The 108,473-nt window shown below is 41.4% G+C and overlaps 7 protein-coding genes across 8 annotated transcripts; 4 read left to right on the top strand and 3 right to left on the bottom strand.

The window, feature by feature from the left end:
* Nucleotides 1-13,498: 13,498 nt before the first annotated feature.
* Nucleotides 13,499-31,480, bottom strand: LOC311485950 (mothers against decapentaplegic homolog 6-like). Its single transcript, XM_084541688.1, has 4 exons — nt 30,079-31,480; nt 28,395-28,448; nt 27,873-27,950; nt 13,499-14,523 (listed from the first exon to the last, which is right to left on the bottom strand). Exons 1-4 carry the CDS (start codon nt 30,818-30,820, stop codon nt 13,871-13,873), a joined length of 1,527 nt encoding a protein of 508 aa, XP_084397814.1. The 5' UTR covers nt 30,821-31,480; the 3' UTR covers nt 13,499-13,870.
* Nucleotides 31,481-44,069: 12,589 nt separating this feature from the next.
* Nucleotides 44,070-48,302, bottom strand: tmem208 (transmembrane protein 208). The gene is made up of 6 exons (XM_084541805.1): nt 47,984-48,302; nt 46,638-46,733; nt 46,023-46,082; nt 45,759-45,895; nt 44,908-44,992; nt 44,070-44,742 (listed from the first exon to the last, which is right to left on the bottom strand). The coding sequence occupies exons 1-6, from the start codon at nt 47,987-47,989 to the stop codon at nt 44,605-44,607; spliced, it is 522 nt and encodes a 173-aa protein (XP_084397931.1). The 5' UTR covers nt 47,990-48,302; the 3' UTR covers nt 44,070-44,604.
* Nucleotides 48,303-50,375: 2,073 nt separating this feature from the next.
* LOC311485717 (retinaldehyde-binding protein 1-like) lies at nt 50,376-64,872 on the top strand. Its single transcript, XM_084541300.1, has 9 exons — nt 50,376-50,790; nt 51,902-52,032; nt 52,289-52,606; nt 62,053-62,181; nt 62,314-62,518; nt 63,433-63,611; nt 63,691-63,849; nt 63,936-64,046; nt 64,135-64,872. The coding sequence occupies exons 1-9, from the start codon at nt 50,676-50,678 to the stop codon at nt 64,279-64,281; spliced, it is 1,494 nt and encodes a 497-aa protein (XP_084397426.1). The 5' UTR covers nt 50,376-50,675; the 3' UTR covers nt 64,282-64,872.
* LOC311485719 (zinc transporter ZIP1-like) lies at nt 52,625-55,479 on the top strand. Its single transcript, XM_084541302.1, has one exon. The coding sequence runs from the start codon at nt 53,384-53,386 to the stop codon at nt 53,750-53,752; it is 369 nt and encodes a 122-aa protein (XP_084397428.1). The 5' UTR covers nt 52,625-53,383; the 3' UTR covers nt 53,753-55,479.
* A 592-nt stretch (nt 64,873-65,464) lies between the features above and the next one.
* On the bottom strand, nt 65,465-82,242 carry LOC311510023 (monoacylglycerol lipase ABHD2). Its single transcript, XM_084574943.1, has 12 exons — nt 82,100-82,242; nt 79,921-80,003; nt 79,445-79,479; nt 79,046-79,261; nt 76,013-76,188; nt 74,806-74,973; nt 74,187-74,370; nt 73,307-73,399; nt 72,425-72,526; nt 72,138-72,207; nt 71,946-72,030; nt 65,465-69,517 (listed from the first exon to the last, which is right to left on the bottom strand). The coding sequence occupies exons 4-12, from the start codon at nt 79,252-79,254 to the stop codon at nt 69,309-69,311; spliced, it is 1,296 nt and encodes a 431-aa protein (XP_084431069.1). The 5' UTR covers nt 79,255-79,261; nt 79,445-79,479; nt 79,921-80,003; nt 82,100-82,242; the 3' UTR covers nt 65,465-69,308.
* A 2,958-nt stretch (nt 82,243-85,200) lies between these two features.
* LOC311510057 (lactadherin-like) lies at nt 85,201-97,929 on the top strand. Of its 2 annotated transcripts, none has more exons than XM_084574988.1 (10): nt 85,201-85,752; nt 90,236-90,361; nt 90,448-90,579; nt 93,077-93,190; nt 93,330-93,511; nt 93,594-93,749; nt 93,853-93,997; nt 95,635-95,819; nt 95,934-96,089; nt 97,270-97,929. In XM_084574988.1, the coding sequence occupies exons 1-10, from the start codon at nt 85,677-85,679 to the stop codon at nt 97,411-97,413; spliced, it is 1,416 nt and encodes a 471-aa protein (XP_084431114.1). In that variant the 5' UTR covers nt 85,201-85,676; the 3' UTR covers nt 97,414-97,929. The 2 variants fall into 2 exon arrangements, with proteins under 2 accessions (XP_084431114.1, XP_084431113.1); XM_084574987.1 differs by having other exon boundaries at nt 95,617-95,819.
* Nucleotides 97,930-99,744: 1,815 nt separating this feature from the next.
* On the top strand, nt 99,745-103,057 carry LOC311486229 (hyaluronan and proteoglycan link protein 3-like). The gene is made up of 6 exons (XM_084542019.1): nt 99,745-100,003; nt 100,526-100,678; nt 100,760-100,982; nt 101,070-101,215; nt 101,447-101,749; nt 102,270-103,057. The coding sequence occupies exons 2-6, from the start codon at nt 100,561-100,563 to the stop codon at nt 102,557-102,559; spliced, it is 1,080 nt and encodes a 359-aa protein (XP_084398145.1). The 5' UTR covers nt 99,745-100,003; nt 100,526-100,560; the 3' UTR covers nt 102,560-103,057.
* The last annotated feature ends 5,416 nt before the right edge of the window (nt 103,058-108,473 follow it).

Raw genomic sequence — 108,473 nt, 5'->3', positions numbered from 1 at the left:
ATCTGACACAGACATTCATGTCATGATCAACGTTTATTGTTACTTGATATAATACTCTGTCCAGTACTTTGGCATGATTAAACCAGACTGTGAGGGTGGAAAAGATAAACATTAGCTTAACATTAGCAGGTTAGCATGCTGAAATTGGCGTTTACTTCAAACTAAGGACATAAAAAATAACAAATACTAAGGTAAAGTGTCACAGAGACTCTGCACTTGTTGAAAAGTGAATTGTCTTGTTACATTAAATCTGTTAACCCGTTTATATTAAATAAAACTTAAATGGGTGGTCACATTTTATGGTTAATTCTAAAAACCCTTTTTTCCCACACAGGTTTTCTGTCTCTGATCAACTGTTGTCCTTGGTGTCTTTAAGATGATTCACGTCAGCTTAAAATTATGCATATTCAGTTTCTACACCGGGGACATCTGACAGGACCCAGCCCAGTACTGAAGAGGCTGCCAAAATGCAGAAAAACAGTGCCAAGCTGGCTGAAACATATTGTATCTGCATGATTTATGTCTCATCCTTTGTCTTCTCTCCTCATGTTCAGGCCTCCTCGAGTGTTGAGTTGAGTCGAGATGTCTGGTTGTCAGTGCGTTAAATAGCGGATGGTCAACAGCAGTTGGAAGGGTCAGTTTAGTAGAACATCAAATTCAAGTCAAGCTAAAGCCTTTCCGTAAGATCTCGACTGAGTTGAATGGAGAGCAGGAGGGAAAAAGCAGTGTTCATTTGAGGCTGGAGAATAGAGAGAGGGCGGAGACTCCTGAAGTCTCCCCCAGCGAGAGGAAACCTGAGCAGGGTCGGTACTGTGCTGGAATCTACCGCACTGGCATCCACCAGAGCCAAAACCTCACTCTGGAAGTTTGGAAAGCAGAGTGGAGTGACAGCATTTCCTGCATCCATTTAGAGTCCCACAATATGGAAAACATTTAGATCTCTTAAAGAAGAAAAGTCAAGTGGTACATCGGTTGCGTTATGAATGTTTTAGGTGGTATTTTGTGTAAAGGAAACCTTTTATCTGTGAACAAAAACAAATTGAAAACAGGAGGCGGTTTGGTTTGAATCTTGATTGTGTGGTCTCGGGGTAGAATTGTTCTTTGTTACGCAACTGTAAAATGAATTGCATTGAAACTTCTATGAAAATAGTCAAATATCCTCTGTGTCTCTGGAAATGCACTGCAGCTATTGTCTGGGTGGTGTGGCTCCACGCCAGGATAACCAGGCTTGATATTTACACTAACCACCACTCGACCACTATTTAACCACCATATGTTGTATACATTTTCCTTGTTTGTCAAAGCTGAAACTTCATCCAATTCAGAAATAACATGTCAGCCCTGAGCTTTCTTCTGAATCGTTTCTACTTGAAGTGGACAGTGCTTTTCCTTATTTTCTGTCGTATAATGTTACGATGTCGGATGCTCAGACGATGCCAAGTTTCAAATAATGAGGTAAACGTATATAAAAGTAATTCCTACGAGACCAAAGGACGGACTGCAGACTGCTATGACCACTAGGTTTCCAATATTTTTTCTGCTTCCGTGCAAAGTTGACATTAGCACTTTGCACTTATACGGTCATCTCCTCCAGACATGCTGTGCCTGGAGACCACAGACTCAAACTATAGTCTTCTTGTATGTACATATTTTCACAAAACACTTGACTGAAGAGACATATAGTCCAGCATACAAATCACCAAATCAGGTAATGAACATATTTTCCATGACTTCAAACACATGTTTCTATCTTTGTTGCTGCAGATGTTTGTTTTGTCCACTCTAATTTTTCCAGACGGGACTGGCCTTGAACACATATGGATGGATTTGAGAAAATGGCATTTCCAATCAAGGATGAGAAACCATGTTACTAGGGTTTTACTTTCAGAAACTGCACTGCAGAAAAAAAGATGAGGTGGCCCTCTCAAGCCAAACGCTTCCACAAAGTCTGCCAGTATGAAGAAAGTGGGCTTTTAAAGGCTCATTTATGGTACTGTGGGACGAGATGCCGTAACCTACGTACATAGCCAACGCCGGTGCGAGCCATTTATTTCACCGAAATTTCGCCGAAGACGAGTCATACAAATGTTCGAACTGCCTCGGTTAACCTTTCCTCAATGTGTTCCATCTTTATTGATCCAAAACAATCAGTTCAGCACCCAGAAATACTAAAGTGGAAACACGTTACTACTGAGTGGACCAATCACAGCTCTTGCGCTCTGCGTTGTCGCGGCACGTAGTTACATTTCTGAGGAGGTGCACGTCAGCTATGGACTGCATAGAGTCTGGGCTGTCTGCTAAATTGATGCAGAAGCCTAAACCGCCTAAACCGACAGATTAAATTAGGTTATTAGGTTAACTGAACGTTAGTTTAACTGGCAGCAAAAGATGCATAAGAATTTTATTTTGGAACTGTGGATCATGCAAAGGTACTACAGTATTGGAGTGCCAGAATAAAAATATAGAGCAGGAAATGAGCATATTAGGTCGCACATTTCTGGGGCCGTCTGTTAACATCTGTGGTCCTAGTTTTTGTGGTGTGCGCCGCTCCGTTGGCACTACATTCGGACCCCTGCCACCAGCTTTTCAGCCAATTCAGCATGGTGGAAAAGGGCACACAGCAGGCTCTTGTCGTTTTACATCTTAATCGCATTCAAATACACAAATATTTTCACAACGACACTAACATCTAGAATGAATAAACTGTAAGCCAACTGAGCAGCATGATTCAGGAGAGACCACAAGTTTGTAGCTCTTATAGCTTCCTAGCCTCGCAGCTAATAGTAGTTCTTCTGGTTTCCAGGAAGAGTTATTTCCTTTCATGCAGGTGGAGAACGTCGGTACCAGCTGGACATTGGCTGCAGTTTTTGTGGTGCGTTCAAATGCAGTGTTTTGGTGCAGACACAGGACTTTACAGTCAGCCTTTGTTACCTGTAGTTCTTAGATGTTGGTTTGGTGGGCCTTAATTCGGTTAACATTACCATAATGAGGTTCTGCATAGATCAATAAATCTGAAAATCTCCTCTACCTGATGTAACATCATTTAAATTAAATTAAACAAGACTTATTTAGCTTCAAGCTCGACTTCGTCTTTCTGTTTTCTTTTACAAATGCTTTCTGGGGGGGACTGACAGGACGATGCACACCTCTTGTCATCGATGATAAAGCCGTTAAGCACGCAGAGCGAATGGTTGAATGGTTGTTTTTGAAACCTGTAATTAAATCCCAATTTCTTATTTGTCTGAGAAGAGCAAAAGAAAATTTGTTTTGTCAGGTGGTGTGTGAACGACGGTGCAGCAGTTAGGTTGTTTTTGCTGGCATGCTGTGTGTCAGCCATTAGTGTCAATGATAATATTTGAAAAGCCTCGTTTTCAGTGGTCACAAATTCTTTCTTTCAACGAGCAGCCATGTTTGGGTTAATGACTGTGTTTTTAGATGTATCCTCATCATCATCGATGTTTTTATTTTCAGTATATCTTCCTTGTTTAGCAGTTATTTCTAGCTGTATCGTCTTTGTCATTTCTTTATGCTTAAATGTTCAGTCATTTTATTAGATACTCATAGATAGTTTCCACCCTATGTGGTTCCATAATACCGTGTTATCAGTTCAGATTCTTCTGAAATATTTTTACAATAACATTTTTTTTTTAATGAAGCAATATTTAGATTGAATGGTTTAAAGTAGTCACAGTCAACATTGCAGTATTTCATTTTCTCACTCTTCAATTTCCACTCATATCCACTCATAGCAATAAAAACATTTTCCTGGTAAGTATCCTGGGTCAAGACTTGAAAAACAGTCACAAAAAGGCCAGGTGCTTAATGTTTGTGTTTGCCTGTGGACGGTCTCCAAAAAAAAACTGTTAGTTAATGTGAAAATGGTTACAGGGAACACACATTTGTCACCCTTTTCAACGGTCGTTTGTCCGACTCCTCGTTTGACAAATCTCTATAATGGAAGAGAAGAATGCAAAGTTAGCATGACCCTAATAGTCATATCAATCGGCATTCATGAAGTACATTTGCTGCCAAATGTAACTCAAGTAATGTTCGTTAAATTTTTGGTAACATCAGCCGTAAAGTGTTGGTGTCCAACCAAGGCAACAGTCAGTAAGTTAACGACCAGGTGACTTACTGTAGGAAGTTTAAAGACGTAACAAAAAGATGAACATTTTCCTCAGATATGTTATAAAATAATGTAAAGAACTCTATACAACTATACTATACTGCCCTCCGCTTCCGGCATCAATGAAAACGTCAGCAAACCACTAACTGTGTATAGTAGGTCACAACTCGTGAACCTTACTAAAAGACATGGCCATTCGTGCCAACCCCTCCCGAGAACACGGTAAACACAAAAATGGGGCTGAATAAAATCTCCAAACACTGCTGACTCATTTGCAACATGTGCCTTGTCTCTGTGAGGAGGTTGAGATCTGCACCCTGTTTACAAGGCAAAATAATCCTCTTCAAAACATTTATTGCAGCTCATTCGCTCTTGTAAAAATGAGGACAAATGATCTGGCATTGCATCTTTCTCAGCGCGTCCAGTTTACACTTCCTACCCCTTAAATCACAGGTGCCAAACATATGGCCCGGCGGGCCAAAAGCGGCCCACGAGAGGGTCCAATCTGGCATGAATGTGCGGAAATTACATAGAAGACTGCAATCTTCTAATGAAAATAACCGCTATTCCTAACAGACAGATATGTGACAAATTGCACTTATTTTTCTTTCTAAAGGATAGTTTATTAAATGTCAACATCCTCCTAAGTTACTTCTTTGCACTACAACAAATGGAAAAAATCTGGAGTTGTTGTTACTTATGGGTTATTATGCAATTTGAGATAAAACTGGGTTGTATGTGGCCCCCGATCTAAAATGAGTTTGACACCCCTGCCTTAAATACCGTTAGTCACCTGGTCTCCAAACCTGATCACATGACCAGGAACCACACCCAGGAACCGGTCAGAGAACACAGTTTTAGATTTTATGGGTAGACCTATAAATATCCTTTTCTCTGCAGACTTCACAGATACGGAGACAAAATCTGTCTTTTGCGAAGTAACAATGCTCACGGCCATTAGTGCAGCATTACAGCTCTGCCTTTGAAGGAGCAATGAATGCATAATGTCAGTATCACATGATCTCTGTCTCTGCCTAAACCAGCAGTATAGCAGGATGGGACTGGACCAACACAACAACAAACTGTGGATCAGGTGGAAAATATCTCAAAGAATTACACCACAACCCTTTTAAGATGTTGTAAGCAATGTCTGTAAATGTTTCATGACAAGTTAAAAAGCTGAAACACAGGCATTTTGAGACCTGTCAGTGAGTTTTGAGTGAGTGCTTTCATAAAAAAAAAAAAAATAAATGTCATAAACTGTATGTGAGTCACGTTCCATGACCTTTTCCAGTTTGCAGCCTCTCATATTAGATCTGTTTTGAGGAAACCATCAGGTGAATTGCAGGAGAAAAAAAAAAACTCTTTGGGTGATCTAAGGGGTTAAACGGGAGTTGAAGAGCCTCTTGGCTGCTGTTCAAGAGGCGAGCAGCTTCAGGCAGTACTGGTCGCGGCTCACAGCAGCTGAAAGAGAAGGCTGTCTCCAACGCGCCCCCCTCTCCTTCCCCCTCCTGTGTCTCTGTCTCCATATAATTACACTATGGCTGACAGACATGGTGCTTAAAGTAACAAAACAAAGACAGACTGGAAAATAAACAGCACCTCAGTCATTCATTGAAAGGGCGAGCCTGACATTTGTGCATTTCTGAGTTTTTTACTAATAGTTTAGCGGAGACAACTGAAAGCGAAGACATGTCCTTGGAAACCATGAGGGTGACAGCTATGTCATGTTATTACTCATCTCCATCTATTAATGAGGTAACACGGAGTTTCACCACAACTTTTTATTTTGGCTTTATTTCCAGTGACACGAGTGAGTCATGGTCCTTTCAGCTCGTAATGAGCGCAAATGGATTTCATGCATTAAATTTGTAGAAATTAAAATGACAGAGCTTGGGAAGGATGTGGCACTAAAGACAGTCATTTTACTATGTCAGACCATTTATATACAGCAATTCATTCATCTTCTGTAACTGCTTGTCCTGTGAAGGGTCACGGGGGGGCTGGAGCCTATCCGAGCTGTCGGGTGGGGTACAGCCTTGACAGGTCACCAGTCTATCACAGGGCTAACACAGAGAGACAGACAACCATTCACACTCACATGCACACCTACAGCCAGTTTAGAATCACCAGTTAACCTAACCAGCATGTCTTTGGACGGTGGGAGGAAGCCGGAGTACCCAGAGAGAACCCACGCAGACACAGGGAGAACATGCAAACTCCATACAGAACCCGGATTCGAACCTCCTAACCCTAACTCTGACCCGGATTCGAACCCAGAACCTTCTTGCTGTGAGGCATAAGTGCTAGCCACCATGTCACTGCCGCCCCCATTTAGCCATGTAAACATACAAAATAGAACACACCAATTAAGGCTTTGGCAAACTACTTAGATAAAATTAGAAGACAAGCAAACTCCAAGATGTATCGCAGTTGAACTAATCTGAAACAGTATAGTTTGTGTTTTTGTTTGTGTAGACAATGATGTGCTGAGGTTCTCAAGTTCATGGTTACGCCCTGGGAAGTTTGCTGCCTTCAAATGGCGTCGCATTCACAAGAAAACTTCATATGAAAGTCGTCCTCTTGAGGTATTAACAATGTGTAACTGCACATCTTGGATAGGTTGGGAAAGGTCAGCTTGACGGCTGATGCTTCCACTTGACCACCGAGCTTTTTGTGTGACCCCATCATGTTGTAACTGCAAGCTCAGAAGTTTCCTTTGAATACAGCAGTTACATCTCGGTGTGCACTGAGGCTGTAGCTCGGTTTATACCTCTGCGGGACATAGACACCATAACCTGCGCATGTATCGACACTGGTGCGAGTCATTTATACTTATGCACTCATCAGTCTGGGTCGCTCTGTAAAAACACCACCCAAACGCTAGTCACTGATGTGTCTTTTTTGCCAGTTGTGTTCATTTTTGTTTCTACTTGCTGCTTCACTTTCAACAGCGGCGACTGAAACTTTTGCCAAAATTTCACAGAAGACGATTCCTACAAATGTTTGTATCTCTGAACCTCCCCAGTTAACCTTTCATCGATGTGGTCCATGTTTATTGATCCAAAACAATCAATTTGAATTGGAGAAGCAGCGGGAACATACTAAAGAGAAATATACGCTACCACCAAGTGGACCAATAACAGCTCTTGCGGTCTGCGTCACCGTGCTTTGAAGACGTTTCACCTCTTATCCGAGTAGTTTATTCAGTTCTAAGTGACAGGTGGGGAGTTGAGGTTTAAATAGCAACATCTGTGGGTGTAACCCATCAAAAACTTGCTTGACTAGTGCCTATTAACGGCCAGATACTTACCTGTTGTTAAGGGAGGACTGTTTATCCCTGTCCTCTTTCTCCAATGCTTATACACATATTTATGAAGAAAACTCTTATATAACTAAATTATAAGTCACTGTCCACCACTGTCTGCAACTCACAAACTCTGATCTTTCTGAAAACTTCCAATTACAAGGTCATGCATATCAAAAGAGGAGACCGTTCATACCCAGGTTTTTACTTGCGAGCTCATGGTTACAATGTAGGAACTCGCATACTCGACTCGTGAACTCTTGTCAAAAATTTCACGACACCATTTGAACGCACATGAAATCACACATCACAGCTCATGAACTCGGAATTTAATGACATTTTTTTGTGAAAACCACAAGATTAGGTTTGTGAAAGCAGCATTAGAGACGCACACTATCCCTTAAGATTAAAAATTTGAAAAAGAAATTAAAAACTGTAACTTGACATTTATTGAGAAGGAAAAAAAAAAAAAAACTCAGAAAACTGTTACAAAAATCTGTTTCATTATTCTCACTATTGTTATGACCCGAAACCAGACTTAAATAAACGCTCTTGGCTAACCAGTGTGGCGTTACTGCAGCCCTGTATTTAGAGTTAATTAAATTCATTAAGCTATAGTCTGCATTTCCAGCCGCAAAATCAAGGAAAGTTTGCCACGCCTGAAAGCCTGACACAAATGAAACGACTACGTCCATCGTATGGGGAAAGGCGGTGGTTTCAGTTTGGCAGAGTTTAATGGAAAAAAAATAATATGATGTTGAAACTGAATGCCTATATTATATACTATAGGTATAGAGAGTGAAAACAAGAAGCTGAATGAGTAAGTGACCTCAGCTTGAGCTCAGTTTGTACAATCTAACTAAAGAATCTATTTATTTTGAGGTGTGTGTTGACATTCAAATTAATGGATTAGTTCTGTAGAAGCAGCTCTGACCTCGGTGTCACTGGATGTTTACGCCTCACTGCAAGGTATTTGTTTGTGGCAGAGCTCCATCTGAATCTGAACACTTTCCACGCCAGCGATCCTGGATCATGTGTGGGCTAACAAGCATGAAAGATACGCCTGTGTTTCTGGCAGACAACGGCTTATCTCCCGTGTGAAGTTCGCGTGAGCCAAGCTTTAGGACTTGCCCGTCATCGCTCCTTCGTTGTGAAGGGTGACAGTAATAAATGCCGACGTGAAATCAGCCAGAAAACACAGAGGAGATGTCTGGGCTGTCTGCGGTTTCACACACAGGGGGGCTCGCTAACAGCGGAGGTATCGATCCACATGCACTCTGGGCAGCAGAGTGACAAAACACTGTCAAGATGATGATGATGACGGTGTGATGAAGAGAGGGGAGTGTGGATGTTGAGTTTTTTTTTTTAAATCATTCACACTGCTTCAAATTTCTGCACTCTGGGATTATTTGGAGACGACTGTCATCTGACAGATTTATGCTTCACTAAATGTAAATGTATTGATTTAAAAATACTCCTTTACAAGAACAAATCCTAAAATTCAGCTTTAAAGTATAGGTATAGAAATGTACTTGAAGTATCAAAACTAAAACTATAAATTCATGAGGAATCTATGACTTAAAGTATAATAATAATCATGATTTATTTTGATGCTTTACAGAGAAATTAACATGTTACTGTTTTACCGGTAAAGGTAAAACTTTAGCCTATTGTTAGCGTCTGAACCGAGGGCTCGGGCTCCCTCCAACGGATCACTCGATAAATCATGAGACGACTGCTGTGACGGAAAACGCATTTATGCATTTGCATTCGGGGCCTTTAATCTTATTTATTGGAGACTTTGGGCCCTGAGCAGTTATCAACATGACACCTGAGAAGCTGAGAGGGGAAGTGTCTCTTGGGTGGAGCTGCTAACAACTCACTGACATCTGATATCTGCTTCTCTGTAAGGGGTCAAAAAGTGAAAGGGTCAAAAAGAACTGCTTTAATCTTTCAATTTTATCGCATGTTATGTCCCTTGGTGGAACTAGGGGGGATTTAGGAACGAACTCTGGACATCCACGGGATGGTAGGATGAATTTAACAAGATTTATTCAGTGCAAATGTAAATGCTTGAAGCATACATAGTGAGGAAGGATTGCCTGGAAGACCCGATTAACAAACTTCTTCAAGGTGAAAACAACAAACAAAAGGCTTACTATCTTCTCGACAAAAGAAGGTGTAATCAAAAATACATCTGTAGCACCAACGAAGTTAACAACGTGAGGAGGTAACTTTTACCCCAGTCTCACCCACAGTCCGCAACTTCCACCACAACTGACATAAACAGAGTGCATATGTCCACATGTCTTAATATGAAATAAGGCAGGTAGCAGAAACCACAGAAATCAAAGTGAGCAGCAGCAGCAAGAGTACTAGAGAACAGAGCAAGCAGAAACTGGAACCCGCTGCTGGGTCCCTTTTCATGTAGGCCCTGGGTCGTAATTGGACAACCTGGGGCCGAACCAACCAATCAGCAAGCACCGACAGACATCTCCAGGTGGAAACCATCTGTGGAATCAACACCTACCTACCTAAAACAATCAAATACTCAGTATATCTCTCTTTCCAGATTTTCAGCCTTTTTATTTCTTTACTTGATTGTGCCAGTGAAGACAAATGTTTCCACACAAAATGGAAAATCATTAGTAACTTTTTCAGATCAATCTGCTGGTAAATTTCTGACCATTCAACACCTGTGTAACATTGACACAACTGATGCAGACATACATCAATCAGCCATAACATTATGACCACCTTCCTGATACTTTGAGCCTCCAAAACAGTTGTGACTCATCAGAGGATCAACATGGGCCTTCAGAGGGTGACGTGTGGTGTCTGGCAACAGAATGTTGTTAGTGGGGGACTTTGGGGATCATTCCACAGATACTTGATCAGTTTAGGATCTACTGAATTTAGAGGCCAGGTCAACACCTTGTGCTGTTCTTCATGTTTTTTTTGACTTGTTCCTCTTGCTGTGTGTGTGTCTGTGTCAGGCTGCATCCTGCTGGGGATGGCTGCTGCCATCAAGGAGTGTCATTGCTATGGGGTGGGGGTGCCTGGTCTGGTCTAGGTGGGTGCTACATGTCTAAGTAACATCCACACAGATGCCAGGTCCAGAAAATTGTATTGTCACAAGATGGTCAATGCTATTTACTTATCCTGTCAGTGGTTTTAATGTTGTGGCTGATCTGTGTACAAGATTGTTGATGTTTTTGTACATTTATCAACAGAAATGATTGGAGATCGATGGTTATCTGAAGTCTAGATGAGTGACTGTTTGTAGTTTCCAGTTGAAGCCCTGAGTGTTTTCTGAAACCACTTTCTACTTTTCTATGTTGTCATTCTTTTGACCCATCAGATTTGACTTGCAGCCCTTTATAAGAACCTCAACCCACAGAGCACAGAGTTGGCTCTACGGCTCTAGACCATGCATTTGAAAATGATCAATTAAAAGTAAATGATTTGTAGTTAAGGACCTCAAACTTATAAACATACTGGTTTGGTTCTTTAAGCAATGAGCCATCTTGTTTGCAGCAAAAACACCAAAATGTCTTCCATTAATTACCCGTTCCTTGTGTATTCATTAACATAATTATAACATCATAATGTGTACAGGGATAATTATACAGTGAAGGGGTGGAGCTGGAGAGCCAGCGGCAGAATTAGCCCGTTTTCCTTCAGTTCACAGTGAGGTCAGCAGCCACCGCAGCCCTGAAGACGAGGGCCAAGATCCCTCCTCCACCGCTCGCTGCTTGGGATCCAGTTCATCGTCTTCATGACTCTTGAATCCTCACAAAGGAAAATAATTAAGACAGGAGAGTGAGCCCGGGTGTTTTCAGATGAGAAAACCAAAAAAAAAAAAGAGCTGGAAGAGAAACGTGGTAAGTTTTTTTGGACGAGTCCTGCCAGCAGCAACTCTCCCACCCCAGCCCCTCCTCTGAATCCTTCCATTGTATCCCAACCGCAAATCCCACACTTTGCCTGGAAAAGCAGAGAGGAGACTTGACTGAAATATACACTGGAATTTTGAGGGGGGTGTATGGGAATACCCAGAAGTTTTACAAAACGTTTTATGCAGTTGAACAAATAGAACTAGGATTCTTCCAGTGAACAAAAGTCACTACTTTTTGCGTCCCCGATGCTTTGACATTTATTTAAAGCTCAGAGTGCGAGCTTACTGTAACACTAGAGAGATTTCTGAATGTCGTCGTCCTCGTTTTGTAGCGCTGCGACTTTGTAATCAACCTCTCTTTACTTTTCAGGCTAAAGTTAATTACAGGCTTCAGCAAGCAGCCTGCAGAGGTTCAGGGTCAAAACAAAAATGCCTGAGTGCTTGAGCTGAGCGAGGCCTTGCTGTCGCCGCCACCGCCGCTGCTGCTGCTGCTTCTTTAGAACATCTTTAGAAAGCTTCTTTAGAAAGTTTCTGAACTGCCTTCTTCTTCTGCTTACATTACTTTTTCATATCTCTGTTCCTGCTTTTCAGCCACTTGCTCAAATGTGAGTTTCCATAAATAATTGTGTTGTCGACAGACTCAAACAGGATGCCATTACGCTATAAACACAGAACTTTCTCCTACCGGAGTCGGTTTGGGCCTGAGTGCCCTGCTGTGGTTTGTTGTGTAATCTCTCAGTTATGCACTTTATTTTCTTACCACTGGCACTGCGACGCCTTTCACTGTTTTCCATTGCCGCTGGTGCTTTAAACGCCAAGGAGATAGTTAAAACTTGATCATGATTTGTGCAGATTGAACACATTTTTAAAGGGTATTAAGCTCATTCATAATGAAACTTTTTTTTTTTCATGCGTACAGACAAAACAAAACATGCAAGCTCATACTTCAACTTCAGGACCAGACTAATGAAAATGAGCTTTTAACTGCATCTCATGGTTCTCTTCAGCTAATGGACCAGGCTCACGTGCGATTTTGTCATTTGTCAGCGCCGCTGCAAAACTAGATGTAGAGAACACACGCAAACTCTGCTGCACTTTGCATTCCTCACATGAACTGTGTTTACATCCTTTCATTAATTTTGCAAGGGATGCTGTGCACTGATAAAACTTTAGGTGCACAACTTTAGCTAAAAGTCTGTGAGCTAAGAGTGTGTCAGACAAGTGGCATTTAGTCAGTCATAATGCCATTTGTTTAAGTTTAATTTGTTGTCTGTGTAGCAGTGACGCTGGCATTTTTGGGAGTATTCAACTCTCTGAATGTCTTTACAATCAACAGTCTCCATGGGAACTAAACACAAGGAGAAAACACCAGCAGCCATAACCAACCAGTCCCAGTAGGTACTATATGTGCTGTGACCTCGTACAAGGGCTGCAACATAGAATGGAAAGCAAACAACAGAGACAAAAAGAATTGAAACTTTAGAAAAACCCATGCACACTTGTAATACCACTGCAAAGACAGTGGAGGTGCAGAGGGACATAACCAAAGATCTGCACGTCATAGCTACTATCACTAAATGCTTGAGCTCCAACATTAACTTAACATCTTAAAACCTTTTATCTCTAACTTTGTTTGTAAGAAAACAACAGGTTACAATGTGGAGAATGATCAAGATGAAGGTTACAGGGGTTATTATTGTCCCTAAATGTACCACGAACCCCAATCACATGACTCCAGATTAACATGAGATGCAGTGGAAAGCACCAAAATAGCTAAAATCTTGAAAAATATTGAACATTGAACTTTTTCTCACACATTCAAAACCAACTGATGTTCGAATTGTGTCATTTAGTGTAAAATCTTAGTAGCGTGAACGCTGCTTCGCCATCATTTCCCAGCGTGGTTCGTCCAAACAACTTCAAGACACGTCCATCAGAATTCATTTACAGTAGAGACTGTATGTGAGTCTATTTTAAAAAGGAATGATTTATTCTCATAACTTGTGAACCTACAGCCAGGAGATGGTTAGATTAGCGTCGTATAAAGTCTGAGAGGATGAGGAAACAGCTAGCCTGGTTTTGCCTAAAGGTAAAAATAAATTCCTGCTGATTGTACTCCATAAATAACCCGTCGCGCCACCGAAAACTCAACCCCCAGCTCACGTAACAGTCAAGAGCACCACAAAAAAGTCTTCATTTAATACAAATAGTTTATTGACAATGTGTGTGGCATACTTTCTGAAGGAATTGCTAAATCATGAGAACATAAACCAGCGTTGTCCTTTTTTTTTTTTACACTTTATGTTTGCAGAATGAGAATCTGTAATGCATATATAGAATCAAAAGTGCTTATTCTTGTTCCTTTTTATTTTGTCCATATACACATTACACTATACATAAATAATTGCATCGTAAAAATGACTCAAGTATTTACATGTATAATATATTTTATATAATATATAAATTTTATATTAAATCTAGGTAGATTACAATTCGGATACTGGGTCAGGACACCTCCTGTCAGTCTGTGAGTGTTTGTGTGCTATCTGTGGTTGTTGAGTAGCACCTCCAGCCAGCAGGGACAGGAGGTGATGAACTGTCTGGAGTAGCAGGGGCCCCATCCTTTAGCAAAACTGATGCGAACACTGTGGGGGTCCCAGGGCCCCTCCTGGCTCTCAGGCTTCAGTCCTTGCTCCGCCATCCAGCTGGAGCACTCGTAATCGAACACCTTGAAGGAGAAACCCGGCATCACCCTCTTCACCCTCAGCCCTCGAGCACTGGGCGGGTCCAGAGTGGGTGAGTGGACAAACACCGGGTGCTGGCTGCGATTGTACACCCACACTCCGTCCGGCTCACGACTCAGCACGATGCCGAAACCTATTTTACTGCGTATCTGTTGTATACTGCTGCTGCTGCTGCTGCTGCTGCTGTTCCCTCCACCTCCATGGCTGTGGTGTCCATGAAGACCCGATGTGCCGTGGCCGCCGGGGTCCTCGCGGCGGCTGTGGTAGGCGTTGGCGTGGAGCTGGCCGAGGCAAAGGCCGGTGCCCTGAGGTAGGTCATAGAAAATGCTGAGCGAGGGCTCGTGGGCTGGATAGAGGCGTCCCATGCGTGTGCGCTGCTCCCAGTAGGCAACGCTGCACCAGTGAGAGCGATGTCCGCCGGAGGCCGTGGAGCCGATGGAGGTACCAGTGTCTGAAAGAAAAGAAAAGAGGAAAAGGAGTTAATATGTGGTTGGTAGGGGAGGTTAACATTATTTACATCAGTAACTCCTTGTGATGCTGAGAAGGACGTTCTTATAAATGCATGACTCTCACTGTTTGCACTGTTTAGATCAGTGGTTCCAAGGTTTCATCATATCCTTACCAGCCGCCTTTTTAATACTAAAAACAAACACTGTGCTATCTTACCGTGGAGAACGGTGTGTTTCATATCTTACGATGTGAAAGCATTATTAATATGCTACTTCTGAATTCTTTTTCATTGCTACCAAATGCTAGCGTGCTTTATTTATGCTGTTGCTTAAAAAAAGAACACTCCTCTCAAATAGTAAATAACAAATATTTACTGCGCAGGGCGATTGCTGCACACATGTCCACAGCAGCAGCAGAAACATAAAACAGGTGCATGCGAAAGCAAAGAGTGTTCACACGGCCAGAATTGGATCAGGCGCTCGTAGTCCCCTGGTCAAACTCAGCAGGCAGTTTATGTAGTTTATGTAGTTTAAGAGGCAAATCTGGTTCATGTGCTCACTATGTCTCTCTCTTCTTATAGATATGCAGTACATGAAGTCTGCTAAGCTAACTTCTACCCCTTAGTTTCTATAATACACATGCATTCCTCAGGACAATAAAATAACTTAACAGCAGGTGATAGAATGATTTCATTTTCATTTCACAACAGGCCCACAGCAAATGAGCGACAAAATCAAGGACAAAACCTTCATAATAATCTGAGCGAGGTTCAGAGTCAGGCATTTTTTTTTATGTCCAAAGATTGGTTTGACCTACACATGCTGTAAAAAGTTACACCTGTGCGCTGGTGGCATAGTTCTGTAATTATTTAAAAACTGTGGCCGAGTGTGTCGAGCTTCTCTGTGCACTTGAAACAAAGCCGTTTCGAACCAAGCGGCTCGTCTCAGAGCTGGAGCTCATACATGTTGAACAACTGTTATATTTTTACTGAAACTGAGAAGATGTCAGAGTAGATAGTGAGTAGGAGACAGAAGGAGAAATTCCTGTGACTGTCCGGCCACTGAGGAGGTGCACACCAGGCTACAGCCGTACCTGCAGTGTAGCGACGACGTATATCCGACATAGAAGCATAAATTTAGGTTAAGAATCTCTCACAAATGTCCAGTTAGGTTGGCAGTGCACTTCTTATCCTTATGCAAAATTATCCTAATGAATAAATGACTCTATATCACTTTCTTGTTGATGTTTTTCTGTCCTATAGCTGAAAAAGACTTTCTAGATGTATGATTGTGTCTTATGACTGCTCCACGATATACAGTATGATTCAAATAATTTCCATTAAGCTCTCCAGTAATGTTATGCACGGAGGTATTTGCAGTCACGTTGCTTCCATTCATCCGTTTTTTTTTTGCCTTTAATTTGTCATCGGTCTGTCGTATTTTGAGAAGCGGGCTAAAACTGTCAACGCCAATCACCCCACTTCCTCCTCTGACATCCCTCACCGTCACCCTCCATAACTCTCCTTCAGGTCCAGAGTTAAAGACGAGGTTTAGAGCAGCGGAGAGGGGAGTCGGGGGGTGGAAAGCATTCAGCTCTCTGTCAACCTAGCGCAAGCCCGTGAACCCTTGACCCCCCAGCCCTCATGCTATCAGCTCACATTAACTCCCACACAGAGTGATGCCATTATTTTGCTCCAAAGACTCTATTGACACAGAGGATTTAAAGACCCATGTGCCTGTGGCCCCATTCCTTTCATATTCCAGCCAGCACCCCCTCTTCTTCCACCAGGGGCCAGAATGGTGGCGGCCCTTCTCCCGTTAACAGGCTGCTTTTGGGTGAAACCAGGACCGAGATTAGGCTAGGTGTGCTATGTTTGCACAGCGGCCATTTTCATTTCAGGGGGACGGAGTCTATCTCGGGGTTGGTACACGCAGGAAAGTCATAAGTCTCAACATATGACGAGACAGGGCCTCATGGTTGCACATGTACGTGCACAAATTGATTCCTCGGATCCAAACTGTATGATTACGACGCACACACACACACACACACACATACACTCACACACAAAATTGCACTTCTCATCTGAGGCCCACGTGTGTCATTAGTGAATTCCAGGCTGGCAACTCCTGCGGTCTGGAGTTTTTACAGCTCTCCAATAAGAGAGCAGCCTGCTCAGCTAGCAGGATCTCTCTCTTTCTCCCACTATGTCTCTCCCTGACTCTCTCTCTCTATCTCTCTCTCTCTCTCTCTCTCTCTCTCTCTCTCTCCGTCACACACACAAAAAAACAAACACACACTTTTACAAGCCACGCTCTTCCCTGTAATAAGGCAACACAAACATGTCTGGGGAAACACGGGGAGACTTTATGAGCTCACCATCAAATTAATTCTCAAAGAAGACATAAAAAAACGGGACTTTTCAAGTTTTTTTTTTTTTTTTTTTTTAGACGCAGCACACTTTAATTTCATCATTCATCGTGTAATGAATGACGCAAGAAATGATATAGAATTAAATCCTGCCTTTTAAGTGTAAAGCCTGACGCATTAAGAATTCATATCACATGGTTTATCGCAGAGAGAAAGAATCTTTGTTTGACGCAAACAGACTTCTTTTATAAGTTTAAATAATTTCTATTCATACAGTACAGTTTTAGCTTTTTTACCTTATTTTTTAATATCCTTTTTTATGTACAGTATAACCAAGAGTGCTTATTTGTTTATCTAAATAATGTTTTACATTATTGTATTGTATTTCTGATTTCAGTTTCACTTTGTTTTTCCTTTCTAAACACTTACACATACACCAAAAAAAAAAGTATGACTAGTAAATCTCACATTAACGTTCTTATATCTGTTTTTTTTCTCTCTCTCTCTGAAAACTGACTGATGCGCTGCAAAGTTCAAAACTCTCAATCATGATTTCCACCCGTGTTTGACAGTCCAAGTGGAACGGCAAGTCATGCTTAATGTTTCTGGCGCAGTCCTTAGTGTCATCACGCTCAGCCTGGCTATCATCCAGCAGAAGGTATAACAAGCTCGTGTGAGAACGACGGAGGAGAGCAGGGAGGGAGTTAGGGAGGGAGGGAGGGAGTTAGGGAGGGAGGAAGGAGGAGGCCGAGCGACTTCTTCAATGGAATTTCTAAAGAGGGGTTCAGACTAGAGGTTATCGGTGTGTTTATGTTCGAGCGGAGGAAGTTGAAAAAGCTGTGCGTGTGTATGTGAATGTGAATGTGCATGCCTGCATCTGTACGTGAGGACTGGCAGCAATTACAACAGTCCTGCAAGCGTTTAAGCCGACCACCATTTAACAGCTCTCTTTACCAATTAGATAAGTAGCCTTTGTTATTTCATTTCAAAATCACTGTCTCTTAGTGCCAATCTCACCGAAACTCCCCCTAAACTTCACAGCTGTTTTTTTGTTTGTTTGTTTTATTTTTTTTTTTTAATCCAGGGATTCAACAAAGGTGGGAAGATAAGATGAATATAAAATAAATCTTTTAGTATAATTAAGTCACAGTTATCTGCAACCTGAATGTATGGAGTAGTTAAAAAAAGAAAGCAGTAGCAATCAAAGTTCAGGGGTCAGACAGTCGGTTTCCTGCCGGCTCCCCGCTGACTGCTGAACCTGGACTTCAAACAACAACACCTCATCTTTTAACTTTCGTTTCCTCGTCTTCACCCTCTTCCGGTCATGACTGAATAGATATGAAAGAAAAGGTTTGGGCCTTGCTGGGAATATGATACAAGGCTTTTTAACGCCTGATAGACTGAGTGTAGCTTTGTACGTATTGAACAAAAACAGTGCAAAATGTTAATTATTGAGCTTTAAATGCGCCTGTAGGTAGATGATTACCTTTGGACGGAGCCGGGCTAGCTGTCTGCCCTTGTTACCAGCCTTGATGCGAAGCTTTATATAAAATGGACAAGGAGGAAAGTGATATCATCTAATTCTCACCTGAAAAAAAAAATCCCATTTCCCTTAAACTAGCTGCTCTTTCCTCTTCTCTCTGCAGTCCGAGCAGTGCTAACCTTAACCTGCATGGAAACCAATAATGTTGGGGAGGAAAAGAGGGGAAGTAGAGGGGTAGGAGCTGGGTGAAAGAGGGAGCGGGAGAATGAGAGGGAGAGAGAACCTGCCAAGCATAACCAGCATCCACGGAAAAAATGAAGAGAGAGAAAGGGACTGTGAGAAAGAGAGGGAGGGAGGGAGACCCTCGTCTTTCATCCAGTGCCAAGGATTAGATTCCCCTCCAGTTATTAGACTCTTCCACTGTGCTGAAAGAAGTGGGTGGGTTGGGGAGTGGGAGGCGGTGGGGAGGGAGGGTGAGGGGGACAGAGGGACGAGAGGGGAGGATAGAATTCGGCTACTGACCATTGTCGGTTTGCTCTAAGATGCTTTGTTTTGATTCAACTTCCTCACATTTCCTGCCATAAACCCCCCAAAAAGTAGGAATGAAATCAAATGAGGAAGAAGAAACAAAAAAGAAACACCCCTTCCTGCCTACGAATGGTAGATTCTATGTTGTTTGAGACAACTATCATTACAGGGCAACTTCAATCCAGCAAGCCACATTTAAGCTGGCGTCTCGACTATCTCTGCCATCAGTGGGCTGCCTTATCGCCAGACATGGCCTTTACAGTCGAACACAACGGGGCCCTCGCTCGCAAGCACACACACACATTGTTGCACACACACACATTGTTGCACACACACACACACACACACCTTCCGTCTCCCTCTTTTCCCATTGTAATGTGGATCTTGTGAGGGAGCAGTGTGCAACTAGAGATGTTTTGCGCTCAATAACACAAGAAATACAAATCTCCACCGGCCGGCCGGACATGTCCCTTGAACCTGCGGGGCAGCTAAGCCACGGGAAAGTTATTGTGTGTCCCGCGAAGATGTGTTTAGAGGCGGTTTAGAAAGGTCCTCCAAAAGGAAGAGAGAAAGTAACTAGTTTCCTGCGTTTCTGCTGCTACCCCAAGTGCAAGTGCCAAACAACCCGAGCCAAGGAATGCCTCGGTTTTTTTAATTTATCATTACATCCTGGACGTTTGCTGCTTGTCACGCCTCGTATCATCCACCGAGTTTGTGTTATCACTGTGGCCACAAAAAAAAAAAATGTTTTACACTTTTCTAGCAAACACATACAGAGGAACAGACAGAGGGCGTCAATGTAATCCTGTTTACATTCAGTCTTATCATTCGTTACAGTGAGCGGTGAAACTAATCACATCAAAGTCATAGTTTGCACTGGAAACAGCTTTTCTGTATGATCGGTTCGCGATGTCAACCGTAGGTTTCCTTGACTCGGCCAATTCAGACATGGGCAAAAAGAGCTGGAGAGCGAGTGGAGCTGAGGAAGGCAGGGGACACCAACGCAGACGGCTAACAACCTGTGACGGCGTCCACCTGCCACTCAAAGCAGCCACATGGCTTTACAGCTTGATATAATTTAAGCAGTTGAGATGTATAAAAATGAACCACCTCTACAGTTGACGTTAATGGTGGAGTAAACTTTCGAGACCAGGCTGTAAACATGTTTATTTCTGTTTACGTTAGCATGGAGGTTTACGGGGATTGACTCACGTTTGAAGCCAGCCTCAAGTGGTCGTTTGAGGAACTGCAGTTTTTCTACCTGGAGGCTGCACCGCCGCAGCAGCGTAACTACATTTCTTATGCTATCTGTGTAACTTCTATACCTGTAAGCCTACCTACAGAGACACAACATGACACTACAACAGATGAAAAGTTCTTTATAAAGATATTGTAACCGTAAGCTTTAGTTTTGCACCAGAAAGATGATTTAGGTCTGAACAGAGAGACAAAGGCAGACTCTGAGCAGCAGAGAGCTCGGTAGTTGACAAGTCTCCCCTCCCAACACATTCCTGGACAGGCCCTCTTCCTCAACACTTCCTCCCCCCGCTCAGCCAGTCACAGGGGTCAAGTTGACAAGTCTCTCATTGAGCCTCACGTGGGCCGCGACTATATGGCCTTCACTCCTCACAACATAATTACACACATTTATTGGTGGAGTAGATCCATTTGTTCCACTATGGAGAGGGAGTTATGAAATTCCTTCTTCAACTTAATTTGGGAGAATTATCCGAATGCGAGGCTCCAGAGCCGGCTGAAAACACAATGCACAATCATACATAACTCACACGGTCAGGAGGGGACACGAGGACCGTGAAACCTGTGATAATTCAGTAGAGCTGCCTTGAAAAACATGCACACGTAACCATGACAAGCACGCACACGTTTTTTTTTGCGCCATTTTCCTTATATTACATTTGCTTTAATTAGAAAATGAAGCAACACAAACTAACATAAACAAAGATACTGAGTGAGATAATAGAGATCAAACACGGTAGATGTGGTTTTCAGTGTCTGAATACATTTGTTCTCACTGACAACGAGCAGCAACATGTCCAGAAATTAATATAAACTAATGAAATGAACTGCCTCAACCGAGCGTTGCAGTCAGGGCTCGCAGCACAGGCGACAGTTTCTTACATTTCATAGAGTCAGAGCCTGTCGACATCTGCAAAGAATCTTTAGGTTCAGCAGCATGGCAGGATTCCATTAAAAGCCAAATTGCGAGTTGGCAAAAACTCTGAGGGAACAACGGAAAGCCACAGCCAGTCCTGTAATTTAAACCTTATTTTAAATTGTGATTGCCTGACAACATGGTCTAAAAGAGAAGGAGCAAGAATACGGGTTACAAAGACAGAACGAAGGAAGACAAGAGAAAGAAAGAAAGAGAGCAAGAGGTGGATATTTTTTTTATCCTCTGAATATAAGTGAATATAAGCAGGCACAGAAGATCCAACAATAACATTATCGTTATTTGAAACACTGAAAGTCAACCTTAACTTCATTTCCTAAATGCATAAAGTGGGACGCCTGCCAATTATTTATTTCAAGGTGTACATCACTGAGACATGCTTCTGCAAGTCTATAAACACATTTCCATATAGCTGCATTATAGTGCAGACACTGTTAACACAAATACATGAGGCAACATCACATCTATGAAGACAGAATATATAAAGAACCATGATCAAACATAGAAACAAATCTATTGATGAAAAAAAAGGGTTATAGATAAACGTCCTATTGCTTCTTGCTTTTGGGTCCATGCTGGACACAACATAATCCTTCTCAGACTATCTGTTCTGAACATGGGAACCTCAATTACCCACAAGTATTTTGGGCATGCTGACTGTGGGCATCTTCACCCAAGAAGCTTTCTGCACTGTAGCTGATGTTTTAGCATTAAAGCCTTGGGAGGCTCCATTAGCGCAGAATTTACAGCTTTATTTCTTTATTAAACGCAGAAGATAAATACAGAAGAACACATGGTTCAACGCTGTAGAATATAAACGGAATCAAAAGTCAGAGAGCTGCAGTTCAAAAGACCGAACACGTGACGTGGACTCGCATTTCTTCTGCTTTCTGTCGTCGCAAAGATCAATTAACCTGCTTCTTTATGTCAGGTTTAAGCTAAACTGTGACCTGTGACATGAGAAGTTATATAACAGCTTTTCAAAGCTAACATGAAGCTCTTTTGTTTGCACAGCCAACGATTTACCTATGTGTGCATGTTTTTTTTGAAAGGCGGTTGCGGTGTTGCTTTCATGTGCTCAGCCAATCAGCGTACACTTAACGTCACTCAAGGATACTCCTGTGCTCGGGAAAGTTACTTCCATGATGTACAAGCTAAAAAAAAGACCCTAAAAATAAGCTTTAAGAACTATGATTGTTCTAAGTTCCTGCTGCGTGGGCACCCCATAAAGGGAGAACGTATTCCAACAGTTGTAAGAACTATGGTCCAAAATGGTGCACTCATCTGCACTTTGGGTCGAGCTGATCCCGTGATTTGGGAACCAAAGGTCTCAGACACAATTTTCCCTAAATTTTAACCAAGTGCTGTCAGTGTATGAACATAAACACTTTCATAAGGCTGCTGTCACTATCATAACATGCATTCACAATGTTAAGTCTGCATGCATTTCGTGTTATTACTGTTGCAAATTGATTTTATATAAATGTTATTTCAAGAACGCAGCTTTGTAATAACTGTCAAAAATCTGGAACAGGGCCTAAAATGTGAAAACCAACGAAAAATGCTTTTGAAAACAAAAAAGTTCTCCATGAGTTGTGTGCGCTGCGTCTTCAACCCTCGAGTTCTGCTCGTAGCGAAGAAAAAAAAAAAAGAGCCACGATGGAAAATATTTGAGGAAATGGCAAATGGTTAATGGGCCAGCGCTTGATGTTGAATTCCATAGTCTAATGTGTCTCAGTCAGGCATAAGAGCAAGTGTTGTACGCGTGCCAGCAAACAGGCTGGAGGTTCAGGTCACCAGGAGGACCCGTCCAGACTTAGACAGACACATTCTCACTGCGCTCAGTAAAATGAAGGTGTTTACTTTGTGTCTTTGCAATCACTTTTACAGATCAACTTAAAGACAGATGCACTTGAGAAATCAATGTTTTACTTGATTTCTGCAGAATTATCTCGTGCAATATCTTATGAGTCAAATCTTTTACTTGAGAGCGGCAGAGCCTCGGTAGATGATTTACAAAACCTTGTTCAACATGCGCCGGGCTACGCTCGCTAACGCAGCACGGCGCACTCAAACTCTTAAAACTGTCTTCTTCCCAAACTTCCAAGAATGTCGGCGCGGCTCCGTGTTTCTAAAGTATTAACGGCAATATGTTCAAACACGTATCAGATGTCACTCTCCAGAGTCAGACCCCCTTATCCCCCCCCTTCACCCCCTCCCACTTCTTTCACTCCGAGACCCCGCTCCCCCTCACCTTCCCAATTTCCCAACATTCCTGGGCCGTGCCACATCAGTCAAAGGGCCAATTCATGGGGTTAATGCTGCAGAGAGTGCAGACGGAGCTTTGAGACAGGATGTTTGGCTGATACCTTGCTCTGCTTAAGCAAACAAGTCCCCAAAATATGATTACTGAGGGCAGAGAGGGAGCAGCCCTCTTGTCTTACTTCAGTGCATCCAGGCCACACTAATGTCCACTAAGTATCGTAGCTTTACTTGGTTCCACATGTGCAAAAGCCGGAGTCTGATGATGACAAGGTGAACAAATGTTTGACAATATTACGTCAATGTTTTATGGCAAAATGCATAAAATATTGTTTTATTCTACTGCATTCTAGACTCACAACCTCTTAAAATCTAAATGATGCCATATCTTAAGATAACAGTGAAGCTAAAAGCGTTTTGGGGCGGTGAAATGCTAGTGAAAACAAGGAGAGATGTCAGCATATCAATTCCCACCAGAAACACCTTAGATCTGTGTCAAAAGTATAAAATTTAGCCTGAAGGCGTGTTACATTATGCATTTACATTCTGTGACTTATACACGTGTGTCTGCATCAGCTTTATTGATTATATGCTGCACATGTCAGCATTTGAGCAGCAATAACCTTATCGGCAATGTGTAAAAGCTTCTATTAGGTTGTAAAAGAATTCAGAGTTGAATTCAGTGCAAAGAAACTCATATTGATGCATATAATTAAAGAAGTCTGTTTACATATAATTTAACCTGCCAATAAATGACTATTGAAACAGTAAGAACTGTAAAAATGCAATGTTTTAACATGTCATTTGTGTTCTCTTATTTTAAGTCCATCTGACACTTAACGTCTGCAAGACTGTGTCATGTTTGTGTTTTAATTATTTTGCTCTAAGACGTTAGAATGCACTTTTAATATACTAGCATAGCTGGCAACAGGTGACAAGCAGGTTTCAGGTGCAATGCGGCACTAATAGGATTTTGAGATGTCAGTTTATGACATGTCAAAAATTTGAAATTAGATCCACGAGGGAGGATACTGTATGTATCATGAGTTTGGCAGTGGACCGAGCTGAGATATGATTTTGGAGAGCCTGCTGCAACATTGAATATTTGTTCAAATAAACCCTCGTTCACGTTTAGTGCTAAACGGTGCAACTCTGTGGAAATAAGTGGAACAAGAGTCAATAGGAAAAACTAATCTGCAGACAAAGTGGCTTCATATGTTGAAGAGGAATACATAATATACAAATATGTAAATGAGAATTACTGATTTATATTACATGATCAGTATCATTTTAATGTAGCGTCAGACTCGGATGCTCACATTAGCATTGAGCGTTAGCGTGTGGGATGTTAGCACACACACAGACTTACAGAATTATAACTTGAACATTTAGCATATTTGTCTGATTGCCTGAGCATACTGTTGCTAGTTTTAGCTTGGCGGCTAACCTTTTATCTTTCGCTATAATCGTGACATTTTGTCACGTTCGCTGGTTCCCGATTGAACGGGAACTTATAGTGCTCCTTCCGTTGTCTAATTTCCTGATTTCACGGCAGCTTAATGCCAAAGTTGAGTCGAGTTCAAATGAAAAATTGTCTCCTGGGTCTTTGGTGTGTTCACGTGATTTTAAGCCCCAATCTGGATATGACAAGGACGCCATAAACAAGGTGTGTTGAAGCTTGAGGCATTTAAACAACACGCTGATAGCTGTTTCCAGTATTTGCATGATAAAGAAGAGCAAAGGACACCAAAGACTCGAACCATGATTCACCTAAACCACATGCATGTTAATCATAAAATTGCCTTTAATTACCCAAAAGTGATATAAGAAAAAGACAGGCAGTTTGACGTCAATAACTCGGCAAGTAACGACAAAAACTTTCGGAATTGTGCTTCTAACTTTGCTTGAATTTTCTAAGAATATTCTGACATTTCATGGGTGCACAAAAACTAACAGTAGGTGCAAAAGGAACTAAAATTTGGAGGAAATCTTGCATAAGTTTAATTCCTTTGTGCATATTTTGACCCACTTGCTGCACTATAACCGATGCCACCGTATTCATCAGGCTCATCATCAAATGTGATGTTCTGTTCCAAGTTAGACTCCGAATAAACAGAGAAAAGGCAACGCAAGCCGTGTCAAATCCAACACACGGCAGACACTTAACGTTCCCTTATACATTAACTGTGGAGTTCAAGACGCAGCACTTTTCATCCCCTTCCAATAAATCGCGTGATTGGTGAATGTGTGCGTGAGTGTTTTCGTCCTGATAGAACCCCTATGTGAGCACTCTGAGACGATCTTATCACCGAGTCAGACAGACATTCCTCCCTGTCTCCGTCTCTCCGTCTCACACACATAAACACACACACACACGCACGCACTGACAATAAGCAGCTGAATGACACTTTTTGTTGGAGTCACACAGGGACGATCCAAGTAGATATAAGCCTACTAAACTTCCACTAGGCATTTCCCTTTTCAAGGCAGGGCTGTTTGCTGCGGTTTAAAGGGAACGTTAACTGATCGAATGATAAAAGAGGCCAGGGCAAAGGTATGTATGGACCACACCCTGCTGTTCCTTTTTTTTTTTTTTTTTTTTTTTAAAGCTAGAGAGCATAACTGGGTTTTAAAAGAATAAAAAAAAAACGACGCTAAAGTGCCCGAGCACATGTTCAATGCTTGTATTTGTTCTAAAGAAAACATCACAGGCTTTAGATGATATGCCGGTGGATTACCTGCACAAAAAGAACCATCTACACTCTTGAAAGATCTAACCAACATTAAAGCTGCAGCCAATTCTTTGATACGTGCTGAAGTAGGCACCTCGTTCGGCTGACTTCCTGTTATTCGGGCCGGCTGTAGCTCAAAACGGGAGCCTCATAACCTGTCAAAGCTAACAACAAATGCTGCATGCAGATTTCTTGGCTGCCTCTGTTTACCCAAGTCTCACTCCTACTTACGCTCTTGGCCTGAGCTCTGGTTCTCGGCTCCAGCGTTCTGGTGTGGGGGGCAGGGGATCAGAGACCACACACACACACAGACGCAACGACGCACACACCACATCTCGGAAGAAAACTGATATATTTCCAGTCATTTCCATGAGCAGACAATAAAAAGCACCCTCTCTAATACTGTGGTTTGAAGATGTCACAAAGTTATGGCCTAAAACTTGACTTTTGATCGACCCGGGACCTCGACTTAACAGACTTTAAATGATTTTTGAACAAAGCTTCTAATTACGACACAGTTTTTTCTTATTAGATCTGTGAAAAGTAGCTAAATAAAGTACTATAGATGATTAGTTTGAACTCAAAAGTGTGGAGTGGAGAATGAATTCTCAAACCTCTGTAACACGAAACCCGCTTCCATATATTTTCAGCCATGCTTATATTATATTCTTTATATTATTAAATGGTTGATACTCATTTTTACACTCTGCTGGAGGTCTCAGCAGGAGTGCATGTCTAACTTTATTCAGACCTTTGTATTTAATTAATAGCCTGGATGATAAATAGAAAATCAGTGCAATTAAAGCATCTTCTGAGAGTGGTGACATGTTCATTTGGAGCCCTTATCCTTAAATATGGAAAATATATGCAATACCTCAGTAAATCTACAATAAAAAAGTCTGCATGCAACCAACTTGAAAAAAAAAAAACAGAAAACCTGCTCTTCCGTCTACTCTTCAGACGGATCCATGATGCCGTGACTACACTGCATAGACTTCATAGGTGCCCATTCACCTTTCAACGCCGTCCACAAGTGAGCCCAGGGAGGCTTGATTGAGTGGGTTTGTGGGTTTCTTCTAACGCTACAAGGACCTCTCCACCCGACCCCAGCACGTAAACAAATAAAGCTCCAGTTTCATCATCTAGAGGGGGCTGTTTCCTGTCCAAACGCAGCCCTTCGTTCCCCCCACCCCACCTCTTTCCACATATACACACGCACACAAAACTCTACACCTCCGCCTCATCAGAGCTGCTCGGCTCCCCCGCCCCCAAAGTGCCAGCCTCTTTCCACTGCTCAATTGCAGAGAGGAATGAAGGGATTTGAGGGAAGAAAGAGGGAAAGAGGGGGATGGGTGGCTAGAGAGGCAAAGGGGATTGGGAGTATGCACGGGGATCTTATTGCAGCTTCGTCCCAGTGAAATATTTCGCCGTGGAGAAAGCGTAGACGGGGAAAGAGAGACAGAAAGGCTACACTGCTGCGGCATCTAGATAGTGAGACCCCAGACCCCCACCGAGCCCTCCATGCCTCTCTGACAATAGAAGCTTTATGCACCGGAGTTTATGGTTGTCTTAGCCGCCTTTGAAAATAGGAGCAAAGCACAACATAACAACACCAGTGAGTTTAATTTACCCTTCATGTAAACAGTGAGAGGATGCATACGTGCGTTTCCATTAATGAACGTGTCCCCAAACCTTTTCCCCTACGCGCGTCCAAAGTTATTTGTGGGAAAAGTTCCCTCGGCAAGAATCACAGTGTCCAAGACGCAATTATGAAAGGTACTCACCTGTGTAGTCTCTTGGCATGATGTGAGGAGGACTGGAGAGGAGGGGAGGTGCAGTTTCAGTGTAAGACAGAGTAGAGTCTGGTAATAGTACAAAGAGAGCAAACATACAGATTCAGCAACAATTTATAGGAAAAAAAGCAAACTATTTAATAAGTTCAACTTCTTAATGACAGATACTTAGTTTTTTAACTGTTGATAATATGAAAACACAAAGTTTCGTATAATTCACATAGAGAGGCATCGATTGGTTTGTCTACAGATGTAACTGTAAGCCCCATGTAGTTTTTAGGGACTTTATAAGGATAGTTTGAGAGCGGACTGCCCGTTTGCATGAACATTTTAAATCTGTACACATCATCAAAACTGAAATCTGCACCAGCTATGTCACTTTCAACACAAGAAGCTTTTTTTTTTTTTTTTCATTTTTCCAGAGATCTGGGTTTCCAGTCTAAAGATGTGACGCCGACTCTGTGTCTCTGTGACTGGTTTCTAATGCGGTAGCCATTTTTTTTCCACACTCACCCAGTGGCTTGTGTACTTCTGAACGGGACAGAGAGTATGGGGGAGGAGGTGATTCTGGAAACACAACAACAAATAAGGGTCAGTTAAAGGCTGGATGGTATTAATCTTAAATTATGAAAAAAGGAAAATAAATACTGCAGGACTAATCGGCACTCACTGTAAGGTTTTAGTGACTACGTGGAACAATACTTACTGAAGTACATATCATATACATAAGCGTTTTGTGCAGAAAACAATTTCTATAATGTTAATTTGTACATATGCCTATTTACAAGACACCAAAAAGAACAATTTTAGCGCTGAGACATTGTCAAACGAGACAATAACAATAACATATTTCACACCTTTGTCTCCTGACATCCTTAAAACACACTCCGTTTTTTGACTTTACTGTTTTTATGTCAAATTGTAAGATAACAAGTTTTTTCTTTTGATTAAATGTGTTATTCTTGCAAGATGTCAACTTTGTAAGTCTCTCTTACTTATGCATAAGGCCCAATTTGCATCAAGCAACATGGTTACACAGCAATAAACATTTAATTTGTACAATTCAACATGAATAAGCTTAATCCAGTCTGAGCCTGCCAGCGTTTCAAACCAGAGACCGTGGCCTTCTCCTTCCCTTTCATACAAAAAGCTTTGACTGTTTATCTTCGGCTTGTGTTAAGACAGAGACATTTATATTTGCACAGACTCAAAAGATGACCTCTGGGTGAAAACATTACTGAAAACTAAGTAACGATTCTGCTGCTGCTGCTGCTGCTGGGATAGTCCCTTCAGTGCAAAGTGGACAAGGGTTTGTGGCTGCGGCCCCTTTAAGAGCAGAGCCAGTAATTGCCGGAGTCCTCAGTCAGTCAGATACCCAGCGAGTCAGTCTGGCGCCAGCACTATGCAAACTGTATATTATCGGCACTCCTTCACCTAAATAACAAGAGGAGGACCTCCTTGTCAGAGGAAAAAGAGCCTAAGTGCAACTTGAGAGCGACCTTCATTTGGAAGATGTGGGAAGCGGCAAAGTTTTTGGGCATTTAAAAAAAAAAGTGTGTAATGTGTTTGGAATGTCGTGAGGCACCAAAGTAATGATTGAAGAAAAAAATAAAAGGAAATCCGAGTTATGAAAAGATTATAAAACTTTAGGACAGGCGATAAAACATGAGAAGAGAGACAGTGCAATCAGTTCAAACGACTCTGAAGCATTAACAGCGAGGAAAAGAAATAACTCCATGAATGCATTTTTTTCATGAATGTGACGTTTGACACTTCAATCAGCAATAATAACACTCTTCTTCGGCTGCAGGCCTCAGGCAGCAGGCAGATTTATTGGAAATTCCCATTAATTTCATGCTATCTTTTGGTTTTATGGACCATCAATCTTTGATGCATAAAGTATAATTAAATTCCTGACGCACTTTATTTTTATCGGATTAACTTTCTGCAAGGCCTTCATGTTGGACCTTCACGTTTTTTTATTTTATTTTATGGACTCTCAGGCGCCCTGATGAGGACGTGTGATGGTTACACTTCACATTTTAGTGGAGATTAACAGAGCAGAATGAGATCACATGGGTGTATTTGTTGTTATGTCAGTGTGGTGTTAGATTATGGATGAGGTATATTCTGGATATACTCAGTGACACTAACCCCCCTCACCCGGTTCCCACCCCTTAAATGTTGATGTCCTTACCTGGCCCACACAGACGGCTGTAGTGATAGGGGTTGCAGCACACCTTTGCACTGTCCACTGCGCCAAAGCTCTGGCAGTGGCATAGGGCTTTGAGTCGAGCTGTGAGCGGCAGGTCGCTCCAGCGGAACAGTTTACACAGGAGATACTGTGGAGAGATGTGATGAGCGCAGAGCCGCAGCTCCGTGCTCGGCACCATGACGCACTCGCCGGGTATCCCTCCTTTGGTCTCCACAGCCTTCACCAAGGCATCCAGAGATCTCTCTTTGAGTCTTTTCAAAAAAGCATGAGCGGTGCTCGCGAGTTCCTCCTCCAGCCCCGCACGCCTCGGTGCACACTGACAAGGGCCACCTCCGTCTTTTCTCGGGGCCCAATACGGGCTCCGGGGTCTGAGATCCCATTCTCCAAACAAACAACACGTCACAGTCCTACTGTCGCTCTCCTGTCCTCGCCGAGAGCCTCTGTGCTCCGGGACGCACATGGCACCCCGATCATCTTCAGGCTGCTCGTCTTCCTCCCTCTCCGTGCTCTCCGTTAGGTCTCCAGCCTCCCCCGTGAGTCCCGGAGCCGGGTCAGCGTGTGTCACCGACCGCTGCTCGTGGCTGTGGAGCTTTCCTGAGTGTCTGCCACACTGACCGTTCCGTCCTCCCTCACCTCGTCTGCTTCCATCCCGCCCGTCGCTCTCGGTGACCAGACGGCTTCTCCAGAGTCGCCGTACAAGACCTGAGCGTTTCGACTTGAACATACGACAACCTAGACAGTTTTGGATGAGTCCTGTCGGTCCCGTCCGCTTCTCGGGAGATGCCACATCGATTTACACTCGCCGCACAAGACCTGGAGTGTGTGCACGGTGCGCACAACATGCGCAGCCGGTGTTCACCGATTTCTGGCTCCCCCGCAGCATTAGAAAGTAATATTCAGTCATGCGTTGCGTTAAACATCACCAAACGTCTGAAGAGCGAGGAGGCTACACGCAGTCACTGCTCAGTGACCTGCTGTCGCCAACTCAATTAAGCCACAACTTTTGCCAGTCCTCTCACAATGCCTTCAACTCCCCAACACTCTGGAGACCCCGCACACAATTCACAAACCATAGTCAGACCGCCCAAGGACCAGTATCAGCTTACATTAACCAAAAGACCATCAGAATCATGGACCCAAAAGTTTTCCAGAGTTTCTCACTGAGATCTGTGGATCCCGGGGTCCTTCCTTCACCTCGAAATAAATCCTCACAACACTGAAATCCCGATGACCAGTGTCGCTGCGCTGGAAGCAGCAATTCCGCGTCAGCGTCCCGGGATAAAGCAAAGATGGTCGGGGACTCCAGTGCCAAACTCCAGGACGGATTCCGTGCTGAGAAGTTGTTTTAAAGAGAGCTGGAGTTGCTCCACTCTCCACTCCCCTGCAAGTCCTTTTCGCACACACACGTACACTTACAAACACGCACACACGCTCCTGCACACAGTGGAGTCAAGCCACACGGAACTGAACCAGGAAGATGTGGCGGTGATTTTCAAAATAAGCTCCAGATATTTCCTAGCTTTTCTAAGTAAGTGTCAAAACCGAAGGAACCATCATGCGTTAGAAATTGAAGAAGGCATAAATACTGGTTTCTTTTTTGATCCAAAAGCATTACATTTACTAAAATGATGGTTAGGATTCACCGCAGGTAAAGCTGCAATATACACAGCAGAAGGAATGAAGTTTGAGAGTCTGTTATCTAGAGGCTATATATGCTCTGGCTTTATTTCGCAGATCTACAATTTCCTGGAAAGTTTCTTGGAATATCAACAATATACTACTAATAAGGGCATTTTTAATCTTTGAAAATATACGTTAGTTTACATCTAAATATATATTTAGTATTGAGTTTATTTTTGGAAACATGATATGTATTATAACTTGCATGTGGTCAAATGTAATGTTCCACGTTTCACTGCTGATCTAAAACCAGCAGCTTGTAAAGAACAGTTCTCAAACGTCTGTTGACAAGTATATCATCCATAAAAATACATTAATCTGTTTAACTAAGTAGCAGCAACAGAGACTCAAGTAAAAAGTAAAAATTACACACTTCTAAAACGTAAATGTGATGCTTTTATTTTGAAACTGAAATCCCTGGGTCTGCTCCGTGAGTCTGTAGAAATTGACTCTCTCTCTCTCTCTCGCTATCTCTCTTTCACTTTTTGCCCCTCTCTCTCTCTCGCTCTCTTTCTCTCTCTCTCCCTCTCTCTCTCTCTCTCGGGGCCCCAGAGGAAAGCTCTGGAGCCATTGGTTGATTCCCGCCATCATGTGCCAGTCTAGACACTTTGGCGGCTGAGGCGCACTGATTGTTGCGCAAACACGGTTTCAAGTTTCTTAACTCTTAAAGACGCAACATCCTCCTCTGCTCGGCTCAAACTGGAAATGTTCAGGAGCGCGTTGAACACAATACAAAACACATATAGATCACTGTTATAAAAACATATTATTAAACGCATATGAATGAAAAAAGAAAACGACCTAAACTACATGAGATCCATGTGTTTCTGTTACATTGTTTAAGACTGAGCTCCTAATTGCTCCAGATGCTCAAGTTTTAGACACAAACATGGACCTGAAGGGCGTAAAGCTATTAGATTCCTACAGCTGGTGGGAGTTTAAAAGGATTTACTATTTTACATTATTGATTTCAGTAAAACAACGTCTGGTGCCAGACATCCTGATCACGTTTTGTTTACTGCAAATACATCTTTACTTTTATAGAAGACTTATTTCCTTTATCCCTGAGGGTGTATTAAAATTATAGCACGCCTTCAGGGGGACACATAAGGAAGGATTTGAGGATTTTATTCAAGCAAGTGATAAATCAAATTAATTGAACGTGGTTCGATTCCTGGCTCTCGATGCTCATTGAATACTCCTTGGGGGAAGACACTGAACCCCCAATCTCTCCTTATAGTACCGGTGCAGGTTACGGTATCCTGCAGAGCCACACCACCAGTCACACTGTCCATCTATGTGCCAGCGTGACTGCCTCCACAGCTCTCGACTGGCATTTTAACAAGTTATGTGAGCGTATACGAGGAACTACTGGGCTGGCTGTGGAAGTGAGAGTCGAGTTACAATGACAGAAGGCGAGAGCTGAGGAAGACGAGGAGAGCAGCGTGTGTGTGTGTGTGTGTGTGGCTGCAGAGAGGTTCACTGGGCACCTGTTCAAAATGTGTGTAACTCAATCAGATGTAGAGATGCGGAGGGGGAAGTAAGACGTGTTTTGGACGAGCTCTGTCCAGAGAGTTGAATGTTTCAGTGGCAGCTCCGCTGGAGTCACAACAACCACAAGAAACATGATTTATTGTCCTTTAAAATGACAACACTAGCCATTTTACTAACAGAAAAGCTCGGCAGCATTGTCGGGCGACGTTATCCACCGTCAGCGGGGTTGTTTTCTGTATATTATTGTTTTTCTGTAGCCGGCAATAAGCCAGAGAAGGGTTTCATTTCACCACACACATAAATCAAAATGTAACATACATTTGTGTCACAGCTCACACATCAGGTGTGGCTGATAACCTGGAGGCATTTATGGAATAGTTTACACTGAAATGTCTCCTTAAAGTCAGTCGAACAAAGCAGGTAAATCAAGGACAATGTTTTCGTGATATAAAGAACATATCTAAGAACTGGGGATTATAATAGAAACAATGACATCAAAAGGGACCAGCTAAGTCTAACCAAGTGGTAATTAATGTGAGTCAGACAGGATGACATTAACCTGAATACAGTCCCTCCCTATTACATCCCACTTATCTGATATTCATTCATGGACGAATACAGTTCCCACAGTGTTCAGTATAATGAACTGTGTACACTGTTCCATTAATCCCATATAGTGCCATATAATAGGTAATATGGGTAAAGGTTAAGCAATGATATTTACTTCTATTTTACCTTGTTCGTATGTCCTAAGAAACAATTACTAGAAGAAAATCTTACCGGCTGACCTAATAGGAACTGGTTATTGGACACAAAAATGTAAAAAACAATCAGTCGTCTATGCGGCCAAGAACACCACCAATGAATTACAGTTATATGATCACGTATTGTTACTATTCCCTGCTCAGTGATTCCATAAATGGGAAAAGAAAATAGCAGAAGAACAAGAAGAAGAGCAGAACAAGACTGAAACCACTGCTTTAATTTAAAGAAAAAGAAAGAGACGAGAAATGAGGTGGAACAAGAGTCACCAGCTGGATCTGAAGTGTGCGTTAGTCATAGGTTTTTAGATAAAAGGTAACACAAACCAGTGCTACAGTGACGCACACACACACCTAAAAATATATCGACTAACTGTGCATGAACATTTTTTTTTATCCCCATAAAACTGTTGTGAGTTGCAGACAAACTGGGTGCGGAGGCAGAAATCTCAAAGCCTGATAAATCATAACCTGCTTCTGCTCGGTTAAAACACGCGGGTGAATTTTTCGTGGACTGCTCCTTTAAAAGAATCTGCGTCAGACTGTCAATTACCATCAATTTGGCTGCTCTCGCCAAAAACAAGTAAAAGCATCCTGATTGGTTGCGTGTGTTGGCGATGAGGTGTCTCTGTGTGTGTGTGTGTGTGTGTGTGTGTGTGTGTTGAGAGCGTGGGAAGAGGGGGGCGGTGGTGTGTAAAGGTTGGTGGGAGAGCAGACAGGGTGTCCGGCACCAAACCACCTCCCAAAATAAACGCCGTCCCTGCGTCTCTGTGTCTGTCCAGCGGCCGTTCAGTGGGCTCCCACAGCTTCAGAGGCAGCAGAGAGGAGTCTGGGGCCAGGCGGCCTGTCACAGGAACAACATGTCATCAGCTTCATCGCTCCCCTAATGGCTCTACTCGAGACCAGAGATATGGCAGACAGTGTGTTGCCCCACCAAGGCGGCAGTTTACTCTGCACTCACACACGCTCACGGCGCGTACACATGCATGAATACATAAACATGCATGCACGCACAAACACTCCTGCTGCCCACTCCCAGCCACTTACAGGCCAGCAATGGAGAGACTACGAGGCCCCGTTATGAAAACATTCAGGGGTGTTGGAGATAATGTCTAGCCAGACCTCTGGACTCGCGCCAGGCTGCCCTCTTAATCGGATGTCCATAGGAATCTCTGCACAAAAACGTTGCCAAGGGTCGGTAACATCAGCCAGCTAAAATATTTATCCATTTAGAGCTGATCCTGATTTAAAGGAGCAGTCCAACATCTCGGAAAACATGCGAATTTGCTATTATGCAGGGAAGATCGATGCATGTCTGCCAGACGCGGTGGCAGCTTTACGTTTTGTGGGAGGAAAAGTGGAAGGAATAATTCCCATGTTTATAAATTACAAGCAATCACGACATAGGATGAGTCACGTTAGCTGCTACCAGTCGTCTGGCACTCCTCTTTCTCACTCACTTCTGGGGATTCCAGTTGTGCTAATGAACAAGAACCAACCAAACAAATTACAAAGGCACACATTATCAGTTTTCCACAAACTGTTTTACCCTAAAACAACAGCTCTAAACATCCAGAGGAGGCGTAAAGTAAACCTAGAGGGGCCAGCTTAGGTGCTTAGAGCATCTCGTGATGATGCCTCCTGATGCCCAGGTTAACTTGGCATGGTCAGCTGGGAAGAGACCCTAGGATAGACAGAGAATTTGCTGTGGGGATTACAAATCTCACCTGGCCTGATTCAAGATGCCTAATAAGAAACTGCAAAACAAGAACACACAGCTAGCTTTAAGATAAATGAAGCGAGCTAGCTAGCGCTGGCAGGAGGATTTTGCTGCATTTGGACAATTTCCAGCCTTACTGTTAATTTAAGATAAACAGTTACTCGCTGAAGCTTTACATTAACAGTCCACTATATTATATTTTCAAAAATATGAACAAGCTTCTCATTAAATATGAAGTTTCAGTGCTTCCCAGTGTTAGTTTAGCTTGGCATATAGCTAGAAATGGGAAGCAGTTAGCTTGACTCTGTAAAAAGGTTAATCCTTGTTTGTTTCAATTAGTTAGTTTTCCAAATGTTTCTGAACTTCATGCTAAGCTACGCTAAGCTAAGTTAGCGCTTTATGTCCAGATAAAAGCTGCAAGACAGACCAGACCCTGAGTTGGCCTTCTTACAAAGGGTCAATTAATAGGCTAGTCACAACACTGTATGAGATGAATATGGCATGAAGCAGCAACTAGCTTTATACACAGGACTCAGATCGTAGGGTATCGATCTTCCCATCTAACTTTTGATGAGAAAGCAGATAAGCATGAATGTCTTTAAAGATGCAAACATCCAAAACCTTGAGAAACAGTGAAAACATCTTTGTATAACACACTTGCAACTATTTTAATAAGAGAGATATCATTCCCAATAATTTAAAAGCTCAACTAATAGTTGCGTTTGTCCCGCAATAGTCAGTTCTGTGCACGTTCCTTAGTTCCAAATCTTTCTGCCGTGATTCAGCTTTCAGCAGAGACTGAAAGAAGTCAAGACGCTGCCTGAACTGTTCTCCTTATTCTCATTTCTCAGTTCAGCACACACCCATCCCCTTCTGCCGGACTCCTGGCACCAGAGAGGGCGTAATCAAGCCTCGCTCTCCCCTCTCCCTCACAGTTCAGCTCAAATGCTCCAGCTATCCCTTTGAAACTGCACCCAGCTACCCCTGTAATGAATTTCCATGCAGTTTCTTTCTTTTTTCTTTTTTTTTTCTTCAATGGCCACATATTTATTTTTCTTCCTCTCTCTTTGCTGGTCCGACTCTCACGCTCACCACTGGGACTAGACGAGCTGCTGACTGCACAAGCTAGCTCATTAATCACTCGTCTCCTCTCCCACTCCGTTCTGAGAGAGTCCCTAATTAATGGAAAGCACTTTATGACAGAACACAGGGGTTTTCCTGGAAATTAACCATTAATCTAGACTTCCATTATATGTCTAATAGCATGACGTGGGTGGGGATGGATGGGCTTGAAATGGTGGAAAAGGGTGATCAGTAACATTAGAAGCGAGAGCTGCATAAAAAGTGTGCAAAGCCTCATTAATGTTAATGCAAGCATTAACCAAGTTAAGAGCCGTGCATGTTGATGGATGCTGCATCGCCAGCTGTATATGTTCAAAGAAACACTGCACAGCATTTAGGTGGACTCTCTAAACAACTGCTCGTGTTTGTGTGCATTAATTTAGACTCACACGCTGACTGTTGAGGGACACGTTTGGCTTTTGTAAGGCAGTAATAACTAGAAAAACCCATGATGACACGATGCAACATTTTTGTCTGATCAAAAAATGGGTAGCGAAGGCCATTAGGCCACCAGGAAATTATAATCACTGGATCACTGCATTCTATTTCCACATATAACTGAGCAGTCATAGGAGATTGTTCTGCTTAAGTTCCTTTTGATTTGATCTCCTATTACACTTAAAGGACACTTGGGATTTTCCAGCCGCCACCCTTATCAATCAGTTCAGTAGAAACACAGCTGCTACAAAATGCAGTAGATTTTGATTTTGTGTCCTGAAAGGCTCTGTTGAATATCATTCCTTTCTTTTGTCACATGTTTTATTTCTTCTTCTTCTGTCCTATTTATGAATCAGCTGACTTTGGGGAGGCCTGTATGCTCAAGATTTAAGATCAGAAGTAAGATCTGTGTGTCTAAGGGGTTTACACAAATGCCGTCCAGTTTGTATTCCAATCAGTTTCTGTCTGAATGAGCACATTTTCTTTTATAATCGTAAATAAATCCAAATCAAAGAAATATTGATTACACTGCGCTAGAGCAACAGTACCAAAACCATGCGCCTAAACCTCGTCCCCAAGCTCCAGTCCAAACCGGGTCTGATTTTGGTGAAGGTCAAGGTTGCGGGACATGATATTTGTGCGTTTGTTTACTTTCACAGTATTGTAGTTTGTTTAGACTTCCATTGGGGGGAACAGTATCTAAGAAAGCGTGGAAGGAAACGGGATAAAAACAAAGGAAGAGGAAGGGAACCCAGCGCGATGGAGACTGTCCCTCACTGATCCTGGTTCAGTCGGAGTCGTGCAGACAGTGGCGCCACGGCCACGACTAATGCCTGTGGTCACTCACGAAGGACCTTTTTATTTATTTATTTAATCTCAATGGAAGCACAAACAAGCAAACAGAATAATGAATGGAGGGAGATTGATGTGCCATTATCGCAACTTAAAATTAGTTACCGATTCTCACTGAGGTCAAGAGGATGTCTGAGTGGGTTCATCACATCACCGGATCATAAGCTGCAGGGTCAATGACAATGCTTCCTACACATTTATTAGAGCAACTACCATTAAGAGATAAGGTTAAGGTACTGCAGCAGTGACATGACAACAGGAAGCAAGAGGAGAGAGAGAGACAGAGAGAGAGGGAGAGATGGGAAATGAGATACAACAAAGGTCCAGAGACAGATTCAAATAAGGATGTTGCAGTTCACAACAAACTAACGCTGCCTTCACATGGAAATTGTCAGCTTTTGATCACAACTTGGAAAGTCGAGAACTTGTTGCTGAAGTTATATTACCATCATTGATATGAAACAGCTGCTAGGCAACTGTTGGCACCTAGAAGTCACCAAGGCTAACATTTAGGTGACATCATTTAGGAAATTCAAAGGTAAAGATCAGAAAATTATGAAGAGAACCTTGACAGAAAAATGAATTGGCCTCCATCATTGCTGAAAAACGTCATCAAACGCTTTCCGCTTTGGAGGATGTGAGTGCCACAAGAAGTTTGTATGAAAACTTTTCTTGAACAAAGCGAACACAACACCATCTGAGAATTAAAAGTGAGGGAGCAGACAGTCATGACCGTATCGTATGTCAATAAAAAATATTTTGCGGCTTTTCTAAAGAGAATACTGATTATAAATCTATTTTATCCATATTTCAATTCATTGCTTTTCTCACTCTTACTAACATGTCATTTCCTTTTAAAAGTCCCGTTCCTAATCGTCATATCATGTCCTGTTGTAATGACTGCATGATTTATGTCTGTGTTTATGTCTTCAAACACTTTCCACAGCCATCAAGGTTCAAACCCTGTGAATACCCATGTGTAAATTTTAAATATGGTGTCTGAACTCTACTTTGAACTCTACTTTATTGATTTCATCATAATATCTTCACCAGTTTCATTCCTCACGTGCGCTGGTTTCAAGTTGTTTTTCCTTTCTACACTGCCAGCATTAGTGCAGCCTAATTATCTTCTTGTCAAGTTCTCCGTAAATCCCTTTCAATTGTCCTACCCTTCACACAAGTTAGTGCAAGTATGCTTTATTCAAGACACGTGAGATAATGCGTCATTTTGTGTACATGTTACTCCAAACTGCGTAAAGTGCAAGAATGCAAATTATCCCTGGGTGTACACTGAATAATTTATGATCAAGCATTCATCTTTAATTTGAAATTTCTGCATCTCTGCTGCTGATTTGTTAGTTTATCCTCAAATCTCCTTAAATACATGTACTCACAGAGGAATCACTTCATGTGGACGATGTGTCTCTAATTCAAGAATAGTGCGAGGCTAACTTTTTAGTATTTCATCATGAGATGGCTGCTTTAGCAACCGAAGTTAAAATGTACAAACCAAGACTCTGATGCCGTCAAGTTCATAACCTTGGCAGTGAGGGTTTGGCACACTACAGGGAGCAACTTAATATAAACGACCTAACAAAGCTGAACTGAGATTGATGATGACTAAAACAAACCTTGAGATCCTCAGGATGTTTCAGGCATGATGTTCAGGATTTTCCCGGTCTCAGAGTCCAGGCTGGAATCAGGAGGTCATCTACGCTCTGAAGCAATTTTCTGTTCAGTGTCCGAGGCGCCAGGAAAACCTCAGGATGAATTTTAGGAACCTAAAACATGAAACAAAAAAAAAACATATCAGCTAATGTGTATGCTATTATAAGAATATATTCATTGATTAATCTTGCTGTCAGGCAGCTTTTTCCAACAGGAAACTGAAGCTTCTGTACTGCTCACTTCAAAGCCACCAGACTTCATTCACAAAACCTGCAATTTTAGCTTTCAGCTCACAGGAATTTCTGGAACACTGCTGACCTGGACTGGTCAGTTTGTTTGTGTTATTGTGTGTCATCGGTTTGGTTTAGATCCAGTTTAGATCCAATTTAACATGTTAAATCACCAAAGTCACACAGCGATAGACCGTCAACTCCTGTGTTGGGACGGGGGAAAATTACTGTTTTTGTGAATGGAGTCTGGTGGCTTTTGAAGATATTATACCATCAACTGGATGCTGCATTTTCCTTTTTAAATCACTCTTAGATTGAGTTTAATTAGACATTTGGGTGTATTATGCAGTGATGAAGCCTTGATCCACTTCATGAGGATCTCAAACTCTCTCCTAGCTCCATTTTTCTTATTCTACTTTCATACTTGTTGTCTTTGGCCCTAACCGATGACGCCTTGAGTGACATCTCATTTTGATGCACCTCCTTCTGGAGCTACAAGGTTTAGGATTCTCTTTTAAAAAAAGTATTCAGCGGGTATCTGGATAAGCACACTGTTAAGAAACACTTATCTTTCGTCATTAGTCACTTGGTGTGCTATTTTGCTTTATATTAACACCAGACTATCCAAACAAAGTGCTGCCCTGAGCTCCGTCTGAACTGCATACACAGTACTTTTGGATGTAAAAGTCTACAGTATTATTTTTAATTTATGCTACAGGCAAACGGGATGAATCATTTTCAAGGAGGCGCTTGTGCACAGACAAGCAATTCATCATTTAATATGTTACAGTCCAGTATTTCAAAAGCAGCTGATAAAAATCTTCAAAGTCGTCGCCAAATGCTGTGAAAGACTGTGGAATCCTAAACGAATCCTCTTTTAGCCGTGGCACATGAACAGATAAGACATCAGATCGCGTGGTTCTATTGATCTGTCGTCATTTTGCGGGTGGTGGCAAACAGGAGCAGATGACAGGCTGGCACGGGACGGAGCGGGATGCTAAATGAAGGTGACAATCTCAGAGGAGGGTGGAGTATTTGTCGCCGAGTCTGATGCTCCAGATGCTTCCAGACACACACACACACACACACAGAGTCGTGTTTTTATAGTTTTAGAGGACGCTACTTTGACTTACATTGATTTCCTGCACACCATAAACACTACTTGACTGATCCAACCTTGAACCAAGTCTGCGGCTTAAAATTTATTAGACTTGTCTTTTTGGTCCCAAAAAAGGGAGGCAAACCCCTGCAACGTGACTGTCTAATCAGATGCATGTCCCCACAACATGAGTAATACAAGAACACGCACGCTCATACACCCACACACGAGTCAAATGCAGCAGGAATTCTTGACATCTTCCTTTTAAGGCCATGGTGGAAGCCGTGAACGCCGCCTGGCCGGTGTCATCTTTAAACTAGAAGATGATGCCCGAGGCGCTGACACTTATTTGTAATCAGAGAAAGCAAGCACGCAGGAATCGAGATAAAGCATTCGCGTCACGTGCACGATGCTCCTCCACCGCAACCGAAACTGTTGTGGATCGGAGTCAAAACACGGCCGAAAAACCGAGCAGAGATGATGAGCTTGAGGAGGACTACACCCACAGCTCTGCCAAACACACTCAGGGAGCTCCGATTCTGTTTACACAGCGGAGGCTAAATGTTCAAGGGAACACACTCTGCATTGCTTGTAATTGCTTTTGATTCTCTCTCTTGACTTCAAAGACAGGGAGCGCTGCAGGTCAAGGGTCAAAGGCTCGACTGTTGCCCAAATGCCCCTCCAATTTCCTGTTTTGTCTGGCCGTGTGCGTCTAAAGGGACCTGAAATGCGAAGGCCGCGCTTGGCTGGAGCCAACGAGACAAAAAAAAAGAAACGGCCTTCACTCGATTTCTTGGATCACGTGATATTTGCATTTATTTTGCTCTAATAACCGGTTTAAACTGTTTGGCTTTCCTATAGCATGCGAAAGCTACACACAAAGCCTGGAAAATGGAATGCGGCTTCAACTCCCTTATTTCATCTTGTCAGGATGAACCCTGTTTTACTGCCATGGTAAACAAGAACCTCGCTCTCCCACTCTTTTCTTTTCTCTCCGTCCTAAATCAAATGCAGAGATAGCGGGACTCACATCCAGCACATTATTTTAAGACATACTTCTCTAATGCTGTGTTGCATTTCAAAGTGAAAAGAAGACATTTTTTATGAAGTAGAAGATAAGGGGAGGTTTGCAGATAGGGGCTGCATTCATAAATGCACAGATTCTGCATCTCAGGTAAACGTTGTAAAGTTTGTACTCTTCTGAAATAGATTAACACCACAACACACAAACCCACATTTCTGCACATCTCCTTATAGAAAACACAACAGTATATCTGTGAGTTTTTTTGTGAGGGGGAGGTGGGGTTTACGTGCGAGTGAGTGGCCCCAGTACTAAATTACACTGCAACATGGTCCCTCTCAAAGCCCACATCTGGGATTGGCCCTGACAACTGGATGCCGTGCTGCTCTAATTTTGGTTACTTTGTTTATAACCCTATAATAGAGACAGTACAGGACCACAGGGCTGGGATGAAGGAGGGCAGGACACAGGCGAACTAAAAGCAGTCATTTTGGAAAACGCTTGTGTGGATATTGATGCTTCAGGAACTTACTTCTGAACTTATGTAAAAAAAAAAGAGACGTTTAATTCATGTTTGTAGCTGCCTTGCTGTTTTTTTCCCTCCTTGTAACAACAGTCACAGAGTTTCTCCTTCAGACACGGAGACAGCAGGTTGCAGCTTGTTGAGCTGGGAAAAGCACGGATGTAACAATAATAACAAATCTGTAATTATATTGGGAGCAGTTCAGCCCACTCACTCTCTTCTAATCGCTAAATTCACTTTGTCAACACTGGATAGGCTGCGGAGTCACTTAGCAGACTTGACAATAAACAACATATTTTTTTTTTTCTCCCCCTGGGGGCAAGACTCAAATCACCACAGGGAAACGACAGCGTTAAACGCAGCCGTGCACGAGGTCGGTTTAACATTTCTCCAGCATTTGGGGGATTAGCCTGTCGTCTGTGTATTGATCCGCCAGCTCTAATGTTTAATCTCGAAATATGTGAGGAGTTGGAGGAGCACCCTAAAAAAATGGAGTCAGTGCACTGAGTGTCATGCTACACTTAATTTCTCCATCATCTGTCTACATTCTTAATTCCATTTAAAATAAATATTTAAATAATTAAACAACCATCAGAGGGCAGCAAGCATCATTCAGGAGGCTGCAGTGCTTTGGAGAAAGTAGGATTTGAGAGTAAATAATTCAAACATTGATTTTAAAAGATTAAATTAGGTATCGTTTTTGGCTTATGTTGCACTTTCCTATGTATAAACTGTGTACTTCTATAAGTCTAAGTTACTGTCCAGTAGAAAACCAAACACCCAGATTTGTTGACGACCGTTTTCAGATACAGTAAATACAGAATGACTCCATACGGACTCACAAAACTATCTCAACACACACTGAATTAAGGGCTGCAGTAATTTAATAGTATAACAATAATCAAAAGAATATATCTAGTAAAATAAACGGATATTTTTGGGGGTTTTGTGCTGTGGGACCAAAAAATTGCCTCTGGGCCGTTTCTTTTCTGTATTTATAAAACCGAACAAAGAATCAATTAATACGAAAGCAAGCCACAGAAGTGAACTGATAATGAAAATAACTGTTAACTCCGCTTGCCCTTTTCTTGAACTCTGAATTCCTCCAAAAGTGAACCGTCACGGATTTTATGGTACATTAAGCTTCAACTTTGGGCCGAACATCCCTCATTTCTCTTCAAGAATGCATTGTCAACACTTTTTCAGTAGGAACATTTTAAAGACAGCTGCTTCTTACACACACATACACGAAAAAGGATTTTATTAAGGCACAAAACTTTAGCCTCGTAGGAAAACTGAAAGTAAAAGCTAGGACTTTCTTTTTCTGACAACTGGAAAAAAAAATCTTTCCTCAAAACTCCACACTCAGCGTTGAGATTTTTATTGCAAAAAGTTGTTTCCATTTTTCTATTAAAACTTATTTTATATCGAGTTGACTGAATAAGACTTGATAGCTCAGAAAAAAATTCTGTGATGAAGGGACGGTGATGGATGATAAATAAAATGATGAAAGTGGCACTGTTTGAGTAAATTCAGTTTGGTTTTTAGGGGTTGATGCGTGAAATGTAATTTAAATGGAAATCTGCAGGAGGACGGGGACAGTGTGACGGCATTGTGCAAGAACAAATCTCTTACAATAAATCTCTGCATGGGGAATAAATGATATTTGGACCCTGACATTATCTAAACAGGGAACATTTCATTTCATAATTTAGGGATAAAATTGGATTACATGAGAAAGCGGGGAGAATATAAACATGGGAAAACAAGATTCCACAGCATCAGATTTGGACTGAGTTTAACCTGATAACAAAATTAGTTCCTAAATAACTTATGTGTTCCTTGCCATCTGTGTGTTAGATTCTGTGTATAAAAATACTGCTCAGTCTGCTCTGCAGCATCAGAATCTCTTCATCTGTCTGCGCTCTTGTCTTCTCTGCTTCTTCTCGTTCACCTCTTCCGGCGCCGTTGGGCTCTCCGCCATAAACCAGGGGCCCAGAAAGTTTGTCCAAAGCAGCTGCAGGGCACGAGCCGGGGCCTGAAACGCCCAGAGAGGATTATCAGTTCAAGAAACACTTATGAGACGTGAGCAAAACAAAAACATAAAATGAATCAGGCAGATAAATAAGAGCTACTGTACACAGTAGGATTCATTAGATAAACATGACGCATTCTAAAAAAGAAAAAAGAAAAAAGCTCTTACCAGCAGCCAAAGATACCAGAAATAAGAGGAAATTGTGCTGAGCACTTGTACAATGGCTGTGAGCAGGATGACGTCCTTCAGGTGCCTAGAACCAGAACACAGCTAATAAATTATCACCGGCATGTTCCATGTTTCTGTGCAGACAAAAAGAACAACTATCTTTACAGGAAGACAATGGGCGGAGGTTTCAGAAGTTGGGGGACACGATGCCCTTAACAGCCCAGTCACCGGTTTCAGTTAATGCCTTTGCTGCACATCATTCCTCAGCTTTATTTCCACACATTCCCTGTCTGTCACCACTGCTCTGTCTATTAAGGCCAAATGCCAAAAAAAGAATAACCTTAATGAATTGAGTTTTACCAACTAGACAGAATTGACAGAGCTGCTTTTTACTCATTGACTGAATTAAAGTGTAAAGTGTAAAGTCCAAATGTCCCCTGTGCCCTCGCTACTGCTCTCAAGGCAATTTAGCATATATTAGTGGGCAACCTTACAAAAATCTTTAGTCCTATTTGCACAGGACCAACAAAACCTGGGTACCTCTAGCAATTTGTAATAATTTTTGAGTTTGTGTCTCAATCCCGTGCAAATTCACCATGTCCATGATTAAAGTGAGAGGAAAGCAGAAATTAACACTGCAAATGAATCGTAAACCAATCCCACGCAACTAGGGTTTAAGTATTAGTACGGATACTAAAATCTATTTCTCTTCCATCTTTTTTTTTTAGTATAAACCATCTTTGCCATTCCACGCTGTTTCCTATAATCATGTTGCTTTCAGAGCCTATGCAGACTGAGGTTTCTCTTCCCAGTATGCCTGAATTCACTTTGTCTTTTATAGAATTACTCACTCTGCCATTCCCTGCTCCATGTTCAAGTCTATTCCTCCATCCAGGAGATTTCCGTCCTCAGCAAACACTGGCTTGGCCATGGCAGACATGGAGCGGTAGCTCCCGACGTACACTGCTAGTGCAAACACCAGCAGCAGCTACAGGAGACATAAAAGGATTAGAGGGAACAAGGGAAGTAGTGGTGTGCATGAAATTATATTAGATTTGCAGATATTGACATGTTAAATAATCTTTAAATAAAAGAAAAGGAAAAAAAAGACTCACCCATGTCCAAAATGTAGACGAACTGTAGAAAACCAAGAAATTTACTGCGGCATATATTGCCTGCAGGGGAACAGCATTAGAAACGGGGTTGAATAGCTGGTCAGTGTAATAGCGCTAAAACTTGTGTCGATTTATGAGCTAGCTGATTCATTATTTTGACAGTCCATCAGTGGTTTCACTCAGTTTGAAGTGAGACAGTTTATCAGCTTCTCAGATATTATTTTCTGACATGTGGGACAATTAATTATCAGAGAGAGAAAAAACAAAACAAAATAAGTTTAGTACTTTGGCACCTAAAAATATTTTATCACTTTTCTTCGTACAAAATGATTTGTTTGTTCCAGCGCTACAGTAGATTTTTCTACACACTAAAATATAATAGGTTTGTTTAATATCTCTGAAAGTGGGCTATCATGACTGCATCGTAGGATGTTGTTGTGGAGAGCAGTTGTGAGTCTGGTTGCATGGATGATCTGCAGCCTGAAAAAAGCTTAAGCAACCCTTGACCCACTGACAATAGACGTGATAAATCTAAAGGACTGCAAAGTCCATGGTGTTGATATTGAGACCTTTAATTTGACTGAAACAACACAAATACAAGACAGAGTTTCTTACGTTAGCTCCTAGGATGACTCGCGTGTAGAACTTCAGAGTCGCCTCGTTCTCTTCATAGATCTGCTTCTTTCCCTTCGTGCCGACTTTACCTTTGGGCTGTTGTGCAAAACCACAGAGATCAAATACGTTTTTAGCATTTTTTGTAAATACAGGGACAACACAGGCAAAGCTTTTCAGCTGTTCCTTTCTACTTTTATGGTACCTGGCCAGACCTTAGGCTTAGTGAAGTCAATAAATTCACGTTAATATCAGATATCTGTAAACAAAGACTATGATCTAATTTAATCTGGAAAAATGACAATGTTTTATTAATATCTAATACAAAACAATCCACAGCTAGGTAGAATTAATACCTAAATAATAACGGACTATTCACCTGACACTGTAAATCAAATAAAATTTACCATGAGGAACATTTCACCTTTGAACTCTGACTCTTCTCTGGTAGCTATAAAATGTCTTTAATTTTTTCCCCCCCATTATCTGTTCTTCACTGATATATGATATATTTTTTTAATTTAAAGACACATTACAGTGATTTCACCAGTTATTAAATGCAAGTTTAAGGTTTCATTTATGAATGAATGTTAACGGTTTGCATGAAATTCCACAAGATGTGTTTTAAACCTATTTCTTGTTTATAAAGATGACGGGAATACACATCGTTCTTTGCTCACTCGCCAGAACATTAGGTACACTAGTGAAAGCAAATGCATTCTACAGTAACAGTCCCGCACTAAATCCTCTTTCTTGACTTTTATAATGTTCAGTTTATGTCAAAATAGGGTAAGAAAGGTGGTAATTCAACTGTATGATAATTTTTGGAGGATGTTATGGTGGTGTTAAACTAGACTGAATCAACTAGAGTTTCTGTTATTTAGCCTAGCCTACTGACTAAAAAACTGGGTTGTCAAAATCAAAGAAACATGTCGGTACAACACACCTTAAATGAAGCTAAGATTTAATGCAGGACGGTTACATTAGTGTGCTTAAGGAACTGGCAAATGTATGCATGCTATACTTTGAAGTCAGTGTGTAATGTTTATAAGCTATTGCAACACTACATAGGTAGGAATTGCAGGATCGAGAAAGGCTACACAACACCACACCTGCACAGTGAATAAAAATTAGAGTAAATTACATTTTTTTGTATTAATTCTTTCCTTCTATGACTTTTTTTTTTTTAAGCCCTTTGGCACCTTGTGGTGGCCTCACTGCAGTCGAGTCACTCTGCAAGGCAGCATCATTCATACTAATCGTTTAAAAGAAACCTCAGAAGTGAAATCAGTCAGTTGTTCCTGTTTCCTTCTGTCACTGTAGCAGCTGCATGTGTCTCATTCTCTCACCGCCATACTCTCTCGGTTTCGGTGTTGCAGATGTCTCCCACCGCGTCTTCTTCGACATCGACCGCTGACCCGGCGCCGCTTCTCCCCGTTATTGAGTTACAGCATCAAAAAAAAAAAAACTCCTCGGTCTCCCTGCTGTGTAATTCCTTGAAACACATCAGCATTCAGGGCTTGTGTGGAAAGCGCAACATATCCGGCGCACGAATATGTCGTCATCGATTCTTTCTACGTCGCCGCCGGTCGCCGCGTGGTGGCGAAAGAAACTCGTGGCGACATGGCGACATCTGCCGGTGACAAGATGAAATAAATACAGTTTATACTTTAACGTTTTTATGTTAGTATAATATTTGGAGATTTAATTGGGCTGTTAACATTGTGTAAAACCGAAAAGACTCTAGTTTATGTACATCTGTGCCCATAAGAGTTAAGATAATTTAAACAATGCTCCCAATAGATCTTCTGCCCAGCAAGCAAAAGGCTGCATACCCACAAAGGGAAAATATATCAAATTTACAAACGTAAATCTTAACAACAAACTGCTGAAGATAAGTTTGTTGACCTTTACGTTTAGTATTCAGGTGACATTTACCAACAGAATCCACACCTCACAGTTAATGTTGCTGGAAGTTTGTTGCAGGTGAGTAAGACAATGTCCTTGTCCGCCCTGCTGCCGCTGTGAATGACTTGTCAAGCATCTGGTTGGATGCAAAGTTGATTCTGTTGAATCTCGAACACAAACTAATTGCACATGTATCAAAATTTCTATTATGTCAAAAAAGGTTTTTAACCATTTTGGAAAGTAGGCTACAAGTACTAACACATGGCCTAAAGAAGAAACTGTTTAACTTGGGACAGACATTAATGCATTTTATCACCAGAGGGTGACATTGAGTTGCTCAGGTTGCAAATGAGCTGTTCGTTTAACTGTCTCTAATGACTGTAGACTGACAAGGACAGGCACAATGACAGTTTTAAAAAACAAAACAAAACAAAAAAAAATGACTGTTAACATGAAAGATTAATAATGATAATAACCATTTAGAAGAACTGAAGAAACAAATTAGTCAGACAGTATTAAAGCACCTTTAATACACTCCTGCAAACACAGTCTATGAGTCTATGAGAGTCAGTGTATTGTGAGTCAAATAAAGTTCCAGTTTTTTACAATGTGTTAGCAACATATTAGCCCAGCACCAGACAGCTCATTCTGCGTGGTGCTGGGCAATGGTTAACCAACTTTTACCAAACAGGGATCAGTTTAAAAGTATTTGGACCCTATCCAGATAAAATATTCCCAGAAATAGTGTGTCTCACGCTTGTTCAGTTGTCAAAACGGACAAAAAAGTGTTCTAAATTACGAATAACATATACTCCAAAGATTTACTTTGCAATTTGCTTTGGTATTGATGACAATGCATGCATATTTTCTTGAAAATATATCAAAACAGTTGACTATGTACTTTTCTCGTGTAATACAAAAAATCTGGCTTGATATAAACCTATGGATAAAGCAAAGGATCCCATCACTTTCAATTTCTATCCGCAGAGATAACATGTTATGATGCAGCAAAACTAAAACAACAAATTATATTGTAATGTAATTCAAAGTTTTGCAAATCTCTCCCTTCTTTTAATAAAAATAACCAAAACTATATTATATCTTAAAAAACAATATCTCATTGAAGCAACTGATGAGTTTAAACTGAATTTCCACCTTGTATAATGATTTAGGCCTATCATTGTTTGTCTAGCTTAAATGTAATTATTTTAACTCATCACTTTTTTTATTGTTTAGGACACTGTAGGGATAGGGTTACGGATAGGGAGATACTTTTAACTGTTTAAAAGAGTTTGTAAGCTGGGATAAGCTCCAGCACCCCCTGTGACCCTTCACAGGATAAGCGATAACAGAAGATGAATGAATAAAAAAAGAGTTTGTAATTTTTGTTTATTGTTTGTTTATCACTGTTTCCATGTTTGCACCTTTCCTAGGCTCCTACGTAGACAGACTTTATTCATCCACAAGGGAAATCACTTGGTCGCAGTAGCACAGTTACACATAAAAACACTCTTGAGAACAGCAGGTAAAATAAAAATAAAATAGAAATAAAAATCGCGTAAAATAAAAATAAAATATAACTAAAAATCGTGTAAAATAAAATAGTATAAGCAAACAAATTGCATATGAACAAATGTACAAGAAATAGAGATGAAAGTAAATATATGATATTCATAGGAAGGATTAATAAGTTGCAATAATGTGCATTAACATTAAAACATGGAGTTATCTATTACAGAAAGTTGAGTTGCTGTACAGCTAGTGATTTGTAGGCTGCCATGTCTGTTTGTAAATATTTATATATATATATATATATATAAATATATATACTTAAACAGTGTTTGGTTTTACTCACGATAAAAGGCGAGTAAAATCAAACACAGAATGATAAGAAACAAGACGTCCTGTGTTTGGTTTTACTCGCCTTTTTGACCGTTCTCGGCCACCGTAGCCTGAACCCTCCGAGCTGTTTTCTTTTTAACAACATTATGTGGTCGCTTGTCCCACATTAAGCTCCTGTCAGTCTGATGAAGAAGAGCTAGAAAGCGTCGACATGCATCGCAGCTAACCTAATGTTTTGTACAGCTAGGTAGTGGACTTCACTCTTAAAACTGACACTTTAATGCTACGAAAATGGAATATCTGCTCCAGGTGAAAATAGGCGCTCTGGTCGGTTTACTGCTGCTAACTCTTCTTTTTGGATTCATCCCTGCTCGAGTCGTATGGTTCAGAAACACAAACGGGACAGGTTGGTACACGACAATAACATATAAGAAAAGATTCATTTAACACAAAGATGTACTGATACTTATGTTAACGGAAGTATCTGCGTTTAATAACATAGACTTCCCTACTGTGTCTAACTGTTGTTGTCGTCTTTAAAAGGAGAGTGACAACAGTGACAACAAATAAATCATTTTATTTTGATTGAATCATGTGTTACCTTGTTACACAAATGCCGAACCAAAAAGGAGAAGTCACAGATTTGTTTCAAGCTGTCACATCCGTCCTAATACGTGCTACCATTTCCATACAAACGAAGTATCATTAAATTGCCAGAAGTTTGAATGAAGTTTGGTATCACTGCTTCCACTAAGATAAGCGATTTTGCGTGGTCAGTGGTTTCCCCACCTGGGATTTCTCAGTTAATCACATGTTTCGGTGGCAGATAGCGTTGTAAAGACAATTAAATGCTATCGATTTTATCAACAGTGACTTAGAAACCTTTAACGATGCATTAAGATATTAGAGAACAGCAGCTTCAAATGTTGATCATAGGTCAGCTATGAGCAAAAAGTCCAGGAATGTTTTAAGGTAAACCCCATCATGTGACTTGTAATAGTCTAATTCTTGCTCTCCTACTATGTTACTACCAACCGTAATCCCTCCTCCCACCCCCGACTGGAAGTCACCTGATAGAGATGAAGCCTGCAGTGCTCTTCTAACTCGTGGTCATATTTAATTTAATCTATGTCAGTCACGTCGGTGTAGTTTGATTGCGAACTTCAGCTTTCTTTAAACGGAAGTGAAAGTATCATTTCTCTCTGTTACATCCCTGTGTGCTGAAACACTGTGCTGCTGAGTCATCTGGACTTCTGTCAGATGTCACACGATGTCCCAACAGTTTTTTAAGGGGATCAACTATATAATTTATAGGTTAAATAGCTATTTATGGCTTTTATTTAACTTAGGAATTTTGAGATGTTGCAAGAATTCACATGAGAGTCACATTTCAGCAAAAAGAAAAAAACAAGAAAAACAACTGTCAGAGGAACATTTGCTCGCAGCATTTTCCCTGCAATGAGTGCCCCTCTATGTGCATGTTGAAACGTAAGAATCTTTTGTCTTTCCATTCGAAGAACTACACCGAACAGTTCTGAGTTTGATCAGCTGCTTTGCCGGCGGGGTTTTCCTGGCAGCATGTTTTCTGGACATCATCCCAGATTATCTGTCGGACATCAACGAGGTGCTGGATGCTCAGAAGGTGGAGGTACGTCCAAGTGTCTCAGTTATCCTGAGAGCAAGGAGTATAAAACAAAAAAAACACAACATTTGATATAAAATGACGTCTGAGAGGCTGGAATCTGATATTGTTTGGTATTTCCCTTACAATTCATCCGTTATGTTTTTCTTCTTCAATTATAAAAAACTTGTTCTTTCACACTGTTCTCTTTTTTTCTGTTAACATATTCTTGTTTGAAGACTGACACTGCAAACTGTTTAATCTATATATTGGTCTTCAACAGACCAGCTTTCCCCTTCCAGAGTTCATCATGGCTGCCGGATTCTTCCTAGTCCTCATAGTGGAGAGGATTGTCCTGAACTGCCGGGAGGTGAGAGGGTCTCGTGAGGAGAGGTCACCGCTCATAGCCGACAACAGGAATGGACACGGGCACGGGCACAGCCACAGCCACGGGGCGGCCAATCTGGAGAGCAGCGGTCACCACGTCCATGTTGACTTTCAGGCTCACTCTCCATTTCGTTCCTTCATGCTCTTCCTCTCACTCTCGCTCCATTCGGTTTTTGAGGGTCTTGCGATCGGCCTGCAGAGCACCGACTCCAAGGTAAGAAGACAGAAAGTCCTTCACTTGATGTTAAATCGGTTTCGCCCCGGGAAAGTGCTGCTCGGATAAAGCTGCTGTTCAGAAAATCTGCGAGCTCATGTGTCCAGACAAACGTTTCAGTATATGGCTTCAGAACGCTTTGAGAGTGAAACAGCGACCCGATCAAGCGAGTCAGAGCTTCTTCTTTTGGTTCACAGTTTCGCTCTGTTATCAGTGTTACCTCAGGACTTTTCTGCATATAATTATTTATAATGTGTTCTGTTGGCCATTTACTTCAGTGTGTTGATTTGAACTGGGTTTAATTAGACAAATTGCTTTTCACATAAAGGTTTTATTTTCAAGGGAGAAATTTGCTACATCATTTAAAGTCATAATGCAACAAGATGTGAAAAAGAAAGTGTAAAACTGCATTCCTTGATAGCAGTGGTAGAATGGTTTGAGGACGCAACGGGTTCAATTACCACAGTGATTTGGGATGTGGTTGGTGCGTAATCCCATCACTGTTGGATGTGGTTAAACCTGACAGAACTGTTACAAACCAGGAGCCTTTGGCCACAAGAGATCTGAGAAAACCTGATTTCATCCTGCACGTTGACTCCCAAAACTGAGGAAGTTGCTCATACAATGCAATGAGCTTCTTTGATACGGTGCATTACGGTGCAACGTACTTTGATATAAATCTACACTTACTTGCCAGTTCATTAGGTAGTGAATGCATTGTGCACTAAATCTTCTTTTGATAATTAAGGATCTTATAAGACGTAGAAATGACCATAAATGTATTTCCTTCAGGTATTAGAAATCTGCATCGCTATTCTTGTCCACAAGAGCATCATAGTGTTCAGCCTGTCCGTGAAGCTGGTCCAGAGCGCTGTTCGTCCTCTGTGGGTAGCTGCGTACATCGGAGTGTTCGCCATCATGTCACCTTTAGGCATCGCCATCGGCATCAGTGTGATGGAGGCTCAGCTTGCGTCCGGAGCTCTGATCCAGGCCGTCCTAGAGGGGCTCGCCGCAGGCACGTTCATTTACATCACCTTCCTGGAGATCCTCCCACACGAGCTCAACTCTCCCGGGAAGCAGCTCCTCAAGGTGCTCTTCATCCTGCTGGGCTTTGCCATCATGGCAGGGCTGACGTTTGTGGGCTGAGACTGAAACCTGCCATCCTGTACGCTTTGTGCCGACTACTGCATCTCCCATAAATCTGTGGGTCATTTCAGCACGGAAGGGAGCATGGCAACACCTGTTGGTCTTTTATTGCTTTCAGTATTCTTTTAAGAGACATTTCAGACAATTTTTGTATATGTAATCTCTTTTTAATGATTTTATGTTCAGAAGAACCACTTAGTAGAAGAAAAAGATTGTCAAATGACTGACAGAGGCGGTGGCCAAGTCTCCTGATGAATAACTTAATTTTGAAAGACACTTTGACCCTGCAACTCAAACCACTGTCTTTTACATTTCACACTATTAAGAAGACCACAGGAAACAAAGGGCAGTTCAGTTTAATTAATCAAGTCGTTTATTTATACCTCCAGAACTGTAATGTTTACATAAGTCTCGTTTCCAAAAAGCGTCAAGCTGACTGTGCCTTGACTTTTGTTGAAGTATTTCACATGACACACTTTGTTCTTCACTATGGGCTCAGCTACATAGTTGGAAGTCCTCATTAGTGGTGTTTCAGCAGGTCTGTTTGCAAAATATAGATTTTTTTTTGTGCTTTTAGAAAGCTTTTAAACATCGATTCTGATGTTGTGCTGCTTCTAACGCTCTTTACAAACTGGCAGTTTGGCACTTTGTCCAGACGTGTAAAAAAAACTGACTTCCTGTTTTTATTGTGGACAGTGCGTCATCACATTGAGGAGCGCAATATAAACTCAAACTGCTGCCTGGTAACATTTTACAAGCCACTGTAAACTGCAATATCGACCAAGTTATATAATTATTATGTGTGTCATGGGCAACACAAATAATTTAAAAACAATACATTTAAATGCATGAACTACAGAGACCACGCATGGAGTTATGGCTGTAAAACGTTTGTATTTAATCACAATTCCAGTTTCCGTCTGTCATATGTTTGTTCCCTCATCCGGGCAAACGGCAGGAAGTGGGTATGTGTGGCTTGACTGTCATGAAAAAAGGGAACATGTCAGCATAACGTCTATTCTTATGTGGCATGCCTCATTTTTTATTTGGCAGCTCATAAATTCATCCAAATAAACAAATACCACTATTTTTACTTCAGTGTCAATCTGCCGTGTGGCACAGCACCAACATGTATACTGTGATGTGTAAAGAAAACATTGTAAAACATCAACTATCTGTGTCTAAGCAGAATTACAAGTATGATTTTGTGCCTTATTGTCATTCATCTCATGAGGGAAGTGACAATGTTGTTGTGTAAATCTGATCAGAGTAAATATATTATGACACTAGTGCAATGTGTTGTTTTTTTTTTGTTGTTGTTGTTGTTTACTAGAGGAGTGTGTAATCATTGGGGATAAATTGTGGTTGTGTGGTTGTGTATATGTTAATGCCAATGAGAGAAAATGTTGAACATGGGGGGCCACTTGGTGGTAGTGTTGATCCTCTGACTGATGGCCTCCTGTGAATAAGGATGGTACTCCACAGAGGTAGGATATACACTCCCTTGCCAGTTTATTAGACATAAAGGGTTGTACCGACCAGTCGATTAGTCAAATTCACTGCTTATATGCTGTGCCATGACACTACTCAACAACTCAACTAGTAACTGATCATGTGACAATAAAAACATGGATGCCTCCGAGAAGACAGGTAAGGATCCCAGTGGGTCACTGCAGCAAACTAGCTGTGGTACATCTAGTGTGGAAATACTTCACTAAAGGTGAAATCCATTCTACAACAAAAGTACTACTGAATTGCACATTCATATGAAAAGACATCTGCTAACAAGCAGAGGAGCTATCCAATTCCTCTTGACAGCAGTCAATTAACGGCCTACGGTAAAAAAAAAAAAGAAAGAAAGCAGCTTTAAATCAACAATTTGCTGTTGAATTTCATTGTCAGAGTTATTAGACCTTTAGTTGCTGTGCACGAACAAGGCTTCAGAAAAATACCGAGTACTATTAAACGCTATTGATGGTGCCGATATGTGGACGAAACATATCTGCAGTGCAGAGTATTGATAAGCTTGTGTTTATGTTCAGTTCAACATTAGTTGACATTGTTGCTGTGGTTGTAGAGAGCGTTATTTGTCCTTGATGTCAGTGAATGCACCATGTGAGAGACAGAAGTTATGGTCGAGTTGAGTGTTTGTCTAGCGAGAGCCACATATTAGCAGTGACAGACTGACGGTGTTTATGGTGTTGGCTACGGCCGTCGGCAGCCTGTGTTCAAGCTTTTGTGTGAGACGCAATCATAAGTTATTCGGGTCAAGAATATAGATTTCATTCTTGCAAAGCGAGTTTTTATGAGTGACGTCATCGACTAGTCGACGTCGACTCGAGTTTCACCACATATCAGTCGACTTTAAAAAATCTGAAGTCGTTCAAACCTGAGTAGGCACACTGGTGAAAACAAATGCATTTTAATATAACTAATGCACTAATCCCCCCTTGATGACTGTTATAATGTTCAGTTTATGTTGAAACAACGTCAGAAAGGTGGTGATTCAATTGCATGATCATTTTGGAGGATGTAGTTTGTGGTGCTGTTAAACTGTATTGAATTAAACACAAAGGTGTTTCTATTATTCAGCCTAGCCCAATGGGGATTGTCAGAATAATAGAAACATGTGTTGGTACAACACAATAAAACTAAATAGTTCTTCAAACAGCCTCCAAAATGTAAACACAATTGAATCATCAGCTCTGTCAGTTATTTTAAACAAATTCTGAACACCATAACCTTCCTTTTAGTGCAGGACTGTTCAATTAGTAGACACCTAATGAACTGGTAAGTGAGTGTACTCTATTGTAGTGAGTGTAGGAAGCCAATGAGGCAATTTTAGAAGTATTTTGGAAAATGGTTTCAATTTGTAAATCTTTTTCAGTTCTAGAAGGTTCTACCATCCGAAGGGTACACAAGGTGGATAATAAACTAAGACACTCTGAGAACATTCAAATTATAAAATCAATGACTATTTTATGAATTCAAACAACAGTCTTCTATGATAATGGGGAAGAAGCGATTCTGTTTGCATTCCTATCTATGAAGGATTATTTGTTGGGTTGCAGGGTGACACAACTTGCAGGAATTCCTTCACATCAAGGAGCTTAACTTTGTCCCAGAGACAAAAAAACAGTAAGCTGTGTCTGATGCGATGCACAGAGGCCTTGTTAACCCCTGTTTGTCTCTTGCCAGGGAATAGGAGGCTATTCATGAACATCCACTAATGAGAGGTGCTGATAGAGGAACAATAGTACAGTAAGTCTGCCAATTCTGGATGACAGAGGCCTCAGTGTGTGAAGGATCCAGCAGAGCACTGAGCTTTAGTGCGGGATGGACGCTTCCTCTGTTCCCCCTCAGCTCATTAACCTCTTCTCAGTGATGGTACTCAGCGCTGCAGATTGTGTCAGTCTGCACAATATCACGAAGCAAGAGAAAACTTTGCAAGACGGTTCATCATTTAAAAAGTACACATAGAGTTGTTTGATACATGAACAATTCACTTCTGGTATTTCTTCCTGGTTGGGAAATCTAAACATTAGATGATCAGATACCATGTCCAATTAATAAAAAGGCAGACCCAGGAGATGGTTGGCTGTTTAAAATGTGTAATATAGTGAATTGGATTAGTTATTTAGTTCAATAATCTTTACCTGCTCATACAGGACTCCTTCCCAGGAGAAAAGATGCAAAAGAAGCTTCTGTATTTCATATTTGTACAAGCAGAAGAACAACAGGTGATTTAGGAAATGTGATCAGCTTTGCTCACAAATGAAGCCACTGTTCTTTTCCAAGGTTGCATTTCTGTGCTTATCTCAAAATGTTTCCATGTTTCTGAACATCAAACTGACCTGCAAGCCGATACTGCTGAGAGCAGAAGAGAGACTGATGACTCTACAAAACACTGTATAAAACATTAGGAATAAAACCAGGGATATAACAAAAACATAAAATATACATAATCGTCCAAGACTGGAAGCACAATCTGTCTGTTCCCAAGCAAATAAATAACAATAGGTAGTTACTCTGTGAGATCTAGAGATGCTTATTGGCAGTTGTTTGTTTCCAGATAGAGACAAGCATGGTATTTCCTTTATTCCAGGCCAGTGCATAAAATGCTATGGACTCTCAGGTAAAGCTGGGAAAGCACAGTGTAAAATTATTTGTTTGGAACAATGAGAGGAAGATCCTAACTGCAGACGGATTAAACAGGCTGGGAGACGGCAGTGGTTTTATTGGAAATTGTGATAATAAAGTGTCACAGAAAGACAAGAAGTCTAGAGTAGGTCCATGTCGGAAGAAGAACGACACGACAATCTGTCAACACACTGGGGAAAAAGTGCGAAAATATAAATGTCAGCTGTTTAGGAAATGGAAAACAGCTGATGCGGAAATTGGAATCTGGGCAAATGTTTAAGGAAAGAGAAAAAGCTGAGTAGGAAGGTGGGGAAAGCCAGGTGACTGGGACAAGGAGAAATATCCGAGGACATCTGGTGGGCAGAAAGAGAGTGGCAAGAGACAGGGGCAAATACGTAGACTAAAAGTTTTAGTATTTCAGGATAGACTGCAGCTTAGTTAGCATGTTAGCTCCCTAGCATTTGGCATTTAAACACAAAGTCCAAATGAGGCCAGTGGGAATGTCATTTTCCTGAATGTTTGTTTCAACTGGACTCTGTGGTGGCCAATCCATGTGTGAAAATGATGTCTCCCCTGAACCACTCTTTCACAATCTGAGCCCCATGAATCCTGACATTGTCATCTTGTAATATGCCCGCACATTAAGGGAAGAAAAAATCCATTGATGGAATAACCTGGTCATTCAGTATATTCAGGTAGTCAGCTGATCTCATTCTTTGGGCACATAATGTTGGGCTTCTACAGTAGACACTAGGCATGATGGGTGCATCACTTCATCTGCCTCTCTTCTTACCCTGATGTAATGTTTCCCCACTATCCTTCCAGTTTTTAATAATGCGTTGGGCAGTTCTTAACCCAATTTCAGTAGTTTCTTCAATCTCCTTAGATGTTTTCTCTGCTTGACGTTCTACATGGTTGTTTAAGAGATGAGAAGCTACTCATTGCATCAGTTGGGGTTAAATAACTTGTTGCCAGCTGAAAGATAATCACCCATGCAGTAATTATCCAATAGGATCCTGCTACCTATTTGCTTAGTTAAATCCAGGTGGCGACTTTTTTTTGGACATGCAGTGTAATTCCTCAGTCAAGCAAGTGAGCACCAAGAAAACAACTACAACGACAACACAGCCTTGTCATCTTATCGCACTAAAAGCATCCAACCCTTGAAGGGAACATGTCCCACCAAAACTGCTCAATTTTAAAATGTGAACCCTTTGGTAGGACTGAAATAATCAAAGTCAGCAGGACTTTGATTATCCAAACCATCCAAACAGCTGTCACAGAGGATTTACATTTTTAATATCTGCTATAAAAATGACACCAAAACTATTCAGGACAGTAAGAAAACAAAGAAGGAGGCTTTGAAGGTGGAATTACATAAAAAAATCGGCCAAAAAATAAAAGTGGGAAAAAAGTGCATTGATTTTTAAATTACACTGGTTAATGGTTGGCACAAAAAAACAGAGGCCGGTCTCTCTGATGCTGTGCAGCCATGGGGAAGTTATCCGTAATCTGGGACCCAAAACAAGCGGTCCCCTCTGAGGAGGATATTTCAAAGAATGTGCAGAGAGGAATGTTTGATGTGAAGCTGAACATGTTAGTGCTCCTTCACAGGTGGTCGTCTCGCTCATATGACATTCGCACACACGCGCATCGAGGTGAATTCCCACCTTTCATGTCACATGTGCGGGGTAAACTTTCAGTCGGACAGGGAATAACATGGAAAGTTTTATATGTGACGTTTGGGAGGGAAACATAGTGATTGTGGACATCAACTACCAAAGACAAACCTCAGGCCTGTATGTAAATGGTCTGTTTGTTTGGAGGATAACAAACCTACTGTAGTGGTGTCCTTGATAAACATCAGTCCAGAGTGCAGTGTACTGGAGGAACTGAACAAGATGGAACTGGACTGTGTTTTCTGAACTAAGTAGTTTTGTGAAATGATGTTGTTTTATGATATTTAAAATACACCAACCAGACATAACATTATGACCACCTTCCTAATATTGTGTAGGTCTCCCTTGTGCCTCCAAAACAGTTGTGACTCATCAGAGAATGGACATGGGCCTTCTGAGGGTGTCATGTGGTGTCTGGAAACAGAACGTTGTTAGTGGGGGGCCTTTGGGTCCTATGGGTTGAGGGGAGGGGCCTCTGTGGATCATCCCACAGATACTTGATCAGTGTGGGATCTAGTGACTTTGGAGCATCCTGCTGGGGATTGCCGCTGCCATCAAGAAGGGTCATTGCCATGGGGTGGGGGTGCCTGGTCTGGTCTGGTCTAGGTGGGTGCTACATGTCTAAGTAACATCTGCCAGGTCCAAAGGTTTCCCAGCAGAACAATGTATTGCCAGAAGATGGTCAATGTTATTTATTTCTTCTGTCAGTGGTTTTAATGTTGTGGCTGATCGATTTATATCACTATGTTGTTGTGTTTTGTCCCTTAAGATCACCACTTACCGTTTAGTGGTCCAAGCCTGTGCCATTCCCCTCCTCTCCTCCTCCATCCCAGCTCCCTCTTCGCTTCACAGTTTGTATTATGTAGATTAGCCACTCATTGTAATCCACTGTGTCATTTTAATCCTACTTTGAGTGACGTTTTCAATAACTCCTCCCCTCCTGGTCCTCTCTGCTCCTGCTGTCTCCTCTGCCACTCTCTGAAGGTCTCTCATCCCGCCCGCTTAAGGTAAGGCTGCTCAGCTCTTTGGTCAAAACAACGTCAAGATAGAGCAGGAAATAGAGGTGAATGGATGTAAACATTAGAAAGTGTTTGGTACGATTTAGTGTGGTATTTAAAAGTCACCAGTTAAACAGAACGGTATATCTTTTCATTGGATGCTGATAACAGGTGTTAAATGTAATGATACATGGGTCATAAAGTGCATTGTGTGTTTAGCGTGTTCTAATTGTTAGTTGGATAGGACCTGTGGAGCATAATGTTTGGTTAAAAACTACCATCAACACCAGTTTTTGCTTTTATACCAGAGCAAATTAGCATTATTTGGCCAAAATATGATTTGTTTTGCAAATTCCTTTGCAAATGCATCTTGTCCAGTTGCTCCTCTTATGTGTTAACATTTAAGTCAGAAATGTAAGTACTAACTGACAAACTAAAGGCGCTTCCAGAAACTCTCACACCAATTCTGATATTTAAATATTCTTCCTCACTAAATGAAACAAAGATGGCAATGGAATTTGTTCAATTTGCACCAAACGAGGCAAAATTAAGAAAAGAAATCAACAAAAAACAATATTATATCATGCATTTGCACCTAATGATATCTGTGTATGTGTTTTTTGGCATTTCTTGTTACTTGAATTTGGAAACTTAAGTATTTTTTTTGCTGAAACGACGGGATGCTTAGATCTATGATTCAGATTATACTCCATTGTGTCGGCCCTTTATGTAACAGGAACCCTGCTCCACTAATGAGCAACTCTACGTTTGGTCTTCACTGAACCATGATATAATTTTTTTCTCCCTCAACCGGTTCTTTTATGCAACTTATCAATAACTAGACTGATGTCATGTTTTTTTTTTTGTTTCCTCTTTGACATAAAAACAAAAAGCGATTTGTGGAAAGTTTTGAAAGAAAAGCTGTGGACTCTCTTCACGGTTTGATGTTCTCATGCTCTGTTTGTGCCAATTCTCCTTTTCTTTGCAGTGTTTTAGTATAGCTGCTGTGAGACGCTGCAACCATGGCTGCTGTAAGTTCAATCACTCTGCAACAATTCAGAGAGAGTCTTGCTTTGTTTGTGCTGGCCCCAGGTTGAGCAGTTAAATTATTTGGGACCGGGTTAAAGGCATTAGCTCCTGGAGGTTTGTAGGTTTGACTGTCAGCGCATGATGCTGCTTAATACTGTTATTGTGCCAGTAGATGCTGGCTCTGGGATGGACCCTTAAGCTGTTTTTAAGAAGGGGCTTTAGAAGCCCATTCTGTAATCATGTGAAGCAGATTAACCGGCCGCTCGCTGGTGTGCATCGTTTGGGGTTTGGCTCCGGCTCAGATGGGTTGGAGGTTCATGTGTGTGAGCTTAAGGTCACCAATAAATGCTCGATAGTGTTTCCAGAAAACTTCAAATAGTGATGTTAAAGACATATGATTTATGGAAACACGAGCTTACTCGCATAAGCTGATTACACATTCGTCTTTGTGCAGACTGGATCTTTCCGTATGGTGTCGGAGGAGGAGCAGGCCATGAGGTCAAAGCTGGAGCATCTGACAGTGAAGGATCATGGGCCGGTGTTTGGGCCGTGCCACAAACTGCCCGGTCACACCGTGCAAAAGGTGAAATAATCTCATATCTGAATCGCAGCAGATCCAAACAACGCTCTGTTTCGTCCTCGAAGACATCAATAAGGTTGATGTGGTTTTAGAAAAGGGACTGTTTTAGATGGTTTTGTTTTATTAACCTTACAGGCGAAGGATGAGCTGAGTGAGACGGATGAGAGTCGGGCGTCGTCATTGAAAGACCTGCGGGCCACGATGAAGGAGAAGGCAGCCGAGGGAGACGACCTGGCCAAACTGGTGCTGGAGCGCTTTGGGGACAAACCAGACTCTCTGCTCCTGCGTTTCCTCAGAGCCCGCAAGTTTGACATTGTCAGAGCCCACGAGCTCATGAAAGGTGCATAACAGAGGCGTCCAACTACACTATTACTCCATACAACTTTCCAAATGAGACATTTCTCTTGTAGGGGGAGAAACTAAAATATCTAAAAGTAATTTTTTTTTACCTGCACCGTCATGCTTTGATTCAGTTTCTGCGAAAAATCTTCCAATAAGCTTCGGTAATTGAGGGTGAGACCTCTTTTGTGCTCCTCGTTTCCATGAACCCCGTCCATCTCAGAGACAGGGAGGCAAGTGTTCATTAATTGGAGGCTTTGAGATGCCTCCGAGTTTCCCCCCCAACAAAGACCTCCTTTGTGCCCAAATGGGCCACAGCGAGTTGACTTTATTTGTGAGCCCACGATGTTCGGCTGGGAACTCGACTCGTCGTTCCGGGAGAGATTTAAAAGCAGAGCGGTTTGACACAAGCATGGGAGGATGCCATACGACCTAGTTTGTGTTTATGTGTGCACTTTGGACTTGCACGCAACCAACCTTTTCTATTTAATGATCAAAAATGTTGAGCAATATAACCACAAAGTTGATTACCTCAACTGTATTATACCAAATAAACCGATGATTCATTTAAGTACAGTTACCTTTAGCAAACCTCTGGTTCACAGATGACCCCACAAGAACATTTTGTTTTTGTCGTTTGAATATTTGTCTCCTGAAAAAATTAGTACAAACATGAATATTTAAAAGGGAGAAGCTGTTAGTGTGAGAGGGGAATGTGAACTTCCTCCTTGGGGTTAATTGCTCCCTGCTGAACACACGCACACACACACATTTACTGTACTGTGTGTTAATTGGTGCCTCAGCACTAAGACAGTAGTCTCATTGTGTTTTAACATCAGCGATGCTCACAATCGAGGCCCAGCAGTAGAACATAGTTAACCTTTCAGTCGTCATGTGTGCTTTGCTCTCCTCTAGGCTACGTTCGCTTCAGGAAGGAGTATCCCGAGCTGTTTGAGAACCTGACCCCCGAGGCGGTCCGCAGCACCATCGAGGCCGGCTACCCCGTGGTTCTACCCAGCAGAGACAAATACGGCCGCGTGGTCCTGCTTTTCAACATCGACAACTGGGACCTGGAGGAGATCACCTTTGATGAGGTAGCTGTTCCACGTAAACGAACATTAAAGAACTTGAAGAATTTATGTTTTCCAAAGGACACTCATCTCTGTTTACCAGATCTTGAGAGCCTACTGCGTGATCCTGGAGAAGCTGCTCGAGAACGAAGAGACCCAGATCAACGGCTTTGTCCTGATTGAGAACTTCAGAGGCTTCACCATGCAGCATGCCTCAGGAATAAAGCCGGCCGAGCTCAAGAAGATGGTGGACATGCTGCAGGTCAGAAGAGGATCAAAAGGACAGCTGAGAATTTCTTGATTTTGAGACTTGAGGATTGTTTTTAAACCTTTATTTGTTCTCTTCAGGACTCGTTCCCTGCCCGTTTCAAGGCCGTCCACGTTACTCACCAGCCCTGGTACTTCACCACTACGTACAACGTGGTTAAACCATTCATGAAGAGCAAACTGCTGGAGAGGGTAAGGATAGGGACGTGGTGTCTTATCTCGATCCAGTCCTGACAGTTTGATCCACTGTAATTGACATCTCTGAATACTGTTTCTTCAGGTCTTCGTTCACGGTGACGAGCTGGACAACTACCTCAAAGAATTCGACGCAGACATCCTGCCAGTAGATTTTGACGGAAAAGCCTCTGTGACTGACTGTCAGGCCATCGCTGCCAAGCTTTTTGGCTCTGAAGACACTGCCCTCTAACGGAACAATACTCTGCTTTCAAACCCAAGAGTAGAGCCCTTCACCTCAGATGCTTCTTTTGTCATCAGATCAGATGCGTGGTCTATTTTGAAGATAGAAACTGAATAATAATTAAAATCTAAGAGCAAAAATAAGTATCTAGAGTTAGAAGCAGGGGATGGTTCGTTAACGAGCAATATGAGATATAAATGGGAAAGAAAAAGGATGTTTAGATATCACGGAGAGAGTAATCAATAGTAGCCTGCGCTGGCTTTTCTTCTTATTGTATGAGCAGAGGAGGAATGAGAAAGTTGGGAAAGTGATGATCACGACCAGAAGAGCAGCCACGTGCCTACAACACTGTCAGATGAATGAGTTCAGAAGATGCTGTGGTACAGTTTCTGTCTCAAGAGTGGATTTTAGAGCGGTATGCAGAGGAAAAACCAATAAGGGAATTAGATTGCATTAGATTATTGTTTCGGGAGCAGAGGCCTCCTGGTGCAGTGCCTTGGGGACAACATCCTTAACAGCCTTATTTCAAGATCTGCAAGAGTCATGTGAGTCGTGATGCTCAGATGCCTGAAGCACCATGAAGACCTTTACATAAATGTGCATTGGATTGAGAAATGTTCAATAAAATAGATTTCTTTGTCTGTGCGTCTGCGGTTCTGTGTGAAATAATTTTTTTAATCTTCTGTGCGAGTTGGTTCATCCTCAGGTTCTTCCATTTAATCCAAGAGCAGGATTATCCAGGCTTAGTTTAGAAGCATATGCAGCTAATTCAGGTTCATAAAGCAGGTTTAAATGAGCCCAAATTAAGTTACCATGGAAACCCCTTCCAATCAGACTTGCTGTCTTTGTCAGGCTTAGGTTTAGGTTTGCACACTTCCTTATATTTAACTGCATTTGTAATGACACTAAGACAATCATACGACCCATAGCTGCATTCACTATAAGCAGCATTTCCACCATTTAAATATCACTTCTATAAAAGCAAAGAAAATATGAAGCAGAGAACAACCAATTTCGAGATAGTTAAACCATATTTTGGCAAATTAGGAGATCTCATGTAACTTGGGTTAAACAAAAATCAAAACTATTAAAACTGAAGTCACCATTTAGAGGGTCCATGTCCCCTTGATTAATCCACATTAAACAAATCTAACTGGTAACTAAAATGAAAAGGAAACTTTCTTTTCTTTTGAGAAAATAATTTATTTTGGAATACAATAACCATTTCCCTCACATGTTTAGATCTCACACACACACACACACACACACCCCACTGGTTTTCTGCAACAAAAACACCCAGTGTTCGATAACGACAGTACATCATGTTGTGTGACGATGTGTGCCCTTTCTATTCCTCACCAACGCCTCTTAACCGTCCCTTAGCAAGTTCGTAAACACAAAATTAAAGCTGTATAATGATCAGTATAGATTAACACACTGTTGGGTTCGCATCCTCTTGCTTGGGGCGGTTTTTAAAAATGAATAGTTTCTTTGAAGAACCAATACAATGAAATACTTTACAAACACTCCTCTACAATAACCGTTTGAAATACAATGCGGAGTTTTGTATTTGCCGACATTTAAAGTCATGGGAGATATTTGAATGTTTCAGTTTCCAAGCGATTAAACATGAGACCACAATCTTGGTGCCTGAAGCACTGGGGTTAGGATAAATACAAAGGAGCACATTCTTTTTATCAATACAGTAAAACAACATCTCAGAAACCACCCTCATGTACGTCACATGTCTAATATACTTTGACACAACACATTAGTGTTGAAATAATAAGATAATCCCTCCTGGTTTGTTATTGCCTTTATTCTTCTGCCCTGGTCACTGGTCCCTATTTAAATATACAATATCTTTATATATCTACCGTTAAAGTGATCAAGTTTTGGTTTTTGTTGATCAGAGGTGGTGATATGACACAGTTTACTCATCAACACTCACGCTCTGCAGCATTTGCACAAGAATATAACACAATAAGTCATCGTAACAATACAAAATACAAAAAAAAAATTCACAAAATAATCAACTAGAAAAAAAAATAAAATACATCTAAATAATACATCCAAACCTGCAATTTTGTGCAAAGTTGGGGAGAGGCAAAAGTCTTAAAAAGAACACAGATGGCTCTTACTGCAGAAACTGGGTTTGTGCTGGTGTCACCGATACTCATCAGATTGTTCTACGAGCCACAATAAACCCAACCCCCACCTGACTTCTTTTTTTTTTTTTTTTTTCTTTAAAGAAATGAGAGCTGCGGACAGGTTGAACCCTATAATCTGACTGCGGGTGGATGAGAGGATGTTTGCCAATAATGAATGGCAGTTGTAGTAAGGTCTCCCTGACAACAGATGGCAACAGTGATTTGTGGTTTGAACAATGCTGGTTGATGGTTGTCAGAGGAAAAGTCAGAGGGTTAGTGGATGGAAGATTATCCAAGACAGACTGCAATACAGTTTTGCAGTATTTCCACTTTTTCCATCTTGTTTTACATTACAGCACATAAAAACAATTCTATTCAGGGAACTGAACAGATTTTAAATGAGTGGAAAGAGGGCACTGATGTTGGACTGCTGCTTGGTTTTAGCAGCTGCCCTGAGTTAAGGGAGACCAAGCTGGATCAGTGATTTTATATTAGCAAACAACATTGGTGAGATTAATACCTGGATTTCATAGTATTTGCTGAGAATACTCTCCAACATTAGGTTAAGTTTAAGTAAATACAGCTAATAAAAAAACAAAACAAAACAACAGAATGGCTCTCCAAAGATTGCGGTCGTGTAATAGTAATATGTTTGGTTTCAGTAGTGAAAAAAATTACAAATACAGTGCTATTCTTTTGAAAAAGGCAAAAAAATCTTAACCTGAGCTACGATTTCTGAGGTAAATGAACAGCTATGATTAAAGGTTCAGTGTGTAGGATTTAGTGACATCTAGTGGTGAAATTGTAGACTGCATCAAACTTAATATATATATCTCCCTCCCTTTCTCTTAATATCCCTCCCCTCCTGTTCTGTGAACGACTCATTATTAATTAATGAAAACACAACTACATAAATACTATATTCCATTTCTGGAATGAAAAGATCTCCCTAAATCCTACAAACTGACCCTTTAAGCCATAATGCTGCAGCCAATGGATACAAAGACGTTCCAGTTCCTCAAGTTTGGTATGCAGCATCAGAGGCAACGCCAAAAACTCTTGTCAAATCAATAAATACTATCACCCAGGTATCATGAGACACAAACCTTGGCCTCAGCAGCCAAACAAAATGCACTGTTGCCAATCTCTTCAGCATTTCACACCACCCATGTGTCTCGTCACAGTGTTCAGTAGCAGGTTTTAGACCACAGATTTCTTGGCTGGACTTCGCTTTGGAAGAAGCTTCCTAAGCCCTTAAAACAAGTTCTTAGTTAGATTCAGGGTTTTAAAAGTCCACAGACTCCCGTATTGCAGTGTGATTTCTCCAAGACAGGTTTGTGAAGATCTTCAGTGGTTCACTGCAGATTTTCAGTCTGTGCTGCAACACATTTAATGCGCAGGCCAGTCAAGAAAATCTTTAAGAAACGTTTTCAATACAGTCTTTGAAACAAACCCTTTCCCCTTTTTTCTCTCTTGCATGCTGCATCTAACTACACAATAAAACAATACTCACTACAGTACTTTACAAACACTCCTCTACAATAACCGTTTGGTTTAGCTTTGGGATCTTTAGCCCTCCTACTCATCAAACCTCACAGCTTAGATTATCTTTAGTAGCATGACACGGACCAATCAGTAGGCGGCATTTTCAAGATTTCAAAATGACAGTATCACCTGTGTCAGATGAAAAACGGTACTAAGATGTTTGCCCTGATGGGGCAGTTTGCCTCTGTGCAGTGGCAGTATGTCTGCATCTGTGCATCAAGAGAAGAATATCTCGGCTGAGCCTGCAGCTGATCAAAGGCAGAAGACAGAGTAAGAGGGCTCAAAGACACTGACAACGGACAACACGGGGAACATGTGAGTCATCTAACGTTTTGTTATCATCCTCGCTCCCGCCACTTTTTCCTCTGTTACAAGGAGAGCTAAACCAAAAAATAATGAGGAAATGAGGAGGAAAAAAAAAAAAAGATTGTGGCATACAGGGTGTAAAGTGCATTGAATCAAAGTGATATAATGTGACCGTGGGAATGTGCATGGATCCCATCTAGGGTTGATCCCTGGTCATGTCGCAACACTTTCATGTCAAGTGCCAAACATAAGTTCGAGGAGGATGTTATCTGGAAATAGCATGTAAAAGCCCACCGTGACACTTTCTACTGTACATTTTCTTTTTACAAACAACAGAGCGACAATACACCCAAACAATCTGACATTATAAGGGCGAACAGACTATGAATAGAGAATTTGGATCATACAAACCAAACACAAAGACCACATGCTCTGTCATGGGTCTTTAACTCTCAGTCTACACAGGCGCACACAGACATACTACATAGAAAGATGCTGTGTTGGTTAAGACAGCAGACTAGGCTACATGGCCTTGGCGGTGATAAGCAGTGAGCTTCTTACAGGTGCAGTAAATGGGCACCGACTGCAGCACAGTCCTCGTTTACTGTAATAGGAGGCTTCTTGTGTGCTCTTGTTTCTCACTGGACTATTTTTTTAGTGGTGCTCTCACTTTCCTTTTAATTCCGGCTTGACTTAATCTCTTGTCGTATTTGGTCAATGCCTCCATTAGCCAAGTGTCATTGTTGTGTAGATGTAGAGAAACAAAATCTTCCCGCTTGTACAACGGAAAGGGGCACAAAGGCAGTTAGTAACTATGATTGTTCACATACTGTAAGGTGAGGGTGATTACAAAGAGGAACTGTGGTGAAGGCGTGTGACTGGGAGGTGTGGGTCGGTAGTGGTGAGTAGCACCGGAGGAGAAGGCAGAGAAGAGAGAGCAGTTTTAAGGTGTCTCCTCAGTGCAGTGTTGGGACAGTGGAGTTGGAGAAAGGGAGAGGTACAAAGGAAGAGAAGGAATGAGAAAGATACAGAGGTTTAAGCTTTTCCCTCCACGCAGGAGCTCTCACTCAGGGGGCCACTTTGGCACGGCGGCTTCAGTTTCTCCCACTGGCACATGGCATTGGCGTAACCCACAATCACTTTATCCATCCAGGTGAGAGGTTGGGGGAAGAGCACAGCGCCCTCAAAGAAACCCAGGTGGCCGCCATGAAGCGTCAGGGCAAAGATCACGTTTGGCTTCTTTGCTGAAGGAGGAGACAGCAATTAATCTTTAGTACTATGCACGGCCTGAGCAACATCTGAAAACCAACACTAGACACGTTCCCAAATATGGGCTTGCCAAGTATTACACTATCGCTGTTGAAGATAGCGAAGGCGTGCTTACAACGGTCAAGTAGATAACAGTATGACTAAACATCTAGCAGAATAAGCCAATCAATACATTGCTCGAATAAAAGCCTTCAAAAACACCTCAGTGTTTGGAAATAACTGTACTTCTCTCTTGTACCTTGGAGATCATTTTGAAAAATATAACTTTGAAATAAAAGTTGGTAAAAGTATGTGGACATTCCTGGCTCTGCCTCTGTGTACCCCAGAGGAATGTTGTTTTGCCCAGCACTTAACGCTCCTAGTTTTCGGATGCTTTATTGCCCCTAAATGGAACTGGTTTCAGAGTTGCCATCACCACACTGATCAGCCACAGGATTAAAACCAGTGAATAACATTAATGATCTCATTTCGATGCAATGTTCTTCTGGGATTATTTTCTCTGCCTCTCTAAACACAAACGATTGTTATAAAGACTGCTGCATATATCCTCCTCTTTCTCCTGTAACCTGCAGTCTCTACATAGTGATTGATCTTACATTCTTGTATTGAGGACTGTACACATTTACAAGACAGGATTGAGAGCTTCACCAACACACCACAATTTAAACCCTCTTTAATTGACCCATGCGTGATAAGTATGCTACTCTATTCATGCCAATTTTCTATCATTTATAATAAATAAACCGTGAAATTCAAAGCAGGCCATCTCCACACTGCACAGAAACATTAACCCGTTTGAAATTGCTTTACAAACGTCCGCAGGGTGCTGGAGTTGTGGACAACCAGGCAGAGGGCTCTCATGAAAAGGCTTGGCCTGGATCTCTTTATGTTCTTATCTGGGTTAGTGGGGGAGCTGGTTATGGCTGACTTGTGACTTAGATCCCTCAAGGCCTTCAACACTGTGCACTATTCATAACAGTTGCTGAGCTCAACTAGACTCTGGAGACACTGCCTCACTCTGCCCCACTGACAGGTGGGAACAGAACGGTCTGGGAACAGCTCAGAGTAAGAAAAAACAAAAAGACACAAGAGCTTTGTAAACCTGAAACACATGGGCCATTAAGTACTGCTATATGAGTGACATTACTGTATTTGGATTGTACTTGTATTATAAATCCACCAACGACAGTGGGTGTAATTCTCTTGCGTCCTTTCCTTGAAGTGGTGTCTCTGAATCACTGTGTCACATTTTAAGGCAAAGGGGCAGCTGATCCACTTTTCTGTAAGTGTTGCCCTCGAGAGACATACAATATACTGTATATATATATATATATATATATATATATATATAGATAGCATAGAGTGGCAAGTGCTTCCTGTCAGGAGACTTCCACCCACATACACTTACATGAGGAATTTTCCTTTTCCAAAATAGTTTAAGCCGTCAGTCAGTCTTAAAATAGGACCTGCTGAGGAGAAAGACGCCTTGATGGACACTACGTAATGTGCAGCCAGTCAAGAGTTGACTGCCTCTTTATGTTAGTAAAAATAAGACTCTTACTTCACACACAGCCCATTTCAGGATCAAATAGTTTTCGGGAACCAGTGATGGAGTTAAACTCACTTTAAACAGATGGACAGTGTGTTATATTTATAGGCGAGTGTCACAGCTGCCACTGCGCCCTATCCTGTCCTGCCCTGGTGAGGGTGTGGAGCCAATTTCATCTCAAGGCCTTTTGGCAACTCTGGGAAGTCAACTACAACCTTAAGTCAGACAGGACAAGCCTGTTTCATCAGCCTACACTCAACTATAAATATTAGCATAGGATATGTGACATGTACTGTGTGTGTACACAGTCTATTCCACATACATTTTCTGAACACTATTTTAGATCTATTAATTTTCTCTCTAGGATGTTATTTTCCTGTCTTGCTTCAGAATCAACTTCAATTCACAATTTAAGTAAGATTATAAAGTTAGTATATCCACTGTTAAGTTTTGTACAAGAGTTTCAGCTCAGTTAATCAGTCAAAAACCTGGTGACAGGGGTGTGACTAGTGTCAGCGATGCAGGACACACCGGAAAAACCAGGGTCACTGAAGTTTAACCACAATCCTACACTGGAAAAGAGACTACTGTCTGCTTGGTGTGTCATGGCCCTACACTCCTTTAACTATTATTTTAACGTTTATATAACGTTATTAGCTTGACTCCCGGAATCTGATGGCTACAGTTTAACAACTACCCGTAAATTTGAGTAGAATCATATGAAATATTCAGTGTTTAGCAAATAAACGGCCAGTAAAATACATTAAGAATCTTAAAAGAGTGCTTTATGGATGCTAAGATGTACGGGTTTCTAAAATCTGCAGCTATTCCCATGACACATTGCTGGTGATTACCTGCTAGTGTGCGAGGGATGGTGAGCAGCGAGTCGTGAACAAGAGGATCATCTGCAGAGTTCACGAGCAGAAGCGGCACGTGTACCTGGAAATTTAAGAATACAGTTCCGTACATCAACGAATAACACAAACAGACCAAAAAGAGAAAGATAATATTAGATGGTGTGAAGTGTATGCAAACGCAGTTCTTACATTGTGAATATAATGGACACAACTCTCCTTCTCATAGTACTCTTTGAGAGAGCTGTGGCCGTGGAATTTTCTGTTGAAATCCAAAACAAATCCGCCGTCATTAATCAATACATAATGAGAACAACAAATCAGTTAAGAATTTGGTTGATGTCAACAAACGCACATTAATTTACATTAAAACAGTGACGAGTAAAATGCGAACAAGTTCCAAAAGCACAGATCTACATTGTACTACAAAATAAAGTGACTTCATTAGATGAGATCTTAAACCGTTTCCCCACAGATACCTCATGATGTTGTCGTCGATCTGCATGAGGGATGTTGCCGTGTACAGCCGACTTAGATCTGCATCTATTGTCTTAATTGAACTTCCTCCAAGCAGGCTGTGTCTGTAAGATAAAAAAAACATGCATTTGAGACAACATTTTGCAGATAAATTACAGTTGCAGTACTGTAATTATCATCGGCACAATCCACTACTCAACACTATTTAAGCTAATTAATAGCAAAATATTGTAAACAGATTTCATAATGAAATCTATCCTGCATTAATCTTAACCATTGCGATGAATAATGTCATTAGGTGAAGGTGACACCTTTATTATCACCTAGATTATCTGTTAAAATACATTTTGAATGAGAAAAAGTTGTAATGCATGTTTGAAAGATTAATGGTACAAACTGTAGGTATTATTTAGTGGCAAATTAACCAAAGGAGCAATTGACTTCTCAAAAAATGATCAATGCAGTAGATTAAGTATTGAAAAAAATAATAATTGGGAGGTTAGGGTTAGGCAGGTTTAATGTGAACACAAACACACATACATGTTTGATATGATATGAAGAATCTAAGAATAAGTTTTAGGTTTTATTTTATTTCCACACACACTGGAGCAGAATAAAATGCATGTCTCTGCACATTCAACCCACACATATCTCAAATGTACCTCTATTAAAGTGATAATTATCAAGATGGGTTGCTTGCTCTGTCTAAAGGTTGAGCCACAGTTCTACATGGCGGTAAAGGGAATGATTAGAATATTGACCCATGTCGTGAAATGAAAGCGCTGCCTTTGACAAACACCATAAAACAGCAACGTCAGAAGAGTCATTGCATAAGAAAAACGTGGGGGAAATCACTTTGCACATTTTTTGGGAACCTGTGATACCTGTGTGAGAGGATGATTTTCTTCATGTTGTCAGCCATGAGAAAGTTATAGAAGCGTCTGAACTGATCCCACTGTAGGAATGTTTCCTGGGCCCTGAGAGAGAAAGACAAACACACAGGAAGTTGGCTTTGTGCAGCCGGTCTACATTCCAAAAAACACGCTGAATGTCCCGTGTAATCCACCAGACAAAGAGTCACACTGGTGGAAAGTAGCAATGGAGTCAGGCAGCGCTATGCAACCCTCTGACAGAGACAGGCCGAAGCAAAATAACTACTAGTGATATTCAATACAAGCACAACTAAGATACAGCCTCAGCTCTCAATGAACACTTGCAAGAGGGCCCGCTGAGGCCTGTTCGCTGATTAGTAATTCAATAAAAAGGGAAACGAAATGCAAATCCAATTTCACATAAGGCCAGTCTCTGCAACACACCCTTCCCCCACTATCTAAGTCCAAACTTTAACAGATCCAGCCTGTCCAGTCTGCCAAGAGATGCTGGCTGCATTTAAAACACAGAAGGTGGAGCTCAGTCTAGACACACACACACATGCACTAACCTTTCAAAACTCATCATTATAATTTGTGTTTCAGAAATGCACACAGACTGAACACAGACACAAATCCTCCTCTATTGTCTGTCTATTATCTATCAACGGAGATTAACTCGGTGAACAGAACAGTGGAAAGATTAAACATCTGAAAAAAAAAAATGGTTGGTAGACTTTTGACTAAACATGTGATGATATTATGCAAGCACTTTTGTGGCATTATCCTGACCTTAATTTAGATTTAGAAATGAATGTGCATCAAGTGCCGGTGTTGTAAAGCGGCTTTGCTGAAACCGCACATTTAATTAAGAGACAAGAGGACAACAACCCACCTGAGAGCACTGTACCCTTGACAGACGCTGACACAACACAATACTCGCTCCTGGTTCGTCCTGCTCTCGCCCAGAAACTTACACACAATGTTTCCACCCAGACTGAAGCCAACCACAATTAGCTGAGTCTGCGGATACGCCCGCTTAATGTAGCCAACCATGGATGCAAACTCCCATGTGCAGCCTGTAAAAGATACGGCATAGGGTTACTGATCAATACATATAACAGCACTTCTATAGGACGGAACATTTATATTTTTCTCTCAGCACTTCTGTCTGAAGGTGCCTTTAGGTCAGAGGATCAGATTTATGTCTCTGGAACCTCTATTAAAAAAGACACATTAGCTATTTCTGGAAGTCTTTCCTTCCGCATGCCCAATTAACGGCTTAGCTTTTACCAAAAAAATAATGTGGCCCCAACATATGTCCAACTTAAGCCACATTACAGCATTTCACCAAATCAGATTAAAGTTAAAGCACCAAAGGATATAATTTTTCCAAAGCTACTATTACTGCAACAGAATGGATTCTGGTCTGAATTTCTTAAGCTTCAATCACAAAAGATAACTGGATGAGGACAGCAGGCTTTATTTTAATACTATAAGAAAGCTGAAAGTACCATAAGTGAACATGCGTGGAGAGGTAAGCTCGATGTTGGGAAGGGCTCCCAGGTGGTTCAGCACAGCACAGCGGTAACCATCCTTCTGCGCGTAATCCACAAAGGTCCGGATGTAATGCTTCTCGCTATGGTTACCAATACCAGGGCATATCACCATGGTGATGTCATCTGGTGAAACGGGCAGGTGGATCAGAGAAACATTTGGCAGTGAGTAATATGTAAGCAAAGACGAGAAGGAGGGCATGTAGCTCTCCTAAAGAACAGATCACCATAACAAAGGAGCGGTGCAAAGCACAGCACCCGATTCACAAAAAGGATTAGGCTGTCTGGCTGTCAAATATAGCTGCATCCCAACAGAATGGAAACAGTAATGCTACTTTTTTTGGGAACCAAATGTCGTGTGAGGCTTAAGCTTTCTGAGAGGACTATAAGATCAGTTTGGTAGGATCAGGGTTCAGGAGAGGACATCAAAGACCAGTCCAGAGAGAGTTGGTTCTTTTAGCTAACTGTGAAAATCTGGCAAAAATAGTCATGATACCACTGCTAAAATTACCTTTGTTTTACAAACTTTTCAAGTTAGACTTTTTATATTTAAAACCTCTATATAAAATCCTTCCAGGACAAACAGTCGCCCCATTTATGACTCCTGCTATCTATTCCTGCCTCTCAAATCTAATAAGGAGGAATTCTATCAGGAACAACAAAATAGGAGAAACCTCAGGACGATTGGCAGAGGAGGGCTCCCTCGTCCAGGACGGACAATAGGTGTCGCATGAAAGGACTAGACAGAAGTAGCAGCAGTAGAATTATAATATAAAGAAACAGAATCAAAATATACAACTAAGAACTTAAAAAAATAAAAGATTTGCCATGAGAATAAAGAATCAATTAGCTATAATTAAATACATTAAGAGACAAGAAAAGAATAAGTGAACCCTTTGGAAATAATAATGCACAAATCATTGTATTGTCATAGTATTTTCCATACTGAGCTACCATTTAATGTCAGCGTAGTGTAGGAAAACATATGTGAAACCCCTGACACTAATAAATGTCGGCTAGTGTCTACACTACACAGTAAAAAGAAACTGGAGTACTCTGGATCCTAAGAATATGGCCAGGCTGAGAACCAGGTAACTCCAAAGGGTTCGTATACTTATTATGCCTCCGTCTGGTCCAAACAACAGTTCTTGATTAAATGCATCACCTCCTGTCCGATGATCCCCCAGTGGCTCAAAGAGGTCGAAGGTTGCAGTCGCCCCGTCCTGCATGGGTAAATACTTCCTGATTCCACTGGGGTGAGGTGAAGCCACCCGACCGAGTTTACCATACAGTGCCGTCTGGAGGTGACCGCTCTTACCCCACAGTAAGGGAGGAATGTACCTGCAAAACACAAAATGGTATTCTCCTATTACATTTTTTTTCTAGCAATATAAGGTAGTCTACAAACGTGGTCACAAAGAGAAAAAGGTCAAAGCCGAGAGATGACGTCAACGCAAAGTCATCCACACCGCACACATTTGCGTTTGTGCTACAAAGTTCATGTCTGTGTCATAAACCACCGTTTGCATACCGTTGCTATGTTCTTCTCAGTACCTGATTTCCAGCTACACCTCTGTAGGAGTTAACTGTAGGAGTCAAGTCTTTGGATTATGTAATACTTTTTTGAAACACTGTGCCTTATGTTGTGCATTATCGAGAATCACCATCTTATAGCCACACTTAGGAAAACCCCTTCACAAGATGCTGCTTTTTAGACTACCAACTCTCTCATGTAAAGTATATACATGACTCATTAGAACATTTTAATCCAGCACAGAAAGCATCTGAAGCTGATTTGGGAACATGATTTAGTTATAGACATGTTTCTTGTTAAATCTGGAGACACTGAAGGGAGGACTAGGACTTCTCAGAGGTGACAAGATGAGACAAAACCCCTACGTCTGTGTTGTGTGTATGACCCTTCATACAGGATAAGCAAACTCTGTGTTTTACTCACATCTACTAATCCAATACATCAAAATGTGCTCCCTCTTCTGATGTTTTTGACTTAGTTTTTACTCTGAATGCCTTTCCATGCCATGTGTAGCGACATGATTCTCAAGCAAGAGACAGACAAAAAATGAACACACATCCCAAATCAAATACGCAGATTCTTATGAGACCAGTATTACCACAGGACCTCTGTGTTTGGAAAAAAAATTACAGACATGTCACAAGACTGAGATCACTAACAAACTCTGCCATTATCACAAATTACAACAGGTCCCTTGGTAATACTAGTCAGCTGCAACATGAATACTTGTTGTGTCCACATTGAACATCAAACTGGGGCCAAGGGCCCTCTGACTGTTGATATATCTAAGCCCTTGGCCCTTCAGAGAGCCAAGGGCTCAGACATATCAACAGTTATAACACAAGACCTTTAACCCCGTCTTTACTCATCTTGTACTGCACCTAGAAAATGCACTCTTACATAAGAGAGCTGTCAATCAAAAAGCGGAACTCTTCCACTTGACGACAATGTAATCACCTCTGGCATGTGTTGTAACTGTACCGCACCTTTCTAGAAGGAACTCTGCAGGCTTAATCTATGACTACATGAAGAGGATAACCTCACTGCTGTAATGTGGATAGGAGGATAAGCGCACCTCCAGCTTAGCTGAGTCCATCAGTGGGAGGCAACGAACAACTTACAACAACTGAAACAATTTTTTGTTTTTCCAATGCTCTGACAAATCCCTATCAATGACCTCTCGTGCACATTTTTTTTCTCCAAATCTTAAATTAAAATACAATAGTAATGGTAGCAGGGTTCAGTATCTCTGTTCTTTTTATTTAAATCAGAGCCTGTATTTCAGAGTGGTTAATGTCACCTTCTCACATGACGTTGTCCTTCAGCTATTAGGGAACAGAAAATGAAAAAGGATGCGTCAGTGTGGTTTGACGAAGCTAAGATCTAAAGTCCAGATAAAAGTCAAGATTTTCCTGTGTGCATGGAAGCTGCATGAAGACAATATGGCTAAAACCCACACAGAAAAACTAGGGACTGTCCTTTATCGCTTGTTATTGTTTTAGGCAGTAGTCTGTTTACTGTTTTCTAAACATCAAGAGCTTAAATAAAACAAGCTGTATTCTTAACAATCAGCCGAGTTATATATCTAACCTACATTATATCAAATTAAACTAATAAAGACAAAATAAGTTCATGTAGACAAGCGAAAAGTCCCACACTTCAATGAAAAGTAGTGTTGTGTTTCCTAGTTTCCTGTGTGTTAGCGCATGTTCCTAAACACGGCCAAAGCTAACTGCTCTTGACTGCTAACTTTACAACACCCCTCCTCTGCTTTCCACTGTGTAATTGATCTGTTATGCAACAAAGCAGGGTGTCATTATGGGTTGCAAACGGGACTTCTCGAGAAAAATTATGTCGCCACCACCGTTAACAGTGCAGACGGGTTCAGTCAAAGTACACACTGTGGTGTAGGCATCTTCCTGCTGAACAGAATGTCTCCATTCAGGAGGGAATGATAACAAGCTAGATATAAACAAATATAAACATCAGTGTGGCCTTTTGATTCTGCGACCCTGCAGCTGAAAGGCACAGGACTCTGTAACAATCGGTTATATAAGCAAACACTTGCGATGAATGCTTGGAGAGAGTAGCCCTACAGAGCTGAAAGTTCTTATTGAGCATAACAACAACAGCAGGACATGTGCAAAGATGTGCATGTAAAAAAATAACAGAGCTTTACCTTCAAATTACAGCAGGTTCAAGCCTTGCTGATAACCCGCTATTTCCTAAACAGGGAAGATTTGCCCTGTTGCAACAACCACTAGTTTGAATAAGTTATTACAACCTCAGAAGGAATATTCAAATAATAGTGGACATCAGAGTTATCCTGAGTGGGAAACTTGTTTCGTCAAAGATGCAAATCCTCTTTCTGTGTGGAGAATGAGTCTATATTTATAATGCAAGTGCATCCAACCAAGGTTATCACCGGAATAATAACAAAAAGGCATCCTTGTGTTTAATTCACGCTAGAGCTGATACAGCCAGACATCTCTGGTACAGACAAGTGGCACACTCAGGAACACTGATGGCAGATGGGACCACTGCCAAGCAAACTGCTGCCTTCCCTGCAGCCCCCAGATGGCCAAGCAGCAGCAGCAGCATTAGCGTCATTATTGCTAAGGAAACACTTAAAATGAAAAAGAGAATATCGAGAACGCCACTCACTCTTTGGTCAGCTGAGTACAGGACTTCAAAAGGAAATGGTTGAGGGGTGTGTCCTGGAAGGTGAGGTCCGGGGGCGCGGTGGGGCTCTTAAGGTTCAAGCAGCGGACGATGACGTAGAGCACTGTGGCCACCGCCGCCAGCTTCATGCCGTCGAACATTGCCGGCAGCTCAGGTGAGATGGTGTGCACGTCTGAATCGTGGGTGTTCATGATTGTTCTGAAAGAAAAAGAAATAGTGGATCACAGTTAATTTGGTGTTTAACACGAAATTTAGCAATAAATACATTTATAACTGGATACAGATTACAAAAACAAAAAAAATTCTTCTCAATTTGTAAAAAAACTAATGAAATCAAGCAAAGAAGTGGAAATGAGAAATATCTGATGATGTCTGACTGACCTAAGTGTTCCTCTTGGTGTCCTGTAGCAGCAGATCTGTGGGAATACATAGCAAGAGAAACTCAGATAAGACAGAGGGTTATTTAATACACTCAGCTTAATTACATTACAGCTTAAACACGGCAAATAGGAAGCCTCACCACATAGTGGACAGAGGCACTGACATTACTTTAAATAATTTATAACATACAGCAGACACAGGTTGAATCCTGACTGAATGTCACATCCAAAGCAGTACACCGACACATATATTCAAACATGTACACATGTTCAAAGCAGTGAAGTAATCTGAACTGCGACTTCAGAAAAAAAAAAAATGAGGAACTGTACAGCACAGAAAGGACACTGTATCTCCTGTGATTACCAAAACAAAAAACCCCAAAAAACAGGAAGCTTGTATTGTTATGAGTAAGCAGCTGCAGCAAATATAAAATGTTCTGTAACAAGTAGTCAAACAAACAAACGCTTTTTACTTACATTGTGTGTTCAAGTTTGTCTTCAGCAACAATTGTCCCAAAAGTCCAAAGGTGTGAGGTTAAGTCACAGTGATGTGGTCAAACCTACACAAACAGCAAACACAGAATACACACTGAGACATTGATTAAACCAACAAACAGATCGATTTCCCCCCTTTTTATATAAAGTGTTGTGAAGTCTCATCTAAATAGCTCTACTTCACAGCACTTCTTTTAAGATCTTTGTTCTTAATTCAAAGCCTCAACACAAACTGACTCTAAATTTTAATATCATTTAATAAAAAAGTCATAAAAACAGTCCATTCATTGTCTATTTATCTGTGAAGATTTCCTTCTCCCAGGCTAGTATATCCCAGAAAAACAAGTGAAGAAGACACTTGGATAAGTCTTTAAGAAAACTCTTAAAGCCTTTGTTTTAGCATTGTTTTGTTTGGATATCTGTTCATGTAACTCTCATTATAAGAACGTGTGTTCATTTCTCACTGATGTTGTGATGTAATTAGTTATCATAAACCATCAGCGATTGGAGATTGAACTGGATTATCGTTTCATTTTCAAAACCACGTCAGGGCATAGCATAGCAATACGCTCACTTGCCAGTTCATTAGGTACACTCATAAAAACAGGTGCATTCTGACGTAACAGTCCTGCGCTGAATATTAGCTCCAGGAGGGTTATGGTATTCAGCATCTCTTTAAAATAACAGAGTGCTTTTGTTTCTAGCATTTACACTCACAAGCCATAACATTAGGTACACTAATATGACAGAGCCACACTAAATCAACCTTACCAGCTGTTGTAGCATTCAGTTTATGTTGAAACAATGTAAGAAAGTTGGCAATCCATCTGTGTGTTGTTGTTTTTTTTTGGATTATGTAGATTGTGATATGGAATTGTAATCCATTGTACTGACACATGCTTCTATTAATTTGAGATTTGATTTTAGATTAGATTGAACTTTAGTGTCAGTGTGCAGAGTACATGTATGGAGCAAATTAAATACTGTTAGCGTCTAACCAGAAGTGCAAAGAAAGACTTCTTTACATAACGTGCAGTTGCATACAGAGACAACAGTGTGAGCGGTGAGGTCAGTATCCACACAGATGGAGAAGTATGCCTTGTGACAGCTGTGCTATGTACAGAATGACAAGAGATGATGGGCTGTTTACGGTATATTGACAGATTAGGATAGTATGTACTGTCAGTAAGGCTGGCTAAAAGCAGAAACACTTGTGTGTTTAACTAAATGCAGGACCACAAACTACATCCTCCAAAAGGATCATAAAGTTGAATTACGACCGCTCTGGCAACGTCTCAACACTAACAAAACATTATGAAGGGGGATTTAGTGCAGGACTAAATGTGTTTTCAGTCGAGTGGCTAATATTTTGGTGAGTGTAAATGCTTTAATAGGAGCCTGATAATGTTTGCTGTGTTTTCATGTTGACCGTTAATTCCAGGAAATCTTAATTTAAGACATGAGTCTTTTGGAAGCACAGAAACTTCACCTTGTAAACAAAACCCCACCTCCAACAGACATGGTACCACAATTATCCCCAGCTGCCTAAAAGGAGCTTCATTAACTAAACCCGGTTCCACATTCATATAGCTAATCCTGTGAATATATCTGACAGTTTGGATAACGCCAAGAGAAAGTGTGTGTTCACTATGAGCCGCAGTGTGTCCGTTAATATAACGAGTAGCCGCTAACGTTAGCTCCTTCTTCTTTGTCACGACTCAACAACTAGCCAGAGAGGCGTGTTACAGCCACAGGGGCACATACCGTTAATCTAATGAGAGAGACACGATTAATGTTACTGGAGGAAAACAAAAAACAAACAAAAAAACAGCAGGATGTGAGCCAATTTGTACATCTGTGTTATGCTCAACTAAGAGAAGGCCAGCGTCGCAGCTTCGTTCACCCTAGTCCAGAAAATGAAAACCGTGTCGGATGAAATTGCTGCCCACCAACCCAGAATAAATTCAGTAGCTTCTTGCATCAACACAAAACAAAAGCGCATCTTTTTTTAAATAGTTTATATATTATTACTATTATTATTATTTTGTTAAAAGGCATAGTATCAGAGGGTCTCTAACGTCCGTGTTTTTCCCCCCAGTTAATTATCGATCTAGCATCATTTGAGCATCGAAAACTGACACGGCATCTTCAGCTTACTTACCTCAGCTGGAGAAAAAAAAAATCTCAATCAGCTCCTTTCTGCTCAAATGCCACCGCTCTTATTTATGTTCGTGGCTTTTCATTTGTTTTTCGCGTGTGTGTGTGTGTGATTCTAAAGCATGGTAGGCTGATGTGAAGCTCGTCCTCCGAGTCATACAGTGGTAAGCTAGTTGGAGCAGCAACTGCCGTTAGCGGTGACATCTCACTTCCTAGAAGAATCTGTAATTTGCATATCGGCGCTCTGATTGGTGGAAACTGCGAGTAGTTTCCACGCCCCTTCCGCGAAGTGTCATCTCTCACGTGTAGCTCTTGTTTTTATCTTAAACACCCTGCGCATTTTGGCAATAAAAAACTATTAAGATACTACCTAAATCTATAACTTATATCTTTACATCATTACCTTTGTGGGGTGATTAGTATTTTAGTGTATTTTTAACAAACAGCGAGATGCTTCCTGAACGTGGCAGGAACGTGACCAGACCTCTGTTACATAACATTTCAGCTACACTTATTTCCATATTAAAGCGTGGTGCCAACCCATGTTGTTATCACATACTGAATACCTCTTTTATATTTTCAGATCAAAGCCCCTCTTTGTTTTATTTATTAAATTTTAGACAACTTAATAAAAATTCAGTGTTCACTGTCACTTCCACCATATGTTAATGACAAAGAGGTCCACAAGCTCTGCACATACAGTATGTGAAAGCACTATTAGTACTACTACTACTACTACTGCCACACCACTTTTATTATTCTAATTATGACACAGAATACACAAATGTATACATGAACAGAAGGTATTCAAATGGGATCTATAAGTGAAAACTTTAACTGTATAGTGGATGTACACTCTTACTGATATGTACAAGATAACTACAAAGTATACATACAAAAATGTAACTTACAGTTATCCTGGAAAGTTGTATATATCACTAACAAACATATGCAAGACCTTGTTGCTCAGTTACGCTGCTGTTTAGTTAGATACCTTATTAACCACATATAAAAATGTGAAATCATGTGAATATAATGTTAACGTTATGGCCAGCATTCCTATTAGAAGTCACAGTTGTAATTGCAGCATAACATCCACTTGATGGCGACAGATTCTAAAAGATTATCAGTGATGCGCAGTTCACTTGACAGAAAAAATACATTTGATGATGCCTGGCTAAGATCTGAAACACAGTAAGATTGCAATTTTTTAGTGTCCACTAACAAACCATTTAAGTAAGATACACTTTTATTTTGTAGTTAACACATTTATCAGTGAACCAAGTTGAAACAAGGCCAACTGGACATGGAGGGTTTCTTGAAGATCTTTCCCCTGTACTCATCATCTTCGAGTTGTTCACATAATTTAAAAAACAATAAGTCTGAGAAGGTTCTCTGTCATCCAGGTCATGGTATATCTTTTGAGAAGATATTTCTCCACTCGAGCACTGATGCCTCACAGCGAGAAGGTCCTGGGTTCAAATCCATGGGCCAACTGGGCCTTTCTGTGTGGAGTTTGCATATTCTCCCTGTGTCTGCGTGTGTTCTCTCTGGGTACTCCGGCTTCCTCCCACTGTCCAAAAAGACATGCTTGTTAAGTTAATTGGAGATTCTAAATTGGCCGTAGGAGTGAATGTGAGTGTGAATGGTTGTCTGTCTCTCTGTGTTAGCCCTGCGATGGACTGGCGACCTGTCCAGGTGGTATAGGCCCCAGCAGACCCCGCGACCCTTCACAGGAACAAGCGGTTACAGGGAACTGGCAGGAAGTTTGAGGTTTAAATAGGAAACTTGCTTTACTTGTTTCTATAAACAACCAGTGGTTAAAGCTGTATTGTTAATTGATGGCAGATTAAATCTCAGTCCACCTCCTCTGTTTAGAGAAGATTTTTCCAATCTGACATAGATGGCTTCCTTTACTCCTCTTTCAGACCATCTTCTCTGACTAAGATTCGGATGTTGTTATCTTCAAAGGAGTGTCCTTTGTCCTTCAGGTGTAGGTGCATAGCTGAATCATTTCCTGATGAGCTGGCTCTCCTGTGTTGGTACATGCGTTTGTGGATGGGCTGTTTGGTTTGCCCAATGTACAAGTCTGTACAATCCTCACTGCACTGAACAGCGTATACCCAGGCAGAAACAGAGTAATGTGGTGTATGCTTTTACACACATACAGTTAGTAAAACTTAATGAAGCGGCAGACTGGGTGGCACAGTGGTGAGGTGGTTAGCACTGATGCCTCACAGCGAGAAGGTCCCGGGTTCAAATCCATGTGTGTAGAGTTCTGTGTAGAGTTTTCATGTTCTCCCTGTGTCTGCATGGGTTCTCTCCAGGTACTCCAGCTTCCTCCCACCGTCCAAAGACATGATCATTAGGTTAACTGGTGATTCTAAATTGGCCATAGGTGTGAATGTGAATGGTTGTCTGTCTCTCTGTGTTGGCCCTGCGACAGACTGGCGACCTGTCCAGGGTGTACCTCCTGATGACAGCTGGAGTAGGCTCCAGCAGACCCCCACGACCCTTAACAGGAATAAGCGGGTACAGAAGATGAATGAATGAATGAATGAATGAATGAATGAAGTGGTATACTTTGTTAAACTCCAGCCTAAACAAAAGAAAATGTGGCTTGCTCCTAAATAGTTCAAAAGAGTATTAAGAAAACCCAAATAGAGATTTCCCACAGGGATTAATCCAAAGTAATCCACTCAATTACTTGGAATGGTGAAGTCCAGACACCATAGGTAAAACTGAAATAAAATATAATAAATATGTAATTTTCTTTTTAAAATTATATTCTTGTTTTTGTGTGTCATTACACGTCGTTGTGGCTTTCAGGTATTTTTATTTTCACCTTGAGTGTCGGTGGAAAAAAGTTCGTCAATAATCCCTGGAATTAATTCAAAACTCCGCCCACCTCGTCAATCTGGGCGTGTGGCAGTGGTGCATTCAGGTGTGCATCAAAAACACGTTATTTAGTAACACAGGCATATTTATCGTGCCTTTAAACGTGGATTGACATCGAATTAGATGCTTTAATTGGTTGCAATGATTAATGTAATGTGCCAGTGTCACGTAGCTCTTTCATGACCAAGAGAAATAATTAAGTACACAATGCATGTGGTTGGTGTTCATTTAGAGTGTTTTATTGATTTAGAGTAGTTTATTAGCCAAAATAAAGGTTGAAAAATTTGGAAATAGTTTAGGACTAAAAAATGTAGGTGGTTAAATTGAGTTCACAGCTGTTGTTTCAAATTTCAAGAGTTTCTAAAGTAAAAGTGCTGTTTGAATTTTTAAAAAAAGGAGCAGACACAATGCAACTGTTGGACAATAGGCTGCAGTGAATGATCAGCTTCCTCCTCTTCCCCCTCCGAGGTTTCTCCGCCCATTAGATAACGTCACACGTCGTTAACTCGGGTATTACCGAAAAAAATAGTCCCAGCTCCCTCATTTATCACCTGCTGCTGTTCATTTGAGCCCGAATTCCGATATTTCCGACGGCACTTTAAGGCAGCATCAGTTAGAAGTTTAGCGGCACACAGCGTCGCTCCTAACAAACGAATCAGGGGAACAAAACAGGATAAACAAATATGAAACGACCTGGAAATGTAATCACAGTCTATTTAGGAACATTTGCTCTTCTGCTTTGTCTGTATTCAGTCAGAGGTAAGTGTCCCTTTGAACAAACGACACGCATTCATTGAGAACTCCTCATAGTCTCTCAGCTGTTTTTGTTGTTGACTTGTTTTCCAGAGTTTCCTTTTTCTAACACCAGACTCCAGACTATTTTTATTGTAATCCACAAACGGACTTTGGCACTTTGTCTGCTTCCTAGTCTTAGTTTCCACGCTATGCTCTTCCTCCTCCTCCTCTTCCCAGGTTACAGGTCTGCTAGTTCCACTTTTGGTTTGTGTGTACTATGAATCAAAGTTTGCTTGTGATGAAAAAAGTGGGAGGTCTTGGGGAATGACAAAAGAAGAGATGTGCAACAGGTTTCAAATTCATATTTATTATAAATTCTAAATATTTTTTTCTAATAAACCCCTGGTAATTATCTTTGCTAAATGTCTTATTTTCCTTCTACTTCTTCTTCTTCTTCTTGTTCTTCTTCCTCTTGTTTTATTATATTATAATAGCAGGTCTGTTATTTATTTTTCTTCTTAAAATGAGTCAGTATGTATTGGCAGGCCTACTCCTTAGTGTCCAGCTCGTTATTGTCATGGCAGAGTGAATGATTAAACGTGAGTCTGCTGTGTTATTGTTGCTCTGTAAGACTCTGTTATTACTCTTTTCTATTGTGGTTCGTGTAAGAGGCAGGTTTGCAAAAGAAATGCGTCAACAAACCGCCATCCACGTGTTTCGCTTTTTCCCTCATGCACCCAAAGTACAGAGTGAAATGTAATCACATCCATAGATGTGCTTTTTAAAGAAAGTGATATGTCCCAAAGGGCTTATCCTGCTGAAATAGTTTTTTCCAGCTTATATTGTGATGTATTATTGTCTTTGTGGACACCTCTCTGGTCACAGCAGGAGGTGGCTCAGATGGAAGAGGAAAATTACACCATATGTGTGCTTGTTTGGAGTCAACATGAAGCAGCTGTCTACTCCCCTAATTTTAGTCTGACCTGCAAATGTGCGGCCAAACTGGAGGACTTTAAATGCGTGGGTTAATCTGTTTTGACTCTATTTAGTGTATGTGACTTCTTCTTCTTCTGCTGCTGCTACTGCCGCCATGATGTTTGTGTATGTCCAGCGCCTGTGTCTTTGCTCATTGCCCACCTGTCAGTCAGGTGTGTCGCGTGTCCTCAGCCAGCCGTGAGCTGCTGCACTGTCATGTTGTGTAACAACTCATTCCTGAAAGAGCTGCATGCTTCTGTGCAACCCAGATAATCCTGCAAGCTCTTAATCCTGCGCATAGACACATTCTGTTGTCGGTGTTGGCTTCATACAATGCCTTGGCAAAGTTGTAACTTCTATTATGGTTACTAGATCTTATTTTCAAAGCAACAGGAAACAGAAGCCATTCTCACAGATGGTTTTCCTGCTCGCACAGGTTCAGGCTCATTCCATCATTTAATCCAAGTGTGTTTGTTTTATGGATTCTGTTTCCTTATTGTAACACACTTTTTTATTAAAATGCATCACAAGTAATGATAACTGACATTTTCCTCTAGATACATTTCTCTCTCTGATCATTTTCGACGTCAAAATGGTTGCGCTAAGATTTCTTCTCATCCTGAAACTTGTCACTTCAGTACCAAAGCCAGTCTGCCCAGTTCACAGAACAGCTGCCAGATGACGAATGTGACAACATCTGTAAAACAGTTTTGGTGGTGCACTTTCCAAAGAAACGGAAAGACTCCAATGATCTCCCTTTTTTTTTGAACTCCTGTACCAAACAAATTGTCAGCAAGTCTCAGCAGTTCCACCTGTGGCTGTTTAGATCTTGTAGTGTGACTCTGACGTGGCTTCTGATGAGTCAGCTGGCTGGCGAAGAAAAGAACACAGTGTGTGTGTTGAAGTTTCTGTAGATTTGACGGCTCTGGTGTGACTCATAAATATGTGCCCTAACTGCTCCCACTGGAGGTTTTTGCCAATATATATTTTTTTGGATGTGTGACTCAACACTTAAGGCCTCACAAATGAAGCTGCAGCACGGCTGTTATTGGGGCAGAAACTCGAGCAGAAAACACACAACAAACACAGTAGATGAGTCTTTTCACACTGTCAGTGTAGACTCTGGTGACTATTTAAACTCACTGTAGTGGCTGAGCAGTAAGAGACAAAACAAAGCTGTACATGTGTCCCAAACTCAGACATGGCAATTTTCTTTTAACAAGAAGGGAGTGTCCGACAAAACACGCTACTTGAATTGAATTTTGGGAAATGTAGTGCTACAGCACACCACTTTCAGCAGTAGCTTAAGTAACAATTTGTTCTCTCTCAGAGTTTATTCCATGTGGATTTATTTATTTTACTGATTAACCAGTGACAGGACCTTCCAGACACAGGGGTATTTATACTAGAACCACTTGACACACATTCGCTGTGTACAAGACATCTCCATTTCAAATATTGTGAAACTACTGGCATCAATTGACTGGACCCCTGTTAAATTAGCCCAGTCGATTTTAAATGGGGTGAATCTAATTTTACTTCGACACTGATAAATTTAGTTTTATAAATTCCTGTAAACAAAGATTATTTATATTGACCATTAATACATTTATAAAAGCAGCAAAAGGGGAAAGTGTCCAAGGGGTTGAATGCTTTTTATAAGAAATATAGGGAGGGAGTGTCTGACAAAACGTTCTATTTAACAAATTAAAAAAAACTGATCACGTTCTGATTAAAATTGATGGACAGGAAATAAAAAGAGTGTGTGCCACTAAGTTCCTGGGGGTCCACATTGACGACTCTCTCAACTTTAAATGTCACATTGACCATCTTGTAAACAAACTGTCTAAGTATGTTGGCTTATTTTATAAGATCAGACATTTCCTTCCTCTGTCTGCCCTTCTCACATTGTACAAAACTCTCTTTGAACCTCACCTTAACTATTGTAATGTGATATGGTGCAACACCTTCACCAGCTATCTTAAAAAACTTGCATCCTTGCAAAAGAAAGTCATACGGGCCCTGTCATGGTCACAGACAAATTCTCCCACCCATCCTCTATTTCATCGCTTTGAGCTACTAAGATTGGCTGAGCTAAATGAGTATCATAATGCCTGCCTTATGTTTCAAATTGTCAACAGGCTCAACCCTAGACTGAGTAGACTTATTCCCATCTCCAGCCCCCTACACACATACCATACGAGATCTAATACACTTATATCAGGTAAATGTCGCCGACATGTGCGCACCAGTATGAGTGTTGTCTGTAGGGGGCCGCAGATTTGGAACAGGATTCATGAAGGCCTCAAGGTGTTGCCCTCTATCTCCAACTTTAAAAGACAACTTAAAAATAATCTCCTACAAACCTATATCTAATATAAAACTGCCTCCTCATGGACTATTGGGATGTATGTGTATGATTGTATGTGTATGTAATGTTAAGTATCTATGTTATGTGTTTTAGTGCGCTCTACGTGCATTTATTCATTACCATCTGGTTTCAGGTGGTAATTTGTGTGATACCATTGCTTGTAGCTACCACTACCTTTTTCATGAACCATGGGCCCCCACCCATAAGCTTTTCTAGCTTCTTTGGGGGACCCATTCACTCTACCCATCTGTCTTTTTTATTCCTGTTGGATTATTGTAATGTCTCAACAGTGGTATGGTGAATAAACTAAACTAAAACTAAAACTAAAACTATTGAACTGGATTCTGGGAAATGTAGTGCTACACGGTACACTACACAAGACTAAAGGTTCAGATATGTCACGCTCGGCTTCTTCATTCTTGGTGATTCTTCTTTAAAATTTTGTGGAAGTACTTTTTAAATGTTTTTGCAGATTCTCACATATGCAAGTTGTGATATATCCAGAAAAAACAAAGCACGAACAAAGGCAGGTGGACTTGTTTGAGTTTTCTTGATGTTTCACCACTCATCCACGTAGCTTATTTGGTTTAAAAATGACTGGTGGGAAGTTTAGTTGTTTTCTAGGACCTGTGCAGATGTGTGTCCACGTGACACTGGTATGACTAAGACAGACATTGTTTATAGGATGTTGTTCAGATTAACCTGGGAGGTGTCTTGTATTTGTACAGTATTGTCGTTGTACTCTAAAGACCCATTAATGGTGAGAAGGATTCGCGACTCATGGTAGGACTGGAGGTAAAACTTCTTGTTCCACCTAAAAACCTAAACTCCCCACCACTCACTTGATCTGAAGTGGCCCCCTGGATGATGGAGAAACATCTTCAAAGAACGTAAACAAAGTCCAGTCGACTATGTTTTTTTTTGGAAAGCAAATTAATTGAGTTACAGATTTGTTGTCACTAAAAAGTAAACTAATTTCTGAGAACGTGTTATTGCAGGCCCACGTTATTCACCGGCAAAGCAGAAACTGGATGCATCTCTGGTTTCCGCGGCAACATGTTAAATATAAGCTTCAGCATGAGTTGCATTTGCAGCAGCAGGAGTTGTGGGGATTGTTTTTTAATAATTGTTTCTCTGTTTCAATCTCATTCACTCATTCAGGTGACTACTGTAAAATAAATCTTTGTCACAATGGAGGAACGTGTGTGACGGGGGTGGGAGAGGACCCCTTCATCTGCATCTGTGCGGATGGCTTCGGCGGCGACACCTGCAACCTGACAGAGACAGGTAGAGAAGAAAAGAGACGCACGCCCCGAAAGGAAAAGCTCGGTTAATCATTCGTGCTAACCTCTTCCCCTCTCCCTTCCCCTCAGGACCTTGCAGCCCGAACCCCTGTAAGAACGACGGGTCTTGCGAGTTCTTCAGCCCAGTCAGACGAGGAGACGTTTTCAGTGAATACATCTGCAGGTGCCAGCCCGGCTTTGAGGGAGTGCACTGCCAGATCAGTGAGTTACTTCTGTCTTGTGCTCCTAAATCCACCGTCTTTGTATAAATTTCAAGGAATTATGAAGTGAAACTTTGCCGTTCATGTGGATCTTTTATGCTTTAAAAACACACCATCCAACCTAAACACAAAAAATAATAAATTCAAGAAAAAACGAAGGAGAAAGAGTGTGTGGGAACAACTCAGGGGGCAGTTTCGCTCAAATAGTAGCAGCCTTCATCGGATCCTCGGCGTGGAGTTTGTCCATCCTGTCACATCAGCTGTGAAAGAGATGTGTTGTCCGCTCAGTAGTTTCATGAAAGGGTCTCATTCAGTCGGTTCTGTGGTTATTCTGTTTGCCTACTTAGTTAAAGACCACTCCAAGTCTCTTAGCATGCAGATGCTCTCCACACTGGGTCAACACTGCATCAATTGGTGTCCAGGTTTGACCCAATCAGATGAAAAGCATCCTTATCCTCTCAATAAAACCCGCTATGCTGGCTTGTCACTTTGTGTTTATTAGAGGAGAAATACTCCTCTGAGCTCAGACTGAGATCCATCATTTTGGATTTAAACACACAAAGTTTATTTGTGTGTATGACTGCAGAGAGCAACACGTCGTATTATTGCTTATGAGGCATTTTGTGAATGAACAGCTCCCCCTCCCAAAGCCCACAGTCTGACCACCAATTGTAGCATTGGTGCAGTCTTGGTCGTCCACTCCCAAACTATTTATAAGTTTGAATCCGGCAGATTTTAGTGGCTGGAAGTAGGTGGAACATGTGCGTGCTGTATAATATGCACGGAAAATGCACACACACAAAATCCTGCTTACGACCAATGATATTAAAGTCCTCATGGAGCATTTGAGATGCTCACAAGTTGAGGTCACTTGGTTAAACTTTCAGTTTAAAACAAGAAACATTTCAAAAGTAACCAAGTCTGGATGCTTATGTAACGTGAACATCATGTCAGCCGTGTTGTGGAAAATAATCACAGAAAACAAAAGGAAACGGTGAGTTCAGGTCACAGATTCAAGGAGTAAACAAGTGAGGCTATTTCAGGATCCATCTCTTCAGATCATTAGTATCTCAGTCTTACTAGCTGCACGGTGCCAGTGTTGTCACAGCCACCCAGGCATTTGTTTTCTAAGTTGTGACCAATCCTCTTAGCGTTAACGGGAACCAAAATTAAACAGACCCATGTGGCATTACGTCGACCAGTCACCTGCTTTAGTTCTGTTTCTCAAGGTTAGTAAGACAGGTGAAATGAGGCATCCGTGGTGCATTCACGGTTACACGGGGGACACGTAAAAGCTACAGCTTTAGGCATTTAGAGTCAATATAGGTTATTTTTTTAATTTTGTATTTTTGAAGGTGGCGTTCAAAAAAATATTTTCTCTTACTATCTCAGCTACATGGATAAAAAGTATTATATTATTTGTCTGGCAGCAACACGTATAGCAGTGGACGACCGTTAAAATGCAGAGAAGATGTCACTAGAGGATTCAGATGCAGATGCGTACAGTAGCATATTTACACATACTTATATAGTTTGATAACGTCAGTTGTCTCATCAACTCTGCATTTTGAAAGGATCATTTCAGACGTAGCCAAGAGTTAAGGCTGATCTGACTGCATTGGTTAAGATTTAGAGAACACACATTACAAAACAGTCTAAGCCAGTAATTCCCTAAAACAACTGCTGTTTTTGATCGGATGCAAAGTCCATCATTGCCGTGGCATCTACATTAACTCGTTTGGTCTGTCACGTGAGCGGTGCATTTATCATTGGTGTCATTGTTGGGTTTTTTAGCCTTATATAAATAAACGTAGGTTATTTTTTTTAAATCCATTGTCCAGTTTAAACAGTGCATTTATGCCACTGCACTAAAGATTTGGACATAAAGTGTAACTGTGCCGCCTTGTGGAGAGTAACGATCATTACATGAGCATTGGTTATGTTGCCACGGTTACCCGAAGGAAAGGCTTTTATTTCTTTATTTCTTTCTATTTTTGTCAAATTGTGAAGAACCTGAAAAACCTCACAGATGAACTGAAATATGAAACATATTTCATAACATCCAGTTTGTTCATTTTGTCCTTGACCGTGAATATTAGAGCTACTGATATCCTATATCTACAGTTAGTTATAATATAAATGTCCTGTGTCGACAAAAAAAAAAAAAGTAATTATCAGTTGTGACCTTTCACCTTTAACCGGCTCTTTCTGCATCTCAGGTCCATTTCTCTCGTCACGTTAGAGAAATTACTTGTCACCATCTTTATATCTCAGACATAGTGAGGCTATTGTGGTCGTCCACCTGCCTTCAAGCCCCCCCCCCCCCCCCCCCCCCAACCCCCCCCCCCACACACACACACACACACACACCTGCTCCATTTGCGGGCAGGTGTGCGTCGCATCCCTCGACTATCTCCCCTTTTTATATGATTGTTTCACGAACCTCTGACAAAATTCATTTTAACGACAGGAAAATTATACGCCGTTGTGTTTTTCAGATGTGAACGATTGTGCCAACCAGCCTTGTAAGAATGGAGGGGTTTGTCGAGATCTCGACGGCGATTACACCTGCCAGTGCCCCTCGCCGTATGTTGGAAAGCAGTGCCACCTACGTATGTTCACCAGCTGCCATGTTATTTCACTTCACACACTTTCCCCAGATGCATACAGTCTAATTTCAGATATGCTTTTTCAGAGTGCAAAGGTTTTAAAGGATTGGAAAAAAAGTTAAAATACTGTACTTTTCCGCAGGTTGCATTTCTCTGCTGGGGATGGAAGGAGGAGCAATCGTGGAGTCCCAGATTTCCGCTTCCTCTGTGCACTACGGCATTATGGGTCTCCAGCGCTGGGGCCCGGAGCTGGCTCGACTCAACAACCAAGGCATCGTCAACGCCTGGACGTCAGCCACCCACGACAGGAACCCCTGGATCGAGGTGAGAGAAGTGAACACATTCAGATCACGAGGCTGATCAACAAGAGCTGAGAGACTGACGCTTGAGCTTCCTTTAACAACAGATTGATATGCAGAAGAAGATGCGTCTGACGGGCATCATCACTCAGGGAGCCAGCCGCATGGGCGCAGCTGAGTACATCAAGGCCTTCAAAGTGGCGAGCAGCTTTGACGGGAGCTCTTACATCACTTACAAAGTGGATGGCCAACGCAAAGACATGGTTGGAACATGACCCTGTATTAAATAAAAGTCACTCACTGTTGTGTTTAGTGCTTACACTCAAAATACATGCTCTGTTTCTTCATTTCCTTTGTGCGCTGCAGGTTTTTGTGGGCAACACAGATAACGACAGCACCAAGACCAACCTTTTTGACCCTCCCATCGTGGCTCAGTACATTCGTATCATCCCAGTGGTTTGCCGCAGGGCCTGCACGCTGCGCATGGAGCTGGTGGGCTGTGAACTCAATGGTAAACACAACTAAAAACAGCCGGTACATTTTTAACACTCTCAGGAAATAACTCTGCAGATAGTAAGTGAATTTATAAACCAACTTTAATTGTAGCTCGAAGAATCTGAGTGCACCGTTTAGATGGGGCTGCTGTGCATCTGACAACAAACATCATGTGGCGATTGTAGGTTCTGGGGGGGGGGGGGCCTGGCCCTGGCCCTGGCCAAAGACCTATATGTGTTATCCCGCAAGTCCAAACTATTGAAATCATAGGATAGATAGAAGGAGGTCTAGGAGGGGTTGTGGAGTATTGCTGTTGCCTTCATAGGCTTAAGGGGTTTATCTCATTGCCACATTGCCTGGCACGCCGATGCTAACCATGAAGCAACCTACACACACAGCATACCCACTTAACATGAAATGACCCACTAAGATACACTATACACCGATCAGGCATAACATTATGACCACTGACAGCAGAAGTGAGCAACACTGACCATCTTGTGACAATACATTGTTCTGCTGGGAAACTTTTGAACCTGGCGTTCATGTGGATGTTACTTAGACATGTACCACCCACCTAGACCAGACCAGGCACCCCCACCCCAAAGCAATGACACTCCTTGATGGCACAGGCACACACACAAAAACACTTTAGGAACAAATAAAAAAAAACATGAAGAACAGCACAAGATGTTGACCTGGGCTCCAAATTCACTAGATCCCAAACTGATCCAGTATCTGTGGGATGATCCACAGAGGCCCCTCCCCTCAAAGGCCCCCTACTAACGACATGCTGTTACCAGACCCCACAGGACACCCTCAGAATGCCCATGTCCGTTTTTTCTGATGAGTCACAACTGTTTTGGAGGCACAAGGGAGACCTACACAATATTAGGAAGGTGGTCATAATGTTATGCCTAATCGGTGTATACTAGTTGCTGATATATTTATTTATGTTATATGTCATTCTCTAGCAGCAGTATGAGGCCTTGGGTTTATTAATAAAAAAAAAATGACCTACATTTGATTGAAGTCAAGTTATGACCTCCGTGAACTTTCCATTTTGGACCAGGTTAAATAAATCCCTGCAGCGAGGAATGGTGTCTCCCGTTTTACTCTGATGTCTCTTTTTTCTGCAATCTTGCTGACAGGATAAATAACAGTCAGAGAGTTTATTTGAACTGCAAAACATCCAGTCATGGTTAGACCACGTAGAAAATGTATAGTGTAAACAGTACTCTGTGGGTAGCCTTCGCTATGCAACAATAAAAGCAGATATTCCAAGCACTCGCAGACAAAAACACACATGTGTGTCTTTGTCTCCTTGGATCATAACAACTAAAGCATTTAAAGAGAATCAGGGTTGATGTATACACTCTGCATTCACAGCTCCAAGCTCTTTATTGCATGCATTCTTTTACTCTGGGAGCTTCTTTCTATTCCTTCCACTTGGGTGTTAAATTGATCTAAATCAGTCTTTGTGAACGTTCCTGATTTTCTTTAAACAGTGGGTGAATCTGGTTTCTCTTATCTTCGGGTGTACTCATTTGTCTTTCCCCCTTTCTTGTCTTTCTCTTTCTGTCGCTTTGGTTTTCCCTCCCCGCCGCTGTCTTCCTGTCCGCTTTTCATTCACAGTTTATTCAAACGCCGCAGGTTGCTCAGAGCCTCTGGGAATGAAGTCCCGTCTCATCTCGGATGGGCAGCTTTCGGCCTCCAGCTCCTTCCGCACGTGGGGCATTGACACCTTCACGTGGCACCCTCAGTTTGCCCGATTGGATAAGGCGGGGAAGACCAACGCCTGGGCTCCCGCTCATAACAGCCGCTCTGAGTGGATCCAGGTGAGGAAGAAACCTTAGTGGTCAAAAGTCAGCACTGATTAAAAAAAAAAAAACATGTCCTTGAAGCCAGCAGCTGTTTCAGAGTATTCATTTTTTTCTTTGCTCTGTGTCCAGGTTGATCTAGAGAAGACAAAGCGCCTCACAGGCATCATCACTCAGGGGGCAAAGGACTTTGGGGTGGTTCAGTTTGTGTCAGTGTTTAAAGTTGCTTACAGCAACGATGGCGAGTCATGGAGAATGGTGAAGGAGGAGAACACCAGCAACGATAAGGTAAAACATACAAGAACACTAGAGATGTCTTTCTTTTACTAAGTCTATACAAATAAACACATAATGCTCATTATTTTTTAAAGGGATTTAATTTATTATTCAGTTTGATGCTTATGGATACTGGCACATTTGATACCTGCTTTTTCAAATGTTTTTGGTAAAACTGAAATGAGCCTTCAGCCTCTAAACAAAGTCCATAAAGTCAGTGGTTATTATTAGCCTGTCGGTCTCTCTTTCTGTTTCTTCACTTTCTTTTATAAGTGATTTAATTTTGGTTCTAACTGGAGGAGTGGGCGGGCTGTTCTCTTCACTGTAGCCTCTTTACAAGGAACCCAGATGATTCATTAAAACTGTAAAACAAGCTTTGATGTTTTTACTGAGCACAGAGCTACAGGCTCAGGATATAATGATTCTGCCCGGGAGGGTTGTGCGTCTGCTCTGAGCGTCTGTGTTGGACTGGGTCGTAAGATTGTCAGAAGGCAGCACAATCATTAAGAGATTTGTTGGATGTATTTACCCAGAGTACACCCATCAGGCATAACATTAAAACCACTGACAGGACAAGTAGATAACATTATGACCATCTTGTGACAATACAATGCTCTGCTGGGAAACTTTTGGACCTGGCATTCATGTAGATGTTATTTAGACATGTACCACCCACCTAGACCAGACCAGGCACCCCCACCCCATAGCAATGACACTCCTTGATGGCAGTCAGCCTGACACAGACGCTTTAGGAACAACTAAACAAAACATGAAGAACATCACAAGGTGTTGACCTGGCCTCCAAGTTCACTAGATCCAAACTTTATCCATCAAGTATCTGTGGGATGATCCACAGAGGCCTCTCCCCTCAACCCAGAGGACCCAAATGCCCCCATTAACAACATCCTGTTGCCAGACACCACAGGACACCAGAAGGTCCATGTCCACTCTCTGATGACTCACAGCTGTTTTGGAGGCACAAGGGAGACCTACACAATATAATGTTATGCCTGATCGGTATATCATGCAGCTGCAGCTAGATCGTGTCCAGTGGACTAGTTTGGCTAGTCGCCCCCTGTACTCCTTCAGCTCTTGCAGCAGGACTGTTTTTCACAAATCAAGCAAAACTAAACAGAACAGATTTTGCATTTCAACATTGTTTTTATCAGTAACCACCGCGCTTTATTTGCAGCTTTTCCAAGGAAACACCGACAACAACTCCCACAAGAAGAACCTATTCGAGCCTCCGTTCTTCGCCCGCTATGTTCGAGTCGTCCCCTGGGAGTGGCACGAACGCATCACTCTGCGCATGGAGCTGCTGGGCTGCGATGACTAGAACCTTCATCCTCAGACCGCGGCAGAGAATGGACAGACTCGTCTCTTTTGCACTCATGTTTGCTGAATAGCTTGGACTTTAACACTCGTAGCACTTTCTGACTAGTGACTTATTTGTTTGTTTATAATTGTTTCATATTGCAGCTTTTGAATGCTCACAAGAGTCCCCTATTAAGCTTTTAGTTGTTTTTTGTTTTTTTTTGTCTATATAACATTTGCACAGATTTGATCTGTTTTATTAAGAATCCAAACACAAACTAGTATATCTATGCAGTGCCCGTTTAATGCAGATTATATTTTGGTGCTGTTCAGGAACAGGAAGTGTGTCCAAGAATACAAAATTTAATTCAAATATTTGCAAGTTTCTCACTTGAAGTCTGTTTTTTTTTTTTTTTTTTACATTCTCTGACACATTTTTCTGCTTTATACTTTCAGGTAATTTCGTTATAATTTTTACAACTAATGTGAAATGTGCAGAAGGATGTGTGGGGGTAAATAAACATTGTTTTACATTTTTCAGCTGAGCTCATTTATTAAATGTTAAAATAAATCCATATCTTTTCAATCCAGAGTCAAAGATATGTGTTACTCATGCTTTTTGTACGAGCTGTTATATTGGATGTCACCACAGTTCTCGCTGCTGACCGCAAAGATTCCCATTTAGTCAGACGATGTTCGCGTCTGAAGGGATGTTGGTGGCTGGCTGACTGCTGCATGAACGGACTTGTCAGCGACGTCACAAATATGGAGGGAGAAGAGGGAAACGCGTATTAGAAAGGACTGCAAGGGGACATTTTTGTCAAGACTCAAGTTGTGCTTATTGTCACTTCAACAATATGAAATACTATTTCTCCTAGTCCCACTTTCACTACTCTAGATAGTCTATGGGCCGACTAATAACCCAGTCGGCCCATGGATTCGAACCCGGAACCTTGTTGCTATGAGGCATCAGTGCTGACCACCATTCCACTGTGCTGCCCCTTGAAGTTCTCAGATAGTGAGTCTTCATGCTGAACCACATTCTTTGCACCGACATTAACTCGCTGCATGGTAAAATTAACCAAATAACAAACTGTGTTAGAGAATATGGCCTTTATTATGATGGTAAAATGGACATTTTGGTGAGGTTTAATTGTCTTAGCGAGTTTGTGAGTGAATGGATGCAGTACAAAGTAAAGTGAAACAAACTTCCTCCAGGACTGTGGTGCTACATCAGACCACACGCAGCGAAAAACAAAAAAGTAGGATATCTTCTACATAAAGTGCAAAGTATGCAACAACGTGCATAAATGTACAGTACAATAAGACGGATGTGGAAAGTAATTATCTCTGACGGTACAATACAGTAAGTAAAGTGCAGAATAGAATAAAGTGTTTCCCTGGTAATATTTGGGATACCCAACAATGATGCCAATTGCATAAAAAGTGACTTGTGTCCATGTATACACTGATACATTCCTGTAACTGCAATGACGTGACACAGATTTCAGCTTTCAACTAGTTTTGTCTTTATTTAAAAAATGATCAGCACTGTAGCGCAAGGTAAATTCATCCAGGTTGAAGGAATCAGTCCTCAAACTGCGCTCAAGCAGCCGAATTAGCCAGAAGAGACCAAACAGAGTAGTTTTAGAATTAAAGCAGCATGTTATTAGTGCAGTCACATCTGAGGGCCCCCTGACTGCAGACTCTGACCTGCTGTTTACGAGAGTAATTACACCTTGTTAGCCCCTCATCACCTGGAGAAGCTCACGGCCCTGGTATGTTTGGCCCCTGGCAACAGCTTTCATCTGAGAGAACTACATGGCGTAGAGGACACCTCTAACGGATCTGTGTCCACTGTATGTGGACGTGTATTTCGTGTTTTCCACAACATAACAGGGTTTCCTGTGCTTCAAGAAAACACAGCCGCCAGCTGGAGTGAGGGGAGGAACCTCTACAGTAAACATCTGCTTCCAGATATTTTACATGGGATGCAAAGAAGTTGTTTCCCAATGTTTTTCTCCACAAATCCTTGCACAACAAGCTTATTTTTTAAATCTGTTCTTTCTGTAGTGCTGTAGGGATTAGGGATAAGGACCCAGACAATTTATGTGTGCAAATTGCTTTAATGTAATATAAAACATATGCAAAAAAATATGCATATGGGAATTTTAAAGATTTTTTTTAATTGTAACATATTTTTGCTTTTAAATCTGAACTTACATATGTTTACTATTAACTATTAACTATTCATGTCCTGCCTTCAATCACTGGTTGCAGGATCACACCCAGATGTTTAAAGCCCAACACCCTGAGCTGCTGTTTCAGTTTTAGGGGCAGGGCACCATTACAACCCCGCCACTCTGCAGCAGAAGGATAAAATACTCTTCATTATTAACGGAGCTGCACCTGTTTCATCTGCTACACAGACTCGGAGGAGGAGGAAGCTTAAAACACAGGACTGATGCCTGAAGCGTGAGAAGTCGTGCGTCCTCTTGTTCTCAGGAGACTTTTACCAACTTTTTTCATTTTTCATTTTTTTTTTTTTTAGCTCCGTGACATCTACGTTTTCTAAAGGAATTCAAAAGACACAGTACAAGAGTGTGTCTGCGGTAAGTGAGAATAAAATTGTCAACATAATGGTGCGCCAAATATGACTCTTTAAAAACACGATTCATTATTCAAATGATCTTCTGAACAAGTTAAAAGCTTTAGATATGTAACAGCTCTTGTATTTTATTTGTATTTTATTCTCACTAAACTGAAGTGTAAAAAAAAATGTCACAGATGTTGGTTTTAACGCATTTTGACAAAGGTACAAAAGTGTAAATCAAAAACCTGATAAACCCTGAAAACGTTACAGCCCACTTGCTATTTAGAAAACAAACAAAAAAAAATCACTTGAAACTTTAATGTAAATTATCAGCATCTACTTTGAAATCAGAAACTTGAAGATACCGTTTTGTAGTGCATTAACTTTAGTATTAAATACATTACAGCTTTCTAGAGAATAGGAACGTAATGCTGGCCTCTAGTGGCGCTGTCGCCTCATAACACCCCATGTTAGAAATACAACAGATTGTGTGTTCAATAAAAACTCTGTGATTTTTGTGTCTATCTGTGTCTGTAAACAGATTTTCCTCTACAGACTTGAGGATACAGAACCAGGATGAAGACTCTGCTGTTTTCAGTGGCTCAGCTGGTTCTCTCATGGACCCTGACTGTCCCCACGACCCAAAACAACTTCTTCTACCAGGACTTCCTCAATGAAAACGGCAACAAAGAAAGTGTGCACATTATAAATTAAATAGATGTCTAAGTGAATACGGATCAATCTCAGTTCACTGACGTATATATGTGTCCTGCAGTTCATTTCAGTGGTGTGAAGCTGCATGTGGACTCTGCTCAGCTGTCAGTGTTTGCAGTGAGAGGTGGTAATGCCACACTCCCCTGCAGGTTTTGGTATGAGCCCGAGCTGAGCTCCCCAAGGGAGATCAGAGTCAAGTGGTCCTGGCTGTCTGCCGCTGGGGGACAAGAGACTGACGTGATCGTGGCTATTGGCTCTCGCAGTCGAAGTTTTGGAGCATTCAGGTTGTTTTTAATTGTTAGCAACCGTATAACTTTTTTTGTCTTTTAACTATTAACCCACCGTGTGTGCGCTGGTTTTCTGTTATCCAGGGATCGTGTGCAGCTCAGGCAGGAGTTCACAGGCGATGCTGCGCTTGTGATGACAGATCTCCAGCTGAATGACACGGGCCACTACAGGTGTGAGGTGGTGGACGGGCTGGAGGACAAGAGCGCTACAGTTCATCTGGAATTACGAGGTGCAATGTCTTCACCTACACATACACCAGGACTGAAGCAAATACCCATTTTAGAAATAAAACCTGTTGTTTTAAGCTCAGTGCATTGAAGACTTACTAATGCTTACTAATCATAAAGCATTGGAACTGACATCATCATTATTTTGCTGTGTTATATTTGTGTTTTAATGAATTGAATGGATGATTGAGTTAACAATCAAAATCTAATGTCTAATTAATTCCTCCACCCAGGTGTGGTGTTCCCCTACCAACATCCCCATGGCCGTTACCATCTGAGCTTCCTGGGAGCCCAGCAGGCCTGTGAGGAGCAGGACTCCACACTGGCCACTTTCACACAGCTCTTTCAGTCTTGGAAAGAGGGCCTGGACTGGTGCAACGCAGGCTGGCTGGCCGATGGGACGGTCCAATACCCTATCACCCGACCCAGGTCGTCCTGCGGCGGGCACCGCGTCGCCCCTGGAGTCCGTAGCTATGGCAGACGTCACCTGCGCCTTCATAGCTACGATGTCTTCTGCTTCTCCTCATCACTCCGAGGTGAGGAGGTCTTTCAGGTTGTGTGATTCCAACATTGTCACAGATTCATTATCCTGTTTTTGTAACATGAACACTGGTGCTATTCAAGTGACCCAGTAAATGAGCTCTGTGATACAGACCTACATTTCCACAGAAATTGCCCTCTGTCTCTGTCTCTGTGTCTTCTGTCTCTGTGAAAAGTGTGCACGGGCCAGTATGTAGCACCATTAAATCTACAATATTATCCATAATTAGCTTGAAGACATCAAAGATTTACAGTAGGCCTTTAATTTCTCTACACAATTTATACAGAGCTCAAGTTTATCAGTTACATACAAGCAATCTTATTTTATGATCTTAAACAGTTTCATGTCTTAAATCTGAAAATAATCTCAGAAATAATCCAGTAAATGTATGGTTTTGGTTGCATAAATATTACCTCTTTGTATGGGTGCATGGTCCGCAACGAACTTCAGTCAAATGTTTCAGAACCTGCATTAAAATCTCTGGATGTCACAATCCATGTGTGTGTGCTTCAAAGGTAAAGTCTACTATCTTCAGCCCTCACACAAGATGAACCTGACCGAGGCCCAGCGGGAGTGTCAGAGGGACGGAGCGGAGATCGCCAAAGTTGGACAGCTCTTTGCTGCCTGGAAGTTCACCGGGTTGGACCGCTGTGACGGCGGCTGGCTGGCCGACGGAAGCGTTCGGTATCCCATCTTCAGGCCACGCAGAAACTGCGGCCCATCTGAGCCGGGGGTTCGCAGCTTTGGCTTCCCGCCTCCTCAGCACAAGCATGGAGTCTACTGCTACAAGTTAGATGATGAATGAATGTAGATACTTAGTCCTCTTCTGATGGGTCAGAGCTGAACACGGAGTAAACCATCACTAGAGTTACAAAAAAATTATGGAGCCACAAGAAGAGGAAAGCAGATTAAAAGCATTAAATTGTATTCATTTTTTTCACAGTGAGGTGCTGATGAATGACTCTTTGGTTTCCCTTGTTATAAATAGTGTTGATATGGGGACATTTTTACCTTTATTGGACGGAGGCAGTGAAATATAATCAGAAACATAATGAATTTTCATTTATGTGGCTGTAACACTGATGTAATCTTATTCTGATGTCGACGTTTGATTTCCCTCATTTGCTCATTTACTGTACCGTGATGCTGTCACATCCTCTATAGTGTAAACTACTGACACTTGTAATGCTATTCACTGATGAAGGCTGGGCATCTTAATAGCTCAGAAAACACTAATAACAGTTGGTGTACAGATTTTTAAGTGTTTGAAACTGGCTTGTTTTTTGTGTAAACAAACCTTTCATGACCATTAAATCATAGTACAGAAGATCCTCGTCTCTGTGGCTTCACTTATATCACAAGACCACAAATGAACTGCTTAAGTGCTATATGCCCTGAAAAATAAAAACCTGATCAATGTTCAACCTGAAGACACATAAGATGTTTTAGTTCCAGTCAGTCTAGGAGCTCAACAAAAGCTGTGCATCCAAGAGTCAACTGTATTGTCAATGTGCAGAGTACAGGTATTATTTACATAAAGTGAAGATATGTACAGAGTAGTGAACAAAGTTTCTACACTGCTGGAAAAGTATGTACAGCCGTGTTATGTACAGAATAATGCTAAATAAATAAATTAGTAAAGGATTATTTTGCTGAAAACTCAAACATAAAATAGAACAGGTCACGTCATTTATACGTCACGAGAAGCTCAAGTGCTGAACTGCGGGTAAGTCCTCATAGGGCCGTCCCATTGCAGCACACGTCACACACCTTTAAACATTGATCATTGTCGTCTTCTTCTTCTGTTTTAATGTGATTCATGTGATTGACTTAATTTTCTGCCTGTTGTCTCACTCAAGATGCCAGATAATGAATACTTGCTATGCTATACTCTTCCTTCACGAGTGAAACATATTATTATATATATAGTCTGTATACTGTATTTGCAGCAATGAAGTATGGCATGTTCGACATTTTCTCCACACTTTCCAGTATGGTGTTTCCTATTTTGTCTAAAGTGTTCTTCTTCTTCTGCTGCTGCTGCTGCTTATTTCTCTTCTTCTTCTCCTGTGGATTGGTACACTGGAGCATTACTGCCCTCCACAGGGCTCAAAATTAACTATTCATTCATTCATTCATTCATTCATTCGTTTTCTGTAACCACTTGTCCTGTGAAGCTTCGTGGGGGTGCTGGAGTTTATCCCAGCTGTCATTGGGCAAGAGCCATTGTACACCCTGGACAGGTCTCCAGTCCATCGCAGGGCTAACACAGAGAGACAGACAACCATTCACACTCACACCTACGGCCAGTATAGAATCACCAATGAATCTAACCAGCATGTCTTTGGACGGTGGGAGGAAGCTGGAGTACCCGGAGAGAACCCACATGGACACAGGGAGAACATGCAAACTCCACACAGAAAGGCCCAGTCTGCCGGAAGATTCGAACCCAGAACACTTCTTGCTGTGAGGCTATGGCAGTTTTTGTGGTCAGCTCATGTTTCTCATTTTGGTTTAAGAAACATTACGTCTGACAAGTTCTTCCTCTTCTTTTATTCCCTCTACAACTCATTGTTCCCTTCACATATTAACACATATAGTAAAAGTGCTCAACTGAGCTCCGTGTATCTCATCCTCTCAACCATAATGGTGATTTCTTCCCTAAAGTTCTTACCCTGTATTCTTCAGTATCAGCAACCTTTTGTATTTTGAACATATACCTCCCTGTTTTGTAACGCCACTGTCATCACTCTGCAACGTGCAGAGAAGGAAAGTAAACCCCCCTTTCTGAATGGATACATAAGCCCTTTGTGAGTGTTTTTGCAACACGCACGTAAGGGTCAGTCACGCCACGGCTCTCCTTGTTTCCAAGTATTTCATGTGACAGAACATTTCCAGTTGTCAATTAATCTATAACTACTGGAACGACTCAATGAGGCAAAAAACAAAAAAACATTCACGATTCTTCTTTTATCATCTACTTTTGCTCTCTGTAATCCCAAACTACTTTATATTCACTTTTCAACCCCTCTCTTTAAAACAACAAAACCTTCACTCTTCTGAAAATGATTTGTCCCTGTCAAAAATCACCAGCACACAAACAAATTCAGATAAAGGGCAGCTAAGGGAATAAAGACAACATCCTGGTTAAAATACGAACTCCAAACCAAAGAAAAAATACAAAATATGAAAGTCAATGTTACTGTGAGCCAGTTTATTTAACAATGAGGCACAGATTTGTAAGAAATGCACATAAAATTTACGATATTTTAAACATTCATGGGCAAAGTTAAGTGAGTCAAAGTAAAGCTGAACCACTGTATTAGCATATTCTCTTAGTTTTTACTTGATAAACTGCTCATAACTCATTACATGTCATTGCAAAGAAGCATTTTTTTAAATCATGTCAGGATTTATAGTTGAATTCTGTCCAACAAAGGTTTGATCGCAGCCACCAGATGGCAGTCAGATGTTTGGGTGCTTTCTGTTGACGGTGAGACCAGAACAGAAGGTGCAGCGTCTCCTAAACTGCTTCTCCCTTGTATCGCAATCCCACAACCTTAAGACAACTGTGAGGTTTTAAAATTCCAATTTTTGCAATGAGATCCGTGCCTTGATCTGATCCACAAGCTGCATCATGGACCCGGATTGGATAACAGAATTCTTGGAGTTCTTGAATTTATTATGAGAAACTGTCATGCAGTAAATCAGCCATTTATGGAAACACAATCAGATTAAATGTGGAGAATGCAAGGTGACACGAATGTGACGCCTGACAATGTAAGATGAGGGTGACGAAAAATAAGGATGATGGGGGTCATGTCCCATACCCTGCAGTATCTCTCGAGTCTGTGAGGCATTGTTTTTCTGTATTATTTGTTTTAATACTTGTTATCCACTGTACAGCACTTTGGTCAGTCTATGCTGTGTTTAAATGTGCTTTATAAATTAAATTTACTTACTTACTTACTTACTATATGTGGGAGAGTGCAATATTAGCTGAGCCGCTGATTCAGCATCTCAGGTCTCGTTAGATTCATGTCAGGGAACACAGCTGAACAGAGTGTCATGTGAAAGTTTAATGCACAGTTGAGTTTTGCCATGACAGAGCGTGACACAGTATTTGTGTGAGCGGATACACTAATACGGATATTCACGGCTTATTCAACTACACGATTTGCTTGAGTTACGTGCTTTTCGTCAATAAATCTGTGTTTTCCTGGAAACGACAAATTAAAACTGACATACTGTTGTTATATGAGCATCCAGGAAAGCAGACACTGTGACTTCTAAGAAAGAGTCATGAGATTGTAATACTCTGTATGTGTTCTTTGGTATTTTGTTAACATTTTACTTATATTTTGGATAGTTGGTGACACTGGAACAAGAATTTTAAATGATTTAGGTACACAGCAGCTCCACATCCAGAAAGTTAGACAAATGTTACATTACCTGGACAAAAAAAAAAGTCGCCACCTGGATTTAACTAAGCAAATAGGTACGAGCCTCCTGTTGGATAATTACTGCATGGGTGATTATCTTTCAGCTGTTATAAGTTATTTATCCCGAACTGATGCAATGAGTAGCTTCTCATTTCTTAAACAACATGTCAAAAGACACATCCCGTGGTCGTGGAAAAGATGTTAGTCTGTTTGAGAAGGTAATCACTATGTTTAATAGTGAAAGTAAGAGTATTTCCACACATTTGGGACTGAACAGCTGTGTAGCCTTAAGAAAACCACTAATCAGTGAGGCTAACTGGAAAAAAAAAGCCTTCAATTTGCTAGGGAGCATAAAAATTGGACTCTGGAGCAATGGAAGAAGGTCATGTGGTCTGATGAGTCCAGATTTACCCTGTTCCAGAGTGATGGGGGCACCAGGGTGAGAAGAGAGGTAGATAAAGTGATGCACCTATCATGCCTAGTGTCTACTGTACAAGCCTGTGGGGGCAGTGCTATGATCTGGGGTTGCTGCAGTTGCTCAGGTCTAGGTTCAGCAACATTATGTTGTCCAAAGAATGAGTTCAGCTGACTACCTGAATATACTGAATGACCAGGTTATCCCATCAATGGAGTTTTTTTTCCCTGATGGCACGGGCATATTCCAAGATGACAATGCCAGGATTCATGGGGCTCAAATTGTGAAAGAGTGGTTCAGGGAGCATGAGACATCATTTTCACATATGGATTGGCCACCACAGAGTCCAGACCTTAGCCCCATTGAGAATCTTTGGGATGTGCTGGAGAAGGCTTTGCACAGTGGTCAGACTCTCCCATCATCAATACAAGATCTTGGTGAAAAATGAATGCAACACTGGATGGAAATAAATCTGGTGACATTGCAGAAGCTTATCGTAACAATGCCACAGCAAAGATAAAGGCGGTCCAACGTGTGCAATCAAACGTAAGACTGACTGAATACACAAAATAAATGCTAACTTCAGAACAACACTGTGTTTTATACTTTTCTCCATCTTGCATGATAAATTAACTCAAATTTTCTTTGAAATATTAGAACACAGAATACCATGTATTTTCATTTTATGCTACTGTATTTTAAGCTTAAATAAGTTCTCTCCACTATAATTATCTGATTGACACAGGTACTGATTTTCTTGCTTTAACCATAGCAGGTTATAAAAGTTGAAGTACTATAGATAACACCATCCAGCAGTGTATACAGCTATGTATCAGTAATACTGATCCAATATTGTAATATGACTGTGGCAGAGGTCATTCAGCTGCAAAGTGAGAACTTAGTTTTGATACTTTATGTATACACCGATCAGCCACAACATCATGACCACTGACAGGAGAAGTAAATAACACTGACCATCTTCTGACAATTCAATGTTCTGCTGGGAAACCTTTGGACCTGGCATTCATGTTGATGTTACTTAGACATGTACCACCCACCTAAACCAGACCAGACACCAAGGCCCTAACAATATTCTGTTGCCAGACAGGGTGTCCTGTGGTGTCTGGTGTGGTGTCCACAGGCCCATGTCCATTCTCTGATGAGTCACAACTGTTATGGAGGCACAAGGGAGACCTACACAATATTAGGAAGGTGGTCATAATGTTGATGATGCCTGATCGGTGCATAATGCTTGTTGTACATCACATTACCTGCAAATAATAATAATAATATTGATAATTTCAACCTTTAATTGTCCTGCAATGAGGAAATTGCAGTTCCTGCTGTTTGACCCATCCATTTGTTCACACAGTAGTGTGGTTGGTAGGGCTAGATGTTTGCTCAGGACATTCCAGCCATGGGAGCCACAGCAGGAGGCAAACCTGGGACCCCTCTGTCCCAAGCTGCACCTCTAACCACTACTCCACAGCTCCCCAATAATTGATATTGACTTATAATTAATGTTGTATATTATGTCTGTATGGCTGGAAAGTTGCCATTACTGATTTTGACTGGTCAACTATGCTTATTCAGATTCAGGTGGGGAATTTCTATAAATTTTTATAATTTGACTTTTTCATGCAATGGTACATTTTCACATGTGATATTCCAAGTTATACTATTACCTAAATGATCTGTTCACTCATTTCACCACTGGTTAAGATAAGATAATCCTCAACACTAGTAAACGGTATCTGACAGCAATCATTCAGCTACCACGTACTTAGGATTTCCATTTAGTTGTGGCCACAAATGTGAAAGCTATCACCACCATGAGGCATCTGAACTTTGTCACATTAGTA

This window comes from Chelon labrosus, assembly GCF_963514085.1.
Source record: "Chelon labrosus genome assembly, chromosome: 3".
In the NCBI taxonomy this organism is placed as follows: domain Eukaryota; kingdom Metazoa; phylum Chordata; class Actinopteri; order Mugiliformes; family Mugilidae; genus Chelon; species Chelon labrosus.
This window is presented reverse-complemented; position numbering and strand designations above follow the sequence as displayed.

Excerpts from the sequence above, each read along its gene's own strand:
- LOC311510057 (XM_084574987.1), top strand. The coding sequence starts at position 85,677 with ATGAAACGACCTGGAAATGTAATCACAGTCTATTTAGGAACATTTGCT. Across the intron at positions 90,580-93,076 it reads GGGAGTGCACTGCCAGATCA|ATGTGAACGATTGTGCCAAC; the intron begins GTGAGTTACTTC and ends TGTGTTTTTCAG. Across the intron at positions 93,191-93,329 it reads TGGAAAGCAGTGCCACCTAC|GTTGCATTTCTCTGCTGGGG; the intron begins GTATGTTCACCA and ends ACTTTTCCGCAG.
- LOC311485719 (XM_084541302.1), top strand. The coding sequence starts at position 53,384 with ATGTATTTCCTTCAGGTATTAGAAATCTGCATCGCTATTCTTGTCCAC.
- LOC311486229 (XM_084542019.1), top strand. The coding sequence starts at position 100,561 with ATGAAGACTCTGCTGTTTTCAGTGGCTCAGCTGGTTCTCTCATGGACC. Across the intron at positions 100,679-100,759 it reads TGAAAACGGCAACAAAGAAA|TTCATTTCAGTGGTGTGAAG; the intron begins GTGTGCACATTA and ends TGTGTCCTGCAG. Across the intron at positions 101,750-102,269 it reads CTTCTCCTCATCACTCCGAG|GTAAAGTCTACTATCTTCAG; the intron begins GTGAGGAGGTCT and ends TGTGCTTCAAAG.
- LOC311485717 (XM_084541300.1), top strand. The coding sequence starts at position 50,676 with ATGGAATATCTGCTCCAGGTGAAAATAGGCGCTCTGGTCGGTTTACTG. Across the intron at positions 52,033-52,288 it reads TGGATGCTCAGAAGGTGGAG|ACCAGCTTTCCCCTTCCAGA; the intron begins GTACGTCCAAGT and ends GGTCTTCAACAG. Across the intron at positions 63,612-63,690 it reads AGGAGATCACCTTTGATGAG|ATCTTGAGAGCCTACTGCGT; the intron begins GTAGCTGTTCCA and ends TCTGTTTACCAG.
- LOC311510023 (XM_084574943.1), bottom strand. The coding sequence starts at position 79,254 with ATGAACACCCACGATTCAGACGTGCACACCATCTCACCTGAGCTGCCG. Across the intron at positions 74,371-74,805 it reads TCCACGCATGTTCACTTATG|GCTGCACATGGGAGTTTGCA; the intron begins GTACTTTCAGCT and ends TATCTTTTACAG. Across the intron at positions 69,518-71,945 it reads CATCCCTCGCACACTAGCAG|CAAAGAAGCCAAACGTGATC; the intron begins GTAATCACCAGC and ends CTCCTCCTTCAG.
- tmem208 (XM_084541805.1), bottom strand. Across the intron at positions 46,083-46,637 it reads GAGTCATCCTAGGAGCTAAC|GCAATATATGCCGCAGTAAA; the intron begins GTAAGAAACTCT and ends GTTCCCCTGCAG. Across the intron at positions 45,896-46,022 it reads CGTCTACATTTTGGACATGG|CTGCTGCTGGTGTTTGCACT; the intron begins GTGAGTCTTTTT and ends TGTCTCCTGTAG.
- LOC311485950 (XM_084541688.1), bottom strand. The coding sequence starts at position 30,820 with ATGTTCAAGTCGAAACGCTCAGGTCTTGTACGGCGACTCTGGAGAAGC. Across the intron at positions 28,449-30,078 it reads CAGCCGTCTGTGTGGGCCAG|AATCACCTCCTCCCCCATAC; the intron begins GTAAGGACATCA and ends TTGTGTTTCCAG. Across the intron at positions 14,524-27,872 it reads CATGCCAAGAGACTACACAG|ACACTGGTACCTCCATCGGC; the intron begins GTGAGTACCTTT and ends CTTTTCTTTCAG.